Below are 144,179 nucleotides of genomic sequence, written 5' to 3' on the forward strand. Positions count from 1 at the left end.
TCCAGTTACAGCAGTGCAAGTAAACAAACAATATATATAAGAAGAGTAAGAAAATAAATATACACTTTAGGACCAGGGGTAAAGGATCAATAACAATTTATAATTTATAATTTACGTTTTGATGATTTAATGTCACACACAACCCGTCGAAAGGGGAGGGGGTCCTGCTGCTTCCAAATAGAGCACATTTCATTTATAATGATGTAAATCCAAGCCCGTTATGGATTCATGATTTGAATCCTGGGTTGTGTGAAATCCCAGAAATAAACCTTAGACAAAGTGAATCTGTGAACTAAGGTGTAGGTCTACTAGGTTATGTTGTGGTGATCGTCGAGTTGGTGAATTTGTGTTCATACTGGAGTGCAAAATTAAAACCAATGTAAGATGGACAAGAAAAGTTCAAAGCCATCAGGTCCTCAGTTTAGAAAAAAGAGAAAAGAGGAGGAGAAACGAGCAAAAGATGCAGGTAAGCAGACGTGTGATTGGATAATGGCAGGTCATCCTGAAACGGTCAGTGTCAGAATCAGAATACTTTATTAATCCCTAAGGAAATAATGTGGGTTACAGTTGCTCCAAGAAGAAATGGTAAAAATAGCAACAGTAACACACTAAACTGCAAACAGTACATTATGTTACAGATTTTAATATTAATTAGTCATTGTCAATTGTTGACTTGTCCTGTTCTCATTGTATGACGAATTATGATGGCTGTTTGGTAGCCGTTTGGATACAATGCATACTGTTGGGTCTAAAGTCAGACGTTTGTGTATTGTATGTACGGTCGGCAAGGTCTGTCATCTAGAATAGTAAGAAAGTGTCACAGTTTGTGTTGACAGACCATGGGGATGTGGAGAAGGAGGACCCAAAATGCAGGACTCTTCAGATGAAGCAGTGTCTTTATTTACAGTGTTGTAAATATGAACCACAATGAATCCCTGTGCATCCCACACTCCTGTGCTGTGTTCCCTCTCACTGTCTGTGCTCTGAAACTCTGTTTTCTAGTTTCCATGCACCCGTGCTTGCTGCCCTCTCGTCTCCACACTCCTGCAGGAAGAACACAGCCGTAAATACTTCACACTATGGCAAACTCACACTAACTGACATCTCACTGGGAAACTGACAGGAAGTCTCACGCAACGATCCAGCATCGGAGAGAACTCAACCACACTCCTAAGTAGCTCTCCTGATGAAGCTTGACCAGCTGCACACACCTACACCCACAAACAAGAAAAACAAAGAAAAAACAAGGGACAGCAACACCAAATATACACATGTCCATAAACTATTCAAGAACCCCGGGTACCCAGACGCAGGTAAAGTGTATTTATTAAGCGCTTTTCATAGACAAGCGGTCACAAAGCGCTGCACAGGATTCTTATCATTCTTATTTTCTGGTTTGTTTGTTTCTTCCCCTTCTCATCCAGTCTGTCTCTGTGTGCTGTGATTAGTGTCCTTATGTTTGTTTACCTCCTACCTCCTTAGTCATGTCTTTGTATCTGTCTTGTGTCCAAATCTTTTTAAAGTGATGCTACATCAATGTGCTCACAGACATTTACCTTACACTATGTTCGAGTTACAGTGCATCATCTGTGAAATATAACAGAGATTACAACCTTCAGCCTTCAGTGAGCTTATGGTGAGCCTACAACGTTATTCGTTAACAACAAAGCAAACGAAGCATGGCTTGACAAGTCTAGAAGATAGTTCAAATTAAATGATTAATTCTAATCTATGTCTCAAAACCATGCAAACCAATGAGTAGTGGAAGAGGTGTAGCTAATGAAGTGGCCAGTCTGAGGGATCTCCCTCCTCCTCACTGAGTTTCTTTTGCTGCTCTCCTTCGTGTCTTTATAAACTGGTGGTGTTGCCACAGTATTCCTACACGCATTACTGTTTTTATTTACCGATGTGCAATATCTGCACATGCTGCTCCTCTTTCTCACTGTCTGCAGCCCAAATGTGTTTTCTCAGGGCATCTGAGTCACGTGATCGCACAGTAACGAATCAAAGCAAATCAGGAAGAAGGGGGCGGAGCAAAGAGTGTGTGCAGGAGAGGAGCCGAGCAGAGAGAGCTGCTTTTTCATGAAACGGGAGTAAAGTAGTGAACTTAGAGGAGAGAAACAAACTAAAGTATCGATCATAAACCACTACCAACGTCCTGATCGATATCTGCATCGATCTGCCCACCCTTGTCTCCTGGATCGTAGCTGAGATCAGCGTGAACCACGTGGGTCTCTGCTCCCTGATCTGTTTCCTGTGTTTGGAAAGAGTTGCAGCTTCATCGCGGAGTTTCTCTCGGTTTGTGGGCTCATCTAAAGGTAAGCACCGAGCTAACTTTACTGTGAGTTCAGTTCATGTTGAGTTTAGCTCCTGAATGAGGTCTTCTGCTGCTCTCCTCGGTGTCTGTTCACAGTTTATTGTGAACACGTTGAGAGAAGAGTGAGAGAGTGTTTGGAGAAAAACACCAACTAATCATTAGCTCAGCATGCTGGGAGAAGTTGGAGCAGAAAAGTCTTTTCATTGTCCCTGCAGCTGTTTTTCTGCCTGCACCAAACCTCTACAGCCTCATTTCTATTTGTATGGACTCAAATGTCGTCATAAATATTTTGTACTTGTAAATCAAATGCGTATTTGTGTATTGAGTTTTGCAACTTTGCAAATAAGCATTAAGACTATATGTATTTAAATCCTAACAGTATCTGTAACCAGATATTAACAGAAAAATTTGTAACACTTGTAAATATTTTTTACACACATAGACAAATTCTCATCTGTAGATGCACAAAAATAAAATGTTCATTGATTAACAAGTACAAAATATTAATGACTGTTGGGTCTGTGTTCCCACAGGCCCCGCTAGTTTAGAGACTTATTCCTCATGAAGAGCGAAATCAAGACAGAACATCTGTCTCCCATCCCCCCGTTGGTTACAAACACAAGGCTCTGTGTGTGTGTGTGTGTGTGTGTGTGTGTGTGTGTGTGTGTGTGTGTGTGTGTGTGTGTGTGACCTCACCAAAAGGATCATAAAAGCAGGAAGCAACATCAGACAGAATCTTCACAAGGGATTTGCTCATGATAAAACACTACAGCCTCTTCCCAGAACCTCGAGAGGCTGGGGAGGGAGACATAGGAATGTCTTGATCCTATAGTTTGAACCAAGACTTTACAAATTTAAGAAGCACAATGACAACATTCAACAATTTGACTTAACAATGACCACAATTTGAGCCTCGATATTTCAAGTGATAACAGGAAAGTGTGTGTGTGTTCTTGATTTTACTACCTGGTGGGATCCACTTTAAAGTTGTCCATAAAATTTAAATGATTAATTTTACAAAAATGAAAGCAATATATCACTGACATACAAATGAGGACAAAAGCTCAGCTTTCTGTTGTGCTTCTAAATACTGTAGGAACTGCAAGTAAGCCTGCAGTGTGAGAGCAAAGTGCTCTAATGGGATAGTGTGATGCTATGAGATCTCTAAGCTATGATGGGGCCTGATCAGTCAAGACTCCGTCCTCTGTTCTTGTTTCACTGTGATGTTACAAAGATCTGTTTTGTGTCCCAGCCGATCAGCAGGAGGAGAAGAGTCTGACGGAGCACCAGACGAACATTTTCAACCATTCGGACTCAGCTCAGCCGCTACAGTGGACAAAAATGTCATCAACACAAAAGGTGAAGAACCTATCACTTTTATTGAAACTGTGCACTTCATCAGCTGATGCTTGTTTGTCAAGATTGAAAAGGATTCAAGAAGAAGTTTGTCATTTCGTATGGTATTACCCAGGCTGAAATGAAAGTGTTTCTCACCAGCATCTACAGTGCAATAATCAATACAACTAAAAAGAAAAATGGTTTAACAAACAGTAAAAAGGCAGTAATAAATCACAATAAAAAGGGGTAAATAACATAAAATCTTAATTCATAAACAAACTCCAGTCCAAATACTCACACTCATACAGGTAGCTTCAGCCCTTTCACAGAAGGGGCTAATTAAATTAAGTAGTGTGTGTATCTGGGGAGTATATTGTATGCTGTGTGTGTGTGTGTGTGGATAGGAGGCATCAGAGTATAGCTGTGCTAATAGCTGAATGGATGGTTATTGGGTGCAGTCCTGCTTTTCTGAGTCTCCCGAGGGAGTGCAGACGCTTTTGTGCTTTTTTTGATAACTGCTGTTGTATTAATGAAGAAGGACGGGTCATCAGCAAGGTGCACACCCAGGAACTTAACACTGCTGACCCTCTCCACAGCAGCACCCTCTATGGTGAAGTCTGTGTGGTGATCTCTGCCAGACTTCCTGAAATCGATCACCATCTCTTTTGTTTTGTCCACATTGTTGGTGAGATTACGGGATCTACACCACACTTCAAGCTGCTCCACATCTATTCTATAAGTGGTCGTTGTCAGTGATGAGACCAACCACAGTTGTTGTCTGCAAATTTCAACAATATGATTAGCACTGAGTCTGGCTTACAGTAATGTGTGAGCAGACTGAACAGCAACGGGCTCAGGACACCCCCAGAGGAAAGTCTGTGCTCAACAAGATGGTCTTTGATGTGTGGCTGCCCACCTTGACTGTCTGTTGCCGCTTTTCAAGAAGCTGAAAACCCATTTGCAGGTTGCAGGGTCCACGCCTGATAGCATCAGCTTTTCCAACTGCTGCAGAATGATCGTGTTAAAAGCTGAGCTGAAGTCGATGAAAAGGACTCTGGCAGAGGGGTGTTCTTCCTCTCCAGGTGTGACAGCATAACATGGAGTGTGGTAGAGAGAGGTCACCTTCTGTAGATCGGTTGGTCCTGTATGCAAACTGAAGGGGAACCAGGTCTATTTGGAGACTGTTCACGATGTGCTTCAAGACCAGCCGCTCGAGGCATTTACTCACAATTGGTGTCCCTTGTCATTGGGGGAGGGGGCTTGTAGTACGTAATGTGTTGGAAGCCCTGCCACAGCATCGTTCCTCACACTGTGTTGAGAAGCGCTCCACAGTCTGATATTGTTGTCAAGGGAGCAGACATTGGCCGGCAACTGTGTCCGTACGTCTGGCTTGTATTGGTTAGCAGCTAGCCTCGCATTAGCTCCTCTATGCTTACCCTGCTTCTGCATCCTATCACACCGCTTTCTGTGTTTCCTCCTGGGTGTTGCTCAGAAAGAAAAGAAAGAAAAAGAAAAGAAAAACAAACAAAACACCTGGATCACCTGTATGGAGAAAAAAAAATTGTGCAGCATGCAAGATAGACAGCGCACAATGTGCATTGAGGCAGCAGGAAAGAAAGGTGTAGTCCGTGTCTGTGAACACCGGTGTGTACACCTGTGTGCATAGCTGTGTGGATCAGCATGCTTGTATTCCAAAGGTTTCTCCATGTAACGATCTGCTAGGAAGTGTGGGGAGCCATAGCGCCGTCCCCCAGGGTATGAAGCAGGTATGGAGGAGGTCCAGGCCCCAGATATCCAGAGGCCCCAGAGTACAAGGACCCAAGGAGGACCACCAAAAGGGGGGGAACCGTGCCACCCTCCTGGGAAGAGCTGAGTAGAGCCCCAAACGAGAGGTCACCCAGCAGCTACGGAGCAGAGGCCAGAGGGGGTTGCAGTGGCGTGCCCGCGGGCTCTGCCAGCAGCCAGCTGCGGCAGAGAGGACCGAGCTTCAGGCCCAGAGGGCAGAGGCCTGAGGGCATCCCATCCCCCGGAAGGAGCCCAGCCGGGCCACAGGCACCAGGCCCCGCCAATCGGCCACCAGGAGTGAGCCGGTACATACATGAGCGCCCAGCCCCAGACGACAAGGACCACCAACACACCAACGTCTGAGGGCATCAGCCACCGGCAGGGAGTGTGGTGAGGGGAGATAGGCCTCCATACTTAGGAGGGCCTGAGATGTACCCAGAGAGGTTGAGTCTAAGACCCAACCTGACATATAGACACAGACGAACAGGCGCACGCAGATACAAACGTGCATTCCCACCCCATGTGCGCAACCAAATACTCGGCACTCACCCAACGTGTAGACAGACACAAATAGACACTGCACAGACAGTCGCACTCCCCAAACATACTCTATATCACAGGTCCAGGTACCCCCGCCCCCAGAGGGGCAAGCCGCACCTAAACCCAGGAGATGTAACCCTTCTCTCTGGGGTGGAGGCAAGCGTACCACCTCCTTATCTGCAGTAGTAGGGAGGCCCCGCATCCCAGACCCCAATCTGACGGCCAGCACCTCCTCCCAGCGCCCCAGCCCTGACGTCTAACAGAACCGGGGTGAGTGAAGACCCAACACCTCCCTAAGCCCACTCATATGTAGTGTTGCTGTGTGCTGTTCTAAATTGCATTTAAAACACAGGAGAGCATGGTACTTGCTTCCTCTCAGAGAGCAGCACGGCTCTTCCCGAAAACCCTTAGTGTCTATATGCATTTAAAATTGAGGGTAGGGCAACAGGACCAGAGGTGGGTTGGAATACACAGACCATCCTTTGGATGCTATAAAACGTGCCCACCCCCAAGGCCCTATATGTATGTGTTATGTGAGAGTGTGAGTAATGTGGATGTCTAGGTTGCAGAATAAAATTGAGGCACAGGCGGCCAGAAGGGGACAGAGGGGGAGTGCCTCCCCTGCACCTTGGTGAGATACCTGCACTCCAAGCCCTGCGTGTGTGGGTGGGTGTGGTAGAGCGGGAATAGGGAGGCAGCTTAGGATGGGGAGGGAAGAAAGGGAGGGGCAAGCGGCCCCTCCCTGGGGCCAGCTCCCCCGCTGACCCCAGTAGGCACCCCCACACTCTGGAACCCACCAGGGCAAGGGGGCCCAGGCCCATCCGGACCCGGGCCCGCAGCAGCAGCACCGCCCAGCCCCACAGAGTCCGGGGCAGCCCACCCGACTCCATCCCAGAGAAAACTGCACCCACCCCATCATCCAGTCATCTCCCAAACTACACAAGACAATAGACACCCAGGTTGAGTTCATTCTCCACCTCTCTTATATCGCTCCCCCCACGTGCAGAGTGAGCTCCTATAGAGAGGAGACCACCTGCAAAGATATAACAGCCTCCCCACCAGTTAGAGAGCCCCCTAGTTGGGCCGATGCACCAGAGGTCCCCTGCACTGGGGCTGAGCCCCCCTGCACCCACCCGCCCACAGCTCTGGCGACACAACAGCCAGGACCCAAGCCCCCAAGGCCCAGCAAGCACCCCAGACCGGGGGACGGAGCACCCCCAAGCCTCCACGCCCGTCCCGGACCCAGGCTACCAGACCAGTAACCAACGTCCGCCAGCACAGACCCTCCCCCATCTCTTCAAGACGAATGTGATCTATTAGATGGTTTTTATATTGGTTAGAATTAAGATTATTTTTATTTTTCCAGTTAATGAGGACCATTTTCTTGGCTATGCATAGGGCCGTAAAAACAACGTGGGCTGTGTTTATTTCTGCAGTGACCTCATCCAAGTTGCCCAGCAAGCATACTAATGGGGAGGCTGGAATGTTACATTTCAGACACTTTGATAAGTCTTCACATATCTCACGCCAAAACGTCTGAACTGGTGGACAGAACCAAAGAGCGTGGATGTAATTGTCCGGTGTATTTGCTGTGCAGTGTGAGCAGTTGTTGGAAGGCGTATAGCCCATCTTGAACATCCTATGACCAGTATAGCGCACTCTGTGTAATATTTTGTGTTGTATTAATTGGAAACTGGGATTTCTGATCCATTGAAAGGTTTTTAAGCATATCTGAGACCAAAGGTTTGGGTCTAAGCTGATCGATAAATCTGCTTCCCATTTTGCTGTAGGAAGGGATATTGATTCATCTACTTTAGAAAGTGTTTGTAAGTAAAGTTTTGTAATATGTCCGGATTGTTCCAGATAGGTGTACGTTTGCATGGGATTAATGAAGACTGTCATTTTTAGAAACTCCCACCATGCTGTCAGAGAAGAGCTGATGTTGATGCTTTTAAAGCATTCATGTCGTTTGATGTTTGAGCTGATAAATGGTAGGTCTGAAATTTCTAGGTTATTACATAGGGCCTGTTCTACATCTATCCAAGGTTCATCTAAGAGGGTGTGTTTAAACCATCTAGAGGTGAACTGAAGCCTGTTGGCTAAAAAATAGTGATTAAAGTTAGGCAGATCTAATCCTCCTTTATCCTTGGTCTTTTGCAGTGTTTTTAAGCTGATACGTGGGGGTTTATCTTTCCAAAGGAATTTAGAAATATACGAGTCTAGAGATCTGAACCAATCTTGTGATGGCTTATTTGGGATCATTGAAAATAAATAGTTTATTTTTGGCAAGACCATCATTGTTATAGCGGCGACCCTTCCCATGAGTGATATGGGTAAAGATTTCCATCTAGCCAGATCAACTTCTACTGTCTTTAACCCTTTAAAGCCGGTCGGAGTGGACACGCTCCATTTTGCGTAACTATTTATAAATCCCGGTAGCTCTGCAACCAAGTAAGCTAGCGCAATAATTTTTTTTGCATATGAAACCGGAGGAATTGTACTTACATCTTATGCCATCAGCTTGTCCTAGGTCACAGTTTCCTTCCACATATAGCTTTGCAAAAACTGCATAAAAAGCGCTTGCAGCACCAAAAACAAAATATTTCAGAAACACGCTTTGCCGATCCGATCAGCTGTTCATAACACTTCCTACGTCCATCAGCGTGAACTATCCCATGTCCGCCATGACCTGCCCGAAACCGGAAGTGACGTCATTTTGCGGAAATGTAGTTTTTTGCCATCAGGGCCTCATGAGCCTATACTGGTGTTTTTAAAAGTTATATTTGACTTTATGACTTTCTGTGTCATTTCTGGGATGCTTAGGACTCATATTGCACTGCTGGAAATAGTTTATTTTGATGCATATGCTGTTTTCTTTGCAAATTTGCATTATAATATTTATTTTCGTTTTTCCTACAGTATATGAAAATTGGTGTATTTCAAAAATAAAACTAAGAAGACACTCAAAATTAATTTCCTGTGGTGGGAAACTAGTTTGTGCAACTTTTTTGCATTTACAGTTTTGAGGGATATGCCTCTTAAATTTCTCTAACTAGAAATATATGTTAAAAAAACGATTTTCAATTTTTTTGTAGTTTATTGTACTTTTTTGCAATTTATGTAATTACTATGCACTTAATGCATACATATTATTAAAATTTGGGCTATAATGGTTGTATTGATGTATAGCAACTTGAAATACTCCCAAAAATGGCACTACAGCATGTAAAACTATAATATATGCTCTGGCGGACTTGGTTCTATGGTAGGTCTTAAAGGGTTAAAAGTGGGATGTGGTTTAATTTAGTTAATTCTGAAAGTTTAGGAGAGACATTAATACCTAAATATTTTATATTTCCAGATTGCAGTGGGGAAGGAGAAGAATTATGGAAGGAGCAATTAATCGGAAGGACTGTTGATTTTGACCAGTTAATTGAATAATCGGAGACACTTGAGAAAGAATTTATCAATGCAATTACCCCAGAGAGATTGGTTTGTGAGTTTTGGAGAAAAAGTAACACATCATCCGCATAAAGGCTGATTTTATGTTCTACATTCTTACATTTTATGCCCTTAATTGTTGTAGCCTTTCTAATTGCTGCTGCTAGTGGCTCAATAAAAATTGCAAACAGTGAAGGGGAGAGTGGGCATCCCTGTCTGGTGCCCCTCAGGAGACAGAAGCTGGAGGATGTTTGTTTGGTCATTTGTTCTGACACAAGCTGTTGGGGAATTATATAATATTTTTAACCAGTTTTATAGCTTGAGGGAAATACAGGGTCTTTGCCTGGTTTTAGTAAGAGACTGATATTTGCAGAGTTCATATTTGGTGGTAGTCTACCATTTTCTTTGATTTCCTGCAACATCCTGTGAAAAACTGGTACCAGAATCGCCCAGAATTCTTTGTAAAAATCTATTGGAAAGCCGTCTGGACCTGGAGCCTTATTATTTGGCATACTTATCAGAGCTTCCTGGAGTTCACCTGGCATCAGTGACGAATCCAGTGCCATTGCTTGGGTGTCTAATAATTTTGAAAGAGTTATGTTGTCGAGAAATTGATCGATTTCATTTTTAGATTGGTTTATTTGTGGTGTATATAAAGTTTCATAGAAATCCCTAAAAAATGTTTATTTTTTTAAGATCATATATTGTATTCTCAGATAAATCTTTAACAGCACATATAGTTGTTTTTTCTTTATTGATTTTTAACTGGTTAGCAAGAAATTGTCCGGATTTGTTATCGTATTCATAATTTTGCAGGCAAAGTCTTTGTACTAAGATTTTCGTCTTTTTATTAATAATTTCTTTTAATTCTAGTTTTGTTTTGCGTATTTTGTTTAATATTTCTTGATCTTGGTGTGACACATAGGCTTTTTCTAAGAATTTGATGTTTTTTGATGTTTTTTTTTCTAGTTCCTGAATATTTTTGTTTTCTTCTTTCTTATGTGATGAGAAAGAAATTATTTTACCTCTCATTATGGCTTTCCCTGCTTCCCAGAGGACAGATGCTGATGTTCCAGGAATGTCATTAAAGCCTAAATATAGAGTCCATTCTTTTTTAAAGTATTTGATAAACTCTTCGTCTTTGAGCAGTGATATATTAAATCTCCAGTTTTTACTTGGTGTAGTATTATTCTTCTGTATTAGTGTTAAAGATACAGGAGCATGATCGCTGACAGCTATAGGATGAATCTCAGTGTCTGAAATGTTACTCAGCAATGAGCTTGTGAAGAGAAAATTATTTAGAAGATAAAGAAACTCACAACTCAGATATCTATTTTTTACATGCGCATGGGCAGTCAACGGTCCGATCTGCTTTGCACTGATGTGCACAACAGATGAGACACAGAAAAAGCGCCCAGGGCATCCTGAACGACCTTTATTTATACTTAAAGCAAGTCTCCACAGCAGTAGGAGTGTCATGTATGGAACTCCTTAAAAGGAGAAAGAGAGGGGGAGCGCCAGTCTGTCTGTTTAAAACCGGATGTCACCACATTCCTTTTACACATATGGCTTCAATTTCTCTCTCCCTGTGTTGGCTCCAATTCACAACCTCTTCTTCCTTTAAATGAAGCTACAACTTAAGCATAATCACAAAATTAAAAATCTTTCATCAGAGCTACTGAACAGAAAATAATCCAGACGAGGTTTTTTTTTTTTTTTTTTTTTTTGTACTCGTTTTTATTCATTTTCAAATTAAACCGTAAGTCTTTTTTGTAGATGGAATCTTATTTAATGCAACCACAAACCCAAACTCAAAGGGGTCTGGTGATGCCAACCTGTATGGATTGTTGTTAAAACAGTATTCAGTCAGAAGGAAAACAAACGTCTTCTTTCAGCCAGTCAGAGCTGTGCTCGCTGTCCAAGCCTTTTTGTTTCAATCACAAAAACTGGACCAATCCTGGGACAAAAATCAAACACTGCAAAAGCCAAAAAAGAAAAGGTTAAAAACTGTATTTGGTGACTAATCATGTTTGATTCACCCCCCAGGTTTGGGAGCGGTTCTGTGGGCCGTAATGTGAATATTTAAGAAATTGGACAATGTTTCTGTTCAGGCATGATGCAAGGTAGTGCTCCTCCAGTCTGCTTTGTAGGCCATTTTGGAAGCAGCAGTCAGGTGAACAGCAGATGTAATTCCATTTTTCGATCTCCAGGCCATCTTTGAAGAAAAGCATGAATGGTGTGATGCCGAAAAGCATGAATGATGTGATGCCGACTCCATGGTTAAGTCGGTGGCGCCGCACCGACTTAACCTTTTTAACCTTAAAAAAAGATGGCGCCGGTGCATGTGGCTTGCTGTCTATCACTGCCAGTGTTGTTTGTTTGTTTTGATTTTATTGACTATTGTAATAAATGCCAACTCTCTCTTGGTGTATGATCGCCTAACCGTACTGGATCTCCGACCTTCTGCCAAAGGCTGGGCAAAGTGGAACCAAGCTGGACATAAAACTTTGCCCCCGCTAATATCGGAGATCCCGGCTCACCTGTGCCGTGTTCCAGATCCACCACTCCGGCAAAAGTGCTGACGCCGGGGTCGAAGGGCTGGCTTCCTGGTGAAGCTGAAAGCTTCTTTAAGGTATTCTCTTAAGCCCTTATCCAGAAAACAAGGAGCGGTGCCAAACTTCTGTTTCTCTCGGCGATCATTGGAACCTGTCTGTACCTGGCTGGTACCTGTCATCTGCCTGGATGGGATGTTCCAGTCCCGCCGGCGTGGTGTGAATCTGCGGAACCTGTGGCCTCTGTGTCGGGCTTCTAGGACGGCTAGCGACGGGGATCCGCCGCTTACCGCCAGGATTGGCCTGGTAAATGCTAGGTCCCTAGCGAACAAAACGTTTATCCTGAAGGATTTCTTCACATCCCGAGGACTGGATTTTCTTTGTGTGTGCAAGACGTGGCTGAGCGCTGGGGAGTGCAGCCTCTTCTCAGATCTTCTACCTGGCGATTGCTGTTATTCTAATTCCCCACGTATGTTGGGCCGAGGAGGAGGAATAGCTACGATCTTTTACAGTCATTTTAAATGTAAGAAGCTATCAACCCCGTCGTTCACCAGCTTTGAACTGTCTGTTTGAGTTGGGCTGCTCTCACACAGTGTTGTGTGCGGTGGTTAAAATACAATAAGGACTTTGTGTTGACTTTGCTGACTTCTTGGCTGAATTCCTGCCAAAATATGATCGTGTTCATATTGTTGGGGATTTTAATATTCACGACTGTTGTCCTGATATGCCCATGGCGAAGGGCTTTTTAAACCTTATTGATTCGTTTAATCTGGTGCAATGTGTGACAGGTCCCACACGTGAACGTGGACACACACTTGATCTTGTTTTATATCATGGCTTTTCTGTTTTTAACATAGATTTGTGATGCTGTGTTTTATGACCACAGTCCTGTGATGTTTGAAGTTCCTCTTGCCTGTGCCTCAGTTAAACCTCGCGCTGCTGCTCAGCACTGTCGTGTTTTTAACTCCTCCACTGCTGAACACTTTTCATCAAGTCTCTCCTTGTGCTCGTGACCTCTCAGTCTCTGTTTCCTGCTCTGCTGTCTTTGACAGGTTTGAGCATGTGACTCTTTCCGTTTTAAAGGAGACCGTTGGTCGTTTTAAGTCTGTAGGGTCTCCAAATGATGCTGTCCCTCCTCGACTTTTAAAACAGGTGTTACCTACAGTTGGTCCTTTGGTTCTTGAGCTGGTATACCATAGTCTGACTGTCGTCAGGTGTCGTCCCTAAAGATTTTAAACATGCAGTAGTCAAACCCCTGATTAAAAAACCTGCTCTTGATCCTACAGTTCTTGCAAATTACAGGCCTATCTCCAAACTACCTTTTCTTTCCAAAATTCTTGAAAAGGTAGTTTACAGCCAAATAATGGCCTTCCTGGAAAAGCAAAATGTGTTAGAGGTTTTCCAATCTGGTTTTAAAGCCTTTCATAGCACTGAATCAGCCCTTTTAAAAGTTTTTAATGACATATTTTTAGCGACTGATGCTGGGGACTGTGTTGTTCTTGTGCTTTTAGATTTGACAGCTGCGTTTGATACCGTGGATTATGCCATTTTATTCTCTCGTTTGGAGCACTGGGTGGGCATTAGGGGCACAGCACTGGAGTGGTTCAGGTCCTACTTGGCGGGGCGAACGTTTTTGTGTCAGCCTCGGTGACTATGTGTCGTCCTCCGCTCCCCTCTTGTGTGGTGTCCCACAGGGCTCAGTTCTAGGCCCCCTCCTCTTCTCTTTATATCTGCTTCCTCTTGGTTCTGTACTGAGAAAGCACGGCATTCCTTTCCACTTTTATGCTGATGACTGTCAGATCTATGTCCCTCTAAAGAAAAAAGGCAGATACCTTACACAGCCATTACTTCAGTGTCTCGATGACATTAAGACTTGGATGTCTGTTAACTTTTTAAAATTCAATGATAAAAAGACCGAGGTGATGGTTTTTGGCAGCCCCACTGAGACCCCCAATGTGTATGTAGATTCCCTGGCACAGTATGTTAAGCCAACTGTCACAAACCTGGGGGTCAAAGTGGACTGTGAACTGAAGCTTGACAGTCAAATTAAGGCAGTGGTAAAATCTAGCTTCTTTCACCTCAGGCAGCTGGCAAAAATAAAGCCAATTCTTTCACGGCAGCACTTTGAGACAGTGATCCACGCCTTTGTTAGCACTCGGCTGGATTACTGTAATGCACTTTATATTGAGGTGAGCGCATCATATATCAGTCATCTACAGAGGGTGCAAAATGCCGCAACTCGTCTTTTAACTGGCACTCGAAAGTTTGAGCACATTTCCCCTGTTTTAGCTTCACGTCACTGGCTGCCCATTTCTTTTAGGATTCATTTTAAAATTCTTTTATTTACTTTTAAAACTCTCCATGGCCTAGCTCCATCTTATCTCTCTGAGCTGCTACAGCCTTATACAGCCACCCGCTCTCTCAGGTCAGCTGATCAGCTGCTCCTGAAGATACCCAGGACTGGGCGTAAACTTAGAGGAGATCGTGCTTTTGCTGTAGCAGCTCCAAAACTGTGGAACGAGCTTCCTTTAGAGATTAGACAGGCCACTTCTTTATCTGTTTTTAAGTCACTCTTGAAAACCCACCTCTTTACCCTGACCTTTGACACCACGTGAGATGTTGGTTTTTATTTTTATTTTAGTTGTTTTTAGGTGATTCGATGCTGTTTTATCTTGGTTTTGTTTTAATATAGGGCTGTTTTAATTTTATGTTTTATTTATTTATTTCGCTGCTTTCTGTTATTCTATTGTTTTAACTTATTTTCTGTACAGCACTTTGTTCCTGTGCTGGGTATTTTAAAGTGCTTTATAAATAAAATTGGATTGGATTGGATGGGGCCAGGTAAGCGACCAGAGACAGCTCCATAAGGAGTGGGTTAGCTAAGCCAGTTTTGTCGGTGCTGTCCAACGTCATGTACTGTTCATAGCTGGGTACAGTGATGCAGGTAGACAGAGGTTTGCCACATGATGCACTTAGCTCTCAGACAAAGTTTGGGAACATAGGAAGGCAGTTTTTAGATATTGCGGGGTCCAGTTGGAGGAAAAAGCCTGTGAACTGCGACAGCTTCTGAGCTGGCAGAGGAGAGGGCTAGTCCACCTGCAGCTTCTTAGCTGCACAGTGAATCAGGGGCTGACTGCCGAAGCAGTGGCGGCACATTGGGGCTGTGCACACGTCATCACAGATAATCTGCCTTAAAGGCGTGAATAAAGGTTTCCTCGGCCAGGACACGTGAGGGCATGATATCCCATACCACGTGTGTTGTACCGAGTGTATTGACTGAAATCAGAATCAGAATCAGAATACTTTATTCATCCCGAGGGAAATTAGGGGTTACAGCAGGCAGCACGCTAATGGCGCATGCGCACTCACAAAGGAACCTTCTGACCAACTTTACACAAACATCACATTGGGCAGACATGTCAGAAGGTAGGCTGATAGGAAAAAAACAACGAAAATACACTACATGAGGTAAGAGGAGGAGAAAAAAAACTCCACTCAGACTGAGCTCCTAGTGGGAGAACAGTTTGATAAAAGAAAAAACACCTCAGCACAAAAGCACAAGGAACTACTTCAGCCTTTGGTTTAAAACTACTGTTAATAGAGGAAATTTGAAGGTTGAGTTTATTCCACGACTGCATTTCACTCACTGCCTCTGTTTGTTTCTCTTTCACTGCAGGACCAACATGGAGCGAGAAGTCAGCGCTCTCAGGAGGCCGACAAACCTCACAGAAGAAAGGAAGAGAAAACATACAGTTGTGATGAGTGTGGAAAGTCTTTTAACCAGTCTGGAAATTTAAAAACACACCAACTCATACACAGTGGAGTTAAAGCGCACAGCTGTGAGTTGTGTGGACAGTCTTTTACCCGGGCTGAACACTTAAAGACACACCAACTCATCCACAGTGGAGTTAAAGCATATAGCTGTGACTTGTGTGGAAAGTCTTTTACCCATGCTGGAAGCTTTAAAAGACACCAAATCATGCACAGTGGAGTTAAACCATACAACTGTGATTTGTGTGGAAAATCATTTACCTCGACTGAAAGCTTAAAACAACACCAACTCATCCACAGTGGAGTTAAAGCGTACACCTGTGGGTTGTGTGGACAGTCTTTTACCCAGGCTGGACACTTAAAAAGACACGAACTCATCCACAGTGGAGTTAAAGCGTACAGCTGTGAGTTGTGTGGAAAGTCTTTTAACCGTCCTGGAAACTTAAAAACTCACCAACTCATACACAGCGGAGTTAAAGCGTACAGCTGTGACTTGTGTGGAAAGTCTTTTAACCAGTCTGGAAACTTAAAAACTCACCAACTCGTCCACAGTGGAGTTAAACCATACAGCTGTGAGTTGTGTGGAAAGTCTTTTACCCTGGCTGGAAGTTTAAAAACACACCAACTCGTCCACAGTGGAGTTAAAGCGTACAGCTGTGACTTGTGTGGAAAGTCTTTTAACCAGTCTGGAAGTTTAAAAACACACCAACTCGTCCACAGTGGAGTTAAAGCGTACAGCTGTGACTTGTGTGGAAAGTCTTTTACCCACCCTGCAAGCTTAAAAACACACCAACTCATCCACAGTGGAGTTAAAGCGTACAGCTGTGACTTGTGTGGAAAGTCTTTTAACCAGTCTGGAAGTTTAAAAACGCACCAACTCGTCCACAGTGGAGTTAAAGCGTACAGCTGTCACATTTGTGGAAAAACTTTCCGCTGGCTACTCAGCCGAAACATTCACCTACGCATTCACACCAAAAATGATGTTTACTGCTGTGATCAGTGTGGTAAAGCTTTTGTGATATACAAAAACTTACAGCACCACATGTTTACCCACACTGAGGAGAGACCTTATAAATGTGACCTGTGTGAGAAAACTTTTAAATCTCCACGTTACCTCAAATCACACCAAAAGATTCACAGCAGAAAGAAACTCTAAAAGTGCAGTTACTGTGAGGTATGTATTTTTCTTTTAACAGTTTTACAATTTTATATGAATGAAGTTTAATTTCAAAGCTTAAAAGTTTTAAAAGCTCCTCCCCTTTCTCTCTATCTAACATTCACACTCCAATGGATGCATCGGAGAGCAGGTTGGAGTCAGTATCTTGTGGGATGCAGAGTAGAGCATCCAGGGGTTTAATCACCAGTCTTCCCATTAAGTAGATTACCTACAAATGAAGACTTAATGTTGCCCAGTAAGCTGAGTGTTATAATGTAAACAGTAAGATATAATTGGACACTGGCACAGATACTCCTTATTTCAGGCGGTGTTAAAAATAAAAATGTTGAAAGAATTCCCTGACTTCCACTGTCTTTGTGTCTTTGTTTAGAAGCAGAGCGACACAGACTGATCCAGTTCTCAACCCTGTCGTCACTGTGGTAGTGGGAAAGAGTTTCTCTGTGACTTTTGTGAAAAAACTTTCAATCATCAAGAGAACCTAAACAACATCAACTCAGACACACTGGAGACAAAACGAACTACTGCAAAGAATATGGGAGAGGCTTCCCTAAACCAAGTGAATTAAACCAAAATTAACTCTGTCACATGGGGTCAAAAACCATCTCTCATTCACCACTGCGGATCATCTTAAAGTGCATGGAAGAGTCCACACAGGAGAGAAACCATACAAATGCAGAAACTGGGAGAAAAGTGTCTCGCTGTCAGGACGTCGTAACAAACATGAACGTACATACATGGAGGGGAAACTACAGCTGTGACCAGTGTGACAAATCAAAACATTTCACACCCATTGATTTTGAAAACCTTCAATATGAACTAAAGCCATCAACAGGATGTGAAACGACCACTGATGTGACTTTATATCCAAGAAAAAGATAAAAAGTCAAGCTGATCTGGGTCTGGGCTGTACTTTGGTGTATTACCACCTTAAACAGTTTGATCTTTTTGTGGTTTCATTGACTCAGTTATGTCAGATTTCCTCTCTGTCCTGGTCTGGATGCTCATCTGTAAAGAAGTAAAACTCGGATGGTTCAGTGGTCTCTAGCAGCTGATTAGTGAGCCAGCACTTCTGTGTATCATGCAGTTGTGCTTCTTTTCCTCTTGTGTCGACTCAGCTCAGTTACTTGGTTAGAGGGTTCCACATATACAAGAATCCTTCCTGGAATCGTTTTTTGGTATGAGGTGTTCTTGGGAAGACGTCACACCACCACCACTGTGTCAGGCTGTTCCTGTGATCTTCTTTTAATGCCACGTGTAACGGGACTCAAATCTCTCGAAAAACTACAGCTTCCGTCTCATTTACCAACAAACATCATCCAGATGTTTGTTGTTAGATGTGAGATGAGCCTTTCTGTTGTTGAATCTCTCCCCCCATTGAATCTCTTATTGCTGAATCATGACCTCTGACCTTATCTAAGCTAAGTAAGGCCTGCAGGTCTTTAGATGATGATCTGGGTTCTTCAGTGACCTCCTGGATTAGTCATCGATGCACTCTTGCAGTATTTCTAGTCAGCCACTTGCTCCTGGGAGGCTTGAGTACTCTTCCATTTTTCCTGTAGTGTGGATAATGGCTCGTAGTTCGCTTGAGTCCCAAAGCCTTAGAAATGACTCTGTAACCTTTTCATACTGATGTCAGTGACTTTGTTTCTCTGCTGTTTCTTTTGATCGTATCATGATGTGCTGCTGTGTGAGGTCTTTCAGCCGGCTTCCATACATGGTCAGGTTGTTTTTCATACCTTTTTACCCTTAACAAATGAAACCATTTACAGACTATTTTCCACTGACCCAGGTAACCTTTGTCATATTTCTTTCCTTTTTGATCATCTGAAACATTCAAATGTTGAGTCCTTCAGGTGTAACCTTGACTGTTTTCCCAGTTGCAGCTTAAGCTAGGCTTAATCCTTCCTCTTTATACTACTGCTTAGCCACAACCAGCTGTGACAATGTTTATGGCTGGTTTGGTTAAAGTGCCAGTTTAGTAAATAGGAGAGGGCTCTCAATCCCACCAGTGCATAAAAACGTGAGTTCTCTGTCATTGCTCACTTTCTGTAAGAATGTCATGGCCCTGGGTCTTTTGACCCAGCGTTTTGTGTTTTCTATTATTGTGATGTATTTTGGTTCTGGTTTTCTCTTTCTTTGGGTTTTGGTTCTGTTCTACCCCAGTTTAGTATTTAGGCTTTTCTGCCTGTGTATTCCTGTGTCAAGTCCGGATTTCTTAGTCTGTGTCTTTGCATGTGTGAGTTCCTGTTTTATTTTGTAGGTCTGTGTCTCTCGTCAGTGTTTCTAGTTTCACTTCCCTTGTCCCGTTATGTCCAATTACTCCCAGCCGTGCCTCCGTCTGTTTCAGGTCTGTTTTTGTTTAGCTTTTCCCAGTTTAGGTTACTCGCTGTTCTGTTTTTTGCCACCCTCGCCTTTGTTTGTTATCTCACTGTCAATAAAGCTTCCTCACCTCAGTTGTGCTGCATCCTGGGTCCTTTAATAACTTACACCTGGCTCGCGTCGCGAACCCTGACAAAGAAAGCATGTTATCCTCAGGCAGAGCTGCAGACGATCAAGAATCCATAACTACTGGATGGTGGACGTTTCTCTAAGCAGACAGTCAGTTCTTGGGATGCCAGCTGGATGTAGTTTCACAACCTTTAACTTAATGTCTGTGTGTTTTTAACATCTTATGCTCTGGTTTAACTTTTAAACAACCTGATTAATGAAAGCACATCTTTTGACCACCCTGTTTGTCATCAGCGGTGGCTTTAGGATCATCCTCACCTGCTCATGGTTGCAGTTGTTTATCGGTTGAATTGGCATTTACTTTATAGTGTGATAAGATGTTAATAAGCGTATAAAGCTGTAAAGCCTCTTGAGTTACTTAAATCGCCTTTCTTCCTCAGTGTGATGCTCAATGTGAACTGCAGGTCGTCTTGATGATGTCTATATGCCTTAACGCATTGAGTTTCTTCAATATCATTGGTTAATTAGATATTTAGATTGATAAGCAGCCGAAATTGTGGACCTACTAAAGTGACCAGTGAGTATACAGTCTGGTTATCATCGTGTTTAACTTTGTTCACATGCACTGATGAATGAACAGCTGATGGCTGTAGCATAACACCCACTGTAGAAAACGGTATTCGTTATCAGGAAACATTAAATGCTGAGTGTAAATGCGGCATCAAGGGCATCGACAAAAAAAAAAAAATGCTCGTATTGGGAATGGCATGGGCACCGATCGGTTTTCTATCGCCCATTTGCTGGGAGTAAGGGCGCCCTCCGTTTGCGAGGTGCGCCTGCTGCTTGCGGCACAAGGAGGAGAGGGCGGGGCGGCGGGGGAATCTCTGAACGGCTGTAGCAGCATCTAATAACCAACTCGCAAAAGAAAACAAAATAAAAACAAACCAACAAACACGAACACACCAGACATCATGATACAGACTTATAATTTGCACCGATTTTTTTTCGAAATTCTATACTCGAAAAGTGAGCGCGAGAGCCCTCGGTGCGCCTGCTCGCTGCTGAAGTCAAAGTAAACTTTAATGTCATCTCCGCTACATACAGTCCAGTATATAGAGAGACGAGACGACGAGGCTCCAGTTACAGCAGTGCAAGTAAACAAACAATATATATAAGAAGAGTAAGAAAATAAATATACACTTTAGGACCAGGGGTAAAGGATCAATAACAATTTATAATTTATAATTTACGTTTTGATGATTTAATGTCACACACAACCCGTCGAAAGGGGAGGGGGTCCTGCTGCTTCCAAATAGAGCACATTTCATTTATAATGATGTAAATCCAAGCCCGTTATGGATTCATGATTTGAATCCTGGGTTGTGTGAAATCCCAGAAATAAACCTTAGACAAAGTGAATCTGTGAACTAAGGTGTAGGTCTACTAGGTTATGTTGTGGTGATCGTCGAGTTGGTGAATTTGTGTTCATTCTGGAGTGCAAAATTAAAACCAATGTAAGATGGACAAGAAAAGTTCAAAGCCATCAGGTCCTCAGTTTAGAAAAAAGAGAAAAGAGGAGGAGAAACGAGCAAAAGATGCAGGTAAGCAGACGTGTGATTGGATAATGGCAGGTCATCCTGAAACGGTCAGTGTCAGAATCAGAATACTTTATTAATCCCTAAGGAAATAATGTGGGTTACAGTTGCTCCAAGAAGAAATGGTAAAAATAGCAACAGTAACACACTAAACTGCAAACAGTACATTATGTTACAGATTTTAATATTAATTAGTCATTGTCAATTGTTGACTTGTCCTGTTCTCATTGTATGACGAATTATGATGGCTGTTTGGTAGCCGTTTGCATACAATGCATACTGTTGGGTCTAAAGTCAGACGTTTGTGTATTGTATGTACGGTCGGCAAGGTCTGTCATCTAGAATAGTAAGAAAGTGTCACAGTTTGTGTTGACAGACCATGGGGATGTGGAGAAGGAGGACCCAAAATGCAGGACTCTTCAGATGAAGCAGTGTCTTTATTTACAGTGTTGTAAATATGAACCACAATGAATCCCTGTGCATCCCACACTCCTGTGCTGTGTTCCCTCTCACTGTCTGTGCTCTGAAACTCTGTTTTCTAGTTTCCATGCACCCGTGCTTGCTGCCCTCTCGTCTCCACACTCCTGCAGGAAGAACACAGCCGTAAATACTTCACACTATGGCAAACTCACACTAACTGACATCTCACTGGGAAACTGACAGGAAGTCTCACGCAACGATCCAGCATCGGAGAGAACTCAACCACACTCCTAAGTAGCTCTCCTGATGAAGCTTGACCAGCTGCACACACCTACACCCACAAACAAGAAAAACAAAGAAAAAACAAGGGACAGCAACACCAAATATACACATGTCCATAAACTATTCAAGAACCCCGGGTACCCAGACGCAGGTAAAGTGTATTTATTAAGCGCTTTTCATAGACAAGCGGTCACAAAGCGCTGCACAGGATTCTTATCATTCTTATTTTCTGGTTTGTTTGTTTCTTCCCCTTCTCATCCAGTCTGTCTCTGTGTGCTGTGATTAGTGTCCTTATGTTTGTTTACCTCCTACCTCCTTAGTCATGTCTTTGTATCTGTCTTGTGTCCAAATCTTTTTAAAGTGATGCTACATCAATGTGCTCACAGACATTTACCTTACACTATGTTCGAGTTACAGTGCATCATCTGTGAAATATAACAGAGATTACAACCTTCAGCCTTCAGTGAGCTTATGGTGAGCCTACAACGTTATTCGTTAACAACAAAGCAAACGAAGCATGGCTTGACAAGTCTAGAAGATAGTTCAAATTAAATGATTAATTCTAATCTATGTCTCAAAACCATGCAAACCAATGAGTAGTGGAAGAGGTGTAGCTAATGAAGTGGCCAGTCTGAGGGATCTCCCTCCTCCTCGCTGAGTTTCTTTTGCTGCTCTCCTTCGTGTCTTTATAAACTGGTGGTGTTGCCACAGTATTCCTACACGCATTACTGTTTTTATTTACCGATGTGCAATATCTGCACATGCTGCTCCTCTTTCTCACTGTCTGCAGCCCAAATGTGTTTTCTCAGGGCATCTGAGTCACGTGATCGCACAGTAACGAATCAAAGCAAATCAGGAAGAAGGGGGCGGAGCAAAGAGTGTGTGCAGGAGAGGAGCCGAGCAGAGAGAGCTGCTTTTTCATGAAACGGGAGTAAAGTAGTGAACTTAGAGGAGAGAAACAAACTAAAGTATCGATCATAAACCACTACCAACGTCCTGATCGATATCTGCATCGATCTGCCCACCCTTGTCTCCTGGATCGTAGCTGAGATCAGCGTGAACCACGTGGGTCTCTGCTCCCTGATCTGTTTCCTGTGTTTGGAAAGAGTTGCAGCTTCATCGCGGAGTTTCTCTCGGTTTGTGGGCTCATCTAAAGGTAAGCACCGAGCTAACTTTACTGTGAGTTCAGTTCATGTTGAGTTTAGCTCCTGAATGAGGTCTTCTGCTGCTCTCCTCGGTGTCTGTTCACAGTTTATTGTGAACACGTTGAGAGAAGAGTGAGAGAGTGTTTGGAGAAAAACACCAACTAATCATTAGCTCAGCATGCTGGGAGAAGTTGGAGCAGAAAAGTCTTTTCATTGTCCCTGCAGCTGTTTTTCTGCAGCTTCATTTCTATTTAAGTGATAACAGGAAGGTGTGTGTGTGTGTGTGTGTGTGTGTGTGTGTGTGTGTGTGTGTGTGTGTGTGTGTGTGTGTGTGTGTGTCCATGCTGCCCAGTCTCTTTTACTGTGTTTAAATTGCAGCTGCTAGAACACGGCTGTTCAACATCTATTCATTCAGTCACGTTTATTTCACATCTACAGACACGCATTTAGAATAGCCTTTATTGTCATTGTACAGAGTACAACGAAATTGGAGTGCCACTCCCTTGGTGCAAGTTTCAATAATAAATATAAATGTAAAATATAAAAGTACAAAAAAACAATCGTAGGTACTCAAACAATAGTATGTACAATATATACAGGATAGCAGCATTAATATAATGACAGTGACGGTATGGAATAGGTTCAATTGTTTTTGTGCTTATTTACTACGGTGATAGCTCTGGGAAAGAAGCTATCCCTGAATCTGTTTGTCCTGGTTTTATGTGACCTGTACCGTCGGCCTGACGGTAATAGTTCAAACAGTTGGTTGCTGGGGTGAGAGTAGTCCTTGATGATATTGCCAGCTCTGCTGAGGTACCGAGAGTTTGCAGTGACCTCCAGGCTGGGCAGAGAGCAGCCAGTGATCTTCTGGGCTGTGTTGATGACCCTCTGCAGTACTTTCCTGTCTGCAGCTGAGCACCCTGCATACCATGATGTTATGCCGTACGTTAGGTTCAAGGTTCAAAGTTCTTTATTTGTCACATGCATAGTTATACAAGTATAACACACAGTGAAATGTAGCCTGACACGCTCCTCGACATGTGCAAAAATTGGGGGGGGGGGGGGGGGTGTAGAGGAAGAACATTTTATATACATATATACATATATATATATATATATAGTATATACACTGGGTGAATGTGCAGTAGTAGCAGCAAGCAGGTGAATTCTGTACATTAATATGAATAGACATCTAACTATTTTACAGGATAGACAATGTAAACATATTTAAAATTAAAGGAATTGAAATGTACATTGTGCCTTGGTTTAGTGTCTGGAAGAGAGTCCTGTCTCAGTCAATTATAGATGATGTGAGAGGGCGGGTGTGTGTGTTTAGGGCACGGATGGCTTGGGGATAGAAGCTCCTCTTGAGTCTCTCTGTCCTTGCCCGGAAGATGCGGAACCTTCTACCAGATTGCAGAAGTTGGAACAGTTTGTTGCCTGGATGTGACGGGTCCATCAGTATCTGCGCTGCTCTAGTCCGGCATCTCCTGGTGTAGGTGTCCTGAAGCGGGGGGAGAGCAATCCTGCAGCAGCGTTCTGCTGTACGGATCACTCTCTGGAGAGCTTTTTGGTCCTTCACACAGCTGTTCCCAAACCACGATGTCATGTCCTGTGTGAGGATGCTCTCCACAGCGCCTGTATAGAAAATCCTGAGGATCTTTGGAGAGACCCTGAACTTCCTCAGTTGTCGTAGGTGATACAGGCGCTGCCTAGTCTTTTTGGTCTGGACCTGAATGTGGGCAGCCCATGTCAGGTCTGAGGAGATGTGGACACCAAGATACTTGAAGGACTGCACCCTCTCCACTGGAGCTCCATTGATGATGATGGGCTTGTAGTCTCTGTGCTGACCCCTTCTGAAGTCCACCACCACCTCCTTGGTCTTGCTGACGTTCAGCTGGAGGTGGTTGTCCTGGCACCACGATGCAAGATTCTTCACTTCATCCATGTAGGCCGCCTCATCGTTGTTGGAGATGGCACCCAACACCACTGTGTCGTCAGCAAACTTCACAATGGTGTTGGAGCCATGGGTGGCCACACAGTCTGAAGTGTAGAGGGAGTAGAGCAGTGGTGAGAGGACACATCCCTGAGGTGCTCCTGTGTTGATGGTGATGCTGTTGGAGAAGCACCTGCCCACCCTCACCACCTGAGTTCTGCCAGTGAGGAAGTCCAACACCCATGCACACAGACGGCTGTTAAGTCCCAGATCCCTCAGCTTTGTGAACAGTCTGCAGGGCACTATTGTGTTAAACGCTGAACTGTAATCAACAAACAGCATTCGCACATAGTTACCCTGTTTCTTGTCCACGTGGCTGAGAGTGGTGTGTAGGACGTGGGCGATGGCATCCTCTGTGGATCTGTTGGATCTGTAGGCGAACTGCAGCGGATCTGTGGTGTCTGGGATGGAGGAGGAGATGATGTTCTTCAGCAGCCTCTCAAACACCTTCATTACTACCGAGGTCAGTGCAACTGGCCGGTAATCATTCAGGGATGAGGGTTTGCTGTTCTTGGGCACAGGGATGATGGTGGATCTTTTGAAGCATGTGGGGACCACAGACTTCGCCAGGGACTCGTTGAAGATGTAAGTGAACACACCTGCTAGCTGGTCAGCACAGCAGCGCAGCAGGCGGCCGGTGATGCCGTCTGGCCCCGCCGCTTTCCTTGTGTTCACTCTCCTCAGTGCCGCTCGGACGTCATGCTCCGCGATGCTGGTCACCGGTCTCTCGCTGATGACGTCACTGTCCTCGGTAGTCAGGCGGTAGATAGCATTAGCCGCCTGGCTAACCTCAAAACGGGCGTAGAACTGATTCAGCTCGTTGGTGAATGCAGAGTCAGCGTTGATCAGCGCAGTGTCCCTGGCTTTGTAGTCCGTAATGGTGCGTAGTCCGTGCCACATACTCCGTGTGTCGCCCTGGTGGAAGCGGGACTCCACACGTTCCCGGTACCGCCGTTTAGCATCTCTCACCGCGCGCCGCACGCCGTATGAGGCCGCTTTGTAGGCGCTCATATCGCCAGTGGCGAGACCCGCGTTGTAGGAGGCGGTCCTGGCGTTTACTGCAGTGCGGATCGATCTGTCCATCCACGGTTTCTGGTTTGGGAATGTGGTGACTCTCGCAGTGGGGATAATCTCCTCCGCTAGCATATTGACGAAGCATACTGCTACTTCCGTAAACTCGTTGATGTCGACTGCGCATGCTCTGAACATGTCCCAGTCGACGTCGTTGAGTGCGTCCTGTAGCGTAGCTTCTGATTGGGCAGTCCACCGTTTTACCTCCCTCGTGGTTACTTCTTCCCTCCGTATGCTTTGTTTATACTGGGGGATGAGGAAGATGGCGTTGTGGTCAGACTTCCCAAAAGCCGGGTGTGAGACAGCTTTGTAGCCCTGCTTGTATGGCGTGTAGCAGTGATCCAAAATCCGATCCCCTCTCATTGGACACGAGACATGCTGGTAAAAGTTTGGCATGACTTGTCTGAGGTTCGCTTTGTTAAAGTCTCCTGCTACAATAAGGGCTGCGCCCGGGTCCTTGTTTTGAAGCGAGCTCAGCACATCATGTAATTCGGACAAAGCCATACCTGTGTCCGCTTGGGGTGGGATGTAGACCGCCGTGGCGATGACCGAGGTGAAGTCACGGGGCAGATAGAAAGGGCGGCACTTAATGCTCAGGATATAGCATGTTCTGACTGAGAGATTTCTGAAAAAATTCAAACGTACAGCTCTGCTATCACTTCCAACATAAATGAAGACAGGAAACTAAACAGCAGTGACGTTTGTAGGGTTACTGAAGTTGGGCTAGCTGGTATATAATGATGTGCTATGTGATCGCTAGCGACACAGCTATGTTAGCATAACATAAACAGTGAAGCTGGAGGACGAACACTAACACTTTTCCACTTATAAAAGTTAACGTTAAGGTTCCTCGTGGTTAGAGACAAATGCAATCGCATGGCAGGATGCTGTAAACGGACCAAACTTCAGTCAGGAGAACAACTGAGATAATCCATCCACAATACGAGGTTAGTCATTAATATACTGCAACAACATGGGAATAGAGCAGCTGCCAGAGAATTCAACCTTAATGAATCAATGGTACAGAAGTGGAGGAAGCAAGAAGAATGAGTTTAATAAAGTTTGATTTATCTGACTGCTTTGTTTCGCTTAATGTGCCTTATAATCCCGTGCACCTTATGGTCTGGAAAATACGTACTGCACACTGTAGTTTAATGTTGCAAAGCACCTCTTTTTAACTTCAGTGGATATTATACATGGTTATGCTCAGGATATGTCAGCCCATTTCTACTGGAAATACCTTTTGGTTAAACTGTCAGCAAGGAATTTGCATTTGCACTGTTACATTTTTATAAAGCTTTAATGTACATAAAAACCAGCTTCTTGTTTAAGTGAAAATAAATGGAAGGTTGTCTTTTTGTGCTAGTAATGTTTTTGAGTTGTATTTTGTCTCGCATCAATTATATCGTCAGTTATATCGTTATCGCAAATTTTCAAATATATATCGTGATAAATATTTTTGGCCATATCGCCCTGCTCTAGTCCCAGTCCGGTTGTTCAGTCTGACGTCACTAGCCGTGTCTGGGTCTAAACTCCGCTGCAGGTCCATATATCAAACGATCACTATGGCATTACTGAGAGTTGAAAAACTGTCTAAAGTCTTTCATCTTTAATAAAATGATCAGCGTTCTGCTCTACCAGGTGTAACAATTGAGTTTAACATCCAGGCATCCATGAAAACGAAATTTATGACATTTAACGGAGTTAGAAGTTAGCAGGGAGTTGCTCGCTAGCTTCTATCTAAATACAATATAGCATGTCCTGACTGCGGGGTTTTGGAAACAAATTAAAACGTACAGCTCTGTTATCACTTCCAACATAAATGAAGACAGAAAACTAAACAGCAGTGACGTTTGTAGGGTTACTGAAGTTTGGCTAGCTGGTATATAATGATGTGCTACGTGACCGCTAGCGACACAGCTATGTTAGCATAATACAAACAAACTTTTTTTCCACTCAATAAAAGTTAACGTGAGGATTCTCGGTGGTCAGGAACAAATGTAATCGCATGGCAGGATGCTGTAAAAGGACCAAACTTCAGCCAGGAGAACAACTGAGATAATCCATCCACAATACGAGGTTTGTCATTCCTATACTGCTGCATGGGCTGGGCTGTAGTTACATCCTAAGGTTTTAAAAACTGAGCTTCAATAAATGATTAGCGGCAATAAAAGCCGAGGGAGGTCAACAGTGATCACTGACTTTTTAGGAGCTTTTTGAGATCAAATAGAAGAAAATACAAAACATTAAACATGTTAACAACACAAAAGCCATATTAAACGCAGACTACTTTAGACCCGGAAGTAGGATTCATCACGTCATCACTTAACAATCTGATTAAGAGACCGCACGCTTGAAGTACGTGCACTACGCACGGTGCGTACTATCTTTCACTGTGATGTTACAAAGATCTGTTTTGTGTCCCAGCTGATCAGCAAGAGGAGGAGAGTCCGACGGAGCACCAGACGAACATTTTCAACCATTTGGGCTCAGCTCAGCTGCTACAGTGGACAAAAATGTCATCAACACAAAAGGTGAAGAATCTATCACTTTTATTGAAACTATGTGCACTTCATCAGCTGATGCTTGTTTGTCAAGATTGAAGAAGTTTATTGTCATTTTGTATGGTGTTACCCAGGCTGAAACAATATACCGTTTCTCACCAGCATATACAGTGCAATAATCAATACAATTAGAAAAAAAAAGATTAAAAAGCTAGTAATAAATCGCAACAATAAATGAGTAAATAACATAAAATCTAAATTAAAAAACAAACTCAAGTCCAAATGGTCACACTCATACACGTACCAGGAGTCCTTTCACAGAAGGGGATAACTAAATAATGTAGTGTGTGTATCTGGGGAGTATATTGTATGCTGTGTGTGTGTGTCGAACTCCAGGACTCGAGTGCTGGAGTCCTGCGGGTTTTAGACGTGTCCTAGATCCAACATGTCACAAAATGGCTGTGTGTAGGCAGGAGAGGACCCAAATGCAAAACTCACCAAGACTGAGGATAAAAAGCACAGCCTTATTGCTGAAAACAAGGGAAAATGATATAAAACTAAACTGGGAAAACTAATAAATCATACATGAAAACACAGAGTGACTCACACAGCTATGAGGGAGGACGCAACACTGAAAACAGGAAGACTGAGGACTTAAATACACACGAGGTGATCAGGAGAAGTGACATTAAATGGGGAAACAGCTGAAACAAATGAACATAATGATGTCACAGGGGAAGTGTAAAACTAAACACAATGAACACGGGAACACAGTGATGGGTTTGTCTGGCACAGACCCACCGCCGGAACGAGACAATTCTACTACATCAGCAAAAGCAAGACGCAAGTCACCAGAGCTCCTTGTGTGCTCTCGTGCACGAGGGAGAGAACTGTGATGAGCGCCGTTCCTTCTGCTTGAACCCCAGTCGCTCAGTTAGCTCCCCTGTAGCACTGCTCTTTATTGTGGTTACATGAACATGCATAGGTTCATTAACATATGACGTCTTACACAGGTATGCATGTGAACGAAGAGTGGCGTCTGTGTCAAGATGTGACCCCTGTGAACGACTCCCAAAAGCTGGTGCCAGTAGTCCAGCGGTCCACCTAAACAAAGGGCTCTTATACTTAAACAGATACAGAGTAGGTGTCCTTCCATAGTATAAATCAGTAAGAGAAGGTACGACGAATCGATTATATAACTCTAAGCACATATGAGTATATATTTCTAAGCATAAATGACAATCCAACAATATAAACCTAACACACAGGACCTCTTCAAGATAAAACCGGCAACATAATGAAACATGACTACATTAACTTAATGGCAAAAGACATGCAGACATGAAACGCATAAAGGATAAGGGAGACTTAACAGTGGTTAAAAACACAAGGAGAAACTAATAAACAAATGAACTTAGTTAAACTAATAAACTTAAACATACCATAAACCATAAACATCAAAATAAACTTGAACTTAAAACGCTGGGTCAAAAAACCCAGGATCGTGACACAACACAGCTGATTTAAAGGCTAAATTACCTCCTCAACATGTCTTGAAGTTCTCCAGAGGCCTGGTAATGAACTAATCATTTGATTCAGGTGTGTTGACCCAGGGTGAGATCTAAAACCTGCAGGACTCCGGCCCTCAAGGCCTGGAGCTCAACACCCCTGGCGTTAGCAGCTAGCCTCGCATTAGCTCCTCCACGCTTACCCTGCTTCCACATCCTATCACACCGCTTTCTGTGTTTCCTCTTGGGTGTTACTCCAGGCGTATTTATGGATTTTCTCCAGCTTGCTTGGCATAGGAGCCCAAGCTCACCCAACACAGTGAGGAGATATTTCTTTTAGCACGAGATATGGTTATGAGCTTTCGAAGATAATCGCATTTGTAAAAGACACTGCTGCTCATACACACACTTCTCTTTCACACAGTTTATATTGGCACTACATGGTCTTTGTTAGCGTCAGGCTTATTGTTAAGTATTCATCTTCAATTTCTGTACACTTATTCATACATGCAGAACAAATGAATCATTTGTCCATTAAAAAGTATGTGATATGTCAGTCATCATTTTTATTATGGCTATAAGTACACGTCTCACCTTTTCATAGTGCATTTACACTCTTTTAACTAGAGAACATTGATTTCCAGTGTGATTCAGTTCATACTGGTTTGGAAAGGCTGTACCAGTGGCTGTCCAAGTTGCAAGTTTTTTGCTTCACTTGGGGTATTTCAAAAATGGTATTTTCCTGGGTGTTGGAATTTTTTTTTATTTTTATTTTTATTTTTTTTATTCTACTATCGTGATAAGCCTGCTGTAATCAGCACACTCCAGCGTCACTCATTTTCTCCGGATTGTAGCTACTGGCAATTGCCCTTCTGTTGGTCCATGGGATAAGAAACTCGAAGAAGATCTGATTTTATAACAAACACCACAGATTATTGCTCTGTATTGTATTTCCTTGGACTCCAGTTTTGGCACAAACAAACTTCACATTGCAAATATAACACATCTCAGGGACCACCTTCTTTCATCGGGGTATCCATTTCATCAGCGCTTGACTGTTTTAATGTATTCTGGATGTCCAAATAAGGCTTTGAAATAACTTTTTAGGTTAATGTAATAATCATAAATTAGAAATCTGGAGAGCAGAAAATCCATGTGGGATGGCAGTCTCAGCTGTACTAACAAATATTGCCACACTAACATGCTTAAACTACTTTTGGCTGTTCCCTGATTCAGCGGTCACCACACATTTATTTGTGCAGTTTTGTCTACGGCCTTTTTATGGCTTTATTTTGAAAATCGCACAGCTCTCAGCTGTGCAATTTTATATGGTTAACTGCTCATTCCAGTGAGCAAACCAGTGCTCAAAGGCAGTTTTTATTTTTAATGCTGAATGCTCTTCTATCTATATATGTACTGTAAGAGCTGAACTCTTCCACAGCATGCATTTTTTTATTTCTCATTGATATTTGGCCGTATTGGGGCCCGATGAATGTAAAAACATAGAATTGCCAGATTTTTTTTTTTTTTTTAACCTGATTTTTGTTTCTAAGAAAAATTAGGATATTCATTTAAAATGTCGATAGAACAGCAGCAGTATAATGTCCTCGTAAGTGGATATCAGGCCCTTGTAGAGCAAAATTGAGTATTTTGGTCTAAATAACCCAAAATGTGATGCCCACATATGTGGATGCCAGGTCCTAGGAGGCCAAGCGCTTGTTTTTTGCGTGAAGGGGGCACACAAGTTATCTGCCGAGCAGCAGTGAACAATACAGGAAAATGATCGGAGATGCACAACTCAGATATTTCCATTATGCACACATCCAGCCCGTGGGAAAGCACCAAGTCCAGTGTGTGACCTTTTTCATGCGTGGGACCGGTAACTCACTGGGTCAAGTTAAAAGAGTCAATAATATTTAAAAAGTCCTTGACCATAAGTTTGGAGTCACAGCAGACATGGATGTTTAAATCACCAAAGATTAAAAAAACTGTCAAATTTAAGAACAATTCCAGCAATAAAATCTGAAAACTCTTTGATAAAATCCTTATTAAACTTGGGAGGACGGTGTATGAGGCCACACAACAATGGGACAGCAGAGTTCAGGTGCAACTCAAACAGCTGCAGTTCAAAACTAGAAAATGAATCGTGCTGTAATGTTTGATGGCAGTGAAGTCGAGCGTTGAACACGGTGGCTAAAGATTATGCAATGCTTTGATTGTGTGGATCCTGTTTCTCTTTATTCTTTATCTTTTCTTCAAGTTGCTTCCGTACGTTTTTCGGCGCTTAACTACTCCCTCAGTTTTCAGCCGATTTTCTCAGTTCAAATCTTAAAAAATTCTGCTCTTTCTGCTAATTCCAGCTATGACTTTTGGTGCTCATAACTTCTATACTTTTTGAGATATTGATTTTTCTTTTCAATATTTTTTGCCTATTTCTGCACATTATCAGTGGCCTCACTGATTTTCCTTGCCGGGTTGACCTGTGTTTTAGCTCAGTGAGATGAGCATCCGTTCTCGGACTGGGAGGCCCGGGTTCAAATCCCGCTTATGACACCATTTTTTCAGTTAACACTTATTAACTTTTTTTTAACTCTTTTCAACACAAATTTCAGCTTTTTCACCCCTTTTCAGCACATTTTTCAGTTTTTTTCACCACTTTTCAGCAGAAATATCAGCTTTTTCAACTGTTTTCAGCAAAAACCTCTTTTCAGCAGAATTTTGCTCATTGAACTCTTTTCAGAAGAAATTCTGCTGATTGAACTCTTTTCAGCAAAATATTCAGAGTTTTCACCTCTTTTCTGCCCAAATTCTGCTTATTCACCTCTTCTGTAAAATTTTCAACCTTTCCACCTCTTATCAGCACAATTCTCAGCAGCTTCTATGTCATCTCTTGTGTTGGAGTGTCCTCTTGTGGCGCCTTTTGGGTAGTGCCTTATCAGCACAATACTCAGCCTCTTCTGCTCATTTCAGGACAATTGTCAGTCTCTCCACCTCTTCTTTGTGAGAAAGAGTGTGGCGCAGTGAGATATGTACCTGCCTTGAGTACCAGAAGGGCCAGGTTCAAATCCTGCTCAGGGCAAAAATTCATTTTTTTTTTCAACCTTTTCAGCTTTTTTCACCAGACATCTTCAGCGTTAAGGCATCCACACAGCATTTTCGCAGGAAATGCAAATTTTTCTAGTTCTTTATCTTTTCTTCATCTTCAAGTTGCTTCCGTACGTTTTTTGGCGCTTAACTACTCCCTCAGTTTTCAGCCGATTTTCTCAGTTCAAATCTTAAAAAATTCTGCTCTTTCTGCTAATTCCAGCTATGACTTTTGGTGCTCATAACTTCTATACTTTTTGAGATATTGATTTTTCTTTTCAATATTTTTTGCCTATTTCTGCACATTATCAGTGGCCTCACTGATTTTCCTTGCCGGGTTGAGCTGTGTTTTAGCTCAGTGAGATGAGCATCTGTTCTCGGACTGGGAGGCCCGGGTTCAAATCCCGCTTATGGCAACATTTCTTTCAGTTAACACTTAAACTTTTTTTTAACTCTTTCCAACACAAATTTCAGCTTTTTCACCCCTTTTCAGCACATTTTTCAGTTTTTTCACCACTTTTCAGCACAATTACCAGCTTTTTCAGCTGTTTTCATCAAAAACCTATTTTCAGCAGAATTCTGCTCATTCAACTCTTTTCAGCAGAAATTTTGCTAATTGAACTCTTTTCAGCAGAATTTCTGCTTATTCACCTCTTCTGTACAATTTTCAGCCTTTCCACCTCTTATCAGCACAATACTCAGCCTCTTCTGCTCATTTCAGCACAATTGTCAGTCTCTCCACCTCTTCTTTGTGAGAAAGAGTGTGGCGCAGTGAGATATGTACCTGCCTTGAGTACCAGAAGGGCCAGGTTCGAATCCTGCTCAGGGCAACATTTTTTTGTTTTTGTTTTTCAACCTTTTCAGCTTTTTTCAGCAGACATCTTCAGCGTTCAGGCATCCACACAGCATTTTCGCAGGAAATGCAAATTTTTCTAGTTTCTTTTCTTTTTCTTTCTTTCTTTTTTTTTTTTTTTTTTTTTTTTTTTTCTTCCTTTCCCGTTTGGCTCTTTTGCCATCAGAATTATTGTCTAAAGGCAAAGAAAGATGCCCAACGGATTTACTTTACCAAATTGACCATCCCAGCCTTGCCATAATGGTCTATTTTATTCACCTTTTATTGTTTATTTTATTTTATTTTCACTTGTTAAATACGGGACAGGCTTGACTGGGGAAAAGAAAGGAGAGAAAGAAATGGAAAGAAAAACAGCGGGGAAGAGGGACGGGGATAAAGGGCAAAAAACAAAACCCAACAAAATAAGTAGACAGAAAATACGTATACCAATCACCTGGATCACCTGTTGAGAAAGAAAAAAGAGAAAACAAGCAGAAGAAAAAAAAAGCAACATAATAAAGAACATCATGATGATCTATGGGAATATAACAGTAAATACTAAATATTAAACATTATTGTGCAGCACGTAAGATCGACAGCGCACAGTGTGCTTTGAGGTAGGAGCCAAAAAGGGTGTCGTTTGTGTGTGTGAGCACCCGTGTGTACACCTGTGAGCATGAACGCGCTTGTTTTTAAAAGGTTCCTTCATGTAATGATCTGCCACTATCCCAGAAAGAGCTGGGGAGAGCCCCAGATGAGGGGTCACTCAGCAGCTGGGGAGCAGAAGCCAGGGGGGGTTGCAGTGACGCGCCCGTGAGCTCCGCCAGCAGCCAGCTGTGCCAGAGTGACCGAGCCCCAGGCCAAGAGGCCGAGGGCACCTCACCCACGAAGTGGCCTGAGTGAGACCCTCACCCACGAAGTGGCCTGAGTGAGACCCTCACCCACGAAGTGGCCTGAGTGAGCCCCAGGCTCCAGTCCCCGACAAGCAGCCACCAAGGAGTGAGCCGGTGTGTACCTGGACGCACATCCCCAGACACAAAGAACCACCAACGCACCGATGTCAAGATCCTATATGTATGTGATATGAGAGTGTGAGTAATGTGGATATCTAAGTTGTGGGATGAAATTTAGGCACCGACAGCTAGAAGGGAGCAGAGGGGGGGATGCCTCCCCTGCACCCTGGTGACACACCTTTACCCTAAGGCCCTGCATGTGTGGGTGATTGTGGTGGAGCGGGAAGAGGGAGGCAGTTGGAGATGGGGAGGGAAGGAAGGGAGGGGCACGTGACCCCTCCCTGGGCCCAGCTGACCCCAGTAGGCACCCCCATACTCTGCCCAGGCCCATCCGGACCTGGGCCCAGTTCAGCAGCGCCGCCTGGCCCCACAGAGCCTGGGACAGCCCACCCGACCCCACTACAGAAAACTGCACCCACCCTGTCATCCACTCATCTTCCAGACTACACAAGACAATAGACACCCAGGCTGAGAACTTCCTCCACCTCTCCTATATCTCCCCCTCCTGCAGAGTTAGTTCCTGAAGAGAGGAGACCTCCTGCAAGCTGTAACAACCTCCCCCACCAGTTGAAGAGCCCCCCAGGTGGCTCGATGCACTGGCGACACCCTACGCCAGGGCTGTACCCCCAGACACCCACCCACCCCAGCAACACACAAACCGGGACCCAAGCCCCCAAGGCCCAGCCAGGGCCCCAGCCCAGAGACAGAGCACCCCCAGGACCCACCCAGGGGCAGCCAGGCTACCAGGTCAGTAACCCATGTCCGTCAGCACAGACCCTCCCCCCTATGCTCCTGGGGAATCCCCCGACGCCCCAAGTAGGGCTGTTCGATATAACGATTTATATCGGATGACAATATAAAAACTTCTATCGTTTCATTTTACGCTATCGTTTTTTTTGTGGTGTCGCAAAATAAACTGTTTACGGCAATATTTTTTCATTATTTTGATGGTCACTGTAGTGGCTATGTTAATTTCTTAAAGTTCTCTCTTTCTCTTATATTTAATATAACCACACTACAGACAGACAAGCGCTTGTTTTTATGCCTTGTGGTTAGCAACAGCGATGGTAAAACCACCGCGTGTCCGCTTGTTTATTTTCCACATAAACCTTTCACAATAAAGCTCAAGATCCTCTCGAGACTTTTCAAAATAAACAGAATCACGTGAAAGATGCAGAGTATTTATGGATGAGAAGCAAGAAAGAGCCGTCAGGTGCTAAAAAATAAACCTTAGACTCAAACGTTAGAACAGGCTTTCCCCCGCAGCATGTTGTATAATAAATACTCAGAAAGAAAACGGCGGCTGTTACAACCTATGTCTAAAAATGTATTGTTTCATGCATCAGTTAAAACACTCGACTCCAGGTAGGCAACGCCCAGCTGGAAAAACTTCATGCAAGTCGAGCTGCCCGAGATTCACAGAATTTACAGAAAATATCACATTTTTGTGATTTATATCGTTATTGGACGATAGATGTCTTAATATCGGGATATGAGATTTTTGGTCATATCGCACAGCCCTAGCCCCAAGCCCGTCCCTACCCCCAAACCAATCACAACAGCGAAGGTGGGACCAAACTATGACACCCCCCCCCCCTCCCCACTAGGTGATGGAGCTGATCAAAGGTTTCTAAGGTTATGTTTCTGGGAGGAACCTAAGTCACCCAGTCGCCGTTTAATATCAGGTATTGCACTAATGCAATAATCAAAGTTTCTGTTTTGGCCGGGTTTACCGTATTTTCGCAACTATAAGGCGCACATAAAAGCCTTAGATTTTCTTTAAAAAGTGCGGCGCGCCCTATAGTGCAGTGCGCCCTGTGTGTTGTAAGGAGGACGTAGTAGAGAACACCTTGAGAACGCTAAAGGGTGAAGTGTGGGCGCTGATCGTATATACCGGACAATCGCACATACCTGTATAAAAGGACAGGTATGTGCATTATGTGGAACATCGTTGTTTTAACAACCCTGAAAATGGCAAAGAGACACGCCTATGAAGCACAGTTTAAACTGAAGGCCATCAGCTACGCGGAGGAACATGGAAATCGAGCAGCCACGAGAGAATTTAAGATGAATGAATCAATGGTTTGCAAGTGGAGGAAGCTGGAAAACAAGCTCCGGCAGGTCAAGAAAATGCAGCTGAGTTTCCGCGGACATAAGGCGAGGTGGCCCGAGTTGGAGGAAAGACTTGAGCGGTGGATCATCGAGCAAAGAACGAGCGGGAGAAGCGTTTCGACGGTCACCATTCGGCTAAAAGCAGTTTCACTAGCTGAAGAGATGAACATTGAACATTTCCAAGGAGGTCCGTCTTGGTGCTTTCGTTTCATGAAACGGTGCCATTTTTCCATCCGGACCAGGACTATGGTAGCGCAGCAACTTCCAGCGGATTATAATGAAAAGCTGGCCATCTTCCGCTCCTACTGCAGCAAACACATCAGCGACAAAAACATCCAGCCCAGCCACATCACAAACATGGACGAGGTGCCGCTCACTTTTGATATCCCGGTGAGTCACACTGTGGAGAAGAAGGGGACCAGCACGGTAGCGATACACACAACGGGGCACGAAAAGTCTTCTTTCACTGTTGTGCTTGGCTGCCATGCTAATGGACAGAAACTGCCGCCTATGGTGATTTTTAAGAGAAAGACTTTGCCTAAAGAGAAGTTTCATTACATGAAGGAACCTTTTAAAAAAACAAGCGCGTCCATGCTCACAGGTGTACACGCGGGTGATCACACCCACAAACTACACCCTTTTTGGCTCCTACCTCAAAGCACACTGTGTTCTGTTGATCTTATGTGCTGCACAATAATGTTTAACATTTAGTATTTACTGTCATATTCCCATATATCATTGTGATGTTGTTTATTCTATTACTCTTGTTCTCTTCTGCTTGCTTTCTTTTTTCTTTCTCAGCAGGTGATCCAGGTGATTGATATATGCATTTTTTTTTTCTCTGCCCGTTCTGTTGGTTTTTGTCTTTTGCCCTTCTCCCCCGTCCCTCTTCTCAGCTGTTTCTCTTTCCCTCTTTCTTTCTCCCCTTCTTTCCCCCAGTCAAGTCTGTCCCGTATTCAGTAAGTGAAAATAAAATAAACAATAAAAGGTGAATCAAATAGACCATTACGGCAAGGCTGGGATGGTCAGTTTGGTAAAGTAAATCCGTTGGGCATCTTTCTTTGCCTTTAGACAACAATTCTGATGGCAAAAGAACCAAACGGGACAGGCCAAAAAAAAAGAGAAAAAAAAAAAAGAAAAAAAAAAAAAGAGAAGTTTCCAGCAGGAATCATCATTAAGGCAAATGAAAAGGGCTGGATGGATGAGGAAATGATGAAAGAGTGGCTGAGGGAGGTGTATGTAAGGAGACCAGGTGGTTTTTTCCACGCATCACCATCGCTGTTGATCTGTGACTCTATGCGTGCCCATCTCACAGCCGATGTGAAAAAACTAGTGAAACAAAGGAACTGTGAGCTTGCTGTCATTCCGGGAGGCCTGACAAAGGAACTCCAACCGCTGGACATCGGTGTGAACCGGCCGTTCAAAGTAAGGCTGCGAGCGGCGTGGGAGCAATGGATGACCGATGGGGACCACAGTTTCACTAAGAGTGGAAGGCAGCGCCGGGCGAGTTACGCCACAATTTGCGAATGGATTGTAGATGCTTGGGCTAACATGTCTGCTGGCACTGTTGTTCGAGCTTTCGCAAAAGCCGGCATCATTTCCGAGGAGCCGCACGGCACGGAAAGTGACTCTGACAGTGAAGAAAGTGAACTTGGCATGTTTGATGGAGATTTAGCGCAGCTGTTCAATTCAGACACAGAGGATGAGGACTTCGATGGGTTTGATTGATGACAATTACCGGTAATAAAAATGTGAGTACCAAACTCAGTTTTGCTCCCGCTTCATTTTTAGATACGCATACTTGTATGTTTGTATGCTGATGATGATGACAATTACCGGTAATAAAAATGTGAGTACCAAACTCAGTTTTGCTCCCGCTTCATTTTTAAATACGCATACTTGTATGTTTGTATGCTGATGATGATGACAATTACCGGTAATAAAAATGTGAGTACCAAACTCAGTTTTGCTCCTGCTTTATTTTTAAATATGCACACTTGTATGCTTGTGTGTTGTTGTTGATGACGATTACCGGTAATAGAAATGTGAGTAAGGTAAATGTGAGTAAGGTCCTCAACCTTTTTTGCGCCACGGACCGGTTTATGCCCGACAATATTTTTCACGGACCGGCCTTTAAGATGTCACGGATAAATACAACAAAATAAAACTAGTACCGGTACCGAAAAAAGAACATTTATTCATAACACACGTGAAAAGACCCAGGAAAACCGAGTTAACGATAAAAACTAACAAAATAACGCTGAAAACCGATAAAAACCCTGAAAACCATACATTTTACACCTGAGCCTCAACTCTCGCGGCCCGGTACCAAACGACTCACAGACCGGTACCAGTCCGAAGTCCGGGGGTTGGGGACCGCTGGTGTAGCAGATTCTTAGCTGGTGTGAAGTTAATACAGCCACGGAGTGATGACGGGGTCGCGGTAAAGCTGTCCATCCACATAGAGCCGGTCCACAGCGATGGCAGCGCGGGAGCCCTTCTGGATGAAGCCACGTCAGATTGTGAAGAGGACCCTGCGTCGTTACAGGATCTCTTTTGGGAACTGCCGATGCTTTGATTTCTAAAAGTAGCTGGTGATTGTACACATGTAGACCAAGGGCGTTTTGGGCTAACATAGAAAAGGATAAAGCTAGTAAAAGCCAAAGCAAAGCTAGCAGAGTTTACTGACGCAATGTCAACAGACGTGTCACCGTGCATACTGCTGCTGCCGTCTTGCCCCCAAAATTAGCGCCCCCCCTTTCACCCTTCGCACCAACTGAGCAGTGGAGAATAACACCAACAGGGGCAGTAAACTGAGCTAACTAGGAGCAGCTAGCTAGCCCAACTCAGCAGAGGTTTTCCCAGAGAGATGAAGAGCGTAAGAACTGAGGGATGATTGTGATGACAGGGGTGTATATTTGCATGTCGGGCTGTGCACACGTCATCACAGATCGTCTGCCTTAAAGGCGTGAATAAAGGTTTCCTCAGCCAGGCGTGATATCCCATACCCCGTGTGTTGTACCGAGTGTATTGACTGAAAAGAAACTACTTCAACCTTTGGTTTAAAACTAGTGTTAATGGAAGAAGTTTGAAGGTTGAGTTTGTTCCACGACTGCATTTCACTCACTGCCTCTGTTTGTATCTCTGTCACTCCAGGACCAAAATGGAGCGAGACGTCAGCGCTCTCAGGAGGCCGACAAACCTCACAGAAGAAAGGAACAGAAAAAATACAGCTGTGATGAGTGTGGGAAGGATTTTACTAAGGCTGGAAGCTTAAAAATACACCAACTGATCCACAGTGAAGTTAAACCATACAGCTGTGATGAGTGTGGAAAGGATTTTACTTATGCTGGAAGCTTGAAAAGACACCAACTCATCCACAGTGGAGTTAAAGCATACAGCTGTGATGAGTGTGGAAAGTCATTTACCCTGGCTGAACACCTAAAATCACACAAACCTGTTCACAGTGGAGTTAAAGCGTACAGCTGTGACTTGTGTGGAAGGTCTTTTACCCATGCTGGAAGCTTAAAAAGACACCAACTTCTCCACAATGGAGTTAAAGCGCACAGCTGTGAGTTGTGTGGACAGTCTTTTACCCTGGCCGAACACTTAAAAACACACCAACTCATACACAGTGGAGTTAAACCGTACAGCTGTGGTTTGTGTGGACAGTCTTTTACCCATCCTGGAAGCTTAAAAGCACACCAACTCATACACAGTGGAGTTAAACCGTACAGCTGTGACTTGTGTGGACAGTCTTTTACCCAGGCTGCACACTTAAAAAGACACCAACTCATACACAGTGGAGTTAAACCGTACAGCTGTGACTTGTGTGGACAGTCTTTTACCCGGGCTGGAAACTTAAAAAGACACCAAGTCATACACAGTGGAGTTAAACCATACAGCTGTGGTTTTTGTGGACAGTGTTTTACCCATCCTGGAAACTTAAAAGCACACCAACTCATCCACAGTGGAGTTCAAGCGTACAGCTGTGACTTGTGTGGACAGTCTTTTACCCGGGCTGGAAACTTAAAAAGACACCAATTCATACACAGTGGAGTTAAACCGTACAGCTGTGACTTGTGTGGACAGTCTTTTACCCGGGCTGGAAACTTAAAAGCACACCAACTTGTCCACAGTGGAGTTAAAGCATACAGCTCTGATCAGTCTGATAAAGCTTTTACTCATAGTAGCAGCCTACAGAATCATCAGGTTACCCACTCTGGATTCAAGGCGTACAGCTGTCACATTTGTGGAAAAACCTTCCGCTGGCCAGGCAACCGAAATATTCACCTACGCATTCACACCAAAATTGATGTTTGCTGCTGTGATCAGTGTGGCAAAATTTGTGTGACATACAAAAACTTAGAGCAGCACATGTTTTCCCACACTGAGGAGAGACCTTATAAATGTGACCTGTGTGAGAAGACTTTTAAATCTCCACATTACCTCAAATCACATCAAAAGATTCACAGCAGGAAGAAACTCTAAAAGTGCAGTTACTGTGAGGTATGTATTTTTCTTTTTACAGTTATTTCGAAGTATTATGTGAATGAAATTTAATTTCAAAGCTTATATGAGACATGAAAACTTCACATACAGAATATTGAGTAACATCTGACACAAATTTCCTGAAACTTTCCTGATATTGCAAAAACGTAACATTTTAAAAGCTTCTCTCATTTCTAACATTCACACTCCAATGGATGCAATGGATATGCAGAGTAGAGCATCCAGGGGTTTAAACCACCAATCTTCCCATTAAGTAGATTACCTACAAATTAAGAGTTATTGCAGCCCAGTAAGCTGACTGTTATAATGTAAAAATTAAAATGTGGAAGTTGGCAGAGCTGCTCTTTATTTCAGGCGACGTTCAGGATAGAAATGTTGAAGGAATTCCCTGACTTACACGGTCATTGTGTCTTTGTTTAGAAGCAGAGCAACACAGATGGATCCCTGTCGTCACTGTGGTGGTGGGAAAGTGTTTCGCTGTGATCTTTGTGGAAAAACTTAGTCATTTAAAGAGCCTAAAAATACGTCAACGCAGACACACTGGAGACGAAATGAATTACTGCAAAGAATGTGGGAGAGGCTTCCCCACATCAAGTGAATTAAAACAACATGAACTCTGTCACAGTGGGGTAAAAAAGCACGTTTGTGACCAGTGTGGGTCATCCTTCATCAGTGCAGGTAATCTTAAAGAGCATAAGAGTGCACACAGGAGAGAAACCATACAAGTACAGACACTGTGACCAAAGGTTCTCACAGTCAGATATTCATAACCTTCATGAACTTACACACATTGAAGGGAGCTACAGCTGTGACCAGTGTGACAAGAGCTTCAAGAATCTCAGTTCATACCCCGAACACAAACGATCCCACGCTGTAAATAAACTGTTTCACTGTTACCAATGTGCAAAAACATTCACTTCGTTATCTGCTCTGTGCAAACATCAGCGTGATTATGCAGAACTGAAATCACTGTATCACAATCAATCTGAAGATCCTCTTCTGGTTTCAGGATCAGACTTAAAAACCTTGAGATCAGGCTCCACAGATTTCAGCTGGAGTCTCCTGTAAAGAGTGCAGCTGATGTCACACTTGGATCTGATGAGCTAGCTCTGCTTTCTGGACCTGCAGTGAATAATCCTAAATGTTACAGTTAGGGAACTACAAGTGTGTATATATATGTACATCAAGTTTATCTTTTATTTTTTTTCCTTTGGATAATTTTACAATGGTAAACAGTAGTGGTAGAGCTGTGCGATATGACCAAAATCTCATATCCCATTATAAGACATCTTTTGTGCGGACAACGATATAAATCACAAAAATTTAACATTTTCGGTAAATTCTGTGAATCTCGGGCAGCTCGACTTGCGTGACGTGTTTCCAGCTGGGTGTCATGTACCTGGAGTCGAGTGTTTTAACAGATGCATGAAATTATACATTTTTAGACAGAAGTTGTAATGGCTGCCATTTTCTTTGTATTTATTACACGGCGTGCTGCAGGAAAAAGGCTGTTCTAACGTTTCAGTGTAAGGTTTATTTTTTTAGCACCTGACGGCTCCTTTCTGCTTCTCGTCCGTGAACACTCTTCATACTCTTTCGCAAGATTCAGTTTATTTTGAAAAGTCTCAACAGGATCTTGAGCTTTATTGTGAAAAGTTTTTGTGCAAAACAAACAAGCGGACTAAGGACAGCGCTAGTAAGTACTAGAGATGGACCGATCCGATATTACGTATCAGTCCAGTACTGACCTAAATTACTGGATCGGATATCGGAGAGAAATAAAAAATGTAATCCGATCCATTAAATATCTAAAAAGCACCTCACAAAACTTGCGACATGGCACAACTCGGCTCATAACCATAGCACATCGGAGCTGTATGCGTCACGTGATGGAGCAGCTGTGGCATGGGAGACCTGTCGGCGGTCTGGTTGAGCATTTGGAGCCTCGCTACCAAACCGTCATTTCAGTTATCCCAGAGAGAAGTAAAGCACGTGTGCAAGTTCATCTCTGAATGTTTGTAAAGCATTCCCACGTTAAGCTTAACAACCGATATATGGAGCGACTGCCTCTTCTCTCTCCCTCCCTCTCCTGCTGCTACTTCAATCGTGAAACTGATTAATGATCAGCTGATCGGCTTTTCTGTCGCGAGTCCGTCTCTCTTGTTTGTGTATCGCCCACTTTGCACCAGAAAGAGGAAACCAGCAGCTGAACAACAGCAGCACGTTTAAGCTTGATAATCTGTTGGTAGAATTTATTTAATATTACTTTCTACACCAGGATCCTTTTCCAGCTGACGGCTGTAACTGTGCAGGGGCGGAGCAAAGTTTAGCCAGGGCATGAACAGCGAAAAGGGGGCACAAAGACGTACTTTCTTTCTTATTCTCATTTAAAATATCTAGCGTTTAATAAATAATTATCTGAATCTTACACCCAAAGTTTTAATCTGATGTAAAATGTATAGAAGTCCATTACTGTATATAGTAACTATTAAGTCTAATATACCCTAGTAAGCTGTAGTACTTTTTCCTTTGGGAAAGTACCATCTGTGCAGTCTGAAGTTCTGTTGAAGAAAGATGTTGAATCTATTTAACTATCGTTAAAAAATAATTGATTTCTGTGTATTTTTTTTCACACTGCATCAAATTAAAGTTGATTACGTCGATTAAGCATCATGAGGTGGGGGGTGGTTCCCTATTTTTATTTTTTATTTTTTGCTGGCAGTTTGCCATCCTATTAGTTAGGCTGCTTACTCTTTAAAATACATGAATAGGGAGGATGGTGCAGGTTTAAGGTTATTAGATTGATCAGTTTTGCTGAACTATGAAATATTTTGGGTGCAGTGTATTTATTGCATACAGGTATAACAGAATAGCTTTAGTAGGTTTTTTTAAAACTAGAGTTTGAACTTATACAAAATGCAGCAAGATATTAAAAAACAGTTTATTGATTAAAAACACACTATCGGATTCATATTGGTATCCGCTGATATCCAAATTTATGATATCGGCATCGGACATAAAAAAAAAAAAAGTGGTATCGTGCCATCTCTAGTAAGTACTCTCTGCTTATGACCCAAAAAACCCCACAAAAAAACAGAAGTTTTAGGAGTGACGGTGAGAGAGAGAGACAGCAGAAAAAGAGAGAGAGCGAGTTCTGAACAACTCAGAACGAGGCCTCAGAACAAATAAAATCAATATTCGAACCCAAAGTAAAAACAAGATCCAGTGTGTGCCCTTTGTTATGTGTGGGGCCTGACACATGCGGCGTAAAATGAAAATAAACCATAATGTTGATAAAATTTCTGGCAAAGACGTTGGAGTCATCATCAACATGTAGGTTAAAATCCCCAACTAAAAGCAGTCAGGACAACCTCATAGTAGAGGACAGGACGTAGGTGATCCAGGAAAAGAAAAAAAGGACACAAAGACAAAGGTGTTCTACTAAGTTGAGAGCAGGACACTGTGCAGACCAGTCAAGTTCTCCCACACCAAACTCTCTTTATGGACCTTGCTTTGTGCACTGGTGCACAGTCACGTTGGAAGAGGAAGGGGCCATCCCCGAACTGTTCCCACAAAGTTGAGAGCATGAAAATGTCTGCTGAGCTGGAAGCAGCCGGAAAGCTGTAGAAGCCCAGAAGTGGAATGTGGAAGTTAATAAACACACTTGTCCTGTAAAAGAAAAAAAGAAAAAGAAAAAAAGGACAGGAAGTAGCTGAACTCCAACAAAAATAAGCTGTTTGGGCCAGCTGGACGATTCACTACAGCACAATAAAAAGGATCCTTATTTCCGACAGAAAATATCCAATTTTCACTCAGTCAGGTCTCAGTCAGAAATAAGAAGTCCAGTTTTTTAGAAGATATAAAATCGTTAAGCATGAACGACTTATTAGTCAATGATCGGGCATTAAAAAGCACCATGTTCAGCGGGGTGGAAGGATCGTTTTTAGCAGAGGCTCGAATTATTGGACGTAAATACTCACCAGTGGCGGTCCTAGCCAAACAGGCTAGGACCGCCACTGGTGAGAATACACCTCCCTATCTCCTTACCTTTTGTTTTCATGCTGATATCAGCTTTAACCAACACAATAAAGTCTCTTTTTATTGTTGTGTAGTGTGAGATTATTATATTATCTTATGCCACATTATACCCCTAATTAAAGATTGTGAAATTATTATGTAGTTTTAGTTTCCATTATTCTCCTGACTTAGAAGAAGGTGATAACTATTACATTTATTAAACTGATTTGTATTTCATTAGACTGCTGACTTATTATGAATGGATGATATTGTTTTATGATGCATGTTACTGCTGCGTTATAAGAAATATTGTTTTCAGAGAGTCATGGCCTTATTTGTCTGATTAGAAAAGAACAGAACATACTGCACAGGAAGCCAAGGTCATAACTTCGGCTCACTGAGAGAGAGAAAGAATGTGGATGTTTAGGTTTTATGACTTTGGAGGGGGGCTGAAGGTATAAGAATGTGAGAAACGCTCAGACACTTCAAGATCAGGCGGACACCCTCCCGCGCTCATCTCCCCTCCGGGTGGTTTATGCTCAAAAGTGTTGTATGGAATAATGAGAATTGTATGGAATAAAATGATTGTTGATTGTGCATTTATGTGTTGTCCTTCCTTCAGCCCAAAGATGAAAGAATTGGGAGAATTTAACAGTAGAACACGATTTTATCACAGGCAAGGCCATGGAAGCTCTCCTATCTGAAACTGTTCTGTGAGCAATATACCTTCAACTCTCCCTAATAAGGGCATGCTGTCGGTTTCATAGCATTTATCAATTTTTACCCACCAAGTTGACAACATCACTCTCTCACTCTCTGTGGGCAGAGCAAGAAGAAGGCTTCCATATCCTGGATTTTTCCAAACATGATCCGAAGCCTCGGCGCAGTGCGGCCCATCCCTCATCTAAAGGTAAGCGCCGAGCTAATGAGGTCTTCTGCTGCTCTCCTCGTTGTCTGTTCACAGTTTATTGTGAACACGTTGAGAGAAGAGTGAGAGAGTGTTTGGAGAAAAACACCAGCTAATCATTAGCTCAGCATGCTGGGAGAAGTTGAGCATTTGCTCGCAGAAATTTGGAGCAGAAAAGTCTTTTCATTGTTCCTGCAGCTGTTTTTCTGCATCCACCAAACCTCTACGGCCTCAATTCTATTTGAAGTGATAACAGGAAATCTGATCTACAGCTGCACCCTATCATCTAAACAAACTTGAGCACATTTTATTTTAGTCATTGTTTTCTTCTACGTGCAGTACAGAAAATCTCAACAAAAGTAATCAGTTGGCATCTGTGATTAGTTAGTGTGGTCTGAACAACTTCTTCTTTGATTGGGTGACAGCAGTTGAAAGTAATTGGATGTGACAATTATGGGGAGGGCCCTGAATAATGTTAAGAAAATGGCATTTTAAAAGCTGTCACAGTTGGCACTGAGCTCTGGAAAAATTGACGTTTTTACTGGTCTTTGAACGCCGCTTTTTCTGCCAGGCAGAAAGCAAGGGTTTAAAGCCGCCCACTGGTGTAAAATCGGCGCTCTCACTTTTTACACGTCGATTTTACGTCATTGATTGATTGAGACCACGAGGCTGACCTCAGCGAAGATCAGAACGCAGTTATTGCTCTGTTAGTTTCAGCATCAAAGATCTGCAGTGACAACCAGAGGTGTGGCCTCGAGTCACATGACTTGGACTTGAGTCACATGACTTGATGTCATTTAGTCATTTAGTTTATGACTTTAGACTTGACTTGGACTTTTAAACCAATGACTTGGGCTTGAACCTGTTTACTTCAAAGACTTGAGATTTTACCCCAAATCTAAAATGTAACACACATATTACATAAAAAGTGCGCACTGTTAATTCATTTCATTCATTCTTACCACACTGCGTACTTATGGGTGCGTGAGCTGTATCACAGCCAATCAAGTGAACCAGATTTTGTTTTTAAATAACAAAAAACAAACGGTCAGGCCAAAAATGCCCCTGTGATTCATTTTTTTCAGGTAGATAAACTATGAAGTAGTGTGTGTGTAGCCGGAAACACGTGATCTCCACAGTAGGCGGAAATACGTTCCTGCATGGATCATCAACTGCGGAAACCTTGCAAGTTGATCGTAAAGGTTAGCACAGAGTCTTTCATACATAAATTCGCCGTTAATAATTATATAATTCTAGGAATCATCTACTTTGTTTACACTGATTACGTTGGCACTTTGTTAGCGTTACAACAACGGTCAGACCCCCGAGGTATCTAAACTTTAGTAAGGAATGTGCACTTTTGACACCTCTGGTTAGCATTTAGTGGTCAGTTTCAAATGTATTTAATTTTTGCTTGTTATGAACAAATTCACTTCACTGCTTTTCACGATCTGTAACATCAATGCACATTGTTCCATTTACTGCATATTGCACTTTATTCATGTCTCTCATTCCACCTGCATCAACATTGTAAAGTTTGTCATGAAGAGGTTTATATATTTATAAATATTCTCTATTCCATTCTGTTCTGCTTTTTTATTGCCCAGATTAGTTAGTCTTTGTTAAATTGTCTGTTATATGTCAATAGATACGTATGTCACAAATAAAAGTGTCTTGAAAATTATGTTTTTATAAAGAATTTTCTCCCAAATCTCTTACATGCTAACTGTAACGTGTTATTTCTGCTAAAACCTGAACTTAAATGTGTATATGGTGTTTATCTGTTTTTCTCTCTGTTTTAGATGCACATATCAATGTGGATTTCTGCCTCCAAGCCAGAATTGCAGGAATGCACAACATGTTGCAGAAGACTCTTTCACTGCCCTCTGTGCCCCACTTTCAGCCCTACTGTCAGGGCAAAGATCGAGGAGCATATAAATGGACACATTAAAAATGCTTTGTGATGGGTCTGTCTAGCACAGACACACTGGAACGAGAGAATTTTAATACAACACCAAAAAGCATTAGACACCAAGCAGACAAAGTTCTTTGTGTTACTCGTATACGAGGGAGAGAACCACGACAAGCGCTGTTCCTTCGTTTGACCTCAGTCGCTCTCGTCGGCTCCCTCATAACACTGCTCTTTTATTGAGGTTACATGAATATACATAGGTTTATTAACATATATGACGTCTACATACAAACGAAGAGTACCTTGTCTGTGTGTTCTGTGTGTGTGTGTGTAAACAACTTCCTTAAACCTGCTGGTCTGGAAGTCCACCAGTTCATCTAAACAAAAAGCACTTAGACTAGAACAGATATAGATACGTTTATCCTACCACAAAACAATAAGAGAAGGTACGACCTCTCCCACGCTCCCAGGATGTGGGTGTGAATGACAGAACACTCTGGAATGCACGCAAAGTCTTTGCAGGCTCCTAAGGATCAACCCTCTACCAACATGACATTGATTATAAAACTCTAAGCATATATGAGTAGATATTTCTAAGCATAAATGACAATCCAATAATGTAAACCTGACAGTTCCGCCCTTTAGAAAAGTTCCCAGTTATGATCACCGCATGTCTGACAGTGTCAATGCAAACACACAGCATATGTCAATCACCCTAAATTACTGTAAAAGTACAAATGTATTAGCAGTCCTCTTATTCCTCATTGATCTCATCCAATGGTAAACTGCATCCCACAAGTGAACAAACGAATTGTTAATAGTTAAAGGAGAAATTAACATCCCAGCTTGGTGGTGTTCCTCATCTAGGCATGTAAATCACACGTCTCTCTGCAGAGTGTTTTAAGTTCTGCAGGGCGTCATAAATGTCTCTTCCAGTTGTCTCCATCACTGTCCACAGGACCAGAGTCCAACATGTATGTAGAATAGACATTCAAACATACCAGGTGGTTTTGTTGCTTGTCAACATGGCTGTCAGCTATCTCCAAAGCTGCAGGCCTCGTCCTGCGAGGGGGATTTCATGACTCCTCTACTGTCCATCCCTCTCTGCAGAAAAACCCCTGTGTGGAAAGCGTGCTGGATCCAGTTATCTTACTGCTGTTATGATCCCAGCAGTCTTCAGAGTGTCATTGTATGCATAGTACAGTGGCACAGCATTAGGTGATGTTCATAGGAGATTGCTGCCGTCACCACCATAGCTTCTGGTTCCTGTGCTTTTCACAGAATCATGATCCCATCCTCGAACTCCCTCTGCGCTGTGGATGGAGCTTGGCACGCTCCCCTCATCCTTCAGGTGCCCGTCTGTTGTCCACAATCTCCTCTGTTGGCCTCTGGAAATCCCCCTCGGCACAGCTCTCATTCCAACGCAGCTTCATGGTCCTTGCTGTGGCTCTGGAATCTGATCTGACGATGGGCCCCAAGCAGCACGACCTTTGACCTCAACCACTGACTGGGCTGTCAGCTATGCCTGGAATGGTTCTTGCTTCTCACTGGGCCTCTGAAGATTTTTAGGAGATCCCTTTCAGCAATATTCTGACTGCTGCACCTGTATTTCCTTGCTAAGAGGAAAAACTTCTATTTGGAGAGCATGTCAACAATCATCAAACCACATTTCTCTTTAGTTCAGTGAACTTCACTTATAGGCCGTGAAAGCCTCATCTGAACCTGGATGCACCACTTGCATAGTTTTAATACCTGTAAATGAACTGTTAATTCCACAAATCCATGCAAAAATCATATAAGACATAGAAAACATAATGTAAACCTGACACTTTGCCTTTCAAAGGTATGTTGGCATTAAATATACCTCATAGTTAAAGTTATAAATATGCACTTCTTTTCAGCACTTCTGCAGTCTCTTTGTTGACTTAAAAGTTGCTTTTCACATTGTACAGTTCAATTCATTCATCAGCAAGACAAAAAGTGTGTTTTCATAAAAAATGTTTTCCTGTTCACCACATTTTTTGACAGCTCTTATGATTTATACCAATTTGCTTTCATTATTGAGGATGGCTTGGATATTTTTGTTAATATGTACAATATGTTGTTTGTTTTTATTAATATGTACAATCAGATTGTTAGATAAACTGATTGCATTCTGTACAACTACATTTACATGTTGTTGACTTTTCTTTTTTTTCTCTCTCTCTTCCAGACAAAATGATATGCCGGTGCACTTTCGCTGCCCTGTCTGTAACATGACAGTCATACAGCGTGGTGATATGGCAAGGCATTAATTGTCATGTCAGCATTCAGGACTGCTCCCCACTGAACTCTCCGATGAGCCCTGCCCCTCTCCCGCTGACCAGATCACAAGCTTGTTGATAAATGGGACTGAATGCAAAGATTTCAGAGAGATTGAAAAGGAAGTCTTCACTTTTTATTCCAAATTGTACTCCTGAGAATATTCAGCAGCTGATTCTGATAGTTTCTTTAATAAGATTCATAATCTCATCCCATGTATTGACAAGCCGTTCAAAGATCTGTGTGATTCAGAGCTTAAAATTGAGGAACTGGATTTAGTGATCATGAAAATGGCATTAGACAAGTCCCCAGGGACAGATGGACTCACTACTAATTTTTATCAATTCTTCTGGAAGGACCTAAGAACCTTATTATTTGATGCATTAAAGGAATCTATAGAGAAGAAAGAACTGATGCCAAGCATGAAACAAGAGTTGATAACCCTGATCCCTAAATCGGGTAACGATAAAAATTTAAAACCCATCACCTTAAACACGGACTATAAGATCCTGTCTGGCAAAGGGCTGAGAGGCTAAAGAAAGGCATCTCAAACATTATCAGTGAAACACAATCAGGTTTTTTGAAAGGAAGACTAATTGTTAACAATATTAGGCTGATTTTGGGACCTCCTTGAGTACAGTGAAATAATCCAAGAGAGAGGGTACATCCTGTACAAAGCATTTGACTCAGTTGAACATACGTTCATATTAAAAACTCTGCAGTCTTTTGGTTTTGGAGAGGAATTTATAAATGTTATAGAGATGCTATATAATGACATCAACAGCTCTGTTTTGCTAGAACATGGTACATGTTCAAGGTTTGAGGTTAATAGAGGGATAAGGCAGGGATGTAGCAGCTCACCACTTCTGTTCATCATGGTTGCTGAGCTGTTGTCTATTTTGATTAAAAACAGTCACATTGAGGGGTTAACTGTGATGGGTGAACAGATAATAATCAGTCAGCTGGCAGATGATACCACCCTGTTTTTAAAAAAATGAGGACCAGATTCCTTCAGCCTTACAGGTGATCAACCACTTCTCCAAAGCTTCTGGCCTACAGCTGAATATTAATAAATGTGAAATACTAGCTCTGCATGAGTGTCCCCTGCAGGCAATAAATAATATACAGATCAAAAAAAAAGAGATGAAGTATCTGGGCATTGTAATTTGCAAGGATAAGACATCAACAGAAAATAAGAATATCTGTACCAATATAGAAAAGTGTAAGTTTTAAACAGGTGGCTGCAGAGGGACATAACTCTGTTTGGGAGAATCTTGCTAACCAACATGGACCAAAGAGTAATCTTTTTTTTTTTTTTTTTGCCTGTCCCGTTTGGCTCTTTTGCATCAGAATTGTTGTCTAAAGGCAAAGAAAGATGCCCAACGGATTTACTTTACCAAATTGACCATCCCAGCCTTGCCGTAATGGTCCATTTGATTCACCTTTTATTGTTTATTTTATTTTCACTTACTGAATACGGGACAGACTTGACTGGGGGAAAGAAGGGGAGAAAGAGAGAGGGAAAGAGAAACAGCTGAGAAGAGGGACGGGGGAGAAGGGCAAAAGACAAAAACCAACAGAACGGGCAGAGAAAAAAAATGCATATATCAATCACCTGGGTCACCTGTTGAGAAAGAAAAAAGAAAACAAGCAGAAGAGAACAAGAGTAATAGAATAAACAACATCACAATGATATATGGGAATATGACAGTAAATACTAAATATTAAACATTATTGTGCAGCACATAAGATCAACAGAACACAGTGTGCTTTGAGGTAGGAGCCAAAAAGGGTGTAGTTTGTGGGTGTGATCACCCGTGTGTACACCTGTGAGCATGGACGCGCTTGTTTTTAAAAGGTTCATGTAATGATCTGCAAGAGGGTGTGGGGGGGGCCACAGCCCCGTCCTCCAGGGCATGAAGCAGGTATGGAGGAGATCAAAACTCCAGACATCCAGAGGCCCCCAGACCACAAGAGACCAAGGAAGACCAACAGAGGGGCAGCTGCGCCACTGTCCCAGAAAGAGCTGAGGAGAGTCCCAGATGAGGGCTCACTCAGCAGCCGCGGAGCAGAAGCCAGGGGGGGTTGCAGTGACGAGCCCGTGAGCTCCGCTGGCAGCCAGCTGTGCCTGAGTGACCGAGCCCCAGGCCGAGAAACCGAGGGCACCCCACCCCAGAAGTGGCCCGAGCGAGCCAAAGAGTAAACTTTCAAAAGTAAGTACTGAACATAACAATATTAGTAATTTCACAATATCGGGGTCAACCTTCAGGATCAATAAAGTTTTATTGAATTGTTAGTTGACCTTAATCTTACAGAGAATGTGATGATTTCATGGATATTTAAAGTCAGCACTGAGACAAATTTAGTAATGCCAACATTACAAAAGAACAATATTTGTCTCTTATATATAACACAGTCAAAGGAACCTGTCTTTAAGTGAAGATTTAAGGTGACGGGAAATATAAATAAGTGCAGCTTGAATCTTTAATGAAGCTCAGTATTTGAAACAGAGTTCATGTTCACTGCTGTAATAACTAATAATGATTGAAATAACAACCTTAATATTGGCCATATTATATTTACATTACCAAAGTAAGATGACTTTAGTCTCATGAACAACATGAGCTAATTGTTATTTACTAGCTGATCTTAAATGACTGTTCAGTACAGAAATGAAGCCCAACAATCATGTTTTACAGTCCTGTGGTCTCAGCCTCAGATATTTATCAAATCAAAGCTCATGTAGAAACAAATAAACAAATAAAAGATTTTCTCCTTCATTTCTGTCAAACAAAGCTGTATGAAACATTTCCAGCTGTTAGTATCATGGTTGCTAGGCAACCTGGGCAGTGCAACAGAGGCTAGACCGTCCCATTTCACAAGCCTCATGTTACGCCCCTAGTCTAGGCGTGTAGAGACGCACATAAGGTTGGAGGAGAGAGAGACAAATCCCCGCCCTGGTTCCCAAGCCAAACATCCAAAACCAGTTGTGAGTAAAAAAAAAAAGGTGATTTTATTGAAGGTAATGAAGCACAGCTCCAGGGTGAACCCAGGCCAAAATAATAAACAAAACCTACTAAGTCCCACCAGAAAACTAACTAAACCCTAAGAAAGAAACAGAACAAACAAATGACAATACTAACCCTCGCTCCCTAACCCGGAAAATAGGAGAAAACTGTTCCAAAGAAAAGGTGGCTCACCCCTTCCGCTTCAGCCTAAGGGTGCCTAAGCACTAAGTTAATGCACCAGCCGTAACACCTCGCACTTCCGGCCGTAGCGGTCTTTGAGTACGCGGCCCGTGTGGACCGTTAAGGCTGCGTACTTTAAGGCTGCAGACCCTGAATTGGGATACAGCCAGGTGAGTGCAATTAAGGGCCAATCAGGAGCGAGAAAGCAAAAGAAGAAACAAGGTAAATCTGGTCATGTGAGGGAGAGTGAGACAAAGGGTAAATAAAACAAGAATCTTTAAAACAATAATTAAGCAATAAACAATTAAAGGACAGAAAAGTTTATTTTCACTTTCAACTATAGACACTTGTTCCTTAAAAACAAAAACTGTACAGTCAACACTTTTCTGCAATTTTACATTTATTTCTCACAATTTAAGTCCAAACAATCATGCTGACAGTTTTTCCCCCATTTGTTGTGTATAAAAGCAGTTAAATATGTAATTTCTTTACACTGACAGAAAGGGGAGTTTCACTGAACCGGTCCACTAAAGATCACAGTGGCTGTGATGTAAGATGAGTTTGAGAGGGAGAAAAAAAAAACATTAAAGTGATTTATTCAGGCTGCTTGGAGAAAAGGCCAAATACTTTTGATCCAGTGATCACTGTCCTGCATGATCACGCTGATGTTTGCACAGAGCAGATAATGAAGTGAATGTTTTTGCACATTGGTAACAGTGAAACAGTTTATTTACAGCGTGGGATCGTTTGTGTTCGGAGTATGAACTGAGATTCTTGAAGCTTTTGTCACACTGGTCACAGCTGAAGTTCCCTTCAATGTGTGTATTTTCATGAATATTACGATGACCTGACCGTGAGAAGCTTTTGTCACAGTGTCTGCACTTGTATGGTTTCTCTCCTGTGTGGACTCGTTTATGTATTTTAAGATCACGTGCAATGGTGAAGGATGACTCACACTGGTCACAGACATGCTTTTTAACCCCACTGTGACAGAGTTCATGTTCTTTTAATTTACTTGGTATGGGGAAGCCTTTCCCACATTCTTTGCAGTAGCTCATTTTGTCTCCAGTGTGTCTGCGTTGATGTAGCGTTAGACTCTTTTGATTACTGAAAGTTTTTTCACAAAGGTCACAGCGAAACTCTTTCCCACCACCACAGCGACGACAGGGTTGAGAACTGGATCCATCTGTGTCGCTCTGCTTCTAAACAAAGACACAAAGACAGTGTAAGTCAGGGAATTGCTTCAACATTTTTATCCCGTTTTTAATCACCATTTTAATGATATACAAGTACAGAAGCTCAGAGACATACATAGAATAGAATAGAATGCCTTTATTGTCACTACACAGTTGTATAGTGAGATACAGAGCATCTCCACTGTATACATACAGATGTAAAGGAGATGTTGCAACAGTTTGAAAACTTGAGACTTTGTGGGGAAAAAATTGCTTCTGCTTTTGAATTCTTCTCTTTCTATACCTCCATGTGGCAATGTTGGCTGAGTGGTGATAACTATTGTTCAGGAGATTACTCTAGCAGCTTCCTGCACCTTAAAGGTGGGCAGGAATAGTGTGGAGTGTATACGGGCAGCCTCCACCATCTGTTTTCTTTAGCATAGCAGTTAGTGGACTGTAGTTAGATTGCAAAGAGTAATCACTGCAGGTTGAACGGGTCATGGATAGAACATTGAGGTTAGAGCAGGGCGATATGACCAAAAATATTTATCACGATATACATTTAAAAATTTGCGAGAACGATATAACTGACGATATAATTGACACTATACTAATATATTTTCACTTAAACAAGCAGCTGTTTTTTATGTGCATTAAAGTTATATAAAAATGTAACAGTGCAAATTCTTTGCTGACAGTTTAACCAAAAGGCGTTTCCAGTGGAACCTGGCCGACATATCCTCAGCATAACCATGTATAATATCCACAAAACTTAAAACGAGGTCATACACACAATACGGTAACATTATGTTGAAGCACAGTACGTATCGCTCCGCCTACGATAGCCGTAATGCTCCGATAATCCATCAAGCGGTGCGGCTTTGTAGCTTAGCAAAGTCGTACTGAAACATCTGACAGATTTTCGAGCGCCATGCACATAAAATCGTTTCGAGGTCAGTAAACACAACCAGAGTTCATACATAAGGCACACGGGGTTATAAGGGGCTCTGTCGACTTTCAGAAAAATCAAAGGATGATTTTAAGTGTGCCGTATTTTCCAAACAACACGGTAATAACAACGGCCCACTAACATGCTCTACCAAAAATATTTCTTTTTATGTATCTGACAGACGAAAGCTAAACCAGTTCCACACCACTGAAGTTGCAGCATTTTGACAAACCAGTTCTGGTTCATCCGTTTCACTTAACGATCCACTTTCACTCTTCTCATTCTGCATCGCCGCCATGTGCGTATGTAAACAAAGGCACTGCGCATGTGCGCTTTACCCATATTCTATCGCGATATGTCATTTTCCTATCGTTGCCCAAAATTACACCGGTATTACCGTGAACGGTATGATATGGCCCAGCCCTAGTCGAGGTTGACAAAACATCACAGACACATGGAGAACTGGGCGAGTTGCTGACTGTGCAGCGCAATGGGAAAACCAACTGAACTGAGCAGAGAGTCCAGAGTGTGGAGAGCTAAGCTGAGCAATGAAACCAGCTAATTGCTAACATGCTAACACAACTGAATAAGCAGAGTTGTTCCAAACAGCCAGGCTAAAATAACAAGATAAAAATATAAATACATACCTCACAGTAACTGCACTTGTACAGTTTCTTATTGGTGTGGATCTGTTGGTGGACTCTCAGGTAATGTGGAGCTTTAAACGTCTTCTCACACTTGTCACATTTATAAGGTCTCTCCTCATTGTGAGTAAACATGTGATGTTGTAACTGTGTGTCTGTTACAAATAGTTTCCCACACTGATCACAGCAGTAAACTTCATGTCTGGTGTGGATGCGTAGGTGAATATTTCGATACCCTTGATGTCTGAAAGTTTTTCCACAAATGTCGCAGCTGTACGCCTTAATTCCAGAGTGGGTAACTTGATGACTCTTTAAGTAGCTACTGCGAGCAAAAGCTTTGCCACACTGATCACAGCTGTATGGTTTAAGTCCACTGTGGATGAGTTGGTGTGTTTTCAAGCTTCCGGCGTCGGTAAAAGACTTTCCACACAAGTCACAGGTGAATGGTCTCTCCCCAGTGTGGATGAGCCGATGACATTTCAAGCTGGAGTTCTGAGTAAACTCCTTCCCACACTCGTCACAGCTGTATTTTTTCTCTCTCTTTCTTCTGTGAGGTTTGTCGGCCTCCTGAGAGCGCTGACGTCTCGCTTCATGTCGGTCCTGCAGTGACAGAGATACAGAGGCAGTGAGTGAAACGCAGTCACGGAACAAACTTTTTTACTAATGCACGATCTACTGTAGAATATAAAGCACCTTGAGGCGACTGCTGTTGTGATTTGGCGCTATATAAATAAAATTGAATTGAATTGAAACTCCCTCTGTAATGAAAATGACAATAAAGAAAATATTTTGCTCATTGGAAAAAAAATATATTGTATGAAAAATTACTTTATTTTACTTCAGTATCCTTATAAAATGTTATCTTTGTATTTTCTTGTAACTTGACCACAGGTTCAACATTTCTTCCTCACCATCTGTGTTGAGCTCATTGTTTCCTCTGTAGTGGCTGAGCTGAGTCCAAATGGCTGAAAATGTTCCTCCGTCAGATTCTCCTCCTGCTGATCAGCTGCTGGGACACAAAAGAATATTTTTATGTATTTGATCTCTGACAAAAAGAAGCAGAGCAAACACAAACCAGAGAAAGCAACATTTAGAAGATTCATTTGTTCCAGCAGCTGCAGGATGGTTTCTACAGGCTGAGGAACAACAGTCACTGCAGGAATCAACATCTGCACATTGATTTTCTGTTAGAGGAACAAAGTGAATGCAGACACACAGACAGGCTCTCTCCAAACCCTCAGAACAAAAGCTGTCCAGCTTTGTGTGTCTGTCAAAATGCTTTTTACAAACCCTGCTGGAATCAGTGTTGTTACAGCTGCAGTCAAAGCAAGATGGAAACAATGAAGAAGGAAAGTTCAAATCTACTCAGACTAAATGTCTTCAGTCAGTGTGTCAGCCTCCAGTTAACAACAGTGGTGAGAAACTGCACTACTGAACCTCCACTGACTGAGTAACTGTAGTTTGGTGCTTCATCAGAACTTCATGGCAGTTTGTACACAAACTGGAGAAAACATCTAAGAAACTGAAGGTGAGCTGATAGTAAGAGGATCATCATCTCACACTGCACCAGGATTCTCAGACCATGGGTCCGTTCTTCGTACCTCGCTTACTACATCCAAGATCAAATGACACATCCAAGATCAAATCATCGCGCTAACTTTGAGCTCGCTGTCCCGGTTCTCCGAACACACCTGTTGTTGACGATTAGTACAGCTGGATGAAGTAATGTGAGATCACTGGGTGGCTTAACAGGGGCTACGCATCGATAGTAGAAACATTGATCGGCAACCCTTTGATTGGTCGGCGAAAATGTCGAAGGAGAGCGCTCGGTATTTTTCGGCAGCAGAGCAAGAACTCTTGATTGAGGGATTTCAGGAGTTTCAGAGTTTAATTAAAACGCAAGGGAACACTGCAAAGGCTGCAAAAGCAAGGAGAGAGGGCTGGCAGAAAGTTGCTGACAAATCAAACTCATAAGTAATTTAATAATATTAATAATAATGGATTGGATTTATATAGCGCTTTTCAAGGCACCCAAAGCGCTTTACAATGCCACTATTCATTCACTCTCACATTCACACACTGGTGGAGGCAGCTACAGTTGTAGCCACAGCTGCCCTGGGGCAGACTGACAGAAGCCAGGCTGCCATATCGCGCCATCGGCCCCTCTGGCCAACACCAGTAGGTGGTAGGGTAAATTTATTATATTATATTACATTATATCCTCTTTCACATTAGAGCCACAACAGGACCCACTAGAACATGGGAACAAGTAAAAGTGAAATATAAGAATATTCTACAGAATGGTAATATTTATCACTTATATTGCTTTTCGTCTCTTGGAAAGAGACCCTGAAATAATCTGTTTGTTTGTTTATAACAGCAACCAAGAAAAGGGGCAGAGCAAAAAAAGACAGGTGGTGGTCCTGCACCCCCTCGTCAACAAGTTGGTTAAGTAAATAATACCCTCACGGGAAAATCGATATCTCTCTATGAGCACACTGTCGCGCTGAGCTAAAGGATCCTGTCTATCCCGCAATATACGCTGAATTCTGAGGACTCTCCTTATCAATCTTGCACCTTCCACAATGGGTGGCTCGCGTAAACGGACAGGATATGGCTGCGACAGGCTTCCCAAATCCACCTTCGCTTTTATAGCCGTGGTCTCTCATCTTGATTACACGAAGTAATTTACTATTACTACTCTAAAATAAGAATTACATCTGAAATAATCACATACATGTAATAGAATGATTAATAGTACATTTCCCTTTTTTTACGAAATGACCTGTATGTATCTGTGTGAAATCAATGAAAGAATCAAATACTGCATTATCTTTAGTTACATTGATGTTATTTATTTATGGAAAAACAGTGGTAAAATATCGCTGTTGCTTTCGTATAAATGAAGCGGACATACCTGAGTGGCCACGATCTAATCCTGTTTACATAAAGTAAGCCTGCTCCCGAGCAGGTTTACGCTTACGGCTCTGTTACTATGACAGCAAGTCCCGGATGAGCTTCGGAGAACCGAACGATCCAGGATCACGCGAAATCGTCAACAATCAAATCCAGCTAACTTACTTAGCCAGGTACGAAGAACGGACCCCATGTCATGGTTCACTTGATCCCTGCAAACAGGCACAAACAAAAACTGTCTAAAGCTTTTGTAAAGACACTGAAGCAGTGGACTGATGAGGCTGTGGAGAATCTGCAGGTGTGTCTGGACTGCACCGACTGGCAGGTTTTCAGGATTGTTACCAACAGTTTGGATTATTATAGAGATGCTGTGACGTCCTGTAACATCAGCTTCTGTGACGACAGCTGCACAGCATCACAGTCTAAACTCCAAAACCTGTTTTCAGCTAATGACTCTGCTTCTGTCTGGAAAACAATCAGACGGTGAACCAACCACAGACCTAAAGACCCCACTGCACCAATAATTCACAGCTAGCAAACAGCCCTGAACAGCTCCTGCTGCGGATTCTACCAACAATGACCTGTTACTCCCCCACCCAAGACTTTCAACACCTTAGCACCCCCCATCATTATAAAACATGGGCCTGGACCTTCTGTAGAACTTCAACTACAGAAATAAAACTGAACAAAACACCCGAGTTCACTCCATGATCAACATTTCATAGAATGAACACTTATAGTCAGGTCTACCTGTGAAAATGAGCATTAAACTTCAAATATTCACGTGAGCAAAAGAAATCAATCTGATCAATGAAAAGTAGAAAAAACTTCTGTCTTCTGTACACAAAACTAAATAAAATCCAACATTCAATCCACAACATGATTAAAAACATTATTCTTCTCCCAAATCACCAAGAGCTGCACATTAACCACCACAATATATTTTTATTCTCTGTGCTTTCAAATATGAACACTGTTTACTTTCATCTGTTTCATTCGTTTTTGTTAACATCTTCCTGTGCATCACTTTACAGCAGCCACACTCATTGAAATGAGACTTTGTAGTTCATTTCCTCTCATGTGTTCATCCACAGCAGCAGGGCAGTCTATTGTGACCCTGATACTGCAGCAGATCTATGGGCTCAAAATGTGGTCATAAATATTTTGTACTTGTAAAAAAGATTTGTGTGTGCGTAAAAAAGATTTGTGTGTGGACTTTGCCAAAAAACCCTGCAAGTTACAAGTACGGATTTTGACCCTATTTTTCTTCCCGTCATCTGATTGGTCAATGTCATGTCAATCACAAATGTAACAATCCAATCAGAGAACAGATGGGTTTGGCTGTCGGAGGGGCGCTTTTTTGAACTGCAGGTCCTTGAAGGGTGATACAGTTTGAAGCTGGAGGATCGCTATATAAATATCCGATAGCAGCTAGGTCCCCTAACTTTCAGTAGCTGTTGAAAGGAAAAAGTTGTGGTATATCAGTGGTTAGAAATACCATTATTACTTTAGGATTAGTTTAACACAAAGTCAGGGCTGACCCAGGGAGTCACAGTGCGCAGCATAAAAGTCCTTTCACATCGGACGCAGGATGTGCTGCTAATGCTAACTGCTAACTAAAAGCAAAGGATCCAGAATTTGTTACGCTGGCTGCTGGGCTCTGTGGGTTTTTGCAGCAGCTCTACCTGTACTAGATGCACCTGCTCCTTGTCTTTTCTATCTCTGACTTTATGTCCTCTACAAGAGTTTGTTTTTTTTGCTGGTTCTTCAAATGTTCAATAAAAACATGTATGCTAATTCATAACGAAGAAAGCTTTGTAATGAAGACTGTCATTTCCAAAACACTGCCCGTCCCGCGGTCCGCAGCGCTGTTGAAAAGGCTGTGGAAGTCCCTGTATTAAACACATAGACCTGTGACACAAAAAAAATCACCAAACTCGGACGACCACAGACTGTTTTCCTTCGTGGTGATGAAGGAAAACGCTGGGTGGGCATTTATACTCAGAGTGAAAAACGATACTCAGGGTTGAGTAACCCCGAACTGTCCAACTCGGAATATTCGGTTTCAGAAAGGCTGATAACAATTAGTTCAATCAACGCGGAGTTGCTTTAATCCCAAGTGAAGCGCGCGCACGAGGATACATAAAGCCCTGATTAGTGGAGCACAGATTAAGCGAGTCACCATGGAGACGGAGGGAAAGAAGGCGCGGTCAATGTATTTTACAGCGCTTGAGGCCGAAATTCTGATGGCAGCATATGCCGATAACATGCAAATTCCGCGGAAAAAAAGTAACACAGCCTCAGCTGCAAAAGAAAGAGAGCATGCATGGCAAAACATAGCCGACAGAGTCAATGCGTGAGTGTTAATTTAAACACTGATCTAGGGATTTCCACCCATTTAACACGTTATTTTATTTTATTTTATTTTGTATTTCATACATTTTATTTTGTGATGTGAGCGCAGGTGCAACCCAACAGGCCCCAAACGTTCCTGGCAGCAAGTAAAGATGAAATATAAAAATATAGTCCAAACAGGTAAGGTGTAATTGTATTATGAGCCATAGTGCTTGGTCTGTTTGTCCCATGTAAATCAATTGCAGTTAGAGGCTACATTAATTTCCCCTCTGTAAGCACTTATTGAAATTATCTGAGCACATTACAAGTACATATTTGCTTACTCTGTATGCTCAAACGTGACCCGTTATAGCCAACAGAAAAAAAGCGGAGGCCCGAAAAACAGGTGGGGGTCCTCCACCACCACCACTCACAGAGGCTGAGCAGTTGGCTTCCACATTTGTGATAATGTTGGCAGCATCATGATCTTCACAGTGCAGAGAACACAATTAGCATCCATTACTATAATGAAATAATTTGTTAGTTTGAAATGCTACAGGGAACTATGTACCTGCACATTAATGCTGTGGAAAGACTTCCTGTTCACATAGTCTCCTTCATTTACTGAAGGAGCAATGATTGGAATGTGAGTGCCATCTATACAGCCAATCACGCCTGGGAACCGTGAGAATAAATGTAAAATTTAAGTAGTAGTTCAAGTATCACCACATCATACATTAAGTTTTGTTCATCCTGCTACCTGCAATTTTGTGGCATCCCTCTTTGATAAATCTTGTGGGTCTATGACCGGGGAACACCACAAACGAGTACAGGAGACGTTTCAGTGCAACTGTAACATTCCTGACTGCCCGACAGACGGTAGCCTTGGAAACGTGCTCAGCGTCACCAATATTATACAGAAAGCTCCCGTTTGCAAAAAACCGAAGTGCAATACAAATAATATGTACAGAACTGAGAGAATGTCCGCGATGTGTCACATGAGCAATATTAGGCCTGAGGATGTTATTCAAATGAATTATAGATTGTGCTGAAAAACGGTAACGTTCACACAGGAAATCATCAGGAAATGATAAAATGTCCAAACACGCTCTAATCACTCTCTCCCGGCGGAGAGCTCTGCGGAGAATTTGGGCTTCAACATCTACTGGCTCTTCAAGGACGGGGCACGCCATGTCTGACACTTCCTACAGTCAGGTTTCTGACAAAGAGGCGGAGAACGTCAGGGTTAGTTGAAGTAAACCTGCTAGGGGGCAGGTTAGCTTCACGGAGTGTCGTCATAGTAACTCACTCAGAATTAATCTAAACTCGCTTTGTGAAACTGAAAACCCAGAGTTTTCGTTATCTCAGGGTATACTTACTCAGAGTTTGCACTAAACCGGCTTCCTGAAATAGGGCCCTGCAGTTCAAAAAAAGCGCCCCTCGACAGCCAAACCCATCTGTTCTCTGATTGGATTGTTACATTTGTGATTGACATGACATTGACCAATCAGATGACGGGAAGAAAAATAGGGTCAAAATCCGTACTTGTAACTTGCAGGGGGTTTTTTCTAAGTCCACATACAAATCTTTTTTACGCACACACAAATCTTTTTTACACATACAAATCTTTTTTACAAGTACAAAATATTTATGACTACATTTTGAGCCCATAGTGCTCGGGCAACTCAGGCAGAATGCGTGAGTGTCTCCAGTACTCTGTACCGCGGGGCGATGGGTGGGTGGGGGGAGAGTAACGAACTTCTTTTTTCAAATCTATTCTTGGCACCCCCTCACGGCAGTTTCCTTCTTTCTCTTCTTTCATAGCTTACTTCCTGCTACAATCACGAGTGAGGCCTTCATTTCCCACAAAACGCTCAACTTCTCCCAGCATGCTGAGCTAATGGTTAGTTGGTGTTTTTCTCCAAACACTCTCTCACTCTTCTCTCAACGTGTTCACAATAAACTGTGAACAGACACCGAGGAGAGCAGCAGAAGACCTCATTCAGGAGCTAAACTCAACATGAACTGAACTCACAGTAAAGTTAGCTCGGTGCTTACCTTTAGATGATGGGATGGGCTGAGGCTTCGGATCATTTTTAGAGAGATCCAGGATATGGAAACCAATATCGGAACGATTAGCCCCTCACACTTCCCTTCTGGTGAAGAAATGACGTAAAAATCGCCGTTTAATAAGTCAGGATCCCGTATTTTACGCCAGCGAGTAGCTTTGAACGTCTGTGTTGCTACCCGATCCGTACCGGAAATCCGATTGCTACCACGCATGCGCAAATATTACGTCACTTCCTCTCTTTGCCAACATTGCGACATTGATACGGGTTTTTTGTTGTGTTTTTTAAAGAACTTAATAAACAATGAGTATACAACATACGAACAGATGAAGTATACAAAAGAACAGGGCCCTATTTCAGGAAGCCGGTTTAGAAAACTCAGAGTGAAAAACGATACTCAGGGTTGAGTTGGTGTCTCTCTCCCCTCCCTCCAGGACATTTACAGCACCCGTCTCACTAAAAAAGCCCTTTGCTAGTTTTTTTTTTTTTTTTTTTTTTTTCTTTTATTAGTAATATAAACATACAAACAAAATGCACCATATATTACAGATTCAGAGAATAAACATTTCTGACATATTAGCAACTTTCATATATAGTGAAAATAAAATATAAAGATGGGGTCACATAAATTAACAGATTATTAACTTACTAAATCAAAATCTTCTACAAAGGAAACAAAAAAAGCAGCCTTTTTCTTTTTAACTAAAGTCAAAGATTTAACCAACAGGTTTAGGTCGTTTTTCCAGTGAGCCAGTGTTGGTTTAATCTTTAAAAAGCGACATTTATGTATAAAATACTTACACAAGATTAATAACACATTAACACCATAATTAGCTTTCTTTTCTTTCAAAAACACTCCAAACATTATCATATTTAAGGTAAATGGGGTAATTTGAATCCCACTGGAATAAAGCCAGGTATGAAAATCCAACCAAAATATTTGTATAAAATTGCACAAAAAGAATAGATGGTCCAAATCCTCCTCTTCTGTTTCACAAAATACACAATTACCCGTTTCTATTTTGAATCTATCACTAAGGAGTCTATTTGTCGGGTAAATTTTATTCAAGATTTTAAATTGGACTTCTTTCCCTTTAGGAGGGATAGGGAAGGTGATATAATCAGTTCTTATTTTTTCAATTTCTTCCCTTTGGAAATCTTTTAATATGTAATTACGTCTAAGTAAATTTGGAGAATAAAGACTCCTTAATGAAGATCTAAGAAACTTATTGTTGCATTTAACATCACAAAATCGAATACCATCTATATATAATTGCCTTAACTTGGGGGAGATGTCAGAATATATTATATCATTTACAACTATGTTTTTAAGTGACAATGGAATGGATTTTATAACCCGATGAAATTTACTCTTAGAACATTGGATATTAAACTTTTGGCAAAAATCTTGATGTCCTAGAACATGTCCTTCCTCATCTACAAAATGGGCAATTGCCCAAACACCTTTTGATAACCAATCTTGAATAAAAATAGATTTTCTGTTCATCAGTATATATCTATTGTTCCAAATTGGGCTATTATGTGGAGTGAAATTATGTTTAAATAACATTTTCCAATAAAGAAGGACCTGTTTATGGAATTCAGAGAGTTTAGCAGGTAGCTTAGTAATTTCAAAGTCACACTTTAGGAGAAAGTCGATACCCCCTAGTGTGTTAAAGACCTTATAAGCCCTTTGCTAGTGATGTGACGTTCTGTATCGAGGCTTCGGAGCGTGTGTCGAGTAATGGAGGGGGCGTTTCCGCGAAGCGCGTATCGAGGCTTGCTTCATTTATGGGAGGAGCTGAAAATGATGACGTCCGAAGCCTCGCTGCCCGGCTGTACCACGTGACTGGTTCGAACTTTGCCGCGAGATATGACAGCGATATAAAGCCCTCAGACTTCATTCAAAATGTGGGTGTTTGATGGAGAGTTGCGGTTAGTGAGAGTTTGGAGACAGTTTGGAGGTTTATGAGAGTGAGGAGAGAAAGTCAGGAGAGAATGGAGCCAGCTAAGAAGAGGAGGATGTCCTCCCCTGTGTGGGAACATTTTGATCTTATTCCTCCCAACAAGGTATGTAAATTTCTACAGAAGATGTATTTTCATAATACTGATGGTGCAATACAATTTATGTTAAGCTGTCTGTACTTTTGTACAAGGTGAAGTGTTTGCTATGTGCCAGGGAGCTGGGATATAACAACTACACCTCATCCATGCTTAGGCACTACAGAGCTTTGCATGAGAATAAGGGGGACACCGATTGTGGAGCAAGACCAGGTGAGCCATCAAATGCAATGATAATATAGCATGCTGTAATGTTACTAAATGATATAACAATATTATACAACTGTTATAAGTTACGTGTGTGATATTTATATTTGTGCTTTATCTTTATTGTCTTTCCTCAGGAGAACAATCTCAAATAGATGAAGACCTGGTCAGCATGGTGATTGAGGACTCACAGCTATTTAGCATTGTGGAGGACAAAGGATTCAAAAGATTTGTTAAATCATTAAATCCCAGCTATGTTCTCCCCACTAAAAAGGCCATAAAAGCAGTGAAAATGTAGTTTTTACAGAATAAAATATGAACAGGCAGGACTGAGGCTCAAAGCCTCAGTGTGTAGCTGTCCATACCTCAACGTTACAAAAGCACAACTACTGTCCACACCCCAACCACACCTCACCTCACAGTAAATGATCATTTCCATTTCAAGCATTTCCAAATAATCATTTTCCATACTGCCACTATAAATATACACAGTATACTGCCATCACTACAATATACATGTTTTACACACTCCTTTTGTTGTTGACATTTACAGGCTGTGTGCAAAATGCCACACTCTTCAAATTCATGCCACCTATTATTTTTTACGTCCAGTAGGTGTCCTGCTAGAGCAAATGAAGCTTCATGAAGCTTCGCATTGGGGTGAACCAATTGGATGAAAAGCTTCAGTGCTTCATGGGGCTTCATCTGCCCATCACTACCCTTTGCATAGCGGCTGATCCCACGCACCCAATGCAAAGCTTCTTCAAGCTGCTGCCGTCGGGGAGGAGACTGCGGAGTCTCCAGGCCAGGACCAGCAGGCTGAAGGACAGCTTCATCCATCAGGCTGTCAGGAAGCTTAACTCCCTCCCGATTCTGCCCCCTCTCCCCTCTCTCCTCCACGGTCTCACTGAACTCTGTCACACACACTCACACACACACACTCTCTGACTCACTCACTGGCCTGCACCAGTTACCAGTCACTTTGTGGAGCATTGGACTGCCATTACCTCATAAGACTTTGTGTTACACTATCTCATACCGTACATTACTAAATCTCCATTTGCACTATTTGCCTATTTGCACTACTCTGCCTGGTTTGCACTCAATGTCATTTACCCTTATATTGTATATTGTATAGCTTTCTTGTTATATGTAAAATTGTATTATATTATTTTATTTTTTTTACTTTAAAATATTTTACTTGCATTTTTAATCACTCTTATATTTAAATGTTCATTTTCTATTTTATCTAGGGATTGAGAGTAACGAAGTTTCTATTCTCTGTATGTCCTGTACATGTGGCAGAATTGACAATAAAGTTGACTTTGACTTTGACTTGACTTTGAGTAACCCCGAACTGTCCAACTCGGAATATTCGGTTTCAGAAAGGCTGATAACAATTAGTTCAATCAACGCGGAGTTGCTTTAACCCCAAGTTAAGCGCGCGCACGAGGATACATAAAGCCCTGATTAGTGGAGCACAGATTAAGCGAGTCACCATGGAGACGGAGGGAAAGAAGGCGCGGTCAATGTATTTTACAGCGCTTGAGGCCGAAATTCTGATGGCAGCATATGCCGATAACATGCAAATTCCGCAGAAAAAAAGTAACACAGCCACAGCTGCAAAAGAAAGAGAGCATGCATGGCAAAACAAAGCCGACAGAGTCAATGCGTGAGTGTTAATTTAAACACTGATCTAGGGATTTCCACCCATTTAACACGTTATTTTATTATATTTTATTTTGTATTTCATACATTTTATTTTGTGATGTAATGTAAGCGCAGGTGCAACCCAACAGGCCCCAAACGTTCCTGGCAGCAAGTAAAAATGAAATATAAAAATATAGTCCAAACAGGTAAGGTGTAATTGTATTATGAGCCATAGTGCTTGGTCTGTTTGTCCCATGTAAATCAATTGCAGTTAGAGGCTACATTAACTTCCCCTCTGTAAGCACTTATTGAAATTATCTGAGCACATTACAAGTACATATTTGCTTACTCTGTATGCTCAAATGTGGCCCGTTATAGCCAACAGAAAAAAAGCGGAGGCCCGAAAAACAGGTGGGGGTCCTCCACCACCACCACTCACAGAGGCTGAGCAGTTGGCTTCCACATTTGTGATAATGTTGGCAGCATCACATATGATCTTCACAGTGCAGAGAACACAAATTAGCATCCATTACTATAATGAAATAATTTGTTAGTTTGAAATGCTACAGGGAACTATGTACCTGCACATTAATGCTGTGGAAAGACTTCCTGTTCACATAGTCTCCTTCATTTACTGAAGGAGCAATGATTGGAATGTGAGTGCCATCTGTACAGCCAATCACGCCTGGGAACCGTGAGAATAAATGTAAAATTTAAGTAGTAGTTCAAGTATCACCACATCATGAATTAAGTTTCGTTCATCCTGCTACCTGCAATTTTGTGGCATCCCTCTTTGATAAATCTTGTGGGTCTATGACCGGGGAACACCACAAACGAGTACAGGAGACGTTTCAGTGCAACTGTAACATTCCTGACTGCCCGACAGACGGTAGCCTTGGAAACGTGCTCAGCGTCACCAATATTATACAGAAAGCTCCCGTTTGCAAAAAACCGAAGTGCGATACAAATAATATGTACAGAACTGAGAGAATGTCCGCGATGTGTCACATGAGCAATATTAGGCCTGAGGATGTTATTCAAATGAATTATAGATTGTGCTGGAAAACGGTAACGTTCGCACAGGAAATCATCAGGAAATGATAAAATGTCCAAACGCGCTCTGATCACTCTCTCCCGGCGGAGAGCTCTGCGGAGGATTTGGGCTTCAACATCTACTGGCTCTTCAAGGAAGGAGCACGCCATGTCTGACACTTCCTACAGTCAGGTTTCCGACAAAGAGGCGGAGAACGTCAGGGTTAGTTGAAGTAAACCTGCTAGGGGGCAGGTTAGCTTCACGGAGTGTGTCGTCATAGTAACTCACTCAGAATTAATCTAAACTCGCTTTGTGAAACCGAAAACCCAGAGTTTTCGTTATCTCAGGGTATACTTACTCAGAGTTTGCACTAAACCGGCTTCCTGAAATAGGGCCCAGGGCCCTGTTTCAGGAAGCCGGTTTGGAAAACTCAGAGTGAAAAACGACACTCACGGTTGAGTAACCCCGAACTGTCCAACTCGGAATATTCGGTTTCAGAAAGGCTGATAACAATTAGTTCAGTCAACGCGGAGTTGCTTTAACCCCAAGTGAAGCGCGCGGACGAGGATACATAAAGCCCTGATAAGCGGAGCACAGATTAAGCGAGTCACCATGGAGACGGAGGGAAAGAAGGCGCGGTCAATGTATTTCACAGCGCTTGAGGCCGAAATTCTGATGGCAGTATATGCCGATAACATGCAAATTCCGCGGAAAAAAGTAACACAGCCTCAGCTGCAAAAGAAAGGGAGCATGCATGGCAAAACATAGCCGACAGAGTCAATGCGTGAGTGTTAATATAAACATTGATCGAGGGATTTCCACCCATTTAACACGTTATTTTATCATATGTTATTTTATTTGTTATTTTATACATTTTATTTTGTGATGTGATGTGAGCGCAGGTGCAACCCAACAGGCCCCAAACGTTCCTGGCAGCAAGTAAAAATGAAATATAAAAATATAGTCCAAACAGGTAAGGTGTAATTGTATTATGAGCCATAGTGCTTGGTCTGTTTGTCCGATGTAAATCAATTGCAGTTAGAGGCTACATTAATTTCCCCTCTGTAAGCACTTATTGAAATTATCTGAGCACATTACAAGTACATATTTGCTTACTCTGTATGCTCAAATGTGGCCCGTTATAGCCAACAGAAAAAAAGCGGAGGCCCGAAAAACAGGTGGGGGTCCTCCACCACCACCACTCACAGAGGCTGAGCAGTTGGCCCTCAGCCAAAACAGTGGGCGCCCTGTGGCCGAAGGCATCTCTGCGGGGACATCCTCTGAGTCAATAACCCCGCAAGACACAAGTGCCTACATAAGGGGTAAATTCAAAATAATACATGATGTGCATACATCCTTTCTTCACAGTCACCTTTGCAGTGCTGCTCATTCATTTGATAAACTCTTTACCATAATGGATTATTTTGTAGTGAAGTTATTTTCCTACTGATTTTGCCTTCCCTCAGTCTTGGTTGTCTTTGAGAGCATAATGACAATGAAGTGTAAGGTGATTGGTATGTTTGTTAATTGCCATTTGGTCCCTTGTAAGTTATAAGTGACCTGTATAAACCTCATATTCTATCAGTTGATGGTGATGGTGTACTGCATCTGGTGCAGCCTCCTGTTGAGCCAGACCAACATGCAGTTGTGAGTAATACTCCACAGATTATATGAGTTTACAGTAGAACAGCAATGTTGTTTATTTCTTTACTACAGGAAAATAATGAAGAAACATTGACAGCTGTTACAGAGGAGGAAGCAACAGAGACACTTTATGAGGTTTACATCTTTTAATACTTTGTGTACAGGAAACACAGGCGACCAATAAAGCCAGTTGAACAAAAAATCTGTTTATTCGTCTTTCAACATGTTGAGGTGATGGGTCAAAGGAAATGATTGTGACATATGGTGTCTCTGACTGCGCTTCCATCTTGTATGTCCGTGGGAGGGTCAGGATGTTCATGGTTTGGATCACTGCTGATGTTTGGTTCAGAAGGACAGTGTTCTCCTCTAATTGTGGCAATGTTGTGAAGAATCACACATGCCACAATAATGTCACATGCCCTTTCTGGGGTGACCCTGAGTCTTTGCAGGCACTGGAACCGGGCCTTAAGCATTCCGATAGTCATTTCAATTCTGGCTCTTGTCCTGCAATTAGCCAGATTATATCGCTGCTGTGGGCCCGGTTCAGGGTCAGGGTAAGGGGTAAGCAAATAGGGTAAACATGGATACCCCCTATCACCAAGCAAGTAGCCAGTGAACTCTCCTAAGACAGAAGGGTACACTTAAGTTCAAATGTCCCTGAAGCAATTGGTCTTTATATATTTTAAAGTATTCTCAACTCACCATGTCCAAATTTTGTGCTCAGTGTACATTCACGGAATATTTGTGAGTCATGGACAGAGCCTGGCCACTTGGCTTCCACATTTGTGATAATGTTGGCAGCATCACATATGATCTTCACAGTGCAGAGAACACAAATTAGCATCCATTACTATGATGAAATAATTTGTTAGTTTGAAATGCTACAGGGAACTATGTACCTGTACATTAATGCTGTGGAAAGACTTCCTGTTCACATAGTCTCCTTCATTTACTGAAGGAGCAATGATTGGAATGTGAGTGCCATCTGTACAGCCAATCACGCCTGGGAACCCTGAAAATAAATGTGCAATTTAAGTAGTAGTTCAAGTATCACCACATCATACATTAAGTTTTGGTCATCCTGATACCTGCAATTTTGTGGCATCCCTCTTTGATAAATCTTGTGGGTCTATGACCGGGGAACACCACAAACGAGTACAGGAGACGTTTCAGTGCAACTGTAACATTCCTGACTGCCCGACAGACGGTAGCCTTGGAAACGTGCTCAGCGTCACCAATATTATACAGAAAGCTCCCGTTTGCAAGAAACCGAAGTGCAATACAAATAATATGCAATGAACTGAGAGCATGTCCGCGATGTGTCACATGCGTAATATATGGCCTGAGGATGTTATTCAAATAAATTATAGATTGTGCTGAGAAACGGTAACGTTCGCACAGACAATCATCAGGAAATGATAAAATGTCCAAACGCGCTCTGATCACTCTCTCCCGGCGGAGAGCTCTGCGGAGAATTTGGGCTTCAACATCTACTGGCTCTTCAAGGAAGTGGCACGCCATGTCCGACACTTCCTACTGTCAGGTTTCCGACAAAGGGGCGGAGACAGTCAGGGTTAGTTGTAGTAAACCTGCTAGGGGGCAGGTTAGCTTCACGGAGTGTGTCGTCATAGTGACTCACTCAGGCTGCAGCTGAACTCGCTTTGTGAAACCGAAAACCCAGAGTTTTCGTTAACTCAGGGTATACTTACTCAGTTTTTCCACTAAACCGGCTTCCTGAAACAGGGCCCAGAACATGAACACACAAAACCAGGTGTAAAGAGAAAAAAGTAATAATTATATGAATACACTCAAAAGAAGCACTCATATATATTCAAATAATTTAAAAATTTAAAAAGTTCATTTACCTAGGTAAATGAACTTTTTTTTTAATTATTTGACTATATATGAATGTGTGTGTATAAATACACAAATAATACACACATGCTTTCATGCTTTCAATTGTGTAATTTAAGTGATCTAGGTAGCTCTGTCTTGGAAGTTCAGTTCATGCTAGAAATGTGTTTTGGAGTTTATACGTGTTTTGTCTCTAAGACCACTTTTTTTTACATTAGTAATTCCTTTTGTGCATAATTTTATATTATTGTTAATAATAAATTAATTAAAGCAACAAAGCAACCCGAAGACTCGGTTTGGAATCGAAAGAGCCGGTTCTTTTTAGTGAGTCGAACCGAAAGAACCGGTTCTCTAAAAAGAGTCGGAAATCCCATCACTAATATTTTAGATAGCAAGGAGCAGATGGCCGAGGTTTTTTTTTTGGGGGGGGGGGGGGTTGAATACGTTTTATTGACAAAGCACAAAATACAGATATACAGATACAAAATAGCAAACACAATGTCAGGGGGTTCGTATAAAAAAGCAAAATAGACACAGTCTATTATAGAATCACATGATATTGAACAGGGAACATTTATGGCAGACGGCCGAGTTTATTAAACTCCACCGACACCGCGGTAACACAAATCTGCCGTCGAGTCACGTGATCGCACAGTAACAAACCACAGCAGATCAGGAAGAAGGGGCGGAGTCATTTGTCTGTGCAAAAGAGGAGTCGAGCAGAGAGAGATGATTTTGCATGAAACGCAAGTAAAGTAGTGGACTAAGAGGAGAGAAACAAACTAAAGTATCGATCATAAACCACTACCAACGTCCTGATCGATATCTGCATCGATCTGCCCACCCTTGTCTCCTGGATCGTAGCTGAGATCAGCGTGAACCACGTGGGTCTCTGCTCCCTGATCTGTTTCCTGTGTTTGGAAAGAGTTGCAGCTTCATCGCGGAGTTTCTCTCGGTTTGTGGGCTCATCTAAAGGTAAGCACCGAGCTAACTTTACTGTGAGTTCAGTTCATGTTGAGTTTAGCTCCTGAATGAGGTCTTCTGCTGCTCTCCTCGGTGTCTGTTCACAGTTTATTGTGAACACGTTGAGAGAAGAGTGAGAGAGTGTTTGGAGAAAAACACCAACTAATCATTAGCTCAGCATGCTGGGAGAAGTTGGAGCAGAAAAGTCTTTTCATTGTCCCTGCAGCTGTTTTTCTGCCTGCACCAAACCTCTACAGCCTCATTTCTATTTGAAGTGATAACAGGAAGTCAGAGCGATCTGCTGCAGTATTTTCATACATCTATGGAGAGAGAACCCAAAGAGGGTGGAGAGACTGTGATCACGTCATTATTGGTAGAATCCGCAGCAGGAGCTGTTCAGCTGTGAATGGTTGGTGCAGTGGGGTCTTTAGGTCTGTGGTTGGTTCACCGTCTGATTGTTTTCCAGACAGAAGCAGAGTCATTAGCTGAAAACAGGTTTTGGAGTTTAGCCTCACTAAAGCTGAACTTTGCAACTGTCTCTGTCCCCACTCTGAAACACTTCCTGCCATGAAGTTCTGATGAAGCACCAAACTACAGTTACTCAGTCAGTGGAGGTTCAGTAGTGCAGTTTCTCACCACTGTTGTTAACTGGAGGCTGACACACTGACTGAAGACATTTAGTCTGAGTAGATTTGAACTTTCCTTCTTCATTGTTTCCATCTTGCTTTGACTGCAGCTGTAACAACACTGATTCCAGCAGGATTTGTAAAAAGCATTTTGACAGACACACAAAGCTGGACAGCTTTTGTTCTGAGTCCAAGATCTTAGAAAGAAAGTGACTGGACGTCTGTAAGCTTTTTTAAACGTTTCACCTCTCATCCAAAAGTGGCTTTTTCAGTTCTAAAATCAAATGGTGGAGAGTCCCAGGCATTTAAACCCTTGTGGGGGTTGTCAACTGAAAGGGTCGTCAACCCACTGTTGACCATTGATCTTATCACAAGAGCCAATGTGTGGAAAAATGTGTGTGTCAGCAGGTCCTGAGTGAAACCTTTGTGAGACCCTGTTTCACTCTATCATGTAACTCGGTGCTGTCCCTGTTAAAGAGCCAAGAGCCTTTCTTTCCACTTCCTCCATGTAAAGTTTGGCTACAATGGGACACACTGGGGAGCTCACAGCACATCCATGTTTGTGTCTGTAGAAACCCTTGTTGTATTTAAAATATGTGACTTTATGCTGCTACCAATGAGCCTGAGTGGGACTCCTTCTTTGTGTGTCTATGGAAGTTCATATATACAGGGTGCAGCATCCACCGGGTAAAGGTGGTGGTATGCAGGGAGCTCAGTGGCTTTTTCAAGTTCTTGTAGGCAGCTGATGACTTTCTTTTTGTAGTTGCTTCTGGGGTTTCACCTTGAAGCTTCATAGGTATTGTTGTCACTGAGTGTAGTAATGTTTATTTGCTCTGCTTCTTCTTGTCAGGGATAAAATACATATCTATACTTTTGTGTCCCAGCTGAGTAACAGGAGGAGAAGAGTCTGGTGGAGCAGCAGAGGAACAGTTTCAGCCATTTGGACTCAGCTCAGCCACTACAGAAGAAACGATGACTTCAACACAGGAGGTGAGAAAATATCTCAGTTACATCTATGGCTGTGCAACATGATGAAATGCATATTAGATGAACGATATAAAAACATCTATCGTTTCATATTATACACTATTGTTTGTTTCGTGGTGTCGCAAAATGCGCTGTTTATAGCAGTATTTGTTTTTTCTTCTCCCACCTATGGAAGAATCACATGAAAGGGTACAGAGAAAGTTTAGAGGCAAAAAAGAGCCATCGAAATGAACCTTAAACTTTAAGTCGACTTGTGTGAAATTCAAAGAATTTACAGAAAATGCACATTTGTGATATATATCGTTATTGTTATGAGACATGTGTCATATCGGGATATGAGATTTTGGTTATATTGCACAGCCCTAGTTGCACTGTTATTGTTATATTAAAAAATTAACAGAGCGTAAGATGGACACACACAATACGTGTGTGCTCACAATTCAGCCTTCAGTTACCCGGCTTTCATTCAAAATCTGTTTGTCGTGAGCACCTACACATTAAACAACTTACAGATTATAAATGGCTTCAAGCTCACACTGAGGCCTGTGGGGCACTATCACCCACTGAGACACATTTATATGTTTTTATATATGAATATTTCATACTTTAATGATGCCTATTTATTTAAGGGAGATGAGCAATACATTATAATTGTACATAATAATATCACAGATGACAGATTAATAGATTTTATGTAGATGCTTGTGCGTTCTTAAAGTCTTATATGTTGAATTGAATGTGTCATCTGTTCAAAGCCTCCCAGTCAGTGCTGTTCTCCATGCCTGTCTGACTGTACATGATGTTATTAGCACAAACACTTTAGAGGTGATCAATTAGGACTTCAACAATAATACAGACAGCAACGTGGTTAAACATTTTACAGTAGGTGTTATTGGGAATTACCTTTTTCAGTATTTTTGTGTGTTGCATTTTTCTATGTTTTAACCAAAGGGAAATAAAGGGGTTTAAATCAACCTGATTGTTACACCCCGGCCTAGGCAACCGGCGTGCAACGTATGAAAATAAAAATAAGAAAAACACACGAGAAAAAAACTAAAGCGCTCCACCAAAATCCCAAAACGAAGGTGTCTCAAACGAAAATATTAACAAACCCATTCACAGCTATTTACAACAGACTATTTATTTATTTACAACAAAACACCAAACTATTTACAACACGGGGGAGATCGCGACCATGACCAACTGACACACAGGGCTTAAATACCTAGAAGGAGCAATCAGGGAATGGACCACAGGAGGGAAACACAGCTGGGGCAAATTAGACCTGACGAGACAAGGAAGCGTAAACTGAACACACTAAGATAACAACAGACCTTCAAAGTAAAACAGGAAACACATGACAGTCACGCAAAAACAAAACACTGACAACACCGAAACGTAACATTCCCCCCCCACCCAAAAATCAAACATGTAACCCCAAGTGAAATGTGTGAAAAATCTGCCGACCAAACTCTACATGTGTTTGGTTGGCAGATTTTTCACACGACCGAAACCTCTGGCGATATGCCTCTGGAACTAGCTCATAAGCCCTTAAAATAGTGGATTTCACAATTTCATAATCCAGGCTGTCATCAATAGACAAGCTCGCACACACTTCCTGTGCTTTCCCCACCAATTTACACTGCAGCAACAAACTCCACACATCCTTGGGCCATTTCAAAGTGGTTGCGATGCGTTCAAAGGCATTAAAGTAAGAGTCAACTTCACTTTCTCTGAAAGGTGGCACTAAAGCAATTTGCCTGCTTGCATCAAATTGGTCAGAGGAGAACGAATCAGAAGATTTATTCACAATTTTACTCACTGGGGTAGAGGTAACATTGCGCTGTCGGGAAGGATCCAGCTCCATAGCCCTTATGCGGAGATGCATAAGCTCAACTTCTTTGGACTTAGTCGCAAGCTCCACCTCTTTCAGGCGAAGGGCGAGCCCAAGATCCTCCGTAACCAATCCTGTTGATTGTTCGGCTGGGCTAACGTTTGGGATCTGAATGGCAGCAGGAGCCTCCGCCCCTGGCGACACCCGTCCACTGGCAGCTTGTGGGATGGTTGCAGCAGCTTCTGCTCCCGCATCCACCACCAAACCTCCAGTCGCCTCAACCGGCCGAGGTTGTTTTCTCCTGTTTATTTCAGTTAGGGAGTTAGGTGTAGCGCTTGTCTTTTGTTTGATGTTTGATTTCACATAGGGTTTGAACCCGGGAACCCCTAAGCGCCAAACATCTTTAGGGGAGATGTTTGGTCTTGGGAAGGGGGGTGTTATGGCCCTGTCCATAATCTGTTTTGGTGGCTGTTGTTGTCTGTGCCTTTAAGTCTTTGCAGGCCCCGGAGTGGATGAGCTGACGGCTGCTGATTGGTCCCCTGGCCATGTGATCTTCTTCAAATCCCTCACCAGCAGTTGTCCCGGGGCAGCCACTGACAGCAGCAGCAGACCTGACACTGGCCTCCAAAACTTGTTATGGACAGGGCCATAACACTGATGGTTTATTTTAATTTTCACATGGTCTTACTCAGATGATACAAAGTGAAACATGCATTCTTTTTTTACTTGCTGGAAAAGCTTGAAAATGGACCTTGAAAGTGCATAAAAAGTGCTTGAATTTGACCCTGAAAATGGCGTATCAACTCTGAATTGTATCAGCACCCATCGAAACAGCAATATCATCAGTTAAACTCACATTTTTTCGTAAAGTAAGAGATTTTCCCCGGTGATCAGTATTTCTTCAATACAGTGGTCCCTCGCTATAATGCGGTTCACCTTCGCAGATTTATTTTTTTTATTTGTGCAATTTTCCTTCTTTTTTTTCTTTTTTTGCAGCCCATTATGTTCCTGATTGGCTGAGGACCATTGTCAATCAATCTTGTGCCGTGTCTCCTGTACAGTACAGAATGCATTCAGCTTGTTAAATTTACATAAATCTTCGATCGCTAGTAGTGTGACTATTAAGTGCTGTATGTTGTGTTTTCTCCCCAACAAACACAACAGTGTCGACGAAACATTTTGCACCACCAAAGGCAGCCGCGGGTGCCTTTGGTGCCTGTGCTGCTCCCCCTGCACACCGTGGCATAGAAAAGTACTCCAGCAACCAGCGACTAGTAAAACATCCTCAGAGCTAGAGCAGGGCGATATGACCAAAAATATTTATCACGATATACATTTGAAAATGAGCGATTACGATATAATTGACACTAGACAAAATACTTTACAACTCCACAACTTTATTAGTGCAAAAAAACCAAACAAACCCATCAATGTATTTTCACTTAAACAAGCAGCTGGTTTTTTATGTGCATTAAAGTTATATAAAAATTTAACAGTGCAAATACAAATTCTTTGCTGACAGTTTAACCAAAAGGCATTTCCAGTGGAAACTGGCCGACATATCCTCAGCATAACCATGTAATATATCCACAAAACTTAAAAAGAGGTCATACACACACAATACGGTAACATTATGTTGAAGCACAGTACATATCACTCCACGAGGCTCCGCCTACGATAGCCGTAATGCTCCGACAATCCATCAAGCGGTGCGGCTTCGTAGCTTAGCAAAGTCGTACTGAAACATTTGACAGATTTTCGAGCGCCGTGTACATAAAATCGTTTCGAGGTCAGTAAACACAACCAGAGTTCATACATAAGGCACACGGGATTATAAGGGGCTCTGTCGACTTTCAGAAAAATCAAAGGATTGATTTTAAGTGTGCCGTGTTTTCCAAACAACACGGTAATAACGACGGCCCGCTAGCATGCTCTACCAAAAATAGTGCTTTGTTGTGTATCTGACGGACGAAAGCTAAACCAGTTCCAGTGAAGCTGCAGCATTTTGACAAACCAGTTCTGGTTCATCCGTTTTTATTCAACGATCCACTTTCACTCTTCTCATTCTGCATCGCTGCCATGTGCGTATGTACACATGTGCGTATGTAAACAAAGGTACTGCGCATGTGCGTTTTACCCATATTCTATCGTGATATTTCATTTTCCTATCGTTGCCCAAAATTACACCGGTATTACCGTGAACGGTATGATATGGCCCAGCCCTACTCAGAGCTTCCTGCAGATGTTAAAGGGAACCCCAGCTATTAAGACATGTTTGCGCTAAAATATGTATTGTGCCTTCAATAAAATATGTCTTATTAAAATACGCCAAATGTTTTCCTTTTAAGCACATTTTATATAAAACAGATTTACCAGTAGGCCGCCATTGTTATTTACTTCTCAATGCACTCTGGGTAGGGACGTCATACAGTTGTACCGCATCCAGTTCAAGTTTGCAGCGCACTGGAAATGGCTTCTGTTCAACCTTTCCAGTTCACACCAGAGCGAACCGAGTGAGATAATGAAAATAGTCAACCAGCACTTAGTTTAGATGAAGATGAACACAATCTGTCACACGAGGACGAGAGAGTGAGGGAAAACTACTGGTGTCTATGCGCCTACTGCTTGCCAATGGCAACGGTGACTGAGAAGGTTTGTTGTAAAGCACCAAAACTTTGAAGCCGTATGTGTTAATCCAGATGTTCTCTGGGAAGCCCTTGTTAGCCTCATGATCAGTATCCAGTCTTTAAGTGATAATGTGATTGTGGTGGGGCGTGGTTTGCGGTGCCGCGCGGATGCACCTGCACGGCATCCGCAATCACGCCCGCCGTGTTAAAACACGGGGACTCAGGGGTTGGTGTGGTGTGACGTGAATTAAATAAAGTTGGCTTTGAACGTTGCTCCGTGGTCCCGCCGTGCCTTATTCACGCCACATTGGTGCTGAAACCCAGGAGGCGGCACGGCGGGTCTGTATCGGAGCCAGGGAATGGAGGAGCTGGCCCGGAGGGTGGCCGAAATGGCGGCCGCCCAGCGGGAGCAGGCGGTGGAGGTGCGTCGCCAGCAGGAAGAGCTGCAGGACCGGTCCGAGCGCCACCTGGAAAGGATTGGGGAGCTGGTGGCGCTGCTCTGGGCCTGGGCGCCACCCCCACAAGTGTGTCCCGAGGACAGTGAAGCGGTGGAGGAGCCGTGTGGGGAACCTCGGCAGCCGGAGGTGGTGGACGAGTCACGTGGGGGTCCGAGCCTGCCGGAGGAGGAGGAGCAGCCGGGTGAAGGGCTGCTCCTGCCGGGAGCGGTGGAGGAGCCGCTCCAATCAGAGGCGGAGGACGAGGCGGGCGAGGGTCTACACCTGCCGGAGGAAGAGGAGTCGCTCCACCCAGAGGTGGACGAGGGGCTGTGCCTGCTGGAGGCGGAGGCGCAGTGCGGGGAGCCGCTCCAAACGGGAGTGGCGGAGGCGGTGGCGGAGCAGCTGTGCGAGGAGACGGAGGTCCCTGCTCCAGGGCAGCCTGCGCAGCCGGAGTTGGAGGCAGAGGAGCGGGACAGCCCCGCTAAGCCGGGGGTCGGCGGACTGGCTAGTCCAGCCTCGCTGCCACCAGTCGATTCTGTGCGCCTGACGTCTGCCCAGCCGCCTGTGTACAGGAGCTCACGGCCATGCCTGTGGGGCCGTGTCCGCTTGCTACGCGGCCGACCTCCGGACCAGCTTCGCCGTTGCCGCTGGATGCGCGGGCGGCCACCAGAATGGACGCTTCCCCGTCGCTTGGCCAGGGGCTGGGGCGCCGATGTTTTGGGCCGAGTCTCGCCCCAGTTCGCGGGGGGGGGGGGAGTAGGTTCGGCCAGATTGCTCCCCGGCCTCAATCGGGGGATGGGGGTATGTGGTGGGGCGTGGTTTGCGGTGCCGTGCGGACGCACCTGCACAGCATCCGCAATCACACCCGCCGTGTTAAAACGCGGGGACTCAGGGGTTGGTGTGGGTGTGGTGTGACATGAATTAAATAAAGTTGGCTCTGAACGTTGCTCCGTGGTCCCGCCGTACCTTATTCGCGCCACAGTGATGAATCCTGCTTCCTGCCCAAAGTATTCTGCATTTAATAAGGCTGCTGTGTTTTTTAACATGTTTAAATGCTTTGCATCTTGTTCTATTTAATCTCAACAAGGCCCTAAAAACAGTCAGTGATCACTGTCGCCTTCTCACGGTTTTTATTACCACTGTTCATTTTAAAGCTCAGTTTTTAAACATTTACGATGTAGCTACAGCCCAGCGCACGCAGCAGTATATTAATGCCTAACCTTGTGTAGTGGATGGATTATCTCAGTTGTTCTCCTTCCTGACGTTTGGTCCGTTTACAGCATCCTGCCATGCGATTGCATTTACTCCTAACTAGAGCAGGGCGATATGGCCAAAAATATTTATCACGATATATATTTGAAAATTTGCGATAACGATATAACCGACGATATAATTGATGCGAGACAAAATACAACTCCACAACATTACTAGCGCAAAAAGACAACCTTCCATTTATTTTCACTTAAACAAGAAGCTGGTTTTTATGTACATTAAAGCTTTATAAAAATGTAACAGTGCAAATGCAAATTCCTTGCTGACAGTTTAACCAAAAGGCATTTCCAGTAGAAATGGGCTGACATATCCTGAGCATAACCATGTATAATATCCACTAAAGTTAAAAAGAGGTGCTTTGCAACATTAAACTGCAGTGTGCATTACGCATTTTTCGGACCATAAGGTGCACGGGATTATAAGGCACATTAAGCGAAACAAAGCAGTCAGATAAATCAAACTTTATTAAACTCATTCTTCTTGCTTCCTCCACTTCTGTACCATTGATTCATTAATGTTGAATTCTCTGGCAGCTGCTCTATTCCCATGTTGCTGCAGTATATTAATGACTAACCTCGTATTGTGGATGGATTATCTCAGTTGTTCTCCTGACTGAAGTTTGGTCCGTTTACAGCATCCTGCCATGCGATTGCATTTGTCTCTAACCATGAAGAACCTTCACGTTAACTTTTATAAGTGGAAAAGTGTTAGTGTTCGTCCTCCAGCTTCACTGTTTATGTTATGCTAACATAGCTGTGTCGCTAGCGATCACGTAGCACATCATTATATACCAGCTAGCCCAACTTCAGTAACCCTGCAAACGTCGCTGCTGTTTAGTTTCCTGTCTTCATTTATGTTGGAAGTGATAGCAGAGCTGTACGTTTGATTTTTTTCAGAAATCTCTCAGTCAGAACATGCAATATCATGCTTAGGTAACTAGCGAAACTAGCGAGCTAACTTCCGCTAGCTTCCTGCTAACTTCTAACTCCGTTAAATGTAATAACTTTTGTTTTCATGGATGCCTGGAAGTTAAACTTTATAGTTACACCTGGTAAAGCAGCAATGCTGATCGTTTTATTAAAGATGAAAGAATTTAGACAGTTTTTAACTCTAAGTGATGCTGCAGTGTTGTTTGACCTGAAGTATACGGAGTTTAGGACCCAGATTACTCCCAGATTTAAGAGCATCTTAGTCCGACAAATATGACAATAACAACGGCTGCTTGCATGTTCTGCAAAAAAATGTGCTTTGTTGTGTATCTGATGGACAAACACCAAACCAGTTCCACATCACGGAAGTTGCACCATTTTTACAAACCAATTCTGGTTCATCTGTTTCACTCAACAATCGGCCATGTGCGTATGAAAACAAAGGCACTGCGCATGCGTGTTTTACTCCCATTCTATCGCGATATTTCATTTTCCTATCGTTGCCTAACATTATACCGGTATTACCGTGAACGGTATAATATGGCCCAGCCCTACTCCTAACCATTGGGAACCCTCACATTAACTTCTGTCGAGTGGAAAAAAGTCCACCACTCATTAGTGTTCGTCGTCAAGCTTTACTGCTTATGTTATGCTAACATAGCTTGTTGCACTAGTGATCACACATAGCAAATCATTATACACCAGCTAGCCCAACTTCAGTAACCCAACAAACGTCACTGCTGTTTACTGTCCTGTCTTCATTTATGTTTCAAGTGATAGCAGAGCTGTACGTTTTAATTTGTTTAATAAATCTCTGTCAGAACATGGTATGTTATATTTAGATAGAAGCTAGCGAGCTAGCTCCTTGCTAACTTCTAGCTCGGTTAAATGTCTCAGCTGACTGCAGGTTTACAACATTGGGAAAACCACAGGACAGAATCAACTTTTGGAGATTTATTTTCATGGATGATTGAGCATGCATCAAGACATTAGACAGTTTTTTAACTCTCAGTAATACTGCAGTGATCATTTGTTCCACGACTGCATTTTACTCACTGCCTCTGTTTGTATCTCTGTCACTGCAGGACCAACATGGAGCGAGAAGTCAGCGCTCTCAGGAGGCCGACAAACCTCACAGAAGAAAGGGACGGAAAAGATACAGCTGTGATGTGTGTGGGAAGGAGTTTACTCACAGTAGCAACTTAGGACATCATCAAGTTACCCACTCTGGAGTTAAGGCGTACAGCTGTGATGAGTGTGGAAAGTCTTTTACCCAGGCTGGAAGCTTAAAAACACACAAACTCATCCACAGTGGAGTTAAACCGTACAGCTGCGATCAGTGTGGTAAAGCTTTTGCTCGCAGTAGTACCTTACAACGTCATCAAGTTACCCACTCTGGAGTTAAGGCGTACAGCTGTGATGAGTGTGGAAAGTCTTTCACCCTGGCTGCAAGCTTAAAAACACACAAACTCATCCACAGTGGAGTTAAACCGTACAGCTGTGATCAGTGTGGTAAAGCTTTTGCTCACAGCAGCGGCTTAAGAGGTCATAAAGTTACCCACTCTGGAATTAAGGCATACAGCTGTGATCAGTGCGGTAAAGCTTTTGCTCACAGCAGCGGCTTAAGAGGTCATAAAGTTACCCACTCTGGAATTAAGGCGTACAGCTGTGATCAGTGCGGTAAAGCTTTTGCTCACAGCAGCAGCTTAAGGAGTCATCTAGTTACCCACTCTGGAATTAAGGCGTACAGCTGCGACTTTTGTGGAAAAACCTTTCGTCGGCTACTCAGCCGTAATATTCACCAACGCATTCACACCAAAAATGATTTTTGCTTCTGTGATCAGTGTGGCAAAACCTTTGTGGCATACGACCATTTACAGCGGCACATGTTTACCCACACTGAGGAGAGACCTTATAAATGTGACCAGTGTGAGAAGACTTTTAAAGCTCCACGTTACCTGAGAGTCCACAAACAGATTCACACCAGAAAGAAACTCTACAAGTGCACTTACTGTGAGGTATGTATTTTTCTTTTTGCACTTGCACTTTTGTTGAAGTATTTTGTAAATTAAGTTTCATTTCAAACTTAAACGAGACAGGAAAAGTCAATCTAAGAATATTTGGAAAATCTGAAATAGATCTCCCAAAACTTTCCTGATGTTGGGAAAAAAGTAAAGTTTTAAAAGACATTCACACTCCGATGGATGCATTGGAGAGCAGCTTGGGGGTTAGTATCGTGTGACCAACATTGGTCACACAAAATGTATTCCGCTACAGATTACAAAATACATGCACGAATAACGTAACATGACTTAAATGAGCTGTGGGCCACTGCTGGCACTGTCATCTCATTGAAGGGCCACTTTAGTGGTCAAGTAGTACAAGAAATGCAAGAAAACAACCACAAATATTATCAAAAATGTAGTGTTTTCTTTTCTTGTTTAGTTTTTTTATTCAAATATTGTATACCAAGACAAAACTGCAAGCATGAACCCAATTTCTTCCCCTCACTGTAATATTTTATTTTTTTTAATTTATATATATACATAAATACATACATATTAGGGGTGCAACGATACACAAAGTTCACGGTTCGGTTCGATACTTTGGTGTCACGGTTCGATATTTTTTCGATACAAAAAAAAGTTCATGCTTTTTTAATTTGTCATTTATTAAAATTATAAATATATATTTTAACTCAAAAATACAGTTTTTAAATTTAATGTTGCTGAAACAACAAAGGGATAAAAAAATAAATATATCTGATTGAGAAATCACTCATCTTTGGAAAAGAGAGTTTATTACAGAGAAATGTCTCTTTCCAAAATAAAAGCTCTACTATACGCTTCTTCTGGGCTATATTCTCAGCAGCATATTAAACATATCAGGTCCCCATAAGGAGAATCCTGTGCTAACGGCTGTCTAAATGACTCGAGTAAAGTTTGTAGCATGCGTGCTTGTTGTTTTTGTCTGCTTCCACTTGTCTTTGCACTAGGATGATGTCAGCGTAGATGTGCAGTCATATTCGTTGTGTTCCTACTAGTGCTGTCAGCGTTAATCTCGTTGAAATGACGTTAAAGCCACAACACGGCAAATCTCCGTTAACGAGCTACCGCGGATCGCCCCGTGCATGGGGCTGGACGGCGTCAACACGTTAACGAGCTAACTGCGCTAACGCACTAGCTCCCACCCATGCAATTGAGCATTGCGTGGCACATCCAACATACTGTTTTACTTTAGTCCATGACGCGCTTACCTTCAGGGTCATTCGTCACATGAAAACCAAAATAGTTCCGAAGCCCAGATCTGAATGAGGGTGGGGGAGGTTCAATTTGCCATGTTGCAAGGAGAGCTTAGCTTCTGTCTCGCTAGCTTGCCCTGCGCTCAGTGAATCTGCGTTCAACTACTCCGCCTAGGCTGCACTGTCGAGCGCAGATCCACTGAGCTCTCAACACAGACAGCATCGTCAGAAGGAAAGTTGATAAAATAAAATTTTGTATTGTTCGATACATATGCGTACCGAACCGAAAGCACTGTATCGAACGGTTCAATATCGATACGAGTATCGTTGCACCCCTAATACATACACACACACACACACACACACACACACACACACACACACACACACACACACACACACACACACAAAAAGCCCCTTTTTCAGGCGACATTCAGGATGTTGAAGGAATTCCCTGACTTCCACTGTGTTTGTTTCTTTGTTTAGAAGCAGAGTGACACAGATGGATCCAGTTCTCAACCCTGTCACCGCTGTGGTGGTGGGAAAGAGTTTCGCTGTGACCTTTGTGGAAAAACGTTCATTCATCAGCGAAGCCTAGAACTACATCAACGCAGACACACTGGAGAAAAAATGAACTACTGCAGAGAATGTGGGAGAGGATTCCCCACATCAAGTGAATTAAAAAAACACAAACTCTGCCACAGTGGGGTTAAAAACCACGTCTGTGACCAGTGTGGGTCATCTTTCTTCACTGCAGGTCATCTTACATTACACAAACAAGACCACACAGGAGAGAAACCATATAAGTGCAGACACTGTGACAAATGCTTCTCACATTCAAGTCGTTGTAATGATCATGAAGATACACACATTGAAGGGAACTTCAGCTGTGACCAGTGTGACAAGAGCTTCAAGAATCTCAGTTCATACTCCGCACACAAACGATCCCACGCTGTAAATAAACTGTTTCACTGTTACCTATGTGCAAAGACATTCACTTCATTATCTGCTCTGAGCAAACATCAGCGTGATCATGCATGACTGAAATCGCTGGATCACAATGAATCTGACGAGACAGAAAGATCCTCTTCTGGTTTCAGGGTCAGACTTAAACACCTTGAGATCAGGCTCCACAGAGTTCAGGTGGAGTCTCCTGTAGAGAGTGTCAGCTGATGTCACACTTGGATCTGATGAGGTAGCTCTGATTTCTGGACCTGCAGTGAATAATCCTGGATGTTAAACTAGGGAAGTTGCAAGTATAGATGTGCACATCAAGTGTTTTCTTTTTTCTTTGAGAGATTTTCATTCTGTAAAAGAAACTTTAATGTTGAAAATGTTTGTCCTATAGAAAATAAGAGAGGAGAGTTGTTGATTCTTGTTTAACTCTTATCTGAATAGCACTTACCTGAGTGCCTTGCCACCTGTTAGCCTACTTCCTAGGCCTTATTCCTTGAAGAAAAGACTTCTCTGAAGAAGCACTTATACCTGAGTTAAGTCATTGTTTAATCACTCACCTTCACACGTTCTTTATTGTCAGATGTCTGCATATTGCTGATTAAACCTACTAAACATTTTGAACTGTGCCCTGTTAATGAGTCCTCCAGGTGTAACCTTGCAACTGCTAAGACGTCTCTGATGGTACAGGGCCATTGAGGGAAAGATTATCTGCCTTTTAAGTGATGCTGCGAAATATATGACAGCCACTGCCAGACATGTATCCATAAGGCATGTTGTGTGCATTGCACATGCACTAACACCTGGCCTAGAGGAACTGCACAGAAAGTGGTGGCCTATTTTAAGATCAAGCATGACTGCTGACCTAAAACAGGCACTAGAACAGCATCTTCTTGATGCTACAGCAATCATATGATGAGAGGCAGACAGTTGGAGAACAAGCTCGATGACCTAAGAGCAAGGGTCACCTTCCAACGTGACATGAGGGACTGCAACATTCTGTGCTTCACGGAGACATGGCTGTCCCCCACCGTGCCGGACCAGGCCGTAACTCCGTCGGATTCATTCTTTGTGCTCCGCGCGGACAGAACGGCAGAGTCGAACAAAACCAAAGGTGGAGGAGTGTGTTTCATGGTAAACAGAAAGTGGTGTGATGCCAGGAGCATTTCTACTCTCTCCAGCGGCTGCTCGCCACATCTGGAGTTCCTGGGCATTAAGTGCCGCCCTTTCTATCTGCCCCGTGAGTTCACCTCAGTCATCGCCACGGCGGTCTACATCCCACCCCAAGCGGACACAGGTATGGCTTTGTCCGAATTACATGATGTGCTGAGCTCGCTTCAAAACAAGGACCCTGGCGCAGCCCTCATTGTAGCAGGAGACTTTAACAAAGCGAACCTCAGACAAGTCATGCCAAACTTTTACCAGCATGTCTCGTGTCCAACGAGAGGGGATCGGATTTTGGATCACTGCTACACGCCATACAAGCAGGGCTACAAAGCTGTCTCACACCCGGCTTTTGGGAAGTCTGACCACAACGCCATATTCCTCATTCCCCAGTATAAACAAAGCATACGGAGGGAAGACGTGACCACGAAGGAAGTAAAACGGTGGACTGCCCAATCAGAAGCTACGCTACAGGACGCACTCAACGACGTAGACTGGGACATGTTCAGAGCATGCGCAGTCGACATCAACGAGTTTACGGAAGTAGCAGTATGCTTCGTCAATATGCTAGCGGAGGAGATTATCCCCACTGCGAGAGTCACCACATTCCCAAACCAGAAACCGTGGATGGACAGATCGATCCGCACTGCAGTAAACGCCAGGACCGCCTCCTACAACGCGGGTCTCGCCACTGGCGATATGAGCGCCTACAAAGCGGCCTCATACGGCGTGTGGCGCGCGGTGAGAGATGCCAAATGCAGGTACCGGGAACGTGTGGAGTCCCGCTTCCACCAGGGCGACACACGGAGTATGTGGCACGGACTACGCACCATTACGGACTACAAAGCCAGGGACACTGCGCCGATCAACGCCGACTCTGCATTCACCAACGAGCTGAATCGGTTCTACGCCCGTTTCGAGGTTAGCCAGGCGGCTAATGCTATCTACCGCCTGACTACCGAGGACAGTGACGTCATCAGCGAGAGACCGGTGACCAGCATCGCGGAGCATGACGTCCGAGCGGCACTGAGGAGAGTGAACACAAGGAAAGCGGCGGGGCCAGACGGCATCACCGGCCGCCTGCTGCGCTGCTGTGCTGACCAGCTAGCAGGTGTGTTCACTTACATCTTCAACGAGTCCCTGGCGAAGTCTGTGGTCCCCACATGCTTCAAAAGATCCACCATCATCCCTGTGCCCAAGAACAGCAAACCCTCATCCCTGAATGATTACCGGCCAGTTGCACTGACCTCGGTAGTAATGAAGGTGTTTGAGAGGCTGCTGAAGAACATCATCTCCTCCTCCATCCCAGACACCACAGATCCGCTGCAGTTCGCCTACAGATCCAACAGATCCACAGAGGATGCCATCGCCCACGTCCTACACACCACTCTCAGCCACGTGGACAAGAAACAGGGTAACTATGTGCGAATGCTGTTTGTTGATTACAGTTCAGCGTTTAACACAATAGTGCCCTGCAGACTGTTCACAAAGCTGAGGGATCTGGGCCTTAACAGCCGTCTGTGTGCATGGGTGTTAGACTTCCTCACTGGCAGAACTCAGGTGGTGAGGGTGGGCAGGTGCTTCTCCAACAGCATCACCATCAACACAGGAGCACCTCAGGGATGTGTCCTCTCGCCACTGCTCTACTCCCTCTACACTTCAGACTGTGTGGCCACCCATGGCTCCAACACCATTGTGAAGTTTGCTGACGACACAGTGGTGTTGGGTGCCATCTCCAACAACGATGAGGCGGCCTACATGGATGAAGTGAAGAATCTGGCATCGTGGTGCCAGGACAACCACCTCCAGCTGAACGTCAGCAAGACCAAGGAGGTGGTGGTGGACTTCAGAAGGGGTCAGCACAGAGACTACAAGCCCATTATCATCAATGGAGCTCCAGTGGAGAGGGTGCAGTCCTTCAAGTATCTTGGTGTCCACATCTCCTCAGACCTGACATGGGCTGCCCACATTCAGGTCCAGACCAAAAAGGCTAGGCAGCGCCTGTATCACCTACGACAACTGAGGAAGTTCAGGGTCTCTCCAAAGATCCTCAGGATTTTCTATACAGGCGCTGTGGAGAGCATCCTCACACAGAACATGACATCGTGGTTCGGGAACAGCTGTGTGAAGGACCAAAAAGCTCTCCAGAGAGTGATCCGTACAGCAGAACGCTGCTGCAGGATTGCTCTCCCCCCGCTTCAGGACACCTACACCAGGAGATGCCGGACTAGAGCAGCGCAGATAATGAAGGACCCGTCCCATCCTGGCAACAAACTGTTTCAACTTCTGCAATCTGGTAGAAGGTTCCGCATCTTCCGGGCAAGGACAGAGAGACTCAAGAGGAGCTTCTATCCCCAAGCCATCCGTGCCCTAAACACACACACCCGCCCTCTCACATCATCTATAATTGACTGAGACAGGACTCTTCCAGACACTAAACCAAGGCACAATGTACATTTCAATTCCTTTAATTTTAAATATGTTTATATTGTCTATCCTATAAAATAGTCAGATGTCTATTCATATTAATGTACAGAATTCACCTGCTTGCTGCTACTACTGCACATTCACCCAGTGTATATACTATGTGTGTGTGTATATATATATATATAAAAATAAATAAAATGTTCTTCCTCTACACCCCCCCCCCCCCCCCCCCGCCCCCAATTTTTGCACATGTCGAGGAGCGTGTCAGGCTACATTTCACTGTGTGTTATACTTGTATAACTATGCATGTGACAAATAATAAAGAACCTTGAACCTTGAGAAGTTCTGGCATCACTCTGAACAGAAGTCAATCCACTTCTAAGGACCGTGAAAAAAAACAGCACTGGCTTCACAGTGATCAACTTATTTTAAATGGCAACAGTGGAAATGTCCCAGCAGAAGAAAGTCATGGGGTCAATGTTCATTCCATTCATAACAATATTGCTTCATACGACTCAGGAAATACTGGGAAATACCACCAATGTGACAGCAAACCAACTGGGAAAGAACATGTCTGCAACCCTTTGACAAGACCCTACACCCTAGAGAGCTCAGCTGTCACTGTCCACACTGCTTAATCCAAGATTTAAAACCATTAGTTTCCTCAGTGAGCGCAAAGCACAAAATGCAGAGTGACGACTGACTGCTGAATGTGCAGCTCATGAGGCACACACTGGAGAGATCTACTGATCACCCATCGACATCACCTGCACCTCAACGAGTAGCACCGAATGAACAAAATCCATCCACAGGTAATGTCACGAATAGTTTATTATTAATATGAAGGAGAAAATTAGTTCAATTTCAGTTTAATTGTATTTATATAACCTCAACTCACAACAACAGTTACCTCGAGGTCATTTATATGGTAAGGTAAAGACAAAAAACACCAACAGTAGAAACATAAAAATCAAAACCTTTCAGTACACATCCATGTGATGTTACTCAGTCTTTCAGCTTTTAACCATTGGAAAAATCTTGGTGAACAAGATACTAAGATGTCAGTGGCCAAGAAGACAGGGAGTCCCTTCAAAACCCTTAGACTAGCCAGGGGATGTAACAGGGGTAATTCTCAAAATGTGGATTTTATTGTACCCCAAAAAAGACAAGGTTACTTCAAAAATACACAATCACGAAAATAAGTTGTTTTAAGAATTAAGTGGGACCGTACACAGGATTCTACAATGTATAAAATATAACTCAACAAAGTGACCTGCACAAATGAGAGACAGCTCAACCTATATAGCAACTTTAAACATCAAAGGTGGAAACCACAGAGACAATAGCTAAACATAATACAAGAATAATCCCCCGTCTAATTTGGTAAATTAACTGAATGCGAAAAATTAGAAGCGTAAGCATGAATCAATATTACCAAATTATTTCAGTTGTGTGGTTGTGGAAAATCACTTATGAGAAGAGTACACAGGAAATCAGATTCTTTTCAGCCATGGCTCTAATCGGTCTGGAGGAGTTGCAATTTGTTTCAATAAATTCCCAGGGGAAATTATAAAACTGATGAAGAGGATCGTTGGTTAACTCGGTGGTTCTCAAACATTTTTCACTTGGCCTCCCTTTGTTTTCCAAAAGCCCGCCCGCCCCCCCTGCACAATCATGCAAATAAAAGTAAAATGCAATAATGTGGTCCTGTTGCTGAGGTTGGGGTGATCCTGTAATCTCTTATGGACTACCTCCAATGCTTGATAGCAGCACAAACAAAATATTTTGCAGCACAAACGTAGCACAAATGGTTGATATCAATTTTGTTTGATTTGGGATTTGGGTTTGGGGGCTGGTTAACCTTTTGGCCTTTACATTTTCATTAATATCTTTAAGCAGAACCAGCACAAACGACAATTTTAGCAGCACAAACCAGCACAAACGTAGCACACTTGATTAACACCAGTTTTGTTTGATTTAATTAATGCAGGGTGGCTGGTTGACCTCCGATGACCTCTAGAAATTTCCTTTAATATCTTTTTTTTTTTCATCATTGTTTTTATTGCAGATTTTCCTTTAACAAGACAGTGTCTCGACATTAGACACTGAACAACAAAACAGTACAAACACAAAACGTACACAACAGCTCTTAAATAAGGCATAATACAAGATACAAAACACAAAATATAACATACAAGAGGTGGTGAGTCAGTCTTATAGCGCCCGGGTGATGATCACGTGCGTAGTAGTCCTTTGAATAAGATAGCGGAAAGGTCAGGTCCAATATAGTCCAAAAAGGGGTGCCACATCCCGTAGAACTGACCCACACTGTGGTGTATAACGTGTGTGAGGTATTCCAGAGGAATCAGTTCAAAAATTATTTTGCGCCAGCCACAGACAGTGGGAGTCCTATCGTTGATCCATTGTAAGAGGATATTTTTCCTGGCTGCAAATGTTAGAGTGTTATACAATCTTTTGTTGGCCGCCGCTTTTAGGCGGTCACTTGGAAGACCTAGAATCAGGGATAAAGGGTCCATCTCTATATCAACGTGGAAGATTTTCCCCAGTTCACCTGTAATGTCAGCCCAGTATTCTTGAAGCTTGTAACAGGACCAAAAACAGTGAGTTAAAGTTCCAACATCAGTTTTGCACTTAAGACACACAGGGGAAAGAGAGCGGCTGAAGAGGTGTCTGCGGTGAGGGGATACGTGTAATCTGTGTAAAATCTTAAGTTGGATTGCTCTTGTCCGAGTACAAATTGAAATCCTTTTAGCGAGAGACCAAACGGTATCCCACTTATCTTCATCTATGGTTACCGACAGTTCCCTCTCCCACACACCTCTAATCCCCTGTGCATCAGTGGTAGTCAAAGCATTAAGCACATGATAAAATGAACTCAGAGACACCTTCACCTGTTGCCTAAACAAAATCTTCTCAACATCAGATACTTCAGGGTGCTCAGCAAGGGTTGTACTGTGAGTGATATAGTGTCGTATTTGCAAAAAACGAAAGAAATCCTGTCTAGGCAAGCCGTAACTGTTGGCAAGTTGTTCAAACGACATGAGTTTCTCACCCGAGAAAAGGTCACCAAGAGACTTCATATTCTTATCAGACCATCGTTGAAAGCCGGGGTCGGAGGAACCCGGAGGGAAAGCAGGGTTATTCATTATAGGGGTAAAGGTTGATGTTATTCTCGATCTTCCCTCAAGACGGCGGACAATTCGCCACGCTTTTAGAGTGTTGATTGTTACAGGATTTGTACAAAGGGCCTTAATTCCGTTAAAATCATTACAGAATAATAGATCGCTCAGTTTGCATTGTGACAGAGCTGTCTCAATATCCGACCAGATTGAGGTTTTACCCCTGACCCAGTCGCTCACAAATCTTAAATGGGCAGAAAGCTGATACAATCTAATATTAGGTAGATCCAAGCCGCCCCTGGAGCTTGGCAGATGCAACACTGCCATCTTGAGTCTGGGTCTGCGCTTGTTCCAGATGAAAGAGGTAAGCCAACCATTTATGTCCTTCAGTACTCTCTTAGAGAACAAGACGGGGATCATTTGGATAGGATACAATAGCCTGGGCAGCACATTCATTTTGATCAGGGCAATGCGTCCTAGCCAGGAGACAGGAAGTGACGCCCACCGCTCTAGGTCCTGTTTGAGTTTGCCAAATAAGGGTGTGAAGTTGGCTTTGTACAATTGGTCGAGAGACGGGGTAATAAAGATCCCCAAATACACAAATCCATTAGGAGACCATTTAAAAGGAAAAGAAGGAACAGTAGCCGGCATTGTGAAAAGAGTACCGAGAGGCATGGCCTCTGACTTAGCCAAATTGATTCTATAGCCAGAGAAACAGCTAAACCTGTCAATCACCTCAATGAGACTGGGTACGGATGTTACAGGGTTAGTCAAAAGAATCAAGATGTCGTCCGCATATAAGGTTATTTTATGACACAGCTGTCCAGTCTCTAAACTACATATTGTGGGTGTCGCCCTTATGGCCTCAGCAAGAGGCTCTATGCCCAGAGCGAATAGAAGGGGCGATAAGGGGCAGCCCTGCATAACTCCCCTATGAGTGTTGAAGTAATCAGACCTAAGTCCATTAGTCAGGACTGCTGCCTGTGGATTATTGTAGATAACTTTGACCCATTTTATAAAATTCTCCCCCACGCCGAATTTGCCTAGAGTATACAACAAATAAGACCACTCAATTCTGTCAAATGCTTTCTCCGCATCGAGAGAAAGCACCAGGCCGTCAATAGATTTTTGCTTGAAAGCTACAATAGCGTTCAGTAAGCGTCTAACATTGGTGGCTGAGTTTCGACCCTTTATAAAACCTGTCTGGTCCTCCATTATCAGCACAGGTAAAAAAAATTCTAAGCGGGAGGCCAGAATTTTAGAAAGCAGTTTCCTATCCACATTCAAGAGGGCTATAGGTCTATAGGATCCGCACAAATCAGGACACTTCCCTTTCTTTAGAATTAGGGAAATGTTGGCTTCCTTCAGTGTCTGCGGGAATTCACCCATAATGAAGGAGTGGTTGAACATATCAAGAAGCCGTTCCACAATAATATCCCGAAACTGTTTATAAAATTCACAACAGAAGCCATCAGGCCCTGGTGACTTTCCACTTCGCAGTGATTTAATAGCCTTAATCACTTCGGTCTTAGTTATAGGGCTGTTAAGGGCAGTCTTCTGTTCCTCTGACAAATTTGGTAAGTCGAATTGGGTAAAGAAATTATGCATCAGCTGCTCCCCCTCCGGGACTTGTTGAGAAGAGTACAAGGCTTTGTAGAACTTCTTAACACAGTCGTTTATCAGTTTGTTTTCATATATCTTGTGGCCACCTTCATCAGATATCGCTGCAATGGTATTAGATTCTGCGCGCTTCTTAACATAGTACGCCAGACATTTACCGGCCTTATCTCCATGCTCGTAGAACCGCTGTCTGGTGTATTTAAGTTTCTTCTCTGCATCTCTGGTAAGAAGGCAATTCAGCGCTGACCTGAGTGCGGTTATTTCTTGCCATAATGGTGGTGATGGGGAGGCAATATATCCATCAATATCCATCAATTCGCTCTCTAAAGATTTTTGTTCCTCCATCCGTTGTCGCTTCTTTGTCGCAGAATGCGAAATAATTAGGCCCCTCGCATAAGCTTTGCATGTTTCCCACAAAACAGAGGCAGTACTAGCTGAGGGGGTGTTGATATCCAAAAACGCTTTAAATTCGGCAGAGAAGTGAGAGGTAAATTCCTCATCCTTAACAATAATGGTATTAAGCCTCCAGTGACGGGACCTATGGTAAATGGTAAATGGTAAATGGCCTGTATTTTATATAGCGCTTTACTAGTCCCTAAGGACCCCAAAGCGCTTTACATATCCAGTCATCCACCCATTCACACACACATTCACACACTGGTGATGGCAGCTACATTGTAGTCACAGCCACCCTGGGGCGCACTGACAGAGGCGAGGCTGCCGGACACTGGCGCCACCGGGCCCTCTGACCACCACCAGTAGGCAACGGGTGAAGTGTCTTGCCCAAGGACACAACGACCGAGACTGTCCGAGCCGGGGCTCAAACCTGCAACCTTCCGATTACAAGGCGAACTCCCAACTCTTGAGCCACTCACGCCTACCCATAGACGAAAACACAGTCCGTCCGGTGCCCGATGGGGTGGAAGATTTCACCTGGTCGCTTATAAGCAGCGAGGACGAAAAAAGAGAGTCACATACGCCTAGATTTGGCAAGTACTTACACCGGTTCATAAGGCATAGTGTGAAGAAAAGGAGTACTCCGGTGGTTACGGGGATTCAGGGCAGCGAGTCCGCGTAGGACGCAGCTGCCTCCGGTGTGTTAAATCTCTTCTCCTTGCCGTTGGCAAACAGCCTCAGTGTGGCGGGGTAGAGAAGCGCACAATCCACATTCTTCTTCCTCAGGCAGCTTTTTACCTCGTCGAAAGCCTTGCGTTTCTTGGCTACCGCCGCTGAATAATCATTAAAGAAGGAGACTTTGATCCGACCTGTTGGTTGGTTCGGCTGCGTAGCCAGGCGCCGAGCTGCAGCCATCACACGTTGTTTATCAGCAAAGTTGTGAAACTTCATAATGATGGGTCTGGCGCGCTGGCTGGGGCCTGGCCTCGGTGCTAGAGAGCGGTGAGCGCGGTCTAGTTTGATCTTCCCATTTTTAGTTGTGAGCTCGAGATAGGAGGGGAGCCATGACTCCACGAAGGCGACAACATCATTTCCCTCCGTGCCCTCGGGAAGCCCGACCAGGCGAAGGTTACATCTGCGGCTGCGGTTCTCTAAATCATCCATGTGGTCTGCCATGTCAGTTACTTGTTTTTCGAGTCGAGCCACTTTCGCCTGCAATACACCTGCCGTGTCTTCCACGCCTGAAATCCGTATCTCGGCGTCTCCCACCCGTGTCGCCAGAGCCTGGATCCGAGACGTCTGTTCACAGATTGCGGCCAGCACAGTATCAACTTTAACATCCAACAGAGCTGTAATGCTGTCAGTTATCTTACTCAGAGCCGCAAGGATGTTCGGGTCGATATCACTCCCAGTTTCCTCAGCGTCAGCGGAGATTTCTGTGTCGCTGGCGTTAGCTTCTTCAGGCTCAGCCGCCATAGGACCCACAATGTCGCTAGCTTGCACAACCGGAGCTGTCTTTTTCTTAGACCTGACGTTAGGCATTTTAGAAAAATAGTCGTCCAGACTCATTATAGAGTTACTCCCACGCACATTTGTAACGTTTCACCAGGTGAACACGTATTTTAGACGGATAATCGAGGGACCTCACCGGAGCACAGCGAGACGGGTGTTCAACCCTTGCCAACCCTCCTTTAATATCTTTAAAATGATGGCAGCACAAACTAATTTTTTTTTGCAGCACAAACCAGCACAAGTGTAGCACAAACGTTTTATACCACTTTTATTGGATTTGAAGAAGGTGGGGGGGGGGGGGGGCAACTTCCCTCACATCGCTGAAACACATAAATGAAAAGAAAGCCCCTAAACTTATATTTCTATTCAATAAGTTCTATTTATGTTAAAAGGAGGCCTCCTCTCTACCTGAGATGTGGATCATGATTTCCCTTTCTGTTCACACTGTTTGTGTCTATGTTCTCACATTCTGCATCTTTTTCTTTCTTTTCTTTTGTTATTTCTCTTGTTGTAATGCTCAACCGTATATATTTAGATGCATGGATAAATAATAGTGCCTTATATGTTTATATTGTTGTTGACAAATAAAGGTTATTTAAAAAAAACATCGGCCATCTTTTTCTTTCTTTTCTTTTGTTATTTCTCTTTGTCACTACCCGATCCGTACCGGAAACCCGATCGGTACCCCGCATGCGCAAATCTTACGTCACTTCCTCTCTTTGCCAACATTGCGACATTCAATGTATTTGAATGATACGGTTAGCGCCCAGTTAGCTCCAAGCATTTCTCAACAGCTCTGCCTCCTTTTCGACTGCCCGGGACATTTAAACAATGGATAATCTGTATACAAAGAAATGCATGCTTTTCTCCTCAACAGAGAGCGTCCCCCGATTGAGCAACAGCGCCGTAAAATAAGAAGAATGGCGCCTAATTATAGAGTTAATAATGCAGACTTTGTAATATCTCACGTGTAGATTCATCAGCCAGATGAAGTGTTTACTGACAATTGACAGTGATAGCGCACATCATCATCACTATTCCAACAATCCTCTCCTCACAGACAAGCATAAACACACTCGACTATCGCTAAATCAGATTTAACACACGTTTGTAATGACGATAATTCAGTTTATGTTGGATTGTGTGTCCACAGGTGTTTGTACTTTGCGTCGTAATAAAATGACGGTAAAAGGCTCCGCCCACTTCCTATCCATGTCTTACCATGCAACGACTCTGTGAATGGACTGGAGAAGTGTAGTGGTAGAGTCCTCCGTCAGGAATGAGATATGTGTGTCGACTTTTTATTCTCCCTTAAAATTATTATGCCATAACGCTGCACAGAGCAGCTCTGCTAACAGGTTATGGGCCCAGAGCAGCAGTAAAGAGATCCTGTAACTGCCAAAGGAAGGGCAGCGTTTCCTGAAACCGCAAGTTACCGGCAGGTGTTAAAAGTTTGGCACGATTGAGTGAGTAAGCGTTTTTGTGCATCATGAGCAGACGCACGGCAGAGTCAGGCAGTCGATATTCCCGTTTGCAGTTTGATGGAGATGAAAGGAAATATGAGATATGGGAAACGAAGTTCCTTGGTCATCTCAGACTACAAGGTTTGAAAGATGTCATCTTAAAGGCTGAGGGTGATGAAGAAGCCGATGGTGAAGATGATGACAAAAATGCAGAAGCATATGCAGAGTTGATACAATTTCTGGATGACAAAAGTTTATCGTTAGTTATGAGAGATGCAGTTGATGATGGACGGAAAGCCCTAAAAATTTTGAGAGGTCATTATGCAGGAGTGGGCAAGCCAAGGATCATAAGTCTGTACACCGAACTTACTTCTCTCACAAATGAAAAGAATGAAAGTGTGACGGACTATATTATCCGAGCAGAAGCAATTATCACAGCGTTAAAAAATGCGGGTGAGTCATTAACTGATGGACTTCTGATCGCAATGATAATGAAAGGTCTACCAGAGACGTTTAAACCCCTGATTGTGCACGTTACACAGAGCGAAGCAAAAATCACATTTTCAGAGTTTAAAGTAAAACTCAGAAGTTATGAAGAAACCGAGAGAATGCGTGCGGCTGTAACTGATGACAACGTAATGAAGACAAAAGTGCAATTAGACCAGGATTCTACTTCATGGCGAGCAGATGACCGAAGATCAAAGAATAATGAGATTGTGTGTTTTAAATGTGGACTAAAGGGACACACTGCAAGAACGTGCCGATCCAGAGTATGGTGCAGTTTTTGCCGGAGTAGTACACACAAAGATGCGACCTGTAGAAGGAAGCTAAGACGGGATGAAGCGAGAGGGGTTGTGGAGAAGGACTACGCGTTCAAGACGGGCTCCGAACCCCAGAGGGTCCCGGATGGCGGCCAAGAGATGCTGAATAACCAGCTACTGGTGGATACGGGAGCGACGTCACATATCTTTACGAAGATCGAGAGTTTTAAGACTTTTGATGACACATTTCGACCCGAGGCTCATTGTGTAGAGTTGGCTGACGGAAGGCGGAGCAGAGGAGCTGCAAAGCGGCGAGGAGATGCTGAGATAAGTATGATTGACAGTAAAGGACGCAGTCACAAGGTAACATTGAAACAAGCACTCTACATTCCATCGTTTCCACAGGACATTTTGTCAGTAAAAGCAGCTACTAGTAACGGAGCCACTGTGGTTTTCAAACACGGGGACAGTTTTCTTAAACATGTTGATGGAACAAAATTCCCTATATATGAACACGAGAGACTGTTCTTTATAAACACTGTGCAAGAGTTTGAAGAGAAATGTAATGGATGTTTTGATATGCAAACGTGGCATGAAATTCTAGGACACTGTAATTATGAGGATGTTCAAAATCTGCAAAATGTCGTTGATGGAATGGAAATTAAGGGTAAAATCAACAAAAACATGCAATGTGAAGCCTGTATACAAGGGAAGTTTACTCAAACTAGGAACCGAGAACCAGATGAAAAGGCCAGGGCAGCATTAGAGTTGGTACATACGGATTTAGCTGGTCCGATTACGCCAAACTCTAAAGAAGGGTTTAAGTATGTTTTGTCGTTTGTTGATGATTATTCAGGTGCAACATTTGTATATAATCTGAAACACAAAAGTGATACAACACAAGCAACTGAAAGATTTATTGCAGAGGTGGCGTCATATGGGAAAATCAAGTGCATTCGTTCTGATAATGGAACTGAATTTACAAGCAGACAGTTCAGAGATTTATTAAGTAGACACGGCATTAGGCAGGAAACTTCGGCGCCATATTCGCCTCATCAAAACGGAACAGCAGAGAGGAACTGGCGTACACTTTTTGACATGGCGAGATGCATGTTAGTTGAGAGCGAATTGCCAAAGTCTTTATGGCCATATGCAGTACAAACCGCGGGAGTGATTCGGAACCGATGTTTTAACAAACGCACAGGTCAGACAGCGTATAAGATGTTAACTGGAAAAAGACCTGATCTTTCTAGAATGAAAAAATTCGGATCATTGTGCTATGCTTATAAACAAAATAGGGGAAAGCTGGATCCAAGATGCGACAAAGGTGTTTTCTTGGGATATGACAAAAATAGTCCAGCATATTTGATCTATTTCCCAAAAACCGGGAAAGTTGAAAAGCACAGATTGATAAAAATACTAAATCCCGCGACAATGGATCAACAAACACAGAGTGATCAGATGTATGAAGATGAGGTTTATGAATCCAGAAAAGATGGTGAACCCAAACAGACGAAGGATGAGGATATTCCAGATGGTAGTGAAAGCAGTCAAACTGAGTCCGAGGTTAAAACTGATGATAAAGTAGATGCTGGAGCTACACGTTATCCATCCAGAATCAGAAAGAGACCTGATTATTTGAGTGATTATATCACGGATGTGAAAGAGTGTGAAAATGAACAGATGCAAACCAGTGTTGATTATTGCTACAGATTGTTGTGTGAAATACCCACATCATTTAGCGAAGCTATTGTGTCAAGTGAGTCAAAAGAATGGGAAAGAGCGATGAATGAAGAAATTCAATCCCTTAAGGAGAATGACACATTTACTTTAGCCACTTTACCAGAGGGTAAGAAAGCAGTGGGGGGTAAATGGGTTTATGCCGTTAAAAAGAACTCAGACGGATCAGACAGATATAAAGCTCGATTTGTGGCTAAAGGTTTTAGTCAAACAAAAGGAGTTGATTATGAGGAGACTTTTTCACCGACTGCTAACTTATCGAGTGTGAGAGTTTTGATGCAGAAAGTGGTTCAGGATGATATGTTGGTTCACCAGATGGATGTAAAAACCGCCTATCTACACGCACCAATAAATGAAGAAATATATATACAACAACCAGAAGGTTTTGAGACAGAATCAAGTGAGACTAATAAACTGGTGTACAGATTAAAGAAATCACTTTATGGGCTGAAGCAATCGGGTCGTAACTGGAACCAAACCTTACATGACTATTTAAGCAGTTGTGGATTTAGACAAAATATTGCTGATCATTGTGTGTATTCAAAAGAAACTGAAAGTGAAAAAGTAATCATCATAGTGTGGGTGGATGATTTACTCATTGCAGCTAACAATGAAAATGTGCTTTCAGGCGTGAAAGAAATGCTCTCTTCTAAATTCCAAATGAAAGATCTGGGGAAACTTAACCATTTTCTAGGAATAGATTTTCTTCAAGAAAAAGAATGTGTCAGAATGTCACAGAAAATATATATTGAGAACATTTTAAAGAGATTTAACATGCAAAACTGTAAGCCAAGGTTAACACCCTGTGAACAGAAATGGACTCATTCTGATAAATTCGAGACATTACCAGATGTGAGGAGATATCGTGAAGCGGTAGGATGTCTTATTTATCTGAGCTATTGTACGCGACCTGATTTAAGCTATGTTGTCAGCAAACTGTCACAACACTTCAATGCGCCAACTGTTGATGATTGGACAGCAGTGAAACATGTTCTGAGGTATCTAAAAGGTAGTCGAGATAAAGAACTGTGCTTTAGGAAATGTTCAAGTGGAAAACTAGGTCTACAAGCATACAGTGATGCAGATTGGGCATCCGATGTTTCTGATAGACGCAGTATGACAGGTTATTGTGTAAGCCTAAATGAAAATGGTCCTTTGATATCATGGAAAACCAAAAAGCAGACAACTACAGCACTATCAACTTGTGAAGCCGAATACATGGCATTAGCAGCAACAATTCAGGAATGTATGTATTTGACTTATTTGATTCAAGATCTTGATGAGTTTGAGTATGAAATACCTATGATATTGGAGGACAATCAGGGAACAATCGCTTTGTCAAAAAATCCAGTGAACAGACAAAGATGTAAACACATTGATGTGAAATATCATTTTATAAGGTCAGCTGTACATGAAAGGAAAGTGCTCATTGATTACTGTCCAACTGAGTCAATGGTAGCAGATATGATGACGAAACCAGTTTCAAAGTCTAAGTTAGACAAATTCTCTGTATTTGTGTTTGGAATGTAAGATGTTTTTTCGGAGGATTGTTTTCCCCAACCTGTGTACAAGTGGGGGTGTTGGATTGTGTGTCCACAGGTGTTTGTACTTTGCGTCGTAATAAAATGACGGTAAAAGGCTCCGCCCACTTCCTATCCATGTCATACCATGCAACGACTCTGTGAATGGACTGGAGAAGTGTAGTGGTAGAGTCCTCCGTCAGGAATGAGATATGTGTGTCGACTTTTTATTCTCCCTTAAAATTATTATGCCATAACGCTGCACAGAGCAGCTCTGCTAACAGTTTATAATAGGGTTTATTCGCTCGGTCAGTAGGTGGCGGTATCCTCGTACACTGGGGAGTAAACTGCCATTAAACGAACAGAAGAAGAAGAAAACATCTGCACATGCGCGGTACGGATCGGGTAGACCCGATCCGTAACTATCTTTTTATTTTTCGTTTTTGTCCACATTGTACTGAAATGCTTCATTATTGCAAACATTTTAAGATATACTTGTTATTCTTAACATCTTAACAGATACTCTGACCCATAACTATCGTAAAACGCTACGACCGGAAGTAGAAACCTTTCGCGCATGCGGGGTACCGATCGGGTTTCCGGTACGGATCGGGTAGTGACACTCTTGTTGTAATTCGTTTAAAAAAAAAGGCTCGGCCTCTTTTTCGAGTCACGTGTCCAAACAGATTCGAATCAAAGCAGATAAGGAAGAAGGGGGCGGAGCAAAGTGTGTGCGCAGGAGAGGAGCCGAGCAGAGAGAGCTGCTTTTTCATGAAACGGGAGTAAAGTAGTGAACTTAGAGGAGAGAAACAAACTAAAGTATCGATCATAAACCACTACCAACGTCCTGATCGATATCTGCTTCGATCTGCCCACCCTTGTCTCCTGGATCGTAGCTGCGATCAGCGTGAACCACGTGGGTCTCTGCTCCCTGATCTGTTTCCTGTGTTTGGAAAGAGTTGCAGCTTCATCGCGGAGTTTCTCTCGGTTTGTGGGCTCATCTAAAGGTAAGCACCGAGCTAACTTTACTGTGAGTTCAGTTCATGTTGAGTTTAGCTCCTGAATGAGGTCTTCTGCTGCTCTCCTCGGTGTCTGTTCACAGTTTATTGTGAACACGTTGAGAGAAGAGTGAGAGAGTGTTTGGAGAAAAACACCAACTAATCATTAGCTCAGCATGCTGGGAGAAGTTGGAGCAGAAAAGTCTTTTCATTGTCCCTGCAGCTGTTTTTCTGCCTGCACCAAACCTCTACAGCCTCGTTTCTATTTGAAGTGATAACAGGAAGTCAGAGCGATCTGCTGCAGTATCAGGGTCACTATAACTTTATTGTCCAGCTGCTGTGATGAACACATGAGAGGAAGTGAACTCCTACAAAGTCTCATTTCAATGAGTGTGGCTGCTGTAAAGTGATGCACAGGAAGATGTTAACAAAAACTAATGAAACAGACGAAAGTAAACAGTGTTCATATTTGAAAGCACAGAGAATAAAAATATATTGTGGTGGTTAATGTGCAGCTCTTTTTGATTTGGGAGAAGAAGAATGTTTTTAATCATGTTGTGGATTGAATGTTGGACATTATTTATTTATTTTTGTCCACCTGTGGTTTATGATGGAGACTCTGATTCTCGTCTACCTGCTTTACCAAACCATGATTTGTTTATGTAGCACTTTGAAAACAACATGTTGCTTTGTGGGAGTAAGAGTCACGATTGTCATGTACCTGTCATGTATGGAGAGAACCCATGGAGGGTGGAGAGACTGTGATCACGTTTTGTTGGTAGAATCCGCAGCAGGAGCTGTTCAGCTGTGAATGGTTGGTGCAGTGGGGTCTTTAGGTCTGTGGTTGGTTCACCGTCTGATTGTTTTCCAGACAGAAGCAGAGTCATTAGCTGAAAACAGGTTTTGGAGTTTAGCCTCACTAAAGCTGAACTTTGCAGCTGTCTCTGTCCCCACTCTGAAACACTTCCTGCCATGAAGTTCTGATGAAGCACCAAACTGCAGTTACTCAGTCAGTGGAGGTTCAGTAGTGCAGTTTCTCACCACTGTTGTTAACTGGAGGCTGACTATGGCGTTATTTTTGTGCCACTATTCTGAGCGCACGTAAAAAAAAAAAAAGTTTGCTGGTGCAAGTTTTGCATTTTGAGGAGAAATTTATTTTGAGTGAAGAAAAGCTGAATTTGAGTGAACAAAATTCATTCCTGCGTGCATTTTATTTTGCCATTATTTTTTCTAGGCATTGAAGCCATTAAACTAAACCAAAATGGTGGTAATATTAATTTTATCCGGGAAACAAAGAGAAGCATTTTGGATATTCCGCTTTAAGAGTCTGCACCCCACAGGTCTGAGTTTTTCTGAACTGAGCCTTTTTTATTTTTTGTTTTTATTCTAATTTTATTAGTTACATTATTCTCGCATGGGTAATGCGAGATGGCATGTTTATGGGTAATGTTTATTTAATTAATTTTATTCATTTTTTCAGCCAAAGAAGGAGTAGGATTCTCGACAGCTCATCTTAAGTCTACATTTTAGAGATTTTACATTTTAGAGACATAAATTAGGACCTTTTAACAAATCTGTTCCCGTGTGACGATGTCCTCTTGTTTTTTAATTCAACTGCTGGACCAACCTCCTTTTATTATTAAATACTGCCCTTTTGTCCCTTTTTTGTATATATTCATAGTATTCTTCTTATGTATTTCACACGTGTTATTTTGAGACAGGTGGGGATAATGTCTCCTCCCCCCTGTCATCATCATTAATGATCTAGTCCAGTATTTACTTAAGCGTGACTTAACCCAGAGCTTTCCAAAGTGTGGGGCCCGCCCCCAATTAACCAATACCTACCTGTTATATGTCAGTTGATCTATCTATGAAGTTTCGATTGGTTTGATTGATTTAAGCAATTTTCTACAATGTTTTACTATGACCTTGATGAAGGCCACAAGCCGAAACGCGTTGGTCAATTATTAAAGTTGTTCATCTTCCCTTAAGTGTTGCTGGAGTTCTTGCATTGTGGACTCCCAGGTATTTAAACCCTCGTGGGGGTTGTACCCTGAAAGGGTCATCGACCCACTGTTGACCATTGATTTATCAAAAGAGCAAATGTGTGTGTCATTATCAGCAGGTCCTGAGTGAAACTATTGTGAGACCCTGTTTCACTCTATCATGTGGCTCGGTGCTTCCTCCATGTAAAGTTTGGCTACAATGGGACACACTGGGGAGCTCACAGCACATCCATGTTTGTGTCTGTAGAAACCCTCGTTGTATTTAAAATATGTGGTGGTAAGGCAGAGGTCTAACAGTGTGCAGACCTGATCAGGGTGAAGCTGGTTCTGGTTTTAAGGAGCTGTCTTGATGTAGTTGTTTCCTGACAGTCTCCACTGCCTCGGTTGGGGGTGTACAAGTGAAAAGTGAGACCACATCAAAGGACACTCTGGTTTCATCTGGATCAAGTGTAAGTTTGTGGACCTTGTTGGTGAAGTCAGCAGAGTTTTTGATGTGATGGGGTGTGTTCCCCACAAGGGGAGCTAGGATGGTGATGAGGTGCTTGGAAATGTTGTAGGTGGCTCAGTTTATGCTGCTACCAATGAGCCTCAGTGGGACTCCTTCTTTGTATGTCTATGGAAGTTCATATATACAGGGTGCAGCATCCCCTGGGTAAAGGTGGTGGTATGCAGGGAGCTCAGTGGCTTTTTCAAGTTCTTGTTGCAGCTGATGACTTTCTTTTTGCTTCTGGGGTTTCACCTTGAAGCTTCATAGGTATTGTTGTCACTGAGTGTAGTAATGTTTATTTGCTCTGCTTCTTCTTGTCAGGGATAAAATACATATCTATACTTTTGTGTCCCAGCTGAGTAACAGGAGGAGAAGAGTCTGGTGGAGCAGCAGAGGAACAGTTTCAGCCATTTGGACTCAGCTCAGCCACTACAGAAGAAACGATGACTTCAACACAGGAGGTGAGAAAAATATCTCAGTTACATCTATGGCTGTGCAACATGATGAAATGTATATCGAATGACGATATCTGTCTTTTATATTATGGGCTATCATTTGTTTCGTGGTGTTGCAATATACACCGTTTACAGCAATATTTATTTTTTTGTCTTTTATCACCTATGCAAGAATCACATGAAAGAGTACGGAGAGAGTTTACGGATGAGAAGCAAAAAAGAGCCGTCAAAATAAACCTTAGACTCAAACATGCTTTCCCCCGCAAGCGGCCATCTAATAAATACTCACAAAGAAGATGGCGGCCATTACAACTTGTGTCTAAAAATGTATAGCTTCATGCATCATCAAAACACTCGACTCCAGCTGCAGTGTCTTCAGCTGGGCGACATGTGTGAAATTCAGAGAATTTACAGAAAATGGATCATTTTGTGATCTACAGGGTGGGTCATTTATATGGATACACCATAATGACATGGGAATGGTTGGTGATATTAAAGTCTTTTGACATTGCCAGCCAAAAGATGAAACCTCTAGCTCTGCATTTAGTTGCTTCAATGCCTAGATGACCTTTGTGGACAATATTGGTGTATTCTTTGTGCAGGGATTGGGGAATATTAAATTCCATTCTTTTCTGAATTTTATAATATAAAAATTTAATATAAAGACTTTGGACTTTACTTTCCCCAATTTTTGCTTTAAGTTATTTTGTTATTTACATAATAATGTAAATAACCTAATAATTATCCTTATTGCTGTTTTAGAGGAGCGGTGCTTCAAAGGATAGCTGCAGATTTCTGTCAGAATCTGCAGATTATACAGTACAAGTAAAATGTTCACGTTGTCTTCCCAACAGTTTCACTGACATCTACACTGGATGGCCAGGAAGCCTTCGCGATGTCTTCTCAGGTGCTTCTTCGGCACTGATAATTGGCGTCTGTCTTGTGCCATCATGGTTATATATATATGTATTTCCGCTGCACGTCACACACCCTATGTTTCGATCAAAACACTCTGCTTCATTTCACTTTCTGTCTGCAGAATTACCACAGCAACTCAAACTGCAGAAAATGTTAAAGTGAAAAAAAAAATCAAGCTGGGTCATTTTGTCCCCAGTTATGTTTTCTTTTCCACAATCAAAAGAAAAATGGCAGAGTTTTTTCTTCAGCACTTGTATTTTGTCAGACCGTTATTTGTCTTCCAGTCCCATGAGCACCTTCTGGAAGAACTCAAATGTGTAGCGAAGTGGCTTTGGGTAACTCGGATTGAGCCAGTAAATTAGCCCAGGCAAAAGTGCACACCTGCTCGCCAACATCTTCAAGGGAGTCATCAGGCTGTGCTCCTTTGTGGATTATTTTATAAACACCAAAAATCCATCCTCTCGAGCTCTTCAGCTTCCATCATGTTGAAATCCTAAAAAGGACAGAAATATTTTAAATCCGTTGTATTTTGGTCATCGCATCATCTGTCTATTCACTCCATTTTAGATAAATGGTCCAAACTACCCTGATTACACAGATCCCTGAATGAGACTGAGGAGAACAGACCAAAGAAAAGTGTGGATTTAAGACTATCACCAAATAAAGACCAAGAAAAAGAGAAATGAAACATGGAGAGAGGGCAGAAGGAGTATGCAGCGGTGCACACCGTTAAGGCCGGTTCACACGGTCGAGAGAGTTCCAGACCGCACACGTATCGAATGACAAAAACAAAACTAAGAAATGGACACTTGTGGGTGCCCCTACCATCTGTGGGGTATGGCCACACAATGCTAACGAAACACCCTATGAGCACATTTTTCTTGCGAACATTCCCCGGGCAAACAGGAAGTCTCAACCCCTCTTGAGATAAAATGTGACTTTGGAGTAAATAACCAAGTTGGCCAAGGAGGAGGCATTTCCAATAGTTGTGTGAGTTGTAACGGAAAGGACGACAAAAACAATAAAATGGCTGTAAGATGAAGGGTTGGAGTCCAGCAGCAGCTGGATGCTACCTGCTACACAACAGGTGGTGAATATTTTCCCCTTTACACTGACTGAAGAGTTGATTTACACCTCACTCAGATGGATCGGTGCCAAATTTATAATATTAATAATAATAATAATATTATTATTAATATTATTGTTAATAATAATAATAACAATATTAATAATATTATTATTAATATTCTGCTGTACAGGGTTATTTTCTTTAGTTTAGCATAAAACAATGTAAGTGAATGGAAATAAAATCCTAGTAGTTCCCTTGCACTTTATTGTTGTAAGCTAATTTAAAGAAAACTGATTGCTGCCAGATCAGGAGAATGCCTGGGCTTGTTTAGAAAATAAATTTTTCAACTTACAAAACTCTGGGAATTATGACAGTCAAAATTTTACTGAGGGGTGGAATATCCCTTTAAAAATAAACGTACCATGTACTCTTAGATGAGATTTTGAGGGTTCTCATTCAGGTATATAATCAAAGCTTTAAGGATGCATTCACGTTTCGATTCGCGAACTCTAAACAAAACAACACATGCATGGCAATTACTTTTTTGATGTTTGTAGAGACCCCCACAGAACTTAAAGTCAATTTTTATTGTTGTTTAACCAATTCATAATTGTTCCTAAGTAATTTTAAACATGCTTTTCCCCATAAAGATGAATTTCTAATCCTCATTTCACAACTTGCAGGGAGAAACAATCAGAATCAGAATCAGAATACTTTATTGATCCCTGGGGGAAATTATTTTTTGTTACAGTGCTCCATTTTAAACCAACATTAAGACAAGACAGACAATACACTAACTAAGAATAGTACAATATATACATACATACATAAGTCACTCATAAATAAATAGTTGGAAAAGAAACATGTGTAGCTGTAGCAGCAAACAGTGTGTTAAGTGGATGCGTTGTACAGGGAGCCACAGGCAGGAAAGATTTCCTGTGTCGTTCAGTGGTGCTTTTCAGTAATCTCAGTCTCTCACTGAACGAGCTCCTGTGACTGACCAGCATGTCATGGAGTGGGTGGGAGGTGTTATCCAACATTGTCTTTATCTTGGACAGCATCCGCCTCTCCGACACCACCTTGAGGGAGTCCAGCTCCATCCCCACAACATTGCTGGCCTTACGGATCAGTTTATTAAGTCTGTTGGCATCTGCGACCCTCAGCCTGCTCCCCCAGCATGCAACAGCATAGAGGATGGCACTGGCCACAACAGACTCATAGAAATTCCTGAGCATTTTCTGGCAGATGTTGAAGGACCTCAGTCGCCTCAAAAAATAGAGACGACTCTGGCCCTTCCTGTAAAGTGCTGTGGTGTTTTTAGCCAGTCCAGTTTATTGTCAATGTGTACTCCAAGGTATTTATAGTCCTCCACAATGTCAACACTGACCCCCTGGATTGAAACAGGGGTCAAGTGTTTCCTGGTCTTCCTGAAGTCCACGATCAGTTCCTTGGTCTTTGCCACGTTGAGCTGCAGATGATTCTGCTCACACCACGTGACAAAGGAGTCGACCACAGCCCGGTACTCTGTCTCATCATCCCTGCTGATGCATCCAACCACCGCAGAGTCATCAGAAAACTTCTGAAGATGGAGGTCTCTGTGCAGTGGCTGAAGTCTGTGGTGTAGAGGGTGAAGAGGAAGGGGGAGAGGACAGTCCCCTGTGGTGCCCCTGTGTTGCTGATCACCTTGTCAGACACACACTGTGGGAGACGTACATATTGTGGTCTTCCTGTCAGATAATCAACAATCCAGGACACCAGAGAAGCATCCACCTGCATCGCTGCTAACTTATCACCCAGGAGGGTCGGCCTGATGGTGTTGAAAGCACTGGAAAAGTCAAAAAACATGACCCTCACAGTGCTCGCCGGCTGGTCCAGATGGGTGTACACGATTGAGCAGGTAGATGAGGGCGTCCTCAGTTCCGAGACGAGGCTGATAAGCGAACTGAAGGGGATCCAGATGTGGTCTTACTATGGGTCGCAGCTGGTCCAGGATGAGCCTTTCCAGGGTCTTCATGATGTGGGAGGTCAGTGCCACGGGCCTGTAATCCTGGGGGCCACTGGGACGAGGCGTCTTTGGTACAGGGACGAGGCATGATGTCTTCCACATCACCGGGACCCTCTGCAGACTCAGACTCAGCATAAACAGTTTATGAAAGACTCCACACAGCTGGGGGGCACAGGTCTTGAGGACAAGGGGACTCACTCCGTCTGGTCCAGCAGACTTGCCTGAGTGAAGTCTCCTCATTTGCATCTCAACCTGGTATTGAGTGAAGGTGATGGGTGGAGGAGGGGTGTCAGGACTCTCACAGGAGGCAACATGTGAAGAGAGAGGCTGGCACAGTGGTGTGGCTCTGGATTCCAGGCTGACTGCAGGTGAGGTTGTGGGGGTGGGAGCAGACACTGTGGTGTCGAATCTATTGAAAAACAGATTCAACTCGTCGGCTCTATTCTCACCTCCCTCAGCTCCCCTGCTGTTGGTTGGCCTGAATCCAGTGATGGTCTTCATGCCCCTCCACACCTCTCTCATGCTGTTCTGCTGGAGTTTCCACTCCAGCTTCCTCCTGTAATTGTCCTTAGCCTCTCTGATCTTGTCCTTTAGTAACACCTGGATCTTCCTCACCTCCTCTTTGTTGCCCCCTCTGAAAGTCCTCTTCTTGTTGTTGAGGAGGGCTTTGATGTCCTTAGTCACCCACGGCTTGTTATTTGGGTAACAATGAACAGTCTGAGCTGGAACAATGGAGTCGGTGCAGAAAGTTATGTAGTCTGTGATACACTCAGTAAGCCCATTGATGTCCTCGGCGTGAGGCTCACAGAGTGTTTCCCAGTCGGTCACCTCAAAACAGCCCTGTAGTTCTGCTAAGGCCACCTCTGACCACCTCCTGACAGTCCTGGTGGTCACAGGTTCCCTCCTCACAATTGGCACATAGCGGGGGGTGAGGTGAATCAGGTTATGATCTGACCTACCAAGTGGGGGGAGGGAGGAGGAGCTGTATGCATCCTTGACGTTAGCATACAGTAAGTCTAAAATTTTCTCTCCCCTGGTGGGACAGTCCACATATTGTTTGAATGTTGGTAGTGTATTGTCCAGTGATACATGGTTGAAGTCACCCGAGATCACAATAAAGGCACTCGGGTGCTGAGTCTGTAACCGAGCTATGGCAGAGTGGATAGTGTCACATGCAGCTGTGGGGTTAGCAGAGGGGGGAACATAAACAGCCACCAAGATGACGTGAGAGAATTCCCTGGGTAAATAATACGGCCTGAGTCCAACAGCACACAGTTCAGTGTCGGGGCAACAAATCCTTTCTTTTATTGTTATGTTGGCAGGGTTACACCACCGGTTGTTAACTAGAACAGCAAGCCCACCTCCTTTCCGCTTACCGCTAGCGATGCTGTCCCTGTCCGCCCGAACAGTGTGGAAGCCTTCCACGGAAGCATTCTCATCGGGAATGTCCTGGTGCAGCCATGATTCGGTGAAACACATCAGGCTACACTCTCGGTATTCCCTCTGACTCCGTACCAGTGCTGAGAGCTCATCGATTTTAATTGCCAACGATCGCACATTACCCATCACGATAGACGGCAGACACGGTTTAAACCTCCTCCTCGCTTCGAGCCTCCGCTGTCTCACCGTCACCTTTTTTCTTCTCTTCTGTCCTTGACCTCTGCATCCCCGATGTGTTTTCCTCCAAATTTCAGCTGGTACTTCTGCGGGCCTGGCCAGCGAGCCGGCCGGCATCAGGGCGATCAGCTGATCTCTGGAGTAAACAGTCCGTGAGTGTAGGAGATGTGCCGCGGTCCTTGATAAAAGTAAGAGTTCCACGGCCACCAGAAGAACAAAAACTCTCTCAATCCACATGATTGAGTAAGAGATAGAAAACGGAGGAAAATACAAGTCAGAAAAAAAAAGAATACGTAAGAAAAAAGAGCTAAACTAAGAGAAAAGCAGGAGCGACTGTAACAGGCTGCACGCTGGTTGGCGCATGCGCACTAGCTGTCACAGTAATGTAACATAGCCTGCTAGTTGAAAATCTAGATGTATGGTTTTTAACTGGATGCACAGCAGACACCTACTTTCACAAATGTCTGCTTTTCCAAAATATACTAAAGGGAAAAGCAGCTTTTATTCCAATATTTTAAGTGACAGTGTGCAGTTTTCTGCCATTGGGAGTCCAGTTACACTGATTCCGATACATTGGGTCGTGGAATACGCTGCTTTAGCGTGGTGTACCACCCGAAAGTAGGAAGAAAAGTGTAGTTGCATAGGAGTGTTGTTCAGAAGGAATCAAAAATATTTCAATAGATATTAATGACAAAAACTACACACTGTCATATTTATATGAGGTATGCGGGCTACCACCACATTTGCAGTATTTATACCAAGTTTGAGTGAAAAAAATAATCGACTGTGTCACTGAGTTGTGGCAAAATGTGCTATTTGGAGTTCTAATGAAATTTTAAACACAGATTGGGGAATATTCAGATGTGCAGTAACGTTGAATATGCAAACAAATGTTTCCAATGCTAGCAAAATGCTAAAACCTACAGAACACATATGGCCCATATATTTACCGGAAAATATAAAGCCTATATTTTTATCAGAAAAATATACCCCATATATTATCACAAAGTACTAGTTAAATTATATTCTATTAAAAATACGAAGAAATTACCATAACTCCAACGGATGAATCGCGATTAATCCCTCTTTCCAGACACGTGGCCAAAGCACACTGTGGCATAGATGAAGAAGGTCAATGCGTATGCGCGAAGATTTTTTTTCATTCTCTGCTCATGCTCATAAAGGATGTGGAAAGGGCTCTTTGGATTTAATTAAATGTGTTCAATGAATTGGAAATATCACTATTATTTAACATTAAAACGGTTTACAATTGATTAAATCAAATGTAAAAATATTAATTACACCCACAAGATTAACAATTTTAAGTATATTGAACATAAAACCATACATACAGAATCTACATTCACACAGAAAAGCCACAGAAATTACAAGAAAATACAGCAAACATTTAAATAACAATAAAAGCAGTTGAAGAGTTTCTGCAGTGATCAATATTTCTTCAACAGTAGAATTTTCAGAGTTTGTAGGGGTGCTTGAAAGCCTTGAAAATCCTTGGATTTTAATAGTCCTTTCAAGGTGTAAAAAGTGCTTGAACTTTAGATGTGGTGCTTAAAATGGGTTGAAATTGGAACTGCATTTCATTCACCACAAATAACTATCTGATTGAATATTTTTCTTAACAGAGAAATAAAATGAGTCGCAAAGTCTAGAAACAAAATTTCTGCTCCTGATCTGCCTTGCACCTCTCCATGTCTGGAACAAAGATTTGCACCTTTTCACAATGGGGAAGTTTACGTGAGTCCTAGAAAATAATTTTCGACTATGTGTATGTAACACATGCAAGTTTTTTGCATCGCATGCTCCCATGGACATATGCTGATATGGAGAAGGAGCTTTTAGCCATGGTATTCGCCTGCACAAAATTTAAAGATTCTGTCTATGGAAAGGCGACAATTGTCAAAGCAATTGACCACCAACCCCTGGTGACCGTAATGAAAAAAGCCCATCCATGTCACCCCTGCCTGGCTCCAGGGGATGTTACTCCGACTACAGAGTTATGACATCCGCCTAGTCTACAAAAAAGGAAAGCACATGTATCTTGCTGACACCCTTTTCTAGAGCTCCACTCGCTCCGTTGTCACAAAGCCGAGTTGAACACACTGATTATGAAGTGATGACAGTGAGTGATGTGCTACAAGCCCTCAGCACAGTCATCCAGCGAGGATAGCCCATCAGAGACAGCCAAGTCAAGCCCGCTCTAGCCCCTTTTTTCCATACAGGGATGAGCTCAGCGTGGAGGATTTCCCAATCCCTGCACAAAGAATACACCAATATTGTCCACAAAGTACATCTAGGCATTGAAGCAACTAAATGCAGAGCTAAAGGTTTCATCTTTTGGCTGGCAATGTCAAAAGACATCACGGAAGAGCTGCACTCTTGCACAGTGTGCAGCAGCACTAATGCGCATCAGAAGACAGAACCTCTACAGACCTCCCGAAATTTTCACCTGGCATGGAAAACAATACCAGGTCCATGTAGATTCCTGTTCAAGATGGATTGAGATCAACCTTCTCGGTCACTCAACCACAGCAGCGGTGCACCACACATGCTCATTACTGACAATGGCAGACAGTACACAAGTCAGCAGTTCAACGAGTTTGCGAAGCAACTGGACTTCACTCATTCGACCAGAGTTTCCACAGTCAAATGGTCTTGCTGAGAGAGCAGTACATAGTGAGAAACAACTCATGGAGAAATCACAGAGAAATTGGACTGACTTTTTCTTGACTTCTTAAACCTTAGAAACATTCCCTGCAACACTAGTCTCCCCTGACAAACGTCTCATGTCTCATCAGACACGCGCAGGGATTACTGTGTGCAGCAAGCTTTTAGAGCTCGTCACAAAGGATCTCAGGGCAGATCAGTGACCGACTTTGTGTCAAAAGTCTCACACTAAAATGTCATGGGACAGGTCCAGCTGCACACTACAGCCATTGCAAGAAGGACAAGTGGTCTGAATGCAGACAGAAAAAGGCTCTGACAAGCTAGGAACTGTAGGAAGGAAGAGCAACGAGCCACGATCCTACATCATCCAGATCGACAGAAGAACCTACAGGAGGAATCGCTGCCACATCCTCCCAATGGCAGATCCGCCGCCGCCATAGCTCCATGACTATGACCCTGAGTGCCAGGACACCAACCATTCTGGATAGTTCTACACTCGCACTGCAAGCACCACACACGCTCAAATGAAGACTCACAGAGCGCATCATCTCCCAAGCCTGTGCAAATACCCGACCAAGAGATTGTAAACCAGGCGTCATACATTACATGTGCAGGTCACATCTGCAGACCTAACCCAAGATAAACACAATGGCATCACATGTATGTATAATCAGTCTAAAGTCAATATGTTGAGAAATGAAGTTGACTGGGTGTTTGCATTTCTAATGATTGGTGCTGTACTGAGGTATGGGGTTTGTCCAACCATAAACACTGTTAGGTTAAAATTCACTTTAAAAAAATAACGTCTAGAAAGACTGAAAGCTAAATGGAAAGGATGTAGATCATTTGGTTAAATTATCATTTTACATCATTTGTCTGTTATGAGCCACCGTACCTGTGTGGGCTAATCCAATTGGAACAGTATGTGGGGGTTACATGCATGCAATACACATACATGTGGTTATTGACTTATACCACCTCACAAGACAACCACAGTGCCGTTTTCTTGTTTTGTGGGGTTGGGGTGTTTTTGTTTTTTTCAATGTGACATGAATATCTCAACATGTTGATTTGTTCACATTTGCACATCTTCATTTTTAACTGAGTTCATACACTATATACATACAAGACGACCTTTTCCCTTTGCAGTGTTTTTGTGTGGTGCGTTTTTGTAAGTTTTAACAAAAAGGGAACAAAAGCGTTTAAGTCAACCAAGGATGATTTCTTTTAATTTTCACATGGTCTTACCAGGGTTGATGTGACGTGAAACATACATTGTTATTTTTATGTTTAGTGTTGTGCTGAAAGGGCTTCAAAATGGACCTTAAAAGTGCTTAAAGAGGTGATGGGAGCCTCGCTTCTGTCAGTCTGCCCCAGGGCAGCCGTGGCTACAAGTGTAGCTGCCTCCACCAGTGTGTGAATGTGAGAGTGAATGAATAGTGGCATTGTAAAGCGCTTTGAGAGCCCCGAAAAGTGCTATATAAATGCAATCCATTATTATTATTATTATTATTATTATTATTATTATTATTATTAGTGTTTAAATTTTACTCTAAAAAAGGCGTATGAACCCTGCATTTTAAGTACAACTCTCATTGTAGCATCTGATTATAATGTGATACTATCACCAACACACCTACAATGTTTTTGTTAACATCTTTGATTCAACTAATGGAGGGAGTTGGAAAGTTCAGTTTGTTCCACGACTGCATTTTACTCACTGCCTGTTTGTATCTCTGTCACCTCAGGACCAACATGGAGCAAGAAGTCAGGACTCTCAGGAGGCTGATGAACTTCAAAGACAGAAAAGAGAAAAGAAATACACCTGTGAGGAGTGTGGGAAGGATTTTAGCCGTTCTGGCAACTTAAAAACACACCAATTCGTCCACAGTGGACTTAAACCGTACATCTGTGATCGTTGTGGTAAAGCTTTTAATCACAGAAGCCACTTACGACGTCATCAAGTTATTCACTCTGGAATGAAAGCGTACAGCTGTGAGTTGTGTGGTAAAGCTTTTGCTGACAATGGAAGTTTACAGAGTCATCTATTTACCCACTCTGGAGTTAAACCATACAGCTGTGATCAGTGTGGTAAAGCTTTTGCTCATAGTAGAAGCTTAAAGAGTCATCTAGTTACCCACTCTGGAATTAAGGCATACAGTTGTGATCAGTGTGGTAAAGCTTTTGCTTGCAGTAAGTACTTACAAAGGCATCTAGTTACCCACTCTGGAATTAAGGCGTACAGCTGCGACATTTGTGGAAAAACCTTCCGCTGGCCACTCAGCCGTAATATTCACCGACGCATCCACACCAAAAAAGATTTTTGCTTCTGTGATCAGTGTGGCAAAACCTTTGTGGCATACAAATATTTACAGCAGCACATGTTTAGCCACACTGAGGAGAGACCTCATAAATGTGACCTGTGTGAGAAGACCTTTAAAGAGCCACGTTCCCTGAGACAACATCAACACATTCACACCAGAAAGAAACTCTACAAGTGCACTTACTGTGAGGTATGTATTTTTCTTTGTACAGTCACACTTATTTTGAAGTATTTTGTGAATTGATTTTAATTTCAAAGCTAAATGAGACATGAAAACCTCATGTACAGAATATTCAGTCAAATCTGAGACAAATCTCCTGAAATTATCCTGATGTTGGAAAAAACGTAAAGTTTTAAGTTTCTCACCTTTCTGTCTAACATTCACACTCCAATGGATGCATCGGAGAGCAGCTTGAGAGTTAATATCTTGTGACCAATGTTGTTTTCCACTACACATTACAGAATACATGCCCCAAAAAGTAGTTTGTAACGTATTCCATTACATTACTCATTTAGAGTAATGTAACGTAACTTAAATGTGCTGTGGGCCATCATCTCACTGGAGGGCCACTTCAGTGTTCAAGCAGTACAAAAAAGCAATTAAAAACACCAACAAATATTTCCAGAAAATGTGGAGGGCTTTTTTAAAAATTCAAATATTGTATTCATCACCACCCGCATTCTCCTTGACCTTATAGCAGCTTTTGATACTATCTTTCACCGTATCCTTCGTCATAGATTAGCATCTACTGCCACCGTAGTAGATCATATCATATCATCATCATATCTTTGTTTTGAGACCAGAACTGGTTTGGCGCAGTGGGCTGCACAGCTGCTCTGGCAAGGGTTCGAGTACTACATGAGACAGATGCTTCACATCTTCCCTGCTTGCATGTAATCTGCTTTCTTGACACTCTTCAGTGTAGTCTTTCAAATAAAGCAGTTTTCAGCAGAGTTCAGCTTCTACACAGTGTTTTCAGATTCCACTACACGGCATTCACACTGCATTTTCGCAGGAAATGCAACTTTTTCTAGTTCAGTTTTGAGATCCCTTCCCAGATGCCTTAACGTTGACTCACACCCTGGGCCATCTGACCTCAGGAAATCACATGATGGGGTGGGGCTAGGTTTCACAATGAGCTCGCCCGAAATCCTGGCTGATTGTGACCCACACCCGTTTTCACACTGTACTCATGATTAGGTAGAAGATCATCAGGGGGTCCTTTTATCTCTGTTTGGGGGGAAACTCCCACGGGGTTTAAATCTGGGACTCTCCACCATTTGACCTTAGAACTGAAGAAGCTTCTCGGATGAGAGGTGAAACGTCTTCAAGCAACCTAAAGAAGTCCGGACGCTTTTCTTTCCAAGCTCCTTAGACAACAGGATTTTGAACTTTATCGTGACAGGTTTATGTGGAAAATAAACAAGCTGACGGCGGAGTCGCACAATGGTTTCACTAACGGTGGTTTTCCTAACGAAAGTATGCATAAAAACATTCATTTGTCCATCCATAGTGTGGTTATTTTAATCTCATACAACCTGGACATCACAATTTCGATTGTTTACACCAAAATTTAAAAAAACATTTGCTCTACAAAGGCCTGATATCAACTTAAAGTACACTATACTGCCACTTTTCTATCACATGTCCTGTTATGTGGATGTCATTTTTCTCAGAAACAAAAGTCAGATAAAAGAAATAATTAGGTAATTCTTTGTTTTTACATTCTTTAGGTCCCAAACAGCACAAATAGCAAAGAGAAATTGAAAATGTATGCCATGAAAGAGTGTCTTAGGAGGTTAAATAAAAGAGCAAGAGAGAACTTCAAGAGATTGATATAGCCTCTAGAGCGACCATCAAATCGATTAAAAAATATTGCCGTGAACAGCTGGTTTTGCATACAATATGAAACGATAGATGTTTTAATATCATCATAACTTACACTGTGTTTGTGTCTTTGTTTAGAAGCAGAGCGACACAGATGGATCCAGTTCTCAACCCTGTCGTCGCTGTGGTGGTGGGAAAGCGTTTCATTGTGACCTTTGTGGAAAAACTTTCAATCATCCAGATAGCCTAAAACTACATCAACGTAGACACACTGGAGACAACATGAATTACTGCAAAGAGTGTGGGAGAGGCTTCCCCACATCAAGTGAATTAAAAAAACATTATCTTTATCACAGTGGCGTTAAAAAGCACGTCTGTGACCAGTGTGGTTCATCTTTCTTCACTGCAAATCAGCTTAAAGACCATAAAAGAGTCCACACAGGAGAGAAACCATATAAGTGCAGACACTGTGACAAAAGCTTCTCAAGTTCAGGCCATCGTAATGTTCATGAAGATGCACACATTGAAGGGAATTTCAGCTGTGACCAGTGTGACAAGAGCTTCAAGAATCTCAGTTCATACTCCGCACACAAACGATCCCACGCTGTAAATAAACTGTTTCACTGTTACCAATGTGCAAAAACATTCACTTCATTATCTGCTCTGTGCAAACATCAGCGTGATCATGCATGACTGAAATCACTGGATCACAATGAATCTGACGAGACAGAAAGATCCTCTTCTGGTTTCAGGGTCAGAGTTAAAAACCTTGAGATCAGGCTCCACAGAGTTCAGGTGGAGTCTCCTGTAAAAAAGTGTGTCAGCTGATGTCACACTTGGATCTGATGAGGTACCCCTGATTTGGACCTGCAGTGAATAATCCTGGATGTTAAACTAAGGAAGTTGCAAGTATAGATGTGCACATCAAGTGTTTTCTTTTTTCTTTGAGAGATTTTCATTCTGTAAAAGAAACTTTAATGTTGAAAATGTTTGTCCTATAGAAAATAAGAGAGGAGAGTTGTTGATTCTTGTTTAACTCTTATCTGAATAGCACTTACCTGAGTGCCTTGCCACCTGTTAGCCTACTTCCTAGGCCTTATTCCTTGAAGAAAATACTTCTCTGAAGAAGCACTTATACCTGAGTTAAGTCATTGTTTAATCACTCACCTTCACACGTTCTTTATTGTCAGATGTCTGCATATTGCTGATTAAACCTACTAAACATTTTAAACATCTTAAATTTAGAAGTTGGAATTATGGATATATAGATCAACTTAATTTTTCTTTGATAAATGTTGATGCTCTTTTTTTTAAAACCCACCTTGTTTTATTGTAATTTTATGTGTTATCTTTTTAAACTTTAATCTTAAATCCCTTTCTCCCAAAACCGCAAATAATTTCACACTAGTTGCTCTTACAGCACCCAATACAAACTTAATTGTCAACCAGCTTTGAAACAAAAGCTGCTTTGACTTAATGTCCACAAAAAAGAATCTCAAGCTAAACTGGCAATGGGCTGTACTTCCATGTAGTACCAGTTTGTACCAGGAGATTGAGCAGTGAGTGTAATCTTTATTTAATCAGGCAAAGAACACATTCTTATTCACAGTGGCAGCAAAGAATTGTTAAGGTTAGCTGATGTGCAGCACATATCAGGACCATTGAAACGATCACAAAGACTACTTTTACTTAATTCAAATTCTATCAAACCTCTGCTTTTGGGTCCTCCTTTCACTTTAGTGTATTTACTGTATTCTTTAAATCCACGTGTAGTTTAGTGAATGCATTTTGAGCTGCGTGTTTTGCAGCTGTTTTCTTGTTGGGTTTGTATTGTGAAACAGTGATACTGTTAAAGCATTAGTTATATTTGATTAACTCCGTGTAAAGTTTCTTTTATAAAACAGTTTGATGTGAAAAATAAAGATATTGGTCTGACAACAAGTAGTTTGGGCCATGATTTCATGTTCAGATCAACTGTTGGTACAGGTGGAGGTTTATCAGAGGAGGAGAAGGAGGCTAGAGGGCAAGATCAAAGTAGCACGGAGGGAGGTTAGCCAACTAACGGAGTTGCAGAAAGGTGCGGCAAAGAAGGTGCATAAGAAATACAGCAAGCTGTCCATACCTGAGGCCTTGGAAACTGCCAAGCAAAGACTCACAGCCTTGGCCAGCCGCTTGAGGAGGTACACCAGAGAGATAGAAGGCAGGAGAATAAACCAGCTGTTCTCCACAGAACCAGCAAAGGTGTACTCTCAGTGGCAAGGGAACAATAAGAGAACAGCACCACCAAGGCTGGAGACGGAGCAATACTGGAAGAGCATATGGGTGAAGGATGCAACCCATAACGGCAATGCTCAGTGGCTAGTGGATCTGAGGGCAGACCACAGCGACCTCCCTGAACAGGGTCCAGTAACCATCACAGTGGCAGATATCCAAGAAAGGGTCTCCAGTATGAAGAGTTGGACAGCACCAGGGCCCGACATGGTTCACGCCTACTGGCTGAAGAAGCTGACTGCACTCCACGAGCGTCTGGCAGCACAAATGAACCAGCTGCTAGTTAACGAGAGACACCCGGAATGGCTAACCGAAGGTCGGACGGTCCTGATCCCCAAGGACCCCAAGAAGGGACCGGTCCCCTCCAACTACCGACCAATAACCTGCCTCAGTACCACATGGAAGCTCCTGTCAGGCATCATATCGGCTAAGATGAACAGGCACATGGGTCAATACATGAGTGGGGCACAGAAAGGAATTGGCAAGAATACCAGAGGTGCAAAACACCAGCTACTGGTAGACAGAACAATCAGCCGAGACTGCAAGACCAGACTGACCAACCTGTGCACTGCCTGGATTGATTACAAGAAGGCCTATGACTCAATGCCACACAGCTGGATACTGGAATGCCTAGAATTAATAATAATAAATTCCTGTCCAAAACCAAAAGACTGCAGAGTTTTAAATATGAACGTATGTCCAACTGAGTCAAATGCTTTGTAAAAATCCAAGAACAGGATGTACCCTCTCTCTTGGATTAATTCACTGTATTCAAGGAGATCCAAAACCAGCCTAATATTGTTATGAATTAGTCTTCCTTTCAAAAAACCTGATTGTGTTTCACTGATAATGTTTGAGATGCCTTTCTTTAGTCTCTCAGCCCTTTGCCAGACAGGAGAAGCCAAACACCAGCTAACTCAAACAAAGAAAATGTATGAATATAACAGAACTTTGACCTTGCAGTGTTAATATGGGTTAATATTTATATGCACGCCACATAAACATTTGAAGGTGTGATGGAAAAATAAATTCATTTAATAAAGAAACAATATTGAACAATAATATATTAATGACTGCAATGTAAACTAAAGTGAATCAACTGGTGGTGAGGTGTGGAGCTTACCATGTGTGCCTTGCCATCACACATGTAAATTGTCAATAAAAAAAATCAATAACACTGCTTTTGAATATCGACTCGGTATCATAAAACAAAATATTGTGATTTTCGAGCGATATTTTTCTTACATCCCTAGTTATGAGGAATGATTCTGTAACTGGTTAAATCTCTGTCATGAAGAATTAAGACGCTTCTGAAAATGGCAATTTTATTTATATCACACATTTTATTACATGTTAACTAAATATTCTTAACACAGAAGATAGACATAAAAACCTGTTTAGGTTTACAACAGCTTAAGGCAGTGAAAACAGCAAACAGAACTAAACTAAACCTAACAACACCACCAATGGAAAAAGGTCTGGAGTCTGTTTTTAATGTATGCAAAGATGTAACTGATCTCAAGTCAGCAGGTGACAGGACCACAGTAACAGAAGGTATCTTTGGATTGTACCACAATTAAAATAGAGGACTGAAGGCTCTGCCTCCCATTCTACTTTTAAATACTCTAGGAACAACAAGTAGGCCTGCAGTGTGAGAGCGAAGTGCTCTAATAGGGTGATATGGTACTACAAGGTCATTAAGATAAGATGGGGCCTGATTATTTAAGACCTTGTGTGTGAGGAGCAGGATTTTGAATTCAATTCTGGATTTAACAGGAAGCCAAAACAGGAGAAATCTGCTCTCTCTTTCTAGTCCCTGTCAGGACTCTTGCTGCAGCATTTTGGATCAGCTGAAGGCTTTTCAGTGAGTTTTTCGTTTTCAAGCTGAGTCCTGGGATGACTTTTTAAGTAATGATATAACTATTTACAGCTTGAATGCCTGTGATACATAGACAATTAAGAGATCAGTGAGACATTTCTTTGATTATAGTACTATTATTATTACTACTACTAAATACTACTGTTTCCAAGTGGAGGAACAATGATCATGTAATAAGGATAACATTTTTAGAATTAAAATTCAAATAAACATTAAAGGAAAAATTAAGAGAAACCTGAAGTATAACAGATGAGGGATTTCAGCAGAAATTACAGCAGCTTTCACATCAAACTTCTCAAATGCAACAGAACTGTCTGTCTCTTCAGATTATTTATTTTTTTGCCTGTCCCATTTGGTTCTTTAGCCGTCAGAATTGTTGTCTGAAGACCAACAAGGAGACCCGATGGATTTACTTTGCCAAATGGATCATCATGGCCTTGCCGTATTGGTCCATTTGATCAACCTTTGTTGTTATTATTTATTTTATTTTCAGTTGTTACAGACATGGCTGAGGGATAGGAAAGGGAGAAAGAAAGATGAAGGAAAAGAAAAACAGAAGGGAAGAGGGGCAGTGAGAAAGGAAACTTAAAAAGAGAAAGAAGAGAAAAAAAATCTCCTGGATCACCTGAAGGCATCAGTCACCGGCAGGGAGTGTGGTGAGGGGAGATGGGCCTTGGAGGGCCTGGGAGTTCCCAGAGAGGTGGAGTCTAAGACCCGACCTGACATATAGACACAGACAAACAGGCACACACATGCATTCCCACCCTCATGCACACATATACTCAGCACTCACCCAAAGTAGGGATAGACATACATGGACACTGAACACACAATCACACTCCCCAAACAAACTCTATACCCCGGGTCCAGGTTCCCTTGCCCCTGGAGGGGGAAACGGTACCCAGACCCAGGAGATGTTACCCTTTCCCCCGGGGTGGAGGCAAGCAGACCGCCCCAGGCTCCACAGCAGCAGGGAGGCCCCGCATCCCAGATCCCAATCAGACGGCCAACACCTCCTCCCAGCCCCCCGCCCCGATGGCCAGCAGAGAACAGGGGTGTGTGAAGACCCCAAACGTCCCTCCTCTCACTCATGTGTAGTGTTGCTGCGTGTTGTTCTAAGGTGCATTTAAAAAAACGGGAGAGCATGGTGCTGCTGCCAGAGAGCAGCAGGTGTTAGCACGGCCTCTCCCGAGAACCCTCAATGTCTACATGGATTTAAAATTGAGAGGTGGGCACCGGCGCCAGAGGTGGCGTTGAACACACAGACCGTCCACTGGACGCCGTTAACGTGCCCACCCTCAAGGCCCTATATGTATGTGTTATGAGAGTGTGAGTAATGTGGATGTCTAAGCTGTGAGATAAAATTGAGGCACAGGTGGCCAGAAGGGGACAGGGGGTGGGGGGGATGCCTCCCCTGTCCCCTGGTGACACACCCGCACCCCAAAGCCCTACTTGTGTGGGTGTGTTGGGAGCGGGAAGAGGGAGGCAGCCGGGGATGGGGAGGAAAAGAAGGGAGGAGCAAGATGCCCCTCCCTGGGGCCAGCTCCCCCCTGGGGCCCCAGGGGGGAGCTGGCCCCAGGGAGCTGGCCCCAGGGAGGGGCCAGCTCCCCCACCCTAACATTCAATCATCTCCAAGACTGCACAAGACAGTAGACACCCAGGTTAAGTTTATTCTCACCTCTCCCCCACCTGCAGAGTGGACTCCTGCAAGGATGGCACAAGCTCCCCGTCAGTTGAAGGGTTCATTATGATCCAATGATAGGAATGATTTCAGCCATTGTCATGATGATGTTTGCACAGAGCAGATAATGAACATAATTGCACATTGGTAACAGTGAAACAGTAGATTTGGGGGGGAAAAGCAAAAAAAAAACGCAGTTAAAATGAAATGTAAAAAATAATGTTTCTATGCACATCTGCAGTTTAGAAACATGTCAGTTTGGTAATATAAAATAAAATGTATTCCTATAACTTTTATATCCTAAGAGAACAAAGATTAAAATGTAACAGGGATAACATTTTAGAATATTAAAATCCCTCAAAGGAAAAAAAACTTGATGTACACATCTATACTTGCAGCTTCCTATATGTAACATCCAGGATTATTCACTGCAGGTCCAGAAAGCAGAGCTAGCTCATCAGATCCAAGTGTGACATCAGCTGCACTCTCTACAGGAGACTCCAGCTGAACTCTGTGGAGCCTGATCTCAAGGTTTTTAAGTCTGACCCTGAAACCAGAAGAGGATCTTTCTGCCTCTGCAGATTCATTGTGATCCAGTGATCACTGTCCTGCATGATCACGTCGATGGTTGCGTAGAGCAGATAATGAAGTGAATGTTTTTGCACATTGGTAACAGTGAAAAAGTTTGTTAACAGCGTGGGATCGTTTGTGTCTGGAGTATGAACTGAGATTCTTGAAGCTTTTGTCACACTGGTCACAGCTGTAGCTCCCTTCAATGTGTGTAAGTTCATGATTGTTACGACTCCCTGAGTACGAGAAACTTTTGTCACAGTGTCTGCACTTGTATGGTTTCTCTCCTGTGTGGACTCGTTTATGCACTTTAAGATGATCTGCAGTGGTGAAGGATGACCCACACTGGTCACACACGTGCTTTTTAACCCCACTGTGATAGATTTCATGTTCTTTTAATGCACTTGGTGTGGGGAAGCCTCTCCCACATTCTTTGCAGTAGTTCATTTTGTCTCCAGTGTGTCTACGTTGATGTAGCTTTAGGTTCTTTTCATTATTGAAAGTTTTTCCACAAAGGTCACAACGCAACGCTTTCCCACCACCACAGTGGCGACACGGTTGAGAACTGGATCCATCTGTGTCGCTCTGCTTCTAAACAAAGACACGACGACAGTGTAAGTCAGGGAATTGCTTCAACATTTTTATCCAAAGCATCATCCAAAGGAGATGTTGCAACACAAACCTGAGACTCTGTGGAGAAAAAAAAAGAAAGAAATCTGCTTCTACTTTTGACTACTTCTCTTTCTATACCTCCATGTGGTGTTGTCTGAGTGGTGATACCTATTGCTCAGGACAAAACTGTAGCAGCTTCCTGCACCCTAATGGTGTCATAAATAAAACTGACTGTGATGATGCTGAAGCGGGCAAAGCGACCAGTGAGGAGGGTATACTGGTGGCATCTGCCATCTGTTGTCTTTACCATAGCAGGTAGCAGACTGAAGTTAGATGTTAATGAGTAATTACTGCAGGTTGAACAGGTCATGGATGGAACATTAAGGTTCACAAGACATCACACATGGAGGACTGGGCGAGTTGCTGACTTTACAGAGCAGCAGGAAAACCAGCTGAACCGAGCAGAGAGTCCAGAGTGTGGAGAACTAAGCTGAGCAATGAAATAAGAGCTGAAACTCACGCAGCGCTGCCTTCACATGCAGGAGAATTGCCAACATACTAACAACTGAATGAGCAGAGTTGTTCCGAACAGTCAGCTGAAAATGACAAGATAGAAATATAAATACAAACCTCACAGTAACTGCACTTGTAGAGTTTCTTTCTGCTGTGGATCTGTTCGTGTCTTCTCAGGGAATTTGGCTCTTTAAAAGCCTTCTCACACAGGTCACATTTATAAGGTCTCTCCTCAGTGTGGGTAAGCATGTGCTGCTGTAATTCATAGTATGTCACAAACGGTTTCAAACACTGATCGCAGCAGTAAACATCTTGCCTGGTGTGGATGCGTAGGTGAGTATTTCGGTATGTTAGATGAGTGAAAGTTTTCCCACAAATGTCGCAGCTGTACGCCTTAGTTTCAGAGTGGGTAACTTGATGACGCCGTAAGTTGCCTCTGACAGTAAAAGCTTTGCCACACTGATCACAGCTGTACGCTTTAACTCCAGTGTGGGTGACTTGGTGTTTTTTTAAGTTTGCAGGCTGTCTAAAAGACTTTCCACACAAGTCACAGATGAATGGTTTCTCCCCAGTGTGGATGAACAGATGATGTTTTAGCTCAGACTTCAGAGTAAAATTCTTCCCACACTCATCACAGCTGTATTTCTTCTCTCCCTTTCTTCTGTGAGGTTTGTCGGCCTCCTGAGAGCGCTGACGTCTCGCTCCATGTTGGTCCTGCAGTGACAGAGATACAAACAGAGGCAGTGAGTGAAATGCAGTCGTGGAACAAACTGAAACTGCGTCTGTAATCAAAATGACAATGAGGAAATTGTTTTGCTCATTGGGAAAAAAATATACCATCTGAAAAAATTATAAGTGCAGCTGATTATATTTTATTTCAGTGTCCTGATAAAATATGATCTTTGTGCTTTCTTGTAACTCCTGTGGTTTTTATTTGTGAATGTAGCTTCTGTATGTGTGGAGGAGCCCAGGATGGAAAAGATAAAGCTGCTGTTAACAACCAGCTGTGCACAGTTTCAATAACAGTGTAACAGATGTTTTTCTCACCATCTGTGTTGAGCTCATTGTTTCCTCTGTAGTGGCTGAGCTGAGTCCAAATGGCTGAAAATGTTCCTCCGTCAGATTCTCCTCCTGCTGATCAGCTGGGACACAAAAGAATATTTTTATGTATTTGATCTCTGACAAAAAGAAGCAGAGCAAACACAAACCAGAGAAAGCAACATTTAGAAGATTCATTTGTTCCAGCAGCTGCAGGATGGTTTCTACAGGCTGAGGAACAACAGTCACTGCAGGAATCAACATCTGCACATTGATTTTCTGTTAGAGGAACAAAGTGAATGCAGACACACAGACAGGCTCTCTCCAAACCCTCAGAACAAAAGCTGTCCAGCTTTGTGTGTCTGTCAAAATGCTTTTTACAAATCCTGCTGGAATCAGTGTTGTTACAGCTGCAGTCAAAGCAAGATGGAAACAATGAAGAAGGAAAGTTCAAATCTACTCAGACTAAATGTCAGACTTGATCCCTGCAAGCAGGCACAAACTAAAACTCTCTTTTGTGAAAACCAGTGTTGGTCAAATTACTTGAAAAAGTAATCAGTAACTAATTAATGATTACTTCCCACCAAAAGTAATCCCGTTACTTTACTGATTACTTATTTTTTGTCAGTAATTAGTTATTTAGTTACTTTTTAAAAACATGATTTACACCCTGAATAGGTGATAAAGCGACAGCGAGTCCATCATATATAATGTCATCAAGTGGAAAAGTCTCTTTTTAAAATTTGTTTTATTAATTTTAATCTTTTAACTTTATGCATTGAGCAAAATTTAATTATATGCAACATTCACTGACTGGAAGAAATTTGTTTAACATTTAAAATAACTTGAAAAAAAGTTATCGGATTACAGTAACACATTACTTGTAACTGCCCATCTCTGGTGAAGACACTGAAGCAGTGGACTGATGCAACTGTCTGTAAAGGCTGCTGATATTCGCCCTACTTACTCCCTCATTCCTGCATGCTGCCTTCCACAATGTCTGTATAAACAACTCTCACCCATGTCAATTTATAACTTTTCTTATTTTATTTTATCGCTCACTGCCTCTCATGTGTTCATCCACAGCAGCTGGACAATAAAGTTATTGTGACCCTGATACTGCAGCAGATCGCTCTGACTTCCTGTTATCACTTCAAATAGAAACGAGGCTGTAGAGGTTTGGTGCAGGCAGAAAAACAGCTGCAGGGACAATGAAAAGACTTTTCTGCTCCAACTTCTCCCAGCATGCTGAGCTAATGATTAGTTGGTGTTTTTCTCCAAACACTCTCTCACTCTTCTCTCAACGTGTTCACAATAAACTGTGAACAGACACCGAGGAGAGCAGCAGAAGACCTCATTCAGGAGCTAAACTCAACATGAACTGAACTCACAGTAAAGTTAGCTCGGTGCTTACCTTTAGATGAGCCCACAAACCGAGAGAAACTCCGCGATGAAGCTGCAACTCTTTCCAAACACAGGAAACAGATCAGGGAGCAGAGACCCACGTGGTTCACGCTGATCGCAGCTACGATCCAGGAGACAAGGGTGGGCAGATCGATGCAGATATCGATCAGGACGTTGGTAGTGGTTTATGATCGATACTTTAGTTTGTTTCTCTCCTCTAAGTTCACTACTTTACTCCCGTTTCATGACAAAGCAGCTCTCTCTGCTCGACTCCTCTCCTGCGCACACACTTTGCTCCGCCCCCTTCTTCCTGATCTGCTTTGATTCGTCCGGTGCGATCACGTGACTCGGCTGCCCTGAAGAAAATACATTTTGGCTGCAGAGAGTGAGAAAGAGGAGCAGCATGTGGAGATATTTCACAGCTGTGTGTGTGAAGAAAAGTTTCTGCTGTGGCAACACCACCAGTTTATAAAGACACAAAGAAGAGCAGCAAAAGAAAGTCAGTGAGGAGGGAAATCCTTCAGACACACCCCCGCACAGAGGTCAGAGGTCACTGACAGAGTCCTTTCTGAAAGGCACAGAACATCCAGGTCGCTCATTTAGTGCTGAGAGTAAAGTTTCATTTCAAAGTGTTGGTCGTCATCATTGTTGTTACTTGAGCAGATTGATTATTTATAAACTAAATGCAGACATTAAAAATAACACATTCGTCCCACTGAAGTGTTACATTAATTATTTTATTGGAGGCATGAATTCTCAGCAGGGCTGGGATCATACCATCATGTGACTGAAGGAAGCGGGGCAGATGTTCTGTAATGTTACAGGCCAGAACACAGAGAGACGGGGAAAAGTGAAGAAACAAGCGAAAACATAAAATGTGCATCTGACTGCATCTCAGTGATATTGGAGACGTCAAAGCTGAGTGAAAAATTTATCAAAGTAGGAGTTGGAACTTTCAGCCATTTTCCACTGTGGAGGACAAAAGGTTTCAAACTTGTCCAGGTCTTAAAGCTCATGTGTGTTGCAGTAGATGTATAAAAATATGGCTTTTTTGAAAATAAAAGAATAAAATTGCTTCCTTGAAAAAGACTAAATTTACAGTTCAGTGTTGAATATTACATCAAACAAACTGTGTTTTGAATAGCAGAGAGTCATGTGAATGTGCGCTTGAAGGCTGTGACGGAGGTGTGGTCCCTGACTCAGCTGCAGGGGAGGAGTGGTGCAGTGACGGGTGGGGGCGGTGCCGGGAAGGCAGGTGAGGACAGAGCTGGTGGCATTTGAACTAATGACAACCTCTTTCCCCTTTAGTGAAGCGAGAGACCAGAGAGAAGAGAAGAGCAAAAGCTGAGACGTACAGGACAAGTGAACACGCTTTATGTGTATGCACATATTGTATCTTACAGGCTTTCGTAATGGAGCTGCAGAGTCTGAAGGAGGGCCCCGTGAAGAAGTGACAGACGAAGAGCTGCGTTAAGATCCCTGCATTTAAAAAAGGCTTCTGTCAACTTGATGCCAGGGACGTTGAAGAAACGAGAGCTATTGCCCACCTGAGAATTCAAGTCAAGCAAGTAATCAGTAGTTTATCATTTACCGATTACTTCCTCAAAATGCTACATACCACAATGCCAATCAGATTACTTCTTCCACGTGAGGGTGAACGTGTAACGATGCTGGATAAGTTAAGGTTTGCTGCATTTTGGTAAATATGTGCCCAAGTGTGGCTGTGAAACCAGGGCGAAATGAAACTTGCTCTTGTTAAATATTCTTAAAACTGCTGTGTTGTATGCAGTGGCCGTCCTAGCCTGTTTGGTGCCCTGGGCGAACACTCCCTTTGTCTAAGGTTTATTTCTGGGATTTCGCACAACCCAGGATTCAAATCATGAATACATAATGGGCTTGGATTTACAACATTATAAATGAAATGTGCTCTACTTGGAAGCAGCCGGACCCCCTCCCCTTTCGATGTGTTGTGTGTGAGACTTTAAGAATCAAACTGTAAATTACAAATTGTTTTTGATCCCTTTACCCCTGGTAATAAAGTGTATATTTGCTTTCTTACTCTTCTTATATTTATTGTTTGTTTTCCGGCACTGCTGTAACTGAAACCTCGTCGTCCCGTATATACTGGACTGTAGCAGAGATGACCGAGGGCTCTCGCGCTCACTTTATAGAACTTTGAAAACCCATCGGTGCAAATTATAAGTTTGTATCATGATGTCTGGTGTTTTTGTGTCTGTTGGTTTGTTTTTATTTTGTTTTATTTTGCAAGTTGGTTATTAGATGCCGCTCCAGCCAGCCAGAGAATCGTCGTCGCCCTGCCCTCTCCCCCCTGTGCCGCAAGCAGCAGGCGCACCTCACAAAGGGAGGGCGCCCTTCCTCTCAGCAAACCGATCGTGCCCTTTTTTTGTTTGCCGATGCCCGTGATGCCGCCCCGGGCAACCGCCCATGTCGCCCGTATCAAAAACCGCTACTGGTTGTATGTACAGTTCATTGTAACCGATGTAACTTTCTATAAAGTGGTTTCAACAAAACAGAAAGGACAAATAAAAAGACAAAATAAACTACTGCATAACTAAATGAGCAAATACAATAATGTAATTTAAAGGAATTTAATAATGTAGATTTCTGTGGCCTAAAGGCATTAATTTTTCCATTATTTTTGCAGAAAAAAGAAAATTTCCCTTGCCAAAAAATTTAACAGGGTTATAATCGGGTGTGTAAGAAAGTGGGGAGGGTTTTCATGGCTTACTATCTATAAAAAATAATAATAATAAATAAAGATCTGGTTTCTACTATGTAGATTTTCACCAGTCACAGGGGTCCCAGAATGTAACCTCTGAGATAATCTAAGGAATACCGTGTGAAAATTGCTTCCATACGTAGTGCTTTGACACATATTAATGTCAGCAGGCTAACGTCTTGATGCATTCCCAATCATCCAGGAAAGTAAATCTCCAAAGGTTGATTCTGTTCATCTGGACGCAGCGTTTTCAGTGGGAGAAACGTTTCGTCATTCATCCAGGTGACTTCTTCAGTCTCAGCTGACTGCAGGTTTTCCCAATCTTATAATGACTATGCATAATGATTGGTTTCAGTCATTATGCAAATGTACTGTTTATAAGATTTGGGGAAACCTGCAGTCAGCTGAGACTGAAGAAGTCACCTGGATGAATGACGAAACGTTTCTCCCACTGAAAACATCCAGATGAACAGAATCAACTTTTGGAGGTCAGCAGGCTAACACACTTTGAATGGTGATACATTTTTCCGTGAGTGTATTTCTGGTGGTTCCAATGCCATAATAGTTCACACATCAGAAGATCACTGTTTCCACTGAGGAAAGAGACAAATGCCTTTGGATGTGCTTCAGGGAGAGCATCCGGCATTAAAAATAAAAGCTACCCAAAGAAATCTGTGGAACAAGGGAACAGCCAAAAGCAGCTACTGTAGTTTAAGCATGTTAGTGTGGCAATATTAGTACAGCTGAGACTCCCATCCCACCAGGATTTTCTGCTCTCCAGACTTCTCATTTAATGATTATTAAATCAACCTAAGCCTCTCCCACATTCATTACAGTAGTTTGTTTGAACACATTTTAATTGCACGTTTGAAGGAAACCTCATCCTTTTAGCATTGTGGAGTGGAGTGGAGTGGAGAACAGCCAAATCTCCTCCCCTGAATAAACCTCCACCTGTGCCACTGAAAACAGTTAAATTAGTTTGAATCTAAAATCATGACTCCAGCTATTTGTTGTGAGACCAGTTGTTTATTTTCACACCGAACTGTTTAATAACAAGAACTTTACACAGAATTAATCAAATTTAACTAATGCTTTGACAATACAAACTTAAAATCAACAAGCAGAAATTTACAGCTCCTGAACATGTGGATCATAAAACAACGTTTGGACTTCAGGGATACAGTAAATACACTCAAATGAAAGGAGGAGCCAAAAGTAGAAGTTAAATAGAATTTGAATTAACTTTAACAAAAAAAAAGAAGTAATCTGTAATCTTTTAAAATGGTCCTGATGTGTGCTGCTGTTTTTTACTTTTAACAATTCTTTGCTGCAACTGTGAATAGGGCTTTGGAGTTGACGTCACGGGAGGGGGCGTGGCCACGATTTTGGGTTGAGCCGCCATGTTAGTAGGCCAAACAAAGGGCTACAGGAGCAACAGCACATGGAAACATCAGCTATGGCTCGCACTTGCTGTGTTGTCGGTTGCAATGTTATATTGCACGATTGGGAAGGGAATAAGGAATAATCTTTTTATCGTTTCCCCTGCTGGAAGCAACGTGAGGGATCTCATGTATGTTACCAAACGAAGACGTCAGGCTTTGATAGCAGCGGTGAGACGAGCTGATATTGAGTTTTCTGCCATTATTTTTTGTTGATGTGCTCCCGACATTTTCATTTCAGTATGTTCATATTGCTCTTTATAGGCTCAAACATCCTAATGTGTGATCCAGCAGAATTATGTTCTGTTTGTGGAGTAGCTTATCGGTGACAACTCCTCCAGACTAGCAGGTGGAATTTGCCTTTTTTGCAGACGGCTCCTTTTGCCTTTCAGTGCAGGCAGTGTGTTTATGTTCTCATCTAGAGCAATTTTTGGGGCAGCTGCTGAGGAGAAGTCAATGTTATGTGTGACCTCTGGCTGTATCTTGGTCATATAGTCAACCTACTCACAACGTGGAGGCTTAAAAATGGCCAAATCTTGTACCCAACCGTCTGTGAATTAGATGTGCACCTCCAGGGATTTATAATTCCAAAAATGATGCGCTGACTCCACAGACAAGGTACGACAAGGTATTAGGGTAGGACAATGGTGGAAGGTCTCCAGGGTTTCTACTCCACTGCCGTATTTTATACGGGTCCACAACCGATGCATGCTATTGTTTCCAAGTACAGTCTCTTGGCGCCGGGCTCAATCGCTCTCGATACAGTCATTTGACTTTTGAGCTGATTTTAAGCATGGTTCTGGCAGTCGTCCTTCCAACACAGTGTGTTTGTTTTGATTCGTGGCCTTCTCAAATGGCGCCGTGCTCCCACAATGCATTGCGGCATTACGTCAACTCCAAAGCCCTATAGAGATTGACAGACCACATGACTTTCGCGCATTGCATGCCGGTAACTCGTGGCAAAACAATCCAAGTACCGCATCAAATGCAAGCATTTGCAGCACCGCAAAACGTTCATTCTCCGGTTCCAATAAATTCTTGCTTTTTCTTTGCCCCCCAAAAAGGTATGTACAAAACGAAGGAGAACAATGCCGGTCTGTACAAAGACAGACTTCATGAAAAGTCAAAGATAAGATACGAGGAAAAAATCAAACCAGTGAAAGTGTCAGACCCTTACGAGCACACAGAGGGACAAAATACGTTAGCGTGCTGCCCAACTTTCACCACGCTCATATTTATAATCATACGGTTCTTGGAGTGAGTGCATACACTCATGAAGTTTAGTAACTTCAGGTCACTGCAACAAGCCCAGGTACAGTTTACCGACGGATGGGTGCAGGACCTTGAAATGCACCGTGTAGAACGAAAGACCATCGTACGTATCATAAGTTTACCAGTCTCACAAATCTTCTTCATAAATACACATTCGTTAACCGTTTATTAATAGGACCTTTGAGCTCAATGGTAATTAATTAGTAGTGGAAATAATTTCTGGTTCATCACAGAAATGTAGCAGTGACAATAATACTGTATGCTGTAATCGTACTGGGCAATTAGTGATACAAAACAACTGTTTTATCCTGTGTATAAAAGTAAATGTTTTTGTCAATGTACCATAATAACAGAAGCGAAACGCAATATTGTGTCAGGACAATTCACTATTTATGCACAATAAACAAAGGAGCATAGCGCGACAATTTCTGTTCAGCGCCAGACTTGCTTGTAACCTATATCACCAATTATGTTAAGAAAAATGACGCATTAACTACAACAGCAGACTGACCTTTGTGTAAATGCTTGGAGCAGACTAACCTGTGAGCTGGAGGGTTCTGGGACGTTATATTTGATCTTTGAATGGCTGCAATCCAGGCCATCCGTCGCGTCTTTGTTACTTCGGAAACATGGCTCGAACAATTTCTCTTCAACGACGTAATCCGATAACAACCGATCTCTTTACCCGTCGGCTTCCCGTGGCTGTCATGCGACCGGCTATTGCAGTTAATAATACAACAGCTTCTTGCCATTTTTTGTGTTTCTTTTTATCGCTGTATAACTGATTTCAATTGAAAGCCTGCGTGCGCTAGTACCGCTTGCCACGAGTTCCCAGAATTCTTTGCGGTTTTACCCCTGAGTGACGTCACATTTTCAATCTCTATAAGAATGTGTTCTTTGACTGATTAAATAATGGTTACACTGACTCACTGCTCCACCTTCTGGTACAAACTGGTATTACATGGAAGTACAGCCCAGCACCAGTTTATCTTGAGTTTCTTTTTTCTGGACACAAAGTCACAGCGGTTGTTGTTGCCTCAGAAAAAAAGTTAGATTTGGGGAAAAAAGCAAGAAGTTAAAATGAAATGTAAAAAAAATAATGTTTCTATGCACATCTGCAGTTTAGAAACATGTCAGTTTGGTAATATAAAATAAAATGTATTCCTATAACTTTTATATCCTAAGAGAACAAAGATTAAAATGTAACAGGGATAACATTTTAGAATATTAAAATCCCTCAAAGGAAAAAAAAACTTGATGTGCACATCTATACTTGCAACTTCCTAAATAACATCCAGGATTATTCACTGCAGGTCCAGAAATCAGAGCTACCTCATCAGATCCAAGTGTGACATCAGCTGCACTCTCTACAGGAGATTCCAGCTGAACTCTGTGGAGCCTGATCTCAAGGTTTTTAAGTCTGACCCTGAAACCAGAAGAGGATCTTTCTGTCTCTTCAGATCCATTGTGATCCAGTGATCACAGTCCTGCATGATCACGCTGATGTTTGCACAGAGCAGATAATGAAGTGAATGTTTTTGCACATTGGTAACAGTGAAACAGTTTATTTACAGCGTGGGATCATTTGTGTTTGGAGTATGAACTGAGATTCATGAAGCTTTTGTCACACTGGTCACAGCTGAAGTTCCCTTTAACGTGTGTACGTTCATGAAGGTTACGATTACTTGATTGTGAAAAGCTCTTGTCACAGTGTCTGCACTTGTATGGTTTCTCTCCTGTGTGGACTCGTTTATGCTTTCTAAGGTCACATGCAGTGGTGAAGGATGACCCACACTGGTCACAGAGGTGCTTTTTAACCCCACTGTGACAGAGTTCATGTATTTTTAATTCACTCGGTGTGGGGAAGCCTTTCCCACATTCTTTGCAGTAGTTCATTTTATCTCCAGTGTGTCTACGCTGATGTAATTTTAGGCACCGCTGCTGATTGAAAGTTTTTCCACAAAGGTCACAACGAAACGCTTTCCCACCACCACAGTGCTCACAGGGTTGAGAACTGGATCCATCTGTGTCGCTCTGCTTCTAAACAAAGACACAAACACAGTGTAAGTCGGGGAATTCCTTCAACATTTTTGCAAGAATTAATAAATAGCACATTAGAATTGATGAACTGCCCAGCACTGCCGTTATATGCAGTATAATCCCTAACAGGCAAACAGTTTATTTTCTAGAATTTTTCAAAACAGTTTCCTGTTCGTCATTTCCTTGTTTTCTTTCTGTCCTGTCAATTAAGGTCAAAATAAATAAACGAGGAAAATACATACCTCACAGTAACTGCACTTGTAGAGTTTCTTTCTGGTGTGGATCTGTTGGTGTTTTTTCAGGAACCGTAGAGTTGTAAAAGCCTTATTACACAGGTCACATTTATAAGGTCTCTCCATAGTGTGTGTAAACAGGTGGTGGTGCAATTCTGTGTCTGTTGCGCACTTTTTGCCGCATTGATCACAGTAGTAATCACCATGTAGAGTGTGAGTGGGTAGTTGTATATTTTGGTATCCTAACTGGCTGAAAGTTTTTCCACACATGTCACAGTCCTCCACCTTAATTCCAGGGTGGGTAACTTGATACATCGTTGAGCTGCTACACTGAGTGAAAACTCTGCCGCACTGATCGCAGCTGAGCGCTTTAACTTTGCAGTGTATGAGTTGGTGTGTTTTTAAGTGTTCAGGCTTAGTAAAAGATTTTCCACACAAGTCACAGCTAAATTGTCTCTCTTCAGTGTGGATGAGTTGATGACATTTCAGGTTAGACTGCCCAATAAACTCCTTCCCACACTCGTCACAGCTGTATGTTTCCTCCGCCTTATTTCTGTGAAGTTTGTCGGCCTCTTGAGAGCACTGACTTCTCTCTCCATGTTGGTCCTGCAGTGACGGAGATACAGAGGCCGTGAGTGAAATGCAGTCCTCAAACAAACTGAACCTCCCTCCATTAACACTTTTGAAGATGCCAACTGCCACTAGAATTTTAGATGATTCCCTAAAATATTTAAATACAGAAACAGTGACTAGATCAAAAGAAAGAGGACAATATGTCTGTGAAGGCTCTCAATCATCCAGGTCATCGTAGTCAAAGGAGCTTGCAAAGAAAAGCGTCTGGACTTCTTTAAGTTTCCTTGAAGACGTTTCACCTCTCATCCGAGAAGCTTCTTCAGTTCTAAGAGTAACTGGTGGAGAGTCCCAGATTTTAAGCCCTATGGGAGTGTTCCCATGGACGCTGTATTGATACTCTATGTAATCACACCTTCACCAAAACCTTGGCTGGTTGTGACCCATGACCTTTTACGATTAGGTAGAGGATCAAAAGGGTGTCCATGGATCTGATTTCACTTTTATCTAACATATATATATTCCACATGGCAGTACCTTTGTCTTCTTACATGAAGATAATAGAGTTAATGATTTGTCCGTCTAAAGCAATGGTTCCCAAACTTTTTTTTTGCTAGGCCCCCCTTTGTTTGACAACACAAATCTTCACAAAAAACAAACAAAAAAAAAAAAAAAAAAAAAAACACATCCTCCAACCACACACACATATTTTGTTTTCAAACTTCATTCATGACTTTCTACAATGGCAGATAGAGACAAAATACTGTTAATCTGACTATCTTCAGGTTTTACACACTCACACATAAACACGCAGTTACTGTCCCTCCGTGTAGAAAGGCAGAAGCGTCACTGTGTAATTATCTTACATGTAGTTGTTTTCAACATAGTTATCAATACATTTTTCAAAAATGCCTCTCTGTGCAAAATGGGTTCAAAACATAAACAACTGTGGGATCCTGTTTGTCCGTGATTTGGACAGGGGGAACAATGATGAAAAAATATTGCCGTAAACAGTTTATTTTGCAACACCACTAAACAAACGATAGTGTAAAATGTTCTTGAAACTCTCAATTTACCTGTCATGAATGAAGACCAGAATAAACAACTAGCCTCTGAAATAATGGTAAAGGAGTTAGAAAATGCCATGAGAAACCTGAAAGCTAATAAATCGCCAGGAAGTCATGAGTTCACATCTGAATTCTACAGGGAGTGCAGAATTATTAGGCAAATTGTATTTTTGAGGAATAATTTTATTATTGAACAACAACCATGTTCTCAATGAACCCAAAAAACTCATTAATATCAAAGCTGAATGTTTTTGGAAGTAGTTTTTAGTTAGTTTTTAGTTTTAGCTATTTTAGGGGGATATCTGTGTGTGCAGGTGACTATTACTGTGCATAATTATTAGGCAACTTAACAAAAAACAAATATATACCCATTTCAATTATTTATTTTTACCAGTGAAACCAATATAACATCTCCACATTCACAAATATACATTTCTGACATTCAAAAACAAAACAAAAACAAATCAGCGACCAATATAGCCACCTTTCTTTGCAAGGACACTCAAAAGCCTGCCATCCATGGATTCTGTCAGTGTTTTGATCTGTTCACCATCAACATTGCGTGCAGCAGCAACCACAGCCTCCCAGACACTGTTCAGAGAGGTGTACTGTTTTCCCTCCTTGTAAATCTCACATTTGATGATGGACCACAGGTTCTCAATGGGGTTCAGATCAGGTGAACAAGGAGGCCATGTCATCAGTTTGTCTTCTTTTATACCCTTTCTTGCCAGCCACGCTGTGGAGTACTTGGACGCGTGTGATGGAGCATTGTCCTGCATGAAAATCATGTTTTTCTTGAAGGATGCAGACTTCTTCCTGTACCACTGCTTGAAGAAGGTGTCTTCCAGAAACTGGCAGTAGGACTGGGAGTTGAGCTTGACTCCATCCTCAACCCGAAAAGGCCCCACAAGCTCATCTTTGATGATACCAGCCCAAACCAGTACTCCACCTCCACCTTGCTGGCGTCTGAGTCGGACTGGAGCTCTCTGCCCTTTACCAATCCAGCCACGGGCCCATCCATCTGGCCCATCAAGACTCACTCTCATTTCATCAGTCCATAAAACCTTAGAAAAACCAGTCTTGAGATATTTCTTGGCCCAGTCTTGACGTTTCAGCTTGTGTGTCTTGTTCAGTGGTGGTCGTCTTTCAGCCTTTCTTACCTTGGCCATGTCTCTGAGTATTGCACACCTTGTGCTTTTGGGCACTCCAGTGATGTTGCAGCTCTGAAATATGGCCAAACTGGTGGCAAGTGGCATCTTGGCAGCTGCACGCTTGACTTTTCTCAGTTCATGGGCAGTTATTTTGCGCCTTGGTTTTTCCACACGCTTCTTGCGACCCTGTTGACTATTTTGAATGAAACGCTTGATTGTTCGATGATCACGCTTCAGAAGCTTTGCAATTTTGAGACTGCTGCATCCCTCTGCAAGATATCTCACTATTTTTGACTTTTCTGAGCCTGTCGAGTCCTTCTTTTGACCCATTTTGCCAAAGGAAAGGACGTTGCCTAATAATTATGCACACCTGATATAGGGTGTTGATGTCATTAGACCACACCCCTTCTCATTACAGAGATGCACATCACCTAATATGCTTAATTGGTAGTAGGCTTTCGAGCCTATAAAGCTTGGAGTAAGACAACATGCATGAAGAGGATGATGTGGACAAAATACTCATTTGCCTAATAATTCTGCACTCCCTGTATGAAGCATTCAAAGAGGATCTTATTCCTATACTGACAAAAACATGCAATCTTCGCCTTCGCTGAGAGCCAAAAGAAGTTTGGCTCTCAGCGAAGGCGGTCGCACTTTCCTCCTCTCCTGCCCTTATCTTCCCTGCTTTGCTTCTTATGTCCTTGTCTTGTCTTGTGTTTTTACTTTTCCTGGAACACTCTCTCACAGTCTGTTTCTAAACCTAAAAGAGGAATTATGGATTTGATCAACTGGTCTCTGAATGCAATTGACACCCCTTTCTCAACGAGAAGTCTGGGCTTGGGTGAGCCTGAGTGCTGAAGATATCTACCTATTTGGAACCATGGTAACAGGGTTCTGGCTGATCGGAGCTGGCTTGGCCCTGACTTATCGAAGAATTAAGAAAGCGGAACCGGCTGTTGAAACCCCCACAAGGCTGCCCGCTGGGATTGGAACGATGGGAGAGGCGTGAGTTTCTCAAAATGGGCTGATTGAGTGCAGCACGGATAAGATCTTGGAGAGGCTACGGCTGCTGTGAATACTTGAATAAGATCCCTGACTGCAGACTGGATACATCTCGGAAGGGCTAGCCCGGAATAACATCTCTGGGCGCAAATTGGATGACATCTCGGGGAGGCACACTGCCGTGGGTTCTCAGAATCGGCTCCTTGAGCACAAGAAATGACAACATCACAGAACGCAAGTATGGCGAAGCTCGCGGCTCTCCAACGGGAGATTGAGAGACCAGTGTTGGACTGTAGAACTGCTTTGAAATTCATATGAGCTGTTCGCACTAAAGTAAAAAGCTCCATTACTTCATGCGGAGACTCCTTTGGCGCCAGCGGCAAGGCTGGAGCCGAACAACAACACCCTGATAATGACTGTGTTTAGTCTGTTCCTTCCCGTTCCATGCAAGGCCACCTGGGTTGGCTGGAAGACTGGCAGGGAGAAGGACACTGTCTCAGCTGAACTCTGGACACACACACACACACACACACATATACACTGATGTGCACACACTGATCCCCCCCTCCCTTTCCAAACGCCTTCGATGCTTGTCCCCTCCCGGGGAAGATGGCGGTCGACTGGACCAGCGCAGATGCTGCAGGACCGGATGCGCTGTCTACACCGGCTCTCTCTCACCCTTTACCCGCCCCTGTTGCTTGTCTTGTGTTTCTATGGTGTATTGATAGTCTTGTGCTTTTGTGCTGAGGTGTTTTTTCTGTTATCAAACTGTTCTCCCACTAGGAGCTCAGTCTGAGTGGAGTTTTTTTTCTCCTCCTCTTACCTCATGTTATGTATTTTCGTTGTTTTTTCCTATCAGCCTACCTTTCTGACGTGTCTCCCCAATATGATGTTTGTGTAAAGTTGGTCAGAAGGTTCCTTTGTAAGTGCGCATGCGCCATTAGCGTGCTGCCTGCTGTAACCCTAATTTCCTTCGGGATTAATAAAGTATTCTGATTCTGATTCAATTGGGCACTTGAAAAGACACAAATCCCACCTACCTGGAAAGAAGCAATTATATCTCTCATACCGAAGAAGGCCAAGGATAAGAAAGAATGTGGGTCCTAAGGCCAATTTCTGTACTTTATGTAGCTTACTGTATCTATACATCCATTGTGACAAAACGAATGGAAAAAATACTACTAACCTGATACATAATGATCAAGCTGTCTTTATACATAAACGTCAAAGCCAGGGTAACGCAAGACGCACTTTACACATAATGAACTAAATACAACAACATGCAGTTTATTTAAAAACTTATACGGCATATGCTTTCCTATAAGTTACATGGCTGATTTTAACCCTGTATTGCCTAATCGAATCCTAGATAATTTGACTACTTAATTTCTTCCAGTTGCCTTTCTTTGCCCCACTATTTCCTGTACACTGTCTTTCCTTTGACCCATGTGTCCCACTTGTACTGACACTTCTTTTTCTTGCCTTTCTCAATTTTATGCCGATGACATCCAGCTGTGCACGTCTTTAAAGGCTCATCAGATAAATGAGCTTCTAGCCTAGTTGAGGGAATAGTGACGGGCTCTCCAGTAATTGCTTTGTTTTAAACTCTTGCAAGTCTGAGTGTAATGTCTTGTAAAGTAATGCACAGGAATGTGAGATGTGAGAACCACAATGAAAATAACATTACAGAAGAAAATTGTGTATTGGAAAATTTCTTATATTAAGAATTGTGGCTTTAATATAAAACTGATTAACAGAACATGTGTTTCATCTTTACAAGTCTTGTTGCTTGAATTTCAGTAATGCATGTAGGAACAAGGCTAAATCTGGTGCCAGTTATAATGCTAATCACACAGCAGCAGCTGATAAAGTCCACACAGTTTCTTCCTCACCTTTTGTGTTGAATCCATCGTGACTGAGCTGAGTCCAAGTGGCTGAAAATGTTCCTCTGCTGCTCAGCGGTGATCAGCTGGGACACAAAACAGATCTTTATTAGGATTCCACTAGAGCTGCAGCGATTCATCAAGTAACTTGTTCATAAAAAAAAATTGCTTCCATGACTACTTTAACACTGTGGCTCTCAGTTGTCGACATGTAAGCGCTTCGTTGCGGAAATTTAGTGCATTAAATTAAACAAGTCACACTGCTGGAGCGCTGTACAAGCAGGATACTTCATTCACTGGCAGTCTCCTACATGCCTTCACTTCTGCTACATGCAGGGGTCCGCGGGGTTAACATAAGGGCATAACATATGCATAGGACAAGGAAGGGTGTATGTTAGCATACAATGAAAAAATTCTTCTACAGTTTCGTGACTGTTTTACTCATATTTGTGACTAAATACAGACATGCAATGAAACAGATCTACTAGCACATGATAATAAAATTTTACATTAAACCCATGCAGTCCCCACTTTTGAAATAAAGTTTGCAGATGAATTGTTAACTTGGTTTGATAGTGTTTAAATCAGGAGGCTTGCTGAAGGCTGACAACAGCAGCCCTACATTATATGACCGTGATGCCTTTGAACATCAGGGGTGAATCTAAAGGGGGGCGTGGGGTGCATTACACCACATTTGTTTCAGGACTTTAGTAGTGTTAGTATAATTGTATTAAATAATTGCATATTAAAAAAAAGTAAAAATATACACTACTGGTCAGTAATTCCTACAAGTGTTTCAACTTTTCTGGATCATTTCCAGCCCCCTGTGTCTGCATAAAAGCAGTGTTGGAACACACTGTGGTACCATACCCCCATGAGCACCAGCTGAACAGTATTTTACTGCAGAAAGTAGTGTGTTGCAACAAAAATTCCAAGAACAGGGAATCAACAATGGAAGAGAGACAGACCAAGATAAGACTTCAAGCCTTGAGCTAAGAGAAGTACTGCTGGGCCATGAAGCACCGCCATCATTCTCCTAGTTATTAATAATCTCTGGTTCTCTGTCACAGCATGTCTTTGTCATGTCTTTCTCAGTTCCTCACACCAACAGGTCTCTGCAGAAGGCTGCCCCTCTCTGAGCTTGGTTTGCTGGAGATTTCTTCTTGTTAAAAGGGAGTTTTTCCTTTCCACTGTCACCAATGCACTTGCTCATAGGGGTCATCCGGTGTAGGGTCTTTATCTCATAATATAAAACACCTTGAGGCAACTGTTGTTGTGATTTGGTGCTACATAAATAAAATCAAATTGAACGGAACTTCTTCATTCAGCTGAAAATCTTCTGTAAACAAAGTAAAATCAAACCCAACATTCAATCCACAACATGATTAAAAACATTCCTCTTCTCCCAAATCAAGAGCTGCACATTAACTAACCACCACAATATATTTGTCTTATTATACTCTATGCTTTTAAATATTCTGCTCTCAAAGGAGGCGGATGCATCTTTCACCCTCTCCTTATCTTCCCTGCTGCTGCTTCTATATCCTTGTCCGGTCTCGTCTGACTCTAACCCTGAGAGCCTCTCATTCTTGCTCTTGTTCTCTAAAACCTAAAGAAGAAGAACTGTGGATTTGATCAACTGGTCCCTTAATGCAATTGACAATGTATTCTCGATGAGAAGCCTGGGTTCGGGAGAGCCCGAGTGTCCTGGAGGGACGTTCCCTGCCGCATACATGATGGACGGTTGGCAAAAGTGGCACGTTGTGTGCCTAGCAGGACTGTCTATTGAGGACATTGAAGACATCTACCCGTTCAGAACCATGATAACAGGGCTCTTGCTGATTGGAGCTGGCTTGGCCCTGGTTTATCTGAAATGGAAGAAAGCGGTGACTGCTGTTCAAAACCCCACAAGGCTTGCCACTTTGACCGGAAATGTGGGAAGAGCTGTGAGTGATCAGTCTGTTCTTACTGAACCCAAGATGGGAAAGAGCTTGGAGGAGCTGATGAATCTTAAACGGCAGATACACCTGAAGACCAGTGATGGACGCTAAGAACAACTGTAAAATTGATGCAACCTGTTTGTTCTAAAACAACATATCCATCATTTGTCATGTGGCCACCCCACCACTCCCGACAGCGCCAGCTGAATGCTTGAAGGCCGAGGCTGACAATGCTTGAAGGTTGACGCCAACGAGAACAACAATTCTTCCACGAGATACGATAACGGGAACGAACTGACTCTCCTGCCCGATCCCTCAAGGCCACCCGCGTAGGCTGGGGACTGTTGATCGTCACCTAACAGGCGAAAGGACACTTTCTCAGGCTGAACTCAAGACACACATCCCGACACGCTCGCACACATTTACAATGATACTGATAAGCCCTCACCATCACCCTCCCTTCCTCGAATCCAACACCTCCTCCCATCAGATGTGGACAGCGGCTCATCAGGACGTGCGGTCGCAAGATTGCAGCATCCCAGATGCAGCTGTGTACATTGGCATAC

At 42.7% G+C, this 144,179-nt stretch overlaps 6 protein-coding genes and 1 pseudogene across 11 annotated transcripts in view; 4 read left to right on the forward strand and 3 right to left on the reverse strand.

The window, feature by feature from the left end:
* Window positions 1–2,033: 2,033 nt before the first annotated feature.
* On the forward strand, window positions 2,034–19,374 carry LOC146662763 (uncharacterized; annotated as a pseudogene). The gene is made up of 3 exons (XR_014913415.1): window positions 2,034–2,318; window positions 3,570–3,676; window positions 15,650–19,374. The product of XR_014913415.1 is annotated as an uncharacterized LOC146662763 (transcript).
* A 3,162-nt stretch (window positions 19,375–22,536) lies between these two features.
* LOC146662764 (uncharacterized) lies at window positions 22,537–46,057 on the forward strand. 2 transcript variants are annotated; one of them, XM_085419365.1, is made up of 5 exons: window positions 22,537–22,822; window positions 28,306–28,412; window positions 35,331–35,566; window positions 40,088–41,440; window positions 41,864–46,057. In XM_085419365.1, the coding sequence occupies exons 3-4, from the start codon at window positions 35,411–35,413 to the stop codon at window positions 41,420–41,422; spliced, it is 1,491 nt and encodes a 496-aa protein (XP_085275491.1). In that variant the 5' UTR covers window positions 22,537–22,822; window positions 28,306–28,412; window positions 35,331–35,410; the 3' UTR covers window positions 41,423–41,440; window positions 41,864–46,057. The 2 variants fall into 2 exon arrangements, with proteins under 2 accessions (XP_085275491.1, XP_085275492.1); XM_085419366.1 differs by lacking the exon at window positions 35,331–35,566.
* Window positions 46,058–52,209: 6,152 nt separating this feature from the next.
* On the forward strand, window positions 52,210–86,794 carry LOC146662765 (uncharacterized). The gene is made up of 5 exons (XM_085419362.1): window positions 52,210–52,793; window positions 74,778–74,883; window positions 77,206–77,374; window positions 83,065–83,997; window positions 85,707–86,794. Exons 3-5 carry the CDS (start codon window positions 77,351–77,353, stop codon window positions 86,259–86,261), a joined length of 1,512 nt encoding a protein of 503 aa, XP_085275488.1. The 5' UTR covers window positions 52,210–52,793; window positions 74,778–74,883; window positions 77,206–77,350; the 3' UTR covers window positions 86,262–86,794.
* LOC146662766 (uncharacterized) lies at window positions 52,818–64,195 on the reverse strand. 3 transcript variants are annotated; one of them, XM_085419383.1, is made up of 4 exons: window positions 63,845–64,195; window positions 57,448–57,542; window positions 56,540–57,136; window positions 52,818–54,967 (listed from the first exon to the last, which is right to left on the reverse strand). In XM_085419383.1, exons 2-4 carry the CDS (start codon window positions 57,463–57,465, stop codon window positions 54,410–54,412), a joined length of 1,173 nt encoding a protein of 390 aa, XP_085275509.1. In that variant the 5' UTR covers window positions 57,466–57,542; window positions 63,845–64,195; the 3' UTR covers window positions 52,818–54,409. The 3 variants fall into 3 exon arrangements, with proteins under 3 accessions (XP_085275509.1, XP_085275508.1, XP_085275510.1); XM_085419382.1 differs by having other exon boundaries at window positions 52,820–54,970; window positions 63,845–64,184; XM_085419384.1 differs by having other exon boundaries at window positions 52,820–54,970; window positions 57,448–57,545; window positions 63,845–63,899.
* Window positions 86,795–102,343: 15,549 nt separating the features above from the next.
* LOC146662767 (uncharacterized) lies at window positions 102,344–120,246 on the forward strand. The gene is made up of 4 exons (XM_085419377.1): window positions 102,344–102,924; window positions 105,764–105,869; window positions 115,906–116,670; window positions 118,447–120,246. The coding sequence occupies exons 2-4, from the start codon at window positions 105,852–105,854 to the stop codon at window positions 118,999–119,001; spliced, it is 1,338 nt and encodes a 445-aa protein (XP_085275503.1). The 5' UTR covers window positions 102,344–102,924; window positions 105,764–105,851; the 3' UTR covers window positions 119,002–120,246.
* Window positions 120,247–123,785: 3,539 nt separating this feature from the next.
* On the reverse strand, window positions 123,786–128,418 carry LOC146662768 (uncharacterized). The gene is made up of 4 exons (XM_085419405.1): window positions 128,287–128,418; window positions 126,882–126,979; window positions 125,952–126,548; window positions 123,786–125,300 (listed from the first exon to the last, which is right to left on the reverse strand). Exons 2-4 carry the CDS (start codon window positions 126,897–126,899, stop codon window positions 124,740–124,742), a joined length of 1,176 nt encoding a protein of 391 aa, XP_085275531.1. The 5' UTR covers window positions 126,900–126,979; window positions 128,287–128,418; the 3' UTR covers window positions 123,786–124,739.
* Window positions 128,419–134,077: 5,659 nt separating this feature from the next.
* Window positions 134,078–144,179, reverse strand: part of LOC146662769 (uncharacterized) — an 11,752-nt gene continuing 1,650 nt past the window's right edge. The window contains exons 2-4 of one of the 2 annotated variants that reach the window (XM_085419400.1): window positions 141,683–141,759; window positions 136,010–136,606; window positions 134,078–135,764 (exon numbers count right to left, since the gene is read on the reverse strand). In XM_085419400.1, the coding sequence (XP_085275526.1) occupies window positions 135,309–135,764; window positions 136,010–136,606; window positions 141,683–141,700 (1,071 nt within the window). In that variant the 5' untranslated portion in view covers window positions 141,701–141,759 and the 3' untranslated portion in view covers window positions 134,078–135,308. Of the gene's footprint in view, window positions 135,768–136,009; window positions 136,607–141,682; window positions 141,760–144,179 lie in introns of both variants that reach the window. The other variant, XM_085419399.1, reaches the window with a different exon arrangement.

The sequence above is a fragment of the Rhamphochromis longiceps genome, linkage group LG9 (genome assembly GCF_057381845.1).
Source record: "Rhamphochromis longiceps isolate RC_006_pf linkage group LG9, R_longiceps_female_GT1.1, whole genome shotgun sequence".
Taxonomy (NCBI): Eukaryota; Metazoa; Chordata; class Actinopteri; order Cichliformes; family Cichlidae; genus Rhamphochromis; species Rhamphochromis longiceps.

Coding starts and splice junctions, on each gene's coding strand:
- LOC146662768 (XM_085419405.1), bottom strand. Junction 125,301..125,951: donor ACAAGTGCAGTTACTGTGAG/GTTTGTATTTAT, acceptor GTCTTTGTTTAG/AAGCAGAGCGACACAGATGG.
- LOC146662767 (XM_085419377.1), top strand. Junction 116,671..118,446: donor ACAAGTGCACTTACTGTGAG/GTATGTATTTTT, acceptor GTCTTTGTTTAG/AAGCAGAGCGACACAGATGG.
- LOC146662765 (XM_085419362.1), top strand. CDS start 77,351: ATGGACAGGGCCATAACACTGATG. Junction 77,375..83,064: donor ACAGGGCCATAACACTGATG/GTTTATTTTAAT, acceptor CTGTCACTGCAG/GACCAACATGGAGCGAGAAG. Junction 83,998..85,706: donor ACAAGTGCACTTACTGTGAG/GTATGTATTTTT, acceptor TTCTTTGTTTAG/AAGCAGAGTGACACAGATGG.
- LOC146662766 (XM_085419382.1), bottom strand. Junction 54,971..56,539: donor ACAAGTGCAGTTACTGTGAG/GTATGTATTTAT, acceptor GTCTTTGTTTAG/AAGCAGAGCGACACAGATGG.
- LOC146662764 (XM_085419365.1), top strand. CDS start 35,411: ATGCACTGGCGACACCCTACGCCAGGGCTGTACCCCCAGACACCCACC. Junction 35,567..40,087: donor AGGGGCAGCCAGGCTACCAG/GTCAGTAACCCA, acceptor CTGTCACTCCAG/GACCAAAATGGAGCGAGACG.